We start from the raw sequence: 143,321 nt of genomic DNA on the forward strand, positions 1-143,321 counted from the left end.
GCCAAGATCTACAGGTAGGCACTTCGCAAAAAACACCTCTGTTTTCTTTCAAACAAATTGGATGTGTCCACGTTGCGCTTTGGGGCATTTCCTGTCGCAGGCGCTATGCCTACCCACACAAGTGATGTATCATTTTTATCGGGAGACTTGGGGGAACGCTGGGTGGAAGGAAATTTGTGGCTCCTCTCAGATTCCAGAACTTTCTGCCACAGAAATATGAGGAACATGTGTTTTTTTAGCCAAATTTTGAGGTTTGCAAAGGATTCTGGGTAACAGAACCTGGTCGGAGCCCCACAAGTCACCCCATCTTGGATTCCCCTAGGTCTCTAGTTTTGAAAAATGCACAGGTTTGGTAGGTTTCCCTAGGTGACGGCTGAGCTAGAGGCCAAAATCTACAGGTAGGCCTTTGCAAAAAAAACCTCTGTTTACTTTCAAAAAGTTGGATGTGTCCACGTTGTGCTTTGGGACATTTCCTGTCGCAGGCGCTAGGACTACCAACACAAGTGAGGTATCATTTTTATCGGGAGACTTGGGGGAACGCTGGGTGGAAGGAACTTTGTGGCTCCTCTCAGATTCCAGAACTTTCTGCCACAGAAATGTGAGAAACATGTGTGTTTTTTTAGCCAAATTTTGAGGTTTGCAAAGGATTGTGGGTAACAGAACCTGATCAGAGCTCCACAAGTCACCCCATCTTGGATTCCCCTAGGTCTCTAGTTTTCAAAAATGCACAGGTTTGGTAGGTTTCCCTAGGTGCCGGCTGAGCTAGAGGCCAAAATCTACAGGTAGGCACTTCGCAAAAAACACCTCTGTTTTCTTAAAAAAAATTGGATGTGTCAACGTTGCGCTTTGGGGCATTTCCTGTCGCGGGCGCTAGGCCTACCCACACAAGTGAGGTATTATTTTTATCGGGAGACTTGGGGGAACACTGGGTGGAAGAAAATTTGTGGCTCCTCTCAGATTCCAGAACTTTCTGCCACAGAAAAGTGAGGAACATGTGTGTTTTTTTGGCCAAATTTTGAGGTTTGCAAAGAATTCTGGGTAACAGAACCTGGTCAGAGCCCCACAAGTCACCCCATCTTGGATTCCCCTAGGTCTCTAGTTTTCAGAAATGCACAGGTTTGGTAGGTTTCCCTAGGTGCCGGCTGAGCTAGAGGCCAAGATCTACAGGTAGGCACTTCGCAAAAAACACCTCTGTTTTCTTTCAAACAAATTGGATGTGTCCACGTTGCGCTTTGGGGCATTTCCTGTCGCAGGCGCTATGCCTACCCACACAAGTGATGTATCATTTTTATCGGGAGACTTGGGGGAACGCTGGGTGGAAGGAAATTTGTGGCTCCTCTCAGATTCCAGAACTTTCTGCCACAGAAATATGAGGAACATGTGTTTTTTTAGCCAAATTTTGAGGTTTGCAATGGATTCTGGGTAACAGAACCTGGTCGGAGCCCCACAAGTCACCCCATCTTGGATTCCCCTAGGTCTCTAGTTTTGAAAAATGCACAGGTTTGGTAGGTTTCCCTAGGTGACGGCTGAGCTAGAGGCCAAAATCTACAGGTAGGCCTTTGCAAAAAATACCTCTGTTTTCTTTCAAAAAGTTGGATGTGTCCACGTTGTGCTTTGGGACATTTCCTGTCGCAGGCGCTAGGACTACCAACACAAGTGAGGTATCATTTTTATCGGGAGACTTGGGGGAACGCTGGGTGAAAGGAACTTTTTGGCTCCTCTCAGATTCCAGAACTTTCTGCCACAGAAATGTGAGAAACATGTGTGTTTTTTTAGCCAAATTTTGAGGTTTGCAAAGGATTGTGGGTAACAGAACCTGATCAGAGCTCCACAAGTCACCCCATCTTGGATTCCCCTAGGTCTCTAGTTTTCAAAAATGCACAGGTTTGGTAGGTTTCCCTAGGTGCCGGCTGAGCTAGAGGCCAAAATCTACAGGTAGGCACTTCGCAAAAAACACCTCTGTTTTCTTAAAAAAAATTGGATGTGTCAACGTTGCGCTTTGGGGCATTTCCTGTCACGGGCGCTAGGCCTACCCACACAAGTGAGGTATTATTTTTATCGGGAGACTTGGGGGAACACTGGGTGGAAGAAAATTTGTGGCTCCTCTCAGATTCCAGAACTTTCTGCCACAGAAATATGAGGAACATGTGTTTTTTTAGCCAGATTTTGAGGTTTGCAAGGGATTCTGGGTAACAGAACCTGGTCAGAGCCCCACAAGTCACCCCATCTTGGATTCCCCTAGGTCTCTAGTTTTGAAAAATGCACAGGTTTGGTAGGTTTCCCTAGGTGACGGCTGAGCTAGAGGCCAAAATCTACAGGTAGGCACTTCGCAAAAAACCCCTCTGTTTTCTTTCAAAAAATTGGATGTGTCCACGTTGCGCTTTGGGGCATTTCCTGTCGCGGGCGCTAGGCCTACCCACACAAGTGAGGTATCATTTTTATTGGGAGACTTGGAGGAACGCTGGGTGGAAGGAAATTTGTGGCTCATCTTAGATTCCAGAACTTTCTGCCACAGAAATGTGAGGAACATGTGTGTTTTTTTAGCCAAATTTTGAGGTTTGCAAAGGATTCTGGGTAACAGAACCTGGTCAGAGCCCCACAAGTCACCCCATCTTGGATTCCCCTAGGTCTCTAGTTTTAAAAAATGCACAGGTTTGGTAGGTTTCCCTAGGTGCCGGCTGAGCTAGAGGCCAAAATCTAGAGGTAGGCACCTCGCAAAAAACACCTCTGTTTTCTTTCAAAAAATTGGATGTGTCCACGTTGCGCTTTGGGGCATTTCCTGTCGCTCGCGCTAGGCCTACCCACACAAGTGAGGTATCATTTTTATTGGGAGACTTGGAGGAACGCTGGGTGGAAGGAAATTTGTGGCTCATCTTAGATTCCAGAACTTTCTGCCACAGAAATGTGAGGAACATGTGTGTTTTTTTAGCCAAATTTTGAGGTTTGCAAAGGATTCTGGGTAACAGAACCTGGTCAGAGCCCCACAAGTTACCCCATCTTGGATTCCCCTAGGTCTCTAGTTTTCAAAAATGCACAGGTTTGGTAGGTTTCCCTAGGTGCCGGCTGAGCTAGAGGCCAAAATCTACAGGTAGGCACTTCGCAAAAAACACCTCTGTTTTCTTTCAAAAAATTGGATGTGTCCATGTTGCGCTTTGGGGCATTTCCTGTCGCGGGCGCTAGGCCTACCCACACAAGTGGGGTATCATTTTTATCGGGAGACTTGGGGGAACGCTGGGTGGAAGGAAATTTGTGGCTCCTCTCAGATTCCAGAACTTTCTGCCACAGAAATGTGAGAAACATGTGTGTTTTTTTAGCCAAATTTTGAGGTTTGCAAAGGATTGTGGGTAACAGAACCTGGTCAGAGCCCCACAAGTCACCCCATCTTGGATTCCCCTAGGTCTCTAGTTTTCAAAAATGCACAGGTTTGGTAGGTTTCCCTAGGTGCCGGCTGAGCTAGAGGCCAAAATCTACAGGTAGGCACTTCGCAAAAAACACCTCTGTTCTCTTAAAAAAAATTGGATGTGTCAACGTTGCGCTTTAGGGCATTTCCTGGCGCGGGCGCTAGGCCTACCCACACAAGTGAGGTATCATTTTTATCGGGAGACTTGGGGGAACACTGGGTGGAAGAAAATTTGTGGCTCATCTCAGATTCCAGAACTTTCTGCCACAGAAATGTGAGAAACATGTGTGTTTTTTTAGCCAAATTTTGAGGTTTGCAAAGGATTGTGGGTAACAGAACCTGATCAGAGCTCCACAAGTCACCCCATCTTGGATTCCCCTAGGTCTCTAGTTTTCAAAAATGCACAGGTTTGGTAGGTTTCCCTAGGTGCCGGCTGAGCTAGAGGCCAAAATATACAGGTAGGCACTTCGCAAAAAACACCTCTGTTTTCTTAAAAAAAATTGGATGTGTCAACGTTGCGCTTTGGGGCATTTCCTGTCGCGGGCGCTAGGCCTACCCACACAAGTGAGGTATTATTTTTATCGGGAGACTTGGGGGAACACTGGGTGGAAGAAAATTTGTGGCTCCTCTCAGATTCCAGAACTTTCTGCCACAGAAATATGAGGAACATGTGTTTTTTTAGCCAGATTTTGAGGTTTGCAAGGGATTCTGGGTAACAGAACCTGGTCAGAGCCCCACAAGTCACCCCATCTTGGATTCCCCTAGGTCTCTAGTTTTGAAAAATGCACAGGTTTGGTAGGTTTCCCTAGGTGACGGCTGAGCTAGAGGCCAAAATCTACAGGTAGGCACTTCGCAAAAAACCCCTCTGTTTTCTTTCAAAAAATTGGATGTGTCCACGTTGCGCTTTGGGGCATTTCCTGTCGCGGGCGCTAGGCCTACCCACACAAGTGAGGTATCATTTTTATTGGGAGACTTGGAGGAACGCTGGGTGGAAGGAAATTTGTGGCTCATCTTAGATTCCAGAACTTTCTGCCACAGAAATGTGAGGAACATGTGTGTTTTTTTAGCCAAATTTTGAGGTTTGCAAAGGATTCTGGGTAACAGAACCTGGTCAGAGCCCCACAAGTCACCCCATCTTGGATTCCCCTAGGTCTCTAGTTTTAAAAAATGCACAGGTTTGGTAGTTTTCCCTAGGTGCCGGCTGAGCTAGAGGCCAAAATCTACAGGTAGGCACCTCGCAAAAAACACCTCTGTTTTCTTTCAAAAAATTGGATGTGTCCACGTTGCGCTTTGGGGCATTTCCTGTCGCTCGCGCTAGGCCTACCCACACAAGTGAGGTATCATTTTTATTGGGAGACTTGGAGGAACGCTGGGTGGAAGGAAATTTGTGGCTCATCTTAGATTCCAGAACTTTCTGCCACAGAAATGTGAGGAACATGTGTGTTTTTTTAGCCAAATTTTGAGGTTTGCAAAGGATTCTGGGTAACAGAACCTGGTCAGAGCCCCACAAGTTACCCCATCTTGGATTCCCCTAGGTCTCTAGTTTTCAAAAATGCACAGGTTTGGTAGGTTTCCCTAGGTGCCGGCTGAGCTAGAGGCCAAAATCTACAGGTAGGCACTTCGCAAAAAACACCTCTGTTTTCTTTCAAAAAATTGGATGTGTCCATGTTGCGCTTTGGGGCATTTCCTGTCGCGGGCGCTAGGCCTACCCACACAAGTGGGGTATCATTTTTATCGGGAGACTTGGGGGAACGCTGGGTGGAAGGAAATTTGTGGCTCCTCTCAGATTCCAGAACTTTCTGCCACAGAAATGTGAGAAACATGTGTGTTTTTTTAGCCAAATTTTGAGGTTTGCAAAGGATTGTGGGTAACAGAACCTGGTCAGAGCCCCACAAGTCACCCCATCTTGGATTCCCCTAGGTCTCTAGTTTTCAAAAATGCACAGGTTTGGTAGGTTTCCCTAGGTGCCGGCTGAGCTAGAGGCCAAAATCTACAGGTAGGCACTTCGCAAAAAACACCTCTGTTCTCTTAAAAAAAATTGGATGTGTCAACGTTGCGCTTTAGGGCATTTCCTGGCGCAGGCGATAGGCCTACCCACACAAGTGAGGTATCATTTTTATCGGGAGACTTGGGGGAACACTGGGTGGAAGAAAATTTGTGGCTCCTCTCAGATTCCAGAACTTTCTGCCACAGAAATGTGAGGAACATGTGTGTTTTTTTGGCCAAATTTTGAGGTTTGCAATGAATTCTGGGTAACAGAACCTGGTCAGAGCCCCACAAGTCACCCCATCTTGGATTCCCCTAGGTCTCTAGTTTTCAGAAATGCACAGGTTTGGTAGGTTTCCCTAGGTGCCGGCTGAGCTAGAGGCCAAGATCTACAGGTAGGCACTTCGCAAAAAACACCTCTGTTTTCTTTCAAACAAATTGGATGTGTCCACGTTGCGCTTTGGGGCATTTCCTGTCGCAGGCGCTATGCCTACCCACACAAGTGATGTATCATTTTTATCGGGAGACTTGGGGGAACGCTGGGTGGAAGGAAATTTGTGGCTCCTCTCAGATTCCAGAACTTTCTGCCACAGAAATATGAGGAACATGTGTTTTTTTAGCCAAATTTTGAGGTTTGCAAAGGATTCTGGGTAACAGAACCTGGTCAGAGCCCCACAAGTCACCCCATCTTGGATTCCCCTAGGTCTCTAGTTTTGAAAAATGCACAGGTTTGGTAGGTTTCCCTAGGTGACGGCTGAGCTAGAGGCCAAAATCTACAGGTAGGCACTCCGCAAAAAACCCCTCTGTTTTCTTTCAAAAAATTGGATGTGTCCACGTTGCGCTTTGGGGCATTTCCTGTCGCGGGCGCTAGGCCTACCCACACAAGTGAGGTATCATTTTTATCGGGAGACTTGGGGGAACGCTGGGTGGAAGGAAATTTGTGGCTCCTCTCAGATTCCAGAACTTTCTGCCACAGAAATGTGAGGAACATGTGTGTTTTTTTAGCCAAATTTTGAGGTTTGCAAACGATTCTGGGTAACAGAACCTGGTCAGAGCCCCACAAGTCACCCCATCTTGGATTCCCCTAGGTCTCTAGTTTTAAAAAATGCACAGGTTTGGTAGGTTTCCCTAGGTGCCGGCTGAGCTAGAGGCCAAAATCTACAGGTAGGCACTTCGCAAAAAACACCTCTGTTTTCTTTAAAAAAATTGGATGTGTCCACGTTGCGCTTTGGGGCATTTCCTGTCGCTCGCGCTAGGCCTACCCACACAAGTGAGGTATCATTTTTATTGGGAGACTTGGAGGAACGCTGGGTGGAAGGAAATTTGTGGCTCATCTTAGATTCCAGAACTTTCTGCCACAGAAATGTGAGGAACATGTGTGTTTTTTTAGCCAAATTTTGAGGTTTGCAAAGGATTCTGGGTAACAGAACCTGGTCGGAGCCCCACAAGTTACCCCATCTTGGATTCCCCTAGGTCTCTAGTTTTCAAAAATGCACAGGTTTGGTAGGTTTCCCTAGGTGCCGGCTGAGCTAGAGGCCAAAATCTACAGGTAGGCACTTCGCAAAAAACACCTCTGTTTTCTTTCAAAAAATTGGATGTGTCCACGTTGCGCTTTGGGGCATTTCCTGTCGCTCGCGCTAGGCCTACCCACACAAGTGAGGTATCATTTTTATTGGGAGACTTGGAGGAACGCTGGATGGAAGGAAATTTGTGGCTCATCTTAGATTCCAGAACTTTCTGCCACAGAAATGTGAGGAACATGTGTGTTTTTTTAGCCAAATTTTGAGGTTTGCAAAGGATTCTGGGTAACAGAACCTGGTCAGAGCCCCACAAGTTACCCCATCTTGGATTCCCCTAGGTCTCTAGCTTTCAAAAATGCACAGGTTTGGTAGGTTTCCCTAGGTGCCGGCTGAGCTAGAGGCCAAAATCTACAGGTAGGCACTTCGCAAAAAACACCTCTGTTTTCTTTCAAAAAATTGGATGTGTCCACGTTGCGCTTTGGGGCATTTCCTGTCGCGGGCGCTAGGCCTACCCACACAAGTGGGGTATCATTTTTATCGGGAGACTTGGGGGAACGCTGGGTGGAAGGAAATTTGTGGCTCCTCTCAGATTCCAGAACTTTCTGCCACAGAAATTTGAGGAACATGTGTGTTGTTTTAGCCAAATTTTGAGGTTTGCAAAGGATTCTGGGTAACAGACCCTGGTGAGAGCCCCACAAGTCACCCCATCTTGGATTCCCCTAGGTCTCTAGTTTTAAAAAATACACAGGTTTGGTAGGTTTCCCTAGGTGCCGGCTCAGCTAGAGGCCAAAATCTACAGGTAGGCCTTTGCAAAAAATACCTCTGTTTTCTTTCAAAAAGTTGGATGTGTCCACGTTGTGCTTTCGGACATTTCCTGTCGCAGGCGCTAGGACTACCAACACAAGTGAGGTATCATTTTTATCGGGAGACTTGGGGGAACGCTGGGTAGAAGGAAATTTGTGGCTCCTCTCAGATTCCAGAACTTTCTGCCACAGAAATGTGAGAAACATGTGTGTTTTTTTAGCCAAATTTTGAGGTTTGCAAAGGATTGTGGGTAACAGAACCTGATCAGAGCTCCACAAGTCACCCCATCTTGGATTCCCCTAGGTCTCTAGTTTTAAAAAATGCACAGGTTTGGTAGGTTTCCCTAGGTGCCGGCTGAGCTAGAGGCCAAAATCTACAGGTAGGCACTTCGCAAAAAACACCTCTGTTTTCTTAAAAAAAATTGGATGTGTCAACGTTGCGCTTTGGGGCATTTCCTGTCGCAGGCGCTATGCCTACCCACACAAGTGATGTATCATTTTTATCGGGAGACTTGGGGGAACGCTGGGTGGAAGGAAATTTGTGGCTCCTCTCAGATTCCAGAACTTTCTGCCACAGAAATATGAGGAACATGTGTTTTTTTAGCCAAATTTTGAGGTTTGCAAAGGATTCTGGGTAACAGAACCTGGTCAGAGCCCCACAAGTCACACCATCTTGGATTCCCCTAGGTCTCTAGTTTTGAAAAATGCACAGGTTTGGTAGGTTTCCCTAGGTGACGGCTGAGCTAGAGGCCAAAATCTACAGGTAGGCACTCCGCAAAAAAACCCTCTGTTTTCTTTCAAAAAATTGGATGTGTCCACGTTGCGCTTTGGGGCATTTCCTGTCGCGGGCGCTAGGCCTACCCACACAAGTGAGGTATCATTTTTATCGGGAGACTTGGGGGAACGCTGGGTGGAAGGAAATTTGTGGCTCCTCTCAGATTCCAGAACTTTCTGCCACAGAAATGTGAGGAACATGTGTGTTTTTTTAGCCAAATTTTGAGGTTTGCAAACGATTCTGGGTAACAGAACCTGGTCAGAGCCCCACAAGTCACCCCATCTTGGATTCCCCTAGGTCTCTAGTTTTAAAAAATGCACAGGTTTGGTAGGTTTCCCTAGGTGCCGGCTGAGCTAGAGGCCAAAATCTACAGGTAGGCACTTCGCAAAAAACACCTCTGTTTTCTTTAAAAAAATTGGATGTGTCCACGTTGCGCTTTGGGGCATTTCCTGTCGCTCGCGCTAGGATTACCCACACAAGTGAGGTATCATTTTCATTGGGAGACTTGGAGGAACGCTGGGTGGAAGGAAATTTGTGGCTCATCTTAGATTCCAGAACTTTCTGCCACAGAAATGTGAGGAACATGTGTGTTTTTTTAGCTAAATTTTGAGGTTTGCAAAGGATTCTGGGTAACAGAACCTGGTCGGAGCCCCACAAGTTACCCCATCTTGGATTCCCCTAGGTCTCTAGTTTTCAAAAATGCACAGGTTTGGTAGGTTTCCCTAGGTGCCGGCTGAGCTAGAGGCCAAAATCTACAGGTAGGCACTTCGCAAAAAACACCTCTGTTTTCTTTAAAAAAATTGGATGTGTCCACGTTGCGCTTTGGGGCATTTCCTGTCGCTCGCGCTAGGCCTACCCACACAAGTGAGGTATCATTTTTATTGGGAGACTTGGAGGAACGCTGGATGGAAGGAAATTTGTGGCTCATCTTAGATTCCAGAACTTTCTGCCACAGAAATGTGAGGAACATGTGTGTTTTTTTAGCCAAATTTTGAGGTTTGCAAAGGATTCTGGGTAACAGAACCTGGTCAGAGCCCCACAAGTTACCCCATCTTGGATTCCCCTAGGTCTCTAGTTTTCAAAAATGCACAGGTTTGGTAGGTTTCCCTAGGTGCCGGCTGAGCTAGAGGCCAAAATCTACAGGTAGGCACTTCGCAAAAAACACGTCTGTTTTCTTTCAAAAAATTGGATGTGTCCACGTTGCGCTTTGGGGCATTTCCTGTCGCGGGCGCTAGGCCTACCCACACAAGTGGGGTATCATTTTTATCGGGAGACTTGGGGGAACGCTGGGTGGAAGGAAATTTGTGGCTCCTCTCAGATTCCAGAACTTTCTGCCACAGAAATTTGAGGAACATGTGTGTTGTTTTAGCCAAATTTTGAGGTTTGCAAAGGATTCTGGGTAACAGACCCTGGTGAGAGCCCCACAAGTCACCCCATCTTCGATTCCCCTAGGTCTCTAGTTTTAAAAAATAAACAGGTTTGGTAGGTTTCCCTAGGTGCCGGCTCAGCTAGAGGCCAAAATCTACAGGTAGGCCTTTGCAAAAAATACCTCTGTTTTCTTTCAAAAAGTTGGATGTGTCCACGTTGTGCTTTCGGACATTTCCTGTCGCAGGCGCTAGGACTACCAACACAAGTGAGGTATCATTTTTATCGGGAGACTTGGGGGAACGCTGGGTAGAAGGAAATTTGTGGCTCCTCTCAGATTCCAGAACTTTCTGCCACAGAAATGTGAGAAACATGTGTGTTTTTTTAGCCAAATTTTGAGGTTTGCAAAGGATTGTGGGTAACAGAACCTGATCAGAGCTCCACAAGTCACCCCATCTTGGATTCCCCTAGGTCTCTAGTTTTAAAAAATGCACAGGTTTGGTAGGTTTCCCTAGGTGCCGGCTGAGCTAGAGGCCAAAATCTACAGGTAGGCACTTCGCAAAAAACACCTCTGTTTTCTTAAAAACAATTGGATGTGTCAACGTTGCGCTTTGGGGCATTTCCTGTCGCGGGCGCTAGGCCTACCCACACAAGTGAGGTATTATTTTTATCGGGAGACTTGGGGGAACACTGGGTGGAAGAAAGTTTGTGGTTCCTCTCAGATTCCAGAACTTTCTGCCACAGAAATGTGAGGAACATGTGTGTTTTTTTAGCCAAATTTTGAGGTTTGCAAAGAATTCTGGGTAACAGAACCTGGTCAGAGCCCCACAAGTCACCCCATCTTGGATTCCCCTAGGTCTCTAGTTTTCAGAAATGCACAGGTTTGGTAGGTTTCCCTAGGTGCCGGCTGAGCTAGAGGCCAAGATCTACAGGTAGGCACTTCGCAAAAAACACCTCTGTTTTCTTTCAAACAAATTGGATGTGTCCACGTTGCGCTTTGGGGCATTTCCTGTCGCGGGCGCTATGCCTACCCACACAAGTGAGGTATCATTTTTATCGGGAGACTTGGGGGAACGCTGGGTGGAAGGAAATTTGTGGCTCCTCTCAGATTCCAGAACTTTCTGCCACAGAAATATAAGGAACATGTGTTTTTTTAGCCAGATTTTGAGGTTTGCAAGGGATTCTGGGTAACAGAACCTGGTCAGAGCTCCACAAGTCACCCCATCTTGGATTCCCCTAGGTCTCTAGTTTTGAAAAATTCACAGGTTTGGTAGGTTTCCCTAGGATACGGCTGAGCTAGAGGCCAAAATCTACAGGTAGGCACTTCTCAAAAAACCCCTCTGTTTTCTTTCAAAAAATTGGATGTGTCCACGTTGCGTTTTGGGGCATTTCCTGTCGCGGGCGCTAGGCCTACCCACACAAGTGAGGTATCATTTTTATCGGGAGACTTGGGGGAACGCTGGGTGGAAGGAAATTTGTGGCTCCTCTCAGATTCCAGAACTTTCTGCCACAGAAATGTGAGGAACATGTGTGTTTTTTTAGCCAAATTTTGAGGTTTGCAAACGATTCTGGGTAACAGAACCTGGTCAGAGCCCCACAAGTCACCCCATCTTGGATTCCCCTAGGTCTCTAGTTTTAAAAAATGCACAGGTTTGGTAGGTTTCCCTAGGTGCCGGCTGAGCTAGAGGCCAAAATCTACAGGTAGGCACTTCGCAAAAAACACCTCTGTTTTCTTTCAAAAAATTGGATGTGTCCACGTTGCGCTTTGGGGCATTTCCTGTCGCTCGCGCTAGGCCTACCCACACAAGTGAGGTATCATTTTTATTGGGAGACTTGGAGGAACGCTGGGTGGAAGAAAATTTGTGGCTCATCTTAGATTCCAGAACTTTCTGCCACAGAAATGTGAGGAACATGTGTGTTTTTTTAGCCAAATTTTGAGGTTTGCAAAGGATTCTGGGTAACAGAACCTGGTCAGAGCCCCACAAGTTACCCCATCTTGGATTCCCCTAGGTCTCTAGTTTTCAAAAATGCACAGGTTTGGTAGGTTTCCCTAGGTGCCGGCTGAGCTAGAGGCCAAAATCTACAGGTAGGCACTTCGCAAAAAACACCTCTGTTTTCTTTCAAAAAATTGGATGTGTCCACGTTGCGCTTTGGGGCATTTCCTGTCGCGGGCGCTAGGCCTACCCACACAAGTGGGGTATCATTTTTATCGGGAGACTTGGGGGAACGCTGGGTGGAAGGAAATTTGTGGCTCCTCTCAGATTCCAGAACTTTCTGCCACAGAAATGTGAGAAACATGTGTGATTTTTTAGACAAATTTTGAGGTTTGCAAAGGATTGTGGGTAACAGAACCTGGTCAGAGCCCCACAAGTCACCCCATCATGGATTCCCCTAGGTCTCTAGTTTTCAAAAATGCACAGGTTTGGTAGGTTTCCCTAGGTGCCGGCTGAGCTAGAGGCCAAAATCTACAGGTAGGCACTTCGCAAAAAACACCTCTGTTTTCTTTAAAAAAATTGGATGTGTCAACGTTGCGCTTTGGGGCATTTCCTGTCGCGGGCGCTAGGCCTACCCACACAAGTGAGGTATCATTTTTATCGGGAGACTTGGGGGAACACTGGGTGGAAGAAAATTTGTGGCTCCTCTCAGATTCCAGAACTTTCTGCCACAGAAATGTGAGGAACATGTGTGTTTTTTTGGCCAAATTATGAGGTTTGCAAAGAATTCTGGGTAACAGAACCTGGTCAGAGCCCCACAAGTCACCCCATCTTGGATTCCCCTAGGTCTCTAGTTTTGAAAAATGCACAGGTTTGGTAGGTTTCCCTAGGTGACGGCTGAGCTAGAGGCCAAAATCTACAGGTAGGCACTCCGCAAAAAAAACCTCTGTTTTCTTTCAAAAAATTGGATGTGTCCACGTTGCGCTTTGGGGCATTTCCTGTCGCGGGCGCTAGGCCTACCCACACAAGTGAGGTATCATTTTTATCGGGAGACTTGGGGGAACGCTGGGTGGAAGAAAATTTGTGGCTCCTCTCAGATTCCAGAACTTTCTGCCACAGAAATGTGAGGAACATGTGTGTTTTTTTGGCCAAATTATGAGGTTTGCAAAGAATTCTGGGTAACAGAACCTGGTCAGAGCCCCACAAGTCACCCCATCTTGGATTCCCCTAGGTCTCTAGTTTTGAAAAATGCACAGGTTTGGTAGGTTTCCCTAGGTGACGGCTGAGCTAGAGGCCAAAATCTACAGGTAGGCACTCCGCAAAAAAAACCTCTGTTTTCTTTCAAAAAATTGGATGTGTCCACGTTGCGCTTTGGGGCATTTCCTGTCGCGGGCGCTAGGCCTACCCACACAAGTGAGGTATCATTTTTATCGGGAGACTTGGGGGAACGCTGGGTGGAAGAAAATTTGTGGCTCCTCTCAGATTCCAGAACTTTCTGCCACAGAAATGTGAGGAACATGTGTGTTTTTTCAGCCAAATTTTGAGGTTTGCAAACGATTCTGGGTAACAGAACCTGGTCAGAGCCCCACAAGTCACCCCATCTTGGATTCCCCTAGGTCTCTAGTTTTGAAAAATGCACAGGTTTGGTAGGTTTCCCTAGGTGACGGCTGAGCTAGAGGCCAAAATCTACAGGTAGGCACTCCGCAAAAAAAACCTCTGTTTTCTTTCAAAAAATTGGATGTGTCCACGTTGCGCTTTGGGGCATTTCCTGTCGCGGGCGCTAGGCCTACCCACACAAGTGAGGTATCATTTTTATCGGGAGACTTGGGGGAACGCTGGGTGGAAGAAAATTTGTGGCTCCTCTCAGATTCCAGAACTTTCTGCCACAGAAATGTGAGGAACATGTGTGTTTTTTCAGCCAAATTTTGAGGTTTGCAAACGATTCTGGGTAACAGAACCTGGTCAGAGCCCCACAAGTCACCCCATCTTGGATTCCCCTAGGTCTCTAGTTTTGAAAAATGCACAGGTTTGGTAGGTTTCCCTAGGTGACGGCTGAGCTAGAGGCCAAAATCTACAGGTAGGCACTCCGCAAAAAAAACCTCTGTTTTCTTTCAAAAAATTGGATGTGTCCACGTTGCGCTTTGGGGCATTTCCTGTCGCGGGCGCTAGGCCTACCCACACAAGTGAGGTATCATTTTTATCGGGAGACTTGGGGGAACGCTGGGTGGAAGAAAATTTGTGGCTCCTCTCAGATTCCAGAACTTTCTGCCACAGAAATGTGAGGATCATGTGTGTTTTTTCAGCCAAATTTTGAGGTTTGCAAACGATTCTGGGTAACAGAACCTGGTCAGAGCCCCACAAGTCACCCCATCTTGGATTCCCCTAGGTCTCTAGTTTTGAAAAATGCACAGGTTTGGTAGGTTTCCCTAGGTGACGGCTGAGCTAGAGGCCAAAATCTACAGGTAGGCACTCCGCAAAAAAAACCTCTGTTTTCTTTCAAAAAATTGGATGTGTCCACGTTGCGCTTTGGGGCATTTCCTGTCGCGGGCGCTAGGCCTACCCACACAAGTGAGGTATCATTTTTATCGGGAGACTTGGGGGAACGCTGGGTGGAAGAAAATTTGTGGCTCCTCTCAGATTCCAGAACTTTCTGCCACAGAAATGTGAGGAACATGTGTGTTTTTTTGGCCAAATTATGAGGTTTGCAAAGAATTCTGGGTAACAGAACCTGGTCAGAGCCCCACAAGTCACCCCATCTTGGATTCCCCTAGGTCTCTAGTTTTGAAAAATGCACAGGTTTGGTAGGTTTCCCTAGGTGACGGCTGAGCTAGAGGCCAAAATCTACAGGTAGGCACTCCGCAAAAAAAACCTCTGTTTTCTTTCAAAAAATTGGATGTGTCCACGTTGCGCTTTGGGGCATTTCCTGTCGCGGGCGCTAGGCCTACCCACACAAGTGAGGTATCATTTTTATCGGGAGACTTGGGGGAACGCTGGGTGGAAGAAAATTTGTGGCTCCTCTCAGATTCCAGAACTTTCTGCCACAGAAATGTGAGGAACATGTGTGTTTTTTCAGCCAAATTTTGAGGTTTGCAAACGATTCTGGGTAACAGAACCTGGTCAGAGCCCCACAAGTCACCCCATCTTGGATTCCCCTAGGTCTCTAGTTTTGAAAAATGCACAGGTTTGGTAGGTTTCCCTAGGTGACGGCTGAGCTAGAGGCCAAAATCTACAGGTAGGCACTCCGCAAAAAAAACCTCTGTTTTCTTTCAAAAAATTGGATGTGTCCACGTTGCGCTTTGGGGCATTTCCTGTCGCGGGCGCTAGGCCTACCCACACAAGTGAGGTATCATTTTTATCGGGAGACTTGGGGGAACGCTGGGTGGAAGAAAATTTGTGGCTCCTCTCAGATTCCAGAACTTTCTGCCACAGAAATGTGAGGAACATGTGTGTTTTTTCAGCCAAATTTTGAGGTTTGCAAACGATTCTGGGTAACAGAACCTGGTCAGAGCCCCACAAGTCACCCCATCTTGGATTCCCCTAGGTCTCTAGTTTTGAAAAATGCACAGGTTTGGTAGGTTTCCCTAGGTGACGGCTGAGCTAGAGGCCAAAATCTACAGGTAGGCACTCCGCAAAAAAAACCTCTGTTTTCTTTCAAAAAATTGGATGTGTCCACGTTGCGCTTTGGGGCATTTCCTGTCGCGGGCGCTAGGCCTACCCACACAAGTGAGGTATCATTTTTATCGGGAGACTTGGGGGAACGCTGGGTGGAAGAAAATTTGTGGCTCCTCTCAGATTCCAGAACTTTCTGCCACAGAAATGTGAGGATCATGTGTGTTTTTTCAGCCAAATTTTGAGGTTTGCAAACGATTCTGGGTAACAGAACCTGGTCAGAGCCCCACAAGTCACCCCATCTTGGATTCCCCTAGGTCTCTAGTTTTGAAAAATGCACAGGTTTGGTAGGTTTCCCTAGGTGACGGCTGAGCTAGAGGCCAAAATCTACAGGTAGGCACTCCGCAAAAAAAACCTCTGTTTTCTTTCAAAAAATTGGATGTGTCCACGTTGCGCTTTGGGGCATTTCCTGTCGCGGGCGCTAGGCCTACCCACACAAGTGAGGTATCATTTTTATCGGGAGACTTGGGGGAACGCTGGGTGGAAGAAAATTTGTGGCTCCTCTCAGATTCCAGAACTTTCTGCCACAGAAATGTGAGGAACATGTGTGTTTTTTTGGCCAAATTATGAGGTTTGCAAAGAATTCTGGGTAACAGAACCTGGTCAGAGCCCCACAAGTCACCCCATCTTGGATTCCCCTAGGTCTCTAGTTTTGAAAAATGCACAGGTTTGGTAGGTTTCCCTAGGTGACGGCTGAGCTAGAGGCCAAAATCTACAGGTAGGCACTCCGCAAAAAAAACCTCTGTTTTCTTTCAAAAAATTGGATGTGTCCACGTTGCGCTTTGGGGCATTTCCTGTCGCGGGCGCTAGGCCTACCCACACAAGTGAGGTATCATTTTTATCGGGAGACTTGGGGGAACGCTGGGTGGAAGAAAATTTGTGGCTCCTCTCAGATTCCAGAACTTTCTGCCACAGAAATGTGAGGAACATGTGTGTTTTTTCAGCCAAATTTTGAGGTTTGCAAACGATTCTGGGTAACAGAACCTGGTCAGAGCCCCACAAGTCACCCCATCTTGGATTCCCCTAGGTCTCTAGTTTTGAAAAATGCACAGGTTTGGTAGGTTTCCCTAGGTGACGGCTGAGCTAGAGGCCAAAATCTACAGGTAGGCACTCCGCAAAAAAAACCTCTGTTTTCTTTCAAAAAATTGGATGTGTCCACGTTGCGCTTTGGGGCATTTCCTGTCGCGGGCGCTAGGCCTACCCACACAAGTGAGGTATCATTTTTATCGGGAGACTTGGGGGAACGCTGGGTGGAAGAAAATTTGTGGCTCCTCTCAGATTCCAGAACTTTCTGCCACAGAAATGTGAGGAACATGTGTGTTTTTTCAGCCAAATTTTGAGGTTTGCAAACGATTCTGGGTAACAGAACCTGGTCAGAGCCCCACAAGTCACCCCATCTTGGATTCCCCTAGGTCTCTAGTTTTAAAAAATGCACATGTTTGGTAGGTTTCCCTAGGTGCCGGCTGAGCTAGAGGCCAAAATCTACAGGTAGGCACTTCGCAAAAAACACCTCTATTTTCTTTCAAAAAATTGGATGTGTCCACGTTGCGCTTTGGGGCATTTCCTATCGCGGGCGCTAGGCCTACCCACACAAGTGAGGTATCATTGTTATCGGGAGACTTGGGGGAACGCTGGGTGGAAGGAAATTTTTGGCTCCTCTCAGATTCCAGAACTTTCTACCACAGAAATGTGAGGAACATGTGTTTTTTTAGCCAAATTTCGAGGTTTGCAAAGGATTCTGGGTAACAGAACCTGGTCAGAGCCACACAAGTCACCCCATCTTGGATTCCCCTAGGTCTCTAGTTTTAAAAAATGCACAGGTTTGGTAGGTTTCCCTAGGTGCCGGCTGAGCTAGAGGCCAAAATCTACAGGTAGGCACTTCGCAAAAAACACCTCTGTTTTCTTTCAAAAAATTGGATGTGTCCACGTTGTGCTTTGGGGCATTTCCTGTCGCGGGCTCTAGGCCTATCCACACAAGTGAGGTACCATTTTTATCGGGAGAATTGGGGGAACGCTGGGTGAAAGGAAATTTTTGGCTCCTCTCAGATTCCAGAACTTTCTACCACAGAAATGTGAGGAACATGTGTTTTTTTAGCCAAATTTTGAGGTTTGCAATGAATTCTGGGTAACAGAACCTGGTCAGAGCCCCACAAGTCACCCCATCTTGGATTCCCCTAGGTCTCTAGTTTTCAGAAATGCACAGGTTTGGTAGGTTTCCCTAGGTGCCGGCTGAGCTAGAGGCCAAGATCTACAGGTAGGCACTTCGCAAAAAACACCTCTGTTTTCTTTCAAACAAATTGGATGTGTCCACGTTGCGCTTTGGGGCATTTCCTTTTGCGGGCGCTAGGCCTACCCACACAAGTGAGGTATCATTTTTATCTGGAGACTTGGGGGAAAGCTGGGTGGAAGGAAATTTGTGGCTCCTCTCAGATTCCAGAACTTTCTGCCACAGAAATGTGAGGAACATGTGTGTTTTTTCAGCCAAATTTTGAGGTTTGCAAACGATTCTGGGTAACAGAACCTGGTCAGAGCCCCACAAGTCACCCCATCTTGGATTCCCCTAGGTCTCTAGTTTTGAAAAATGCACAGGTTTGGTAGGTTTCCCTAGGTGACGGCTGAGCTAGAGGCCAAAATCTACAGGTAGGCACTCCGCAAAAAAAACCTCTGTTTTCTTTCAAAAAATTGGATGTGTCCACGTTGCGCTTTGGGGCATTTCCTGTCGCGGGCGCTAGGCCTACCCACACAAGTGAGGTATCATTTTTATCGGGAGACTTGGGGGAACGCTGGGTGGAAGAAAATTTGTGGCTCCTCTCAGATTCCAGAACTTTCTGCCACAGAAATGTGAGGAACATGTGTGTTTTTTCAGCCAAATTTTGAGGTTTGCAAACGATTCTGGGTAACAGAACCTGGTCAGAGCCCCACAAGTCACCCCATCTTGGATTCCCCTAGGTCTCTAGTTTTGAAAAATGCACAGGTTTGGTAGGTTTCCCTAGGTGACGGCTGAGCTAGAGGCCAAAATCTACAGGTAGGCACTCCGCAAAAAAAACCTCTGTTTTCTTTCAAAAAATTGGATGTGTCCACGTTGCGCTTTGGGGCATTTCCTGTCGCGGGCGCTAGGCCTACCCACACAAGTGAGGTATCATTTTTATCGGGAGACTTGGGGGAACGCTGGGTGGAAGAAAATTTGTGGCTCCTCTCAGATTCCAGAACTTTCTGCCACAGAAATGTGAGGAACATGTGTGTTTTTTTGGCCAAATTATGAGGTTTGCAAAGAATTCTGGGTAACAGAACCTGGTCAGAGCCCCACAAGTCACCCCATCTTGGATTCCCCTAGGTCTCTAGTTTTGAAAAATGCACAGGTTTGGTAGGTTTCCCTAGGTGACGGCTGAGCTAGAGGCCAAAATCTACAGGTAGGCACTCCGCAAAAAAAACCTCTGTTTTCTTTCAAAAAATTGGATGTGTCCACGTTGCGCTTTGGGGCATTTCCTGTCGCGGGCGCTAGGCCTACCCACACAAGTGAGGTATCATTTTTATCGGGAGACTTGGGGGAACGCTGGGTGGAAGAAAATGTGTGGCTCCTCTCAGATTCCAGAACTTTCTGCCACAGAAATGTGAGGAACATGTGTGTTTTTTCAGCCAAATTTTGAGGTTTGCAAACGATTCTGGGTAACAGAACCTGGTCAGAGCCCCACAAGTCACCCCATCTTGGATTCCCCTAGGTCTCTAGTTTTGAAAAATGCACAGGTTTGGTAGGTTTCCCTAGGTGACGGCTGAGCTAGAGGCCAAAATCTACAGGTAGGCACTCCGCAAAAAAAACCTCTGTTTTCTTTCAAAAAATTGGATGTGTCCACGTTGCGCTTTGGGGCATTTCCTGTCGCGGGCGCTAGGCCTACCCACACAAGTGAGGTATCATTTTTATCGGGAGACTTGGGGGAACGCTGGGTGGAAGAAAATTTGTGGCTCCTCTCAGATTCCAGAACTTTCTGCCACAGAAATGTGAGGAACATGTGTGTTTTTTCAGCCAAATTTTGAGGTTTGCAAACGATTCTGGGTAACAGAACCTGGTCAGAGCCCCACAAGTCACCCCATCTTGGATTCCCCTAGGTCTCTAGTTTTAAAAAATGCACATGTTTGGTAGGTTTCCCTAGGTGCCGGCTGAGCTAGAGGCCAAAATCTACAGGTAGGCACTTCGCAAAAAACACCTCTATTTTCTTTCAAAAAATTGGATGTGTCCACGTTGCGCTTTGGGGCATTTCCTATCGCGGGCGCTAGGCCTACCCACACAAGTGAGGTATCATTGTTATCGGGAGACTTGGGGGAACGCTGGGTGGAAGGAAATTTTTGGCTCCTCTCAGATTCCAGAACTTTCTACCACAGAAATGTGAGGAACATGTGTTTTTTTAGCCAAATTTCGAGGTTTGCAAAGGATTCTGGGTAACAGAACCTGGTCAGAGCCACACAAGTCACCCCATCTTGGATTCCCCTAGGTCTCTAGTTTTAAAAAATGCACAGGTTTGGTAGGTTTCCCTAGGTGCCGGCTGAGCTAGAGGCCAAAATCTACAGGTAGGCACTTCGCAAAAAACACCTCTGTTTTCTTTCAAAAAATTGGATGTGTCCACGTTGTGCTTTGGGGCATTTCCTGTCGCGGGCTCTAGGCCTATCCACACAAGTGAGGTACCATTTTTATCGGGAGAATTGGGGGAACGCTGGGTGAAAGGAAATTTGTGGCTCCTCTCAGATTCCAGAACTTTCTGCCACAGAAATGTGAGGAACATGTGTTTTTTTAGCCAAATTTCGAGGTTTGCAAAGGATTCTGGGTAACAGAACTTGGTCAGAGCCCCACAAGTCACCCCATCTTGGATTCCCCTAGGTCTCTAGTTTTCAAAAATGCACAGGTTTGGTAGGTTTCCCTAGGTGCCGGCTGAGCTAGAGGCCAAAATCTACAGGTAGGCACTTGGCAAAAAACACCTCTGTTTTCTTTCAAAAAATTGGATGTGTCCACGTTGCGCTTTGGGGCATTTCCTGTCGCGGACGCTTGGCCTACCCACACAAGTGAGGTATCATTTTTATCGGGAGACTTGGGGAAACGCTGGGTGGAAGGAAATTTGTGGCTCTTCTTAGATTCCAGAACTTTCTGCCACAGAAATGTGAGGAACATGTGTGTTTTTTTAGCCAAATTTTGAGGTTTGCAAAGGATTCTGGGTAACAGAACTTGGTCAGAGCCCCACAAGTTACCCCATCTTGGATTCCCCTAGGTCTCTAGTTTTCAAAAATGCACAGGTTTGGTAGGTTTCCCTAGGTACCGGCTGAGCTAGAGGCCAAAATCTACAGGAAGGCACTTCGCAAAAAACACCTCTGTTTTCTTTCAAACAAATTGGATGTGTCCACGTTGCGCTTTGGGGCATTTCCTGTCGCGGGCTCTAGGCCTATCCACACAAGTGAGGTATCATTTTTATCGGGAGACTTGGGGGAACGCTGGGTGGAAGGAAATTTGTGGCTCCTCTCAGATTCCAGAACTTTCTGCCACAGAAATATGAGGAACATGTGTTTTTTTAGCCAAATTTTGAGGTTTGCAAAGGATTCTGGGTAACAGAACCTGGTCAGAGCCCCACAAGTCACCCAATCTTGGATTCCCCTAGGTCTCTAGTTTTCAAAAATGCACAGGTTTGGTAGGTTTCCCTAGGTGCCGGCTGAGCTAAAGGCCAAAATCTACAGGTAGGCACTTCGCAAAAAACACCTCTGTTTTCTTTCAAAAAATTGGATGTGTCCACGTTGCGCTTTGGGGCATTTCCTGTCGCGGGCGCTAGGCCTACCCACACAAGTGAGGTATCATTTTTATCGGGAGACTTGGGGGAACGCTGGGTGGAAGAAAATTTGTGGCTCCTCTCAGATTCCAGAACTTTCTGCCACAGAAATGTGAGGAACATGTGTGTTTTTTCAGCCAAATTTTGAGGTTTGCAAACGATTCTGGGTAACAGAACCTGGTCAGAGCCCCACAAGTCACCCCATCTTGGATTCCCCTAGGTCTCTAGTTTTAAAAAATGCACATGTTTGGTAGGTTTCCCTAGGTGCCGGCTGAGCTAGAGGCCAAAATCTACAGGTAGGCACTTCGCAAAAAACACCTCTATTTTCTTTCAAAAAATTGGATGTGTCCACGTTGCGCTTTGGGGCATTTCCTATCGCGGGCGCTAGGCCTACCCACACAAGTGAGGTATCATTGTTATCGGGAGACTTGGGGGAACGCTGGGTGGAAGGAAATTTTTGGCTCCTCTCAGATTCCAGAACTTTCTACCACAGAAATGTGAGGAACATGTGTTTTTTTAGCCAAATTTCGAGGTTTGCAAAGGATTCTGGGTAACAGAACCTGGTCAGAGCCACACAAGTCACCCCATCTTGGATTCCCCTAGGTCTCTAGTTTTCAAAAATGCACAGGTTTGGTAGGTTTCCCTAGGTGACGGCTGAGCTAGAGGCCAAAATCTACAGGTAGGCACTTCCCAAAAAACACCTCTGTTTTCTTTAAAAAAATTGGATGTGTCCACGTTGCGCTTTGGGGCATTTCCTGTTGCGGGCGCTGGCCTACCCACACAAGTGAGGTACCATTTTTATCGGGAGACTTGGGGGAACGCTGGGTGAAAGGAAATTTGTGGCTCCTCTCAGATTCCAGAACTGTCTGCCACAGAAATGTGAGGAACATGTGTTTTTTTAGCCAAATTTCGAGGTTTGCAAAGGATTCTGGGTAACAGAACTTGGTCAGAGCCCCACAAGTCACCCCATCTTGTATTCCCCTAGGTCTCTAGTTTTCAAAAATGCACAGGTTTGGTAGGTTTCCCTAGGTGCCGGCTGAGCTAGAGGCCAAAATCTACAGGTAGGCACTTCGCAAAAAACACCTCTGTTTTCTTTAAAAAAATTGGATGTGTCCACGTTCCGCTTTGGGGCATTTCCTGTCGCTCGCGCTAGGCCTACCCACACAAGTGAGGTATCATTTTTATCGGGAGACTTGGGGAAACGCTGGGTGGAAGGAAATTTGTGGCTCCTCTCAGATTCCAGAACTTTCTGCCACAGAAATGTGAGGAACATGTGTGTTTTTTTAGCCAAATTTTGAGGTTTGCAAAGGATTCTGGGTAACAAACCAGGTCAGAGCCCCACAAGTCACCCCATCTTGGATTCCCCTAGGTCTCTAGTTTTAAAAAATGCACAGGTTTGGTAGGTTTCCCTAGGTGCCGGCTGAGCTAGAGGCCAAAATCTACAGGTAGGCACTTGGCAAAAAACACCTCTGTTTTCTTTCAAAAAATTGGATGTGTCCACGTTGCGCTTTGGGGCATTTCCTGTCGCGGACGCTTGGCCTACCCACACAAGTGAGGTATCATTTTTATCGGGAGACTTGGGGAAACGCAGGGTGGAAGGACATTTGTGGTTCTTCTTAGATTCCAGAACTTTCTGCCACAGAAATGTGAGGAACATGTGTGTTTTTTTAGCCAAATTTTGAGGTTTGCAAAGGATTCTGGGTAACAGAACTTGGTCAGAGCCCCACAAGTTACCCCATCTTGGATTCCCCTAGGTCTCTAGTTTTCAAAAATGCACAGGTTTGGTAGGTTTCCCTAGGTACCGGCTGAGCTAGAGGCCAAAATCTACAGGAAGGCACTTCGCAAAAAACACCTCTGTTTTCTTTCAAACAAATTGGATGTGTCCACGTTGCGCTTTGGGGCATTTCCTGTCGCGGGCTCTAGGCCTATCCACACAAGTGAGGTATCATTTTTATCGGGAGACTTGGGGGAACGCTGGGTGGAAGGAAATATGTGGCTCCTCTCAGATTCCAGAACTTTCTGCCACAGAAATATGAGGAACATGTGTTTTTTTAGCCAAATTTTGAGGTTTGCAAAGGATTCTGGGTAACAGAACCTGGTCAGAGCCCCACAAGTCACCCAATCTTGGATTCCCCTAGGTCTCTAGTTTTCAAAAATGCACAGGTTTGGTAGGTTTCCCTAGGTGCCGGCTGAGCTAGAGGCCAAAATCTACAGGTAGGCACTTCGCAAAAAACACCTCTGTTTTCTTTCAAAAAATTGGATGTGTCCACGTTGCGCTTTGGGGCATTTCCTTTTGCGGGCGCTAGGCCTACCCACACAAGTGAGGTATCATTTTTATCTGGAGACTTGGGGGAACGCTGGGTGGAAGGAAATTTGTGGCTCCTCTCAGATTCCAGAACTTTCTGCCACAGAAATGTGAGGAACATGTGTGTTTTTTTAGCCAAATTTTGAGGTTTGCAAAGGATTCTGGGTAACAGAACCTGGTCAGAGCCCCACAAGTCACCCCATCTTGGATTCCCCTAGGTCTCTAGTTTTTGAAAATGCACAGGTTTGGTAGGTTTCCCTAGGTGCCGGCTGAGCTAGAGGCCAAAATCTACAGGTAGGCACTTCGAAAAAAACACCTCTGTTTTCTTTCAAAAAATTGGATGTGTCCACGTTGCGCTTTGGGGCATTTCCTGTTGCGGGCGCTAGGCCTACCCACACAAGTGAGGTATCATTTTTATCGGGAGACTTGGGGAAACGCTGGGTGGAAGGAAATTTGTGGCTCCTCTCAGATTCCAGAACTTTCTGCCACAGAAATGTGAGGAACATGTGTGTTTTTTTAGCCAAATTTTGAGGTTTGCAAAGGATTCTGGGTAACAGAACCAGGTCAGAGCCCCACAAGTCACCCCATCTTGGATTCCCCTAGGTCTCTAGTTTTAAAAAATGCACAGGTTTGGTAGGTTTCCCTAGGTGCCGGCTGAGCTAGAGGCCAAAATCTACAGGTAGGCACTTGGCAAAAAACACCTCTGTTTTCTTTAAAAAAATTGGATGTGTCCACGTTGCGCTTTGGGGCATTTCCTGTCGCGGACGCTTGGCCTACCCACACAAGTGAGGTATCATTTTTATCGGGAGACTAGGGGAAACGCAGAGTGGAAGGAAATTTGTGGCTCTTCTTAGATTCCAGAACTTTCTGCCACAGAAATGTGAGGAACATGTGTGTTTTTTTAGCCAAATTTTGAGGTTTGCAAAGGATTCTGGGTAACAGAACTTGGTCAGAGCCCCACAAGTTACCCCATCTTGGATTCCCCTAGGTCTCTAGTTTTCAAAAATGCACAGGTTTGGTAGGTTTCCCTAGGTACCGGCTGAGCTAGAGGCCAAAATCTACAGGAAGGCACTTCGCAAAAAACACCTCTGTTTTCTTTCAAACAAATTGGATGTGTCCACGTTGCGCTTTGGGGCATTTCCTGTCGCGGGCTCTAGGCCTATCCACACAAGTGAGGTATCATTTTTATCGGGAGACTTGGGGGAACGCTGGGTGGAAGGAAATTTGTGGCTCCTCTCAGATTCCAGAACTTTCTGCCACAGAAATATGAGGAACATGTGTTTTTTTAGCCAAATTTTGAGGTTTGCAAAGGATTCTGGGTAACAGAACCTGGTCAGAGCCCCACAAGTCACCCAATCTTGGATTCCCCTAGGTCTCTAGTTTTCAAAAATGCACAGGTTTGGTAGGTTTCCCTAGGTGACGGCTGAGCTAGAGGCCAAAATCTACAGGTAGGCACTTCGCAAAAAACACCTCTGTTTTCTTTCAAAAAATTGGATGTGTCCACGTTGCGCTTTGGGGCATTTCCTTTTGCGGGCGCTAGGCCTACCCACACAAGTGAGGTATCATTTTTATCTGGAGACTTGGGGGAACGCTGGGTGGAAGGAAATTTGTGGCTCCTCTCAGATTCCAGAACTTTCTGCCACAGAAATGTGAGGAACATGTGTGTTTTTTTAGCCAAATTTTGAGGTTTGCAAAGGATTCTGGGTAACAGAACCTGGTCAGAGCCCCACAAGTCACCCCATCTTGGATTCCCCTAGGTCTCTAGTTTTTGAAAATGCACAGGTTTGGTAGGTTTCCCTAGGTGCCGGCTGAGCTAGAGGCCAAAATCTACAGGTAGGCACTTCGAAAAAAACACCTCTGTTTTCTTTCAAAAAATTGGATGTGTCCACGTTGCGCTTTGGGGCATTTCCTGTCGCGGGCGCTAGGCCTACCCACACAAGTGAGGTATCATTTTTATCGGGAGACTTGGGGGAACGCTGGGTGGAAGGAAATTTGTGGCTCATCTTAGATTCCAGAACTTTCTGCCACAGAAATGTGAGGAACATGTGTGTTTTTTTAGCCAAATTTTGAGCTTTGCAAAGGATTCTGGGTAACAGAACTTGGTCAGAGCCCCACAAGTTACCCCATCTTGGATTCCCCTAGGTCTCTAGTTTTCAAAAATGCACAGGTTTGGTAGGTTTCCCTAGGTGCCGGCTGAGCTAGAGGCCAAAATCTACAGGTAGGCACTTCGCAAAAAACACCTCTGTTTTCTTTCAAAAAATTGGATGTGTCCACGTTGCGCTTTGGGGCATTTCCTGTCGCGGGCGCTAGGCCTACCCACACAAGTGAGGTATCATTTTTATCGGGAGACTTGGGGGAACGCTGGGTGAAAGGAAATTTGTGGCTCCTCTAAGATACCAGAACTTTATGCCACAGAAATGTGAGGAACATGTGTTTTTTTAGCCAAATTTTGAGGTTTGCAAAGGATTCTGGGTAACAGAACCTGGTCAGAGCCCCACAAGTCACCCAATCTTGGATTCCCCTAGGTCTCTAGTTTTCAAAAATGCACAGGTTTGGTAGGTTTCCCTAGGTGCCGGCTGAGCTAGAGGCCAAAATCTACAGGTAGGCACTTCGCAAAAAACACCTCTGTTTTCTTTCAAAAAATTGGATGTGTCCACGTTGCGCTTTGGGGCATTTCCTTTTGCGGGCGCTAGGCCTACCCACACAAGTGAGGTATCATTTTTATCTGGAGACTTGGGGGAACGCTGGGTGGAAGGAAATTTGTGGCTCCTCTCAGATTCCAGAACTTTCTGCCACAGAAATGTGAGGAACATGTGTGTTTTTTTAGCCAAATTTTGAGGTTTGCAAAGGATTCTGGGTAACAGAACCTGGTCAGAGCCCCACAAGTCACCCCATCTTGGATTCCCCTAGGTCTCTAGTTTTTGAAAATGCACAGGTTTGGTAGGTTTCCCTAGGTGCCGGCTGAGCTAGAGGCCAAAATCTACAGGTAGGCACTTCGAAAAAAACACCTCTGTTTTCTTTCAAAAAATTGGATGTGTCCACGTTGCGCTTTGGGGCATTTCCTGTTGCGGGCGCTAGGCCTACCCACACAAGTGAGGTATCATTTTTATCGGGAGACTTGGGGAAACGCTGGGTGGAAGGAAATTTGTGGCTCCTCTCAGATTCCAGAACTTTCTGCCACAGAAATGTGAGGAACATGTGTGTTTTTTTAGCCAAATTTTGAGGTTTGCAAAGGATTCTGGGTAACAGAACCAGGTCAGAGCCCCACAAGTCACCCCATCTTGGATTCCCCTAGGTCTCTAGTTTTAAAAAATGCACAGGTTTGGTAGGTTTCCCTAGGTGCCGGCTGAGCTAGAGGCCAAAATCTACAGGTAGGCACTTGGCAAAAAACACCTCTGTTTTCTTTAAAAAAATTGGATGTGTCCACGTTGCGCTTTGGGGCATTTCCTGTCGCGGACGCTTGGCCTACCCACACAAGTGAGGTATCATTTTTATCGGGAGACTAGGGGAAACGCAGAGTGGAAGGAAATTTGTGGCTCTTCTTAGATTCCAGAACTTTCTGCCACAGAAATGTGAGGAACATGTGTGTTTTTTTAGCCAAATTTTGAGGTTTGCAAAGGATTCTGGGTAACAGAACTTGGTCAGAGCCCCACAAGTTACCCCATCTTGGATTCCCCTAGGTCTCTAGTTTTCAAAAATGCACAGGTTTGGTAGGTTTCCCTAGGTACCGGCTGAGCTAGAGGCCAAAATCTACAGGAAGGCACTTCGCAAAAAACACCTCTGTTTTCTTTCAAACAAATTGGATGTGTCCACGTTGCGCTTTGGGGCATTTCCTGTCGCGGGCTCTAGGCCTATCCACACAAGTGAGGTATCATTTTTATCGGGAGACTTGGGGGAACGCTGGGTGGAAGGAAATTTGTGGCTCCTCTCAGATTCCAGAACTTTCTGCCACAGAAATATGAGGAACATGTGTTTTTTTAGCCAAATTTTGAGGTTTGCAAAGGATTCTGGGTAACAGAACCTGGTCAGAGCCCCACAAGTCACCCAATCTTGGATTCCCCTAGGTCTCTAGTTTTCAAAAATGCACAGGTTTGGTAGGTTTCCCTAGGTGCCGGCTGAGCTAGAGGCCAAAATCTACAGGTAGGCACTTCGCAAAAAACACCTCTGTTTTCTTTCAAAAAATTGGATGTGTCCACGTTGCGCTTTGGGGCATTTCCTTTTGCGGGCGCTAGGCCTACCCACACAAGTGAGGTATCATTTTTATCTGGAGACTTGGGGGAACGCTGGGTGGAAGGAAATTTGTGGCTCCTCTCAGATTCCAGAACTTTCTGCCACAGAAATGTGAGGAACATGTGTGTTTTTTTAGCCAAATTTTGAGGTTTGCAAAGGATTCTGGGTAACAGAACCTGGTCAGAGCCCCACAAGTCACCCCATCTTGGATTCCCCTAGGTCTCTAGTTTTTGAAAATGCACAGGTTTGGTAGGTTTCCCTAGGTGCCGGCTGAGCTAGAGGCCAAAATCTACAGGTAGGCACTTCGAAAAAAACACCTCTGTTTTCTTTCAAAAAATTGGATGTGTCCACGTTGCGCTTTGGGGCATTTCCTGTCGCGGGCGCTAGGCCTACCCACACAAGTGAGGTATCATTTTTATCGGGAGACTTTGGGGAACGCTGGGTGGAAGGAAATTTGTGGCTCATCTTAGATTCCAGAACTTTCTGCCACAGAAATGTGAGGAACATGTGTGTTTTTTTAGCCAAATTTTGAGCTTTGCAAAGGATTCTGGGTAACAGAACTTGGTCAGAGCCCCACAAGTTACCCCATCTTGGATTCCCCTAGGTCTCTAGTTTTCAAAAATGCACAGGTTTGGTAGGTTTCCCTAGGTGCCGGCTGAGCTAGAGGCCAAAATCTACAGGTAGGCACTTCGCAAAAAACACCTCTGTTTTCTTTCAAAAAATTGGATGTGTCCACGTTGCGCTTTGGGGCATTTCCTGTCGCGGGCGCTAGGCCTACCCACACAAGTGAGGTATCATTTTTATCGGGAGACTTGGGGGAACGCTGGGTGAAAGGAAATTTGTGGCTCCTCTCAGATACCAGAACTTTATGCCACAGAAATGTGAGGAACATGTGTTTTTTTAGCCAAATTTTGAGGTTTGCAAAGGATTCTGGGTAACAGTACCTGGTCAGAGCCCCACAAGTAACCCCATCTTGGATTCCCCTAGGTCTCTAGTTTTCAAAAATGCACAGGTTTGGTAGGTTTCCCTAGGTGCCGGCTGAGCTAGAGGCCAAAATCTACAGGTAGGCACTTCGCAAAAAACACCTCTGTTTTCTTTCAAAAAATTCTGGGTAACAGAACCTGGTCAGAGCCCCACAAGTCACCCCATCTTGGATTCCCCTAGGTCTCTAGTTTTAAAAAATGCACAGGTTTTTGTAGGTTTCCCTAGGTGCCGGCTGAGCTAGAGGCCAAATCTACAGGTAGGCACTTCGCAAAAAACACCTCTGTTTTCTTTAAAAAAATTGGATGTGTCCACGTTGCGCTTTGGGGCATTTCCTGTCGCGGGCGCTAGGCCTATCCACACAAGTGAGGTATCATTTTTATCGGGAGACTTGGGGGAACGCTGGGTGGAAGGAAATTTGTGGCTCCTCTCAGATTCCAGAACTTTATGCCACAGAAATGTGAGGAACATGTGTTTTTTTAGCCAAATTTTGAGGTTTGCAAAGGATTCTGGGTAACAGAATCTGGTCAGAGCCCCACAAGTCACCCCATCTTGGATTCCCCTAGGTCTCTAGTTTTAAAAAATGCACAGGTTTTCCCTAAGTGCCGGCTGAGCTAGAGGCCAAAATCTACAGGTAGGCACTTCGCAAAAATCACCTCTGTTTTCTTTCAAACAAATTGGATGTGTCCACGTTGCGCTTTGGGGCATTTCCTGTCGCGGGCGCTAGGCCTACCCACACAAGTGAGGTATAATTTTTATCGGGAGACTTGGGGGAACGCTGGGTGGAAGGAAATTTGTGGCTCCTCTCAGATTCCAGAACTTTATGCCACAGAAATGTGAGAAACATGTGTTTTTTTAGCCAAATTTTGAGATTTGCAAAGGATTCTGGGTAACAGAACCTGGTCAGAGCCCCACAAGTCACCCCATCTTGGATTCCCCTAGGTCTCTAGTTTTCAAAAATGCACAGGTTTGGTAGGTTTCCCTAGGTTCCGGCTGAGCTAGAGGCCAAAATCTACAGGTAGGCACTTCGCAAAAAACACCTCTGTTTTCTTTCAAACAAATTGGATGTGTCCACGTTGCGCTTTGGGGCATTTCCTGTAGCGGGCGCTAGGCCTATCCACACAAGTGAGGTATAATTTTTATCAGGAGACTTGGGGGAACGCTGGGTGGAAGGAAATTGGTGGCTCCTCTCAGATTCCAGAACTTTCTGCCACAGAAATGTGAGGAACATGTGTTTTTTAGCCAAATTTTGAGGTTTGCGAAGGATTCTGGGTAACAGAACCTGGTCAGAGCCCCACAAGTCACCCCATCTTGGATTCCCCTAGGTCTCTAGTTTTCAAAAATGGACGGGTTTGGTAGGTTTCCCTGGGTGCCGGCTGAGCTAGAGGCCAAAATCTACAGGTAGGCACTTCGCAAAAAACACCTCTGTTTTCTTTCAAACAAATTGGATGTGTCCACGTTGCGCTTTGGGGCATTTCCTGTCGCGGGCTCTAGGCCTATCCACACAAGTGAGGTATCATTTTTATCGGGAGACTTGGGGGAACGCTGGGTGGAAGGAAATTTGTGGCTCCTCTCAGATTCCAGAACTTTCTGCCACAGAAATGTGAGGAACATGTGTGTTTTTTTAGCCAAATTTTGAGCTTTGCAAAGGATTCTGGGTAACAGAACTTGGTCAGAGCCCCACAAGTTACCCCATCTTGGATTCCCCTAGGTCTCTAGTTTTCACAAATGCACAGGTTTGGTAGGTTTCCCTAGGTGCCGGCTGAGCTAGAGGCCAAAATCTACAGGTAGGCACTTCGCAAAAAACACCTCTGTTTTCTTTCAAAAAATTGGATGTGTCCACGTTGCGCTTTGGGGCATTTCCTGTCGCGGGCGCTAGGCCTACCCACACAAGTGAGGTATCATTTTTATCGGGAGACTTGGGGGAACGCTGGGTGAAAGGAAATTTGTGGCTCCTCTCAGATTCCAGAACTTTATGCCACAGAAATGTGAGGAACATGTGTTTTTTTACCCAAATTTTGAGGTTTGCAAAGGATTCTGGGTAACAGAACCTGGTCAGAGCCCCACAAGTAACCCCATCTTGGATTCCCCTAGGTCTCTAGTTTTAAAAAATGCACAGGTTTGGTAGGTTTCCCTAGGTGCCGGCTGAGCTAGAGGCCAAAATCTACAGGTAGGCACTTCGCAAAAAACACCTCTGTTTTCTTTCAAAAAATTCTGGGTAACAGAACCTGGTCAGAGCCCCACAAGTCACCCCATCTTGGATTCCCCTAGGTCTCTAGTTTTAAAAAATGCACAGGTTTTTGTAGGTTTCCCTAGGTGCCGGCTGAGCTAGAGGCCAAATCTACAGGTAGGCACTTCGCAAAAAACACCTCTGTTTTCTTTAAAAAAATTGGATGTTTCCACGTTGCGCTTTGGGGCATTTCCTGTCGCGGGCGCTAGGCCTACCCACACAAGTGAGGTATCATTTTTATCGGGAGACTTGTGGGAACGCTGGGTGGAAGGAAATTTGTGGCTCCTCTCAGATTCCAGAACTTTATGCCACAGAAATGTGAGAAACATGTGTTTTTTTAGCCACATTTTGAGGTTTACAAAGGATTCTGGGTAACAGAATCTGGTCAGAGCCCCACAAGTCACCCCATCTTGGATTCCCCTAGGTCTCTAGTTTTCAAAAATGCACAGGTTTTCCCTAAGTGCCGGCTGAGCTAGAGGCCAAAATCTACAGGTAGGCACTTCGCAAAAATCACCTCTGTTTTCTTTCAAACAAATTGGATGTGTCCACGTTGCGCTTTGGGGCATTTCCTGTCGCGGGCGCTAGGCCTACCCACACAAGTGAGGTATCATTTTTATCGGGAGACTTGGGGGAACGCTGGGTGGAAGGAAATTTGTGGATCCTCTCAGATTCCAGAACTTTCTGCCACAGAAATGTGAGGAACATGTGTGTTTTTTTAGCGAAATTTTGAGGTTTGCAAAGGATTCTGGGTAACAGAACCTGGTCAGAGCCCCACAAGTCACCCCATGTTGGATTCCCCTAGGTCTCTAGTTTTAAAAAATGCACGGGTTTGGTAGGTTTCCCTAGGTTCCGGCTGAGCTAGAGGCCAAAATCTACAGGTAGGCACTTCGCAAAAAACACCTCTGTTTTCTTTCAAACAAATTGGATGTGTCCACGTTGCGCTTTGGGGCATTTCCTGTCGCGGGCGCTAGGCCTATCCACACAAGTGAGGTATCATTTTTATCAGGAGACTTGGGGGAGCGCTGGGTGGAAGGAAATTGGTGGCTCCTCTCAGATTCCAGAACTTTCTGCCACAGAAATGTGAGGAACATGTGTTTTTTTAGCCAAATTTTGAGGTTTGCAAAGGATTCTGGGTAACAGAACCTGGTCAGAGCCCCACAAGTCACCCCATCTTGTATTCCCCTAGGTCTCTAGTTTTCAAAAATGCACAGGTTTGGTAGGTTTCCCTAGGTGCCGGCTGAGCTAGAGGCCAAAATCTACAGGTAGGCACTTCGCAAAAAACACCTCTGTTTTCTTTCAAACAAATTGGATGTGTCCACGTTGCGCTTTGGGGCATTTCCTGTCGCGGGCTCTAGGCCTATCCACACAAGTGAGGTATCATTTTTATCGGGAGACTTGGGGGAACGCTGGGTGGAAGGAAATTTGTGGCTCCTCTCAGATTCCAGAACTTTCTGCCACAGAAATATGAGGAACATGTGTTTTTTTAGCCAAATTTTGAGGTTTGCAATGGATTCTGGGTAACAGAACCTGGTCAGAGCCCCACAAGTCACCCCATCTTGGATTCCCCTAGGTCTCTAGTTTTCAAAAATGCACAGGTTTGGTAGGTTTCCCTAGGTGCCGGCTGAGCTAGAGGCCAAAATCTAAAGGTAGGCACTTCGCAAAAAACACCTCTGTTTTCTTTCAAAAAATTGGATGTGTCCACGTTGCGCTTTGGGGCATTTCCTGTCGCGGGCGCTAGGCCTACCCACACAAGTGAGGTATCATTTTTATCGGGAGACTTGGGGGAACGCTGGGTGGAAGGAAATTTGTAGCTCCTCTCAGATTCCAGAACTTTCTGCCACAGAAATGTGAGGAACATGTGTTTTGTTAGCCAAATTTCGAGGTTTGCAAAGGATTCTGGGTAAGAGAACCTGGTCAGAGCCCCACAAGTCACCCCATCTTGTATTCCCCTAGGTCTCTAGTTTTAAAAAATGCACAGGTTTGGTAGGTTTCCCTAGGTGCCGGCTGAGCTAGAGGCCAAAATCTACAGGTAGGCACTTCGCAAAAAACACCTCTGTTTTCTTTAAAAAAATTGGATGTGTCCACGTTGCGCTTTGGGGCATTTCCTGTCGCTGGCTCTAGGCCTATCCACACAAGTGAGGTATCATTTTTATCGGGAGACTTGGGGGAACGCTGGGTGGAAGGAAATTTGTGGCTCCTCTCAGATTCCAGAACTTTCTGCCACAGAAATATGAGGAACATGTGTTTTTTTAGCCAAATTTTGAGGTTTGCAATGGATTCTGGGTAACAGAACCTGGTCAGAGCCCCACAAGTCACCCCATCTTGGATTCCCCTAGGTCTCTAGTTTTCAAAAATGCACAGGTTTGGTAGGTTTCCCTAGGTGCCGGCTGAGCTAGAGGCCAAAATCTACAGGTAGGCACTTGCAAAAAAACACCTCTGTTTTCTTTAAAAAAAATTGGATGTGTCCACGTTGCGCTTTGGGGCATTTCCTGTCGCAGGCGCTAGGCCTACCCACACAAGTGAGGTATCATTTTTATCGGGAGACTTGGGGGAACGCTGGGTGGAAGGAAATTTGTGGCTCCTCTCAGATTCCAGAACTTTCTGCCACAGAAATGTGAGTAACATGTGTGTTTTTTTAGCCAAATTTTGAGGTTTGCAAAGGATTCTGGGTAACAGAACCTGGTCAGAGCCCCACAAGTCACCCCATGTTGGATTCCCCTAGGTCTCTAGTTTTAAAAAATGCACGGGTTTGGTAGGTTTCCCTAGGTTCCGGCTGAGCTAGAGGCCAAAATCTACAGGTAGGCACTTCGCAAAAAACACCTCTGTTTTCTTTCAAACAAATTGGATGTGTCCACGTTGCGCTTTGGGGCATTTCCTGTAGCGGGCGCTAGGCCTATCCACACAAGTGAGGTAACATTTTTATCAGGAGACTTGGGGGAACGCTGGGTGGAAGGAAATTGGTGGCTCCTCTCAGATTCCAGAACTTTCTGCCACAGAAATGTGAGGAACATGTGTTTTTTTAGCCAAATTTTGAGGTTTGCAAAGGATTCTGGGTAACAGAACCTGGTCAGAGCCCCACAAGTCACCCCATCTTGGATTCCCCTAGGTCTCTAGTTTTCAAAAATGGACGGGTTTGGTAGGTTTCCCTGGGTGCCGGCTGAGCTAGAGGCCAAAATCTACAGGTAGGCACTTCGCAAAAAACACCTCTGTTTTCTTTCAAACCAATTGGATGTGTCCACGTTGCGCTTTGGGGCATTTCCTGTCGCGGGCTCTAGGCCTATCCACACAAGTGAGGTATAATTTTTATCGGGAGACTTGGGGGAACGCTGGGTGGAAGGAAATTTGTGGCTCCTCTCAGATTCCAGAACTTTCTGCCACAGAAATATGAGGAACATGTGTTTTTTTAGCCAAATTTTGAGGTTTGCAAAGGATTCTGGGTAACAGAACCTGGTCAGAGCCCCACAAGTCACCCAATCTTGGATTCCCCTAGGTCTCTAGTTTTCAAAAATGCACAGGTTTGGTAGGTTTCCCTAGGTGCCGGCTGAGCTAGAGGCCAAAATCTACAGGTAGGCACTTCGCAAAAAACACTTCTGTTTTCTTTTAAAAAATTGGATGTGTCCACGTTGCGCTTTGGGGCATTTCTTGTCGCGGGCGCTAGGCCTATCCACACAAGTGAGGTATCATTTTTATCGGGAGACTTGGGGAAACGCTGGGTGAAAGGAAATTTGTGGCTCCTCTCAGATTCCAGAACTTTATGCCACAGAAATGTGAGGAACATGTGTTTTTTTAGCCACATTTTGAGGTTTGCTAAGGATTCTGGGTAACAGAACCTGGTCAGAGCCCCACAAGTCACCCCATCTTGTATTCCCCTAGGTCTCTAGTTTTCAAAAATGCACAGGTTTGGTAGGTTTCCCTAGGTGCCGGCTGAGCTAGAGGCCAAAATCTACAGGTAGGCACTTCGCAAAAAACACCTCTGTTTTCTTTCAAAAAATTGGATGTGTCCACGTTGCGCTTTGGGGCATTTCCTGTCGCGGGCTCTAGGCCTATCCACACAAGTGAGGTATCATTTTTATCGGGAGACTTGGGGGAACGCTGGGTGGAAGGAAATTTGTGGCTCCTCTCAGATTCCAGAACTTTCTGCCACAGAAATATGAGGAACATGTGTTTTTTTAGCCAAATTTTGAGGTTTGCAATGGATTCTGGGTAACAGAACCTGGTCAGAGCCCCACAAGTCACCCCATCTTGGATTCCCCTAGGTCTCTAGTTTTCAAAAATGCACAGGTTTGGTAGGTTTCCCTAGGTGCCGGCTGAGCTAGAGGCCAAAATCTACAGGTAGGCACTTCGCAAAAAACACCTCTGTTTTCTTTCAAAAAATTGGATGTGTCCACGTTGCGCTTTGGGGCATTTCCTGTCGCGGGCGCTAGGCCTACCCACACAAGTGAGGTATCATTTTTATCGGGAGACTTGGGGGAACGCTGGGTGGAAGGAAATTTGTAGCTCCTCTCAGATTCCAGAACTTTCTGCCACAGAAATGTGAGGAACATGTGTTTTGTTAGCCAAATTTCGAGGTTTGCAAAGGATTCTGGGTAAGAGAACCTGGTCAGAGCCCCACAAGTCACCCCATCTTGTATTCCCCTAGGTCTCTAGTTTTAAAAAATGCACAGGTTTGGTAGGTTTCCCTAGGTGCCGGCTGAGCTAGAGGCCAAAATCTACAGGTAGGCACTTCGCAAAAAACACCTCTGTTTTCTTTCAAAAAATTGGATGTGTCCACGTTGCGCTTTGGGGCATTTCCTGTCGCGGGCTCTAGGCCTATCCACACAAGTGAGGTATCATTTTTATCGGGAGACTTGGGGGAACGCTGGGTGGAAGAAAATTTGTGGCTCCTCTCAGATTCCAGAACTTTCTGCCACAGAAATATGAGGAACATGTGTTTTTTTTAGCCAAATTTTGAGGTTTGCAATGGATTCTGGGTAACAGAACCTGGTCAGAGCCCCACAAGTCACCCCATCTTGGATTCCCCTAGGTCTCTAGTTTTCAAAAATGCACAGGTTTGGTAGGTTTCCCTAGGTGCCGGCTGAGCTAGAGGCCAAAATCTACAGGTAGGCACTTGAAAAAAAACACCTCTGTTTTCTTTAAAAAAAATTGGATGTGTCCACGTTGCGCTTTGGGGCATTTCCTGTCGCAGGCGCTAGGCCTACCCACACAAGTGAGGTATCATTTTTATCGGGAGACTTGGGGGAACGCTGGGTGGAAGGAAATTTGTGGCTCCTCTCAGATTCCAGAACTTTCTGCCACAGAAATGTGAGTAACATGTGTGTTTTTTTAGCCAAATTTTGAGGTTTGCAAAGGATTCTGGGTAACAGAACCTGGTCAGAGCCCCACAAGTCACCCCATGTTGGATTCCCCTAGGTCTCTAGTTTTAAAAAATGCACGGGTTTGGTAGGTTTCCCTAGGTTCCGGCTGAGCTAGAGGCCAAAATCTACAGGTAGGCACTTCGCAAAAAACACCTCTGTTTTCTTTCAAACAAATTGGATGTGTCCACGTTGCGCTTTGGGGCATTTCCTGTAGCGGGCGCTAGGCCTATCCACACAAGTGAGGTAACATTTTTATCAGGAGACTTGGGGGAACGCTGGGTGGAAGGAAATTGGTGGCTCCTCTCAGATTCCAGAACTTTCTGCCACAGAAATGTGAGGAACATGTGTTTTTTTAGCCAAATTTTGAGGTTTGCAAAGGATTCTGGGTAACAGAACCTGGTCAGAGCCCCACAAGTCACCCCATCTTGGATTCCCCTAGGTCTCTAGTTTTCAAAAATGGACGGGTTTGGTAGGTTTCCCTGGGTGCCGGCTGAGCTAGAGGCCAAAATCTACAGATAGGCACTTCGCAAAAAACACCTCTGTTTTCTTTCAAACAAATTGGATGTGTCCACGTTGCGCTTTGGGGCATTTCCTGTCGCGGGCTCTAGGCCTATCCACACAAGTGAGGTATAATTTTTATCGGGAGACTTGGGGGAACGCTGGGTGGAAGGAAATTTGTGGCTCCTCTCAGATTCTAGAACTTTCTGCCACAGAAATATGAGGAACATGTGTTTTTTTAGCCAAATTTTGAGGTTTGCAAAGGATTCTGGGTAACAGAACCTGGTCAGAGCCCCACAAGTCACCCAATCTTGGATTCCCCTAGGTCTCTAGTTTTCAAAAATGCACAGGTTTGGTAGGTTTCCCTAGGTGCCGGCTGAGCTAGAGGCCAAAATCTACAGGTAGGCACTTCGCAAAAAACACTTCTGTTTTCTTTTAAAAAATTGGATGTGTCCACGTTGCGCTTTGGGGCATTTCCTGTCGCGGGCGCTAGGCCTATCCACACAAGTGAGGTATCATTTTTATCGGGAGACTTGGGGAAACGCTGGGTGAAAGGAAATTTGTGGCTCCTCTCAGATTCCAGAACTTTATGCCACAGAAATGTGAGGAACATGTGTTTTTTTAGCCACATTTTGAGGTTTGCAAAGGATTCTGGGTAACAGAACCTGGTCAGAGCCCCACAAGTCACCCCATCTTGTATTCCCCTAGGTCTCTAGTTTTCAAAAATGCACAGGTTTGGTAGGTTTCCCTAGGTGCCGGCTGAGCTAGAGGCCAAAATCTACAGGTAGGCACTTCGCAAAAAACACCTCTGTTTTCTTTCAAAAAATTGGATGTGTCCACGTTGCGCTTTGGGGCATTTCCTGTCGCGGGCTCTAGGCCTATCCACACAAGTGAGGTATCATTTTTATCGGGAGACTTGGGGGAACGCTGGGTGGAAGGAAATTTGTGGCTCCTCTCAGATTCCAGAACTTTCTGCCACAGAAATATGAGGAACATGTGTTTTTTTAGCCAAATTTTGAGGTTTGCAATGGATTCTGGGTAACAGAACCTGGTCAGAGCCCCACAAGTCACCCCATCTTGGATTCCCCTAGGTCTCTAGTTTTCAAAAATGCACAGGTTTGGTAGGTTTCCCTAGGTGCCGGCTGAGCTAGAGGCCAAAATCTACAGGTAGGCACTTCGCAAAAAACACCTCTGTTTTCTTTCAAAAAATTGGATGTGTCCACGTTGCGCTTTGGGGCATTTCCTGTCGCGGGCGCTAGGCCTACCCACACAAGTGAGGTATCATTTTTATCGGGAGACTTGGGGGAACGCTGGGTGGAAGGAAATTTGTAGCTCCTCTCAGATTCCAGAACTTTCTGCCACAGAAATGTGAGGAACATGTGTTTTGTTAGCCAAATTTCGAGGTTTGCAAAGGATTCTGGGTAAGAGAACCTGGTCAGAGCCCCACAAGTCACCCCATCTTGTATTCCCCTAGGTCTCTAGTTTTAAAAAATGCACAGGTTTGGTAGGTTTCCCTAGGTGCCGGCTGAGCTAGAGGCCAAAATCTACAGGTAGGCACTTCGCAAAAAACACCTCTGTTTTCTTTAAAAAAATTGGATGTGTCCACGTTGCGCTTTGGGGCATTTCCTGTCGCGGGCTCTAGGCCTATCCACACAAGTGAGGTATCATTTTTATCGGGAGAAATTGGGGGAACGCTGGGTGGAAGGAAATTTGTGGCTCCTCTCAGATTCCAGAACTTTCTGCCACAGAAATATGAGGAACATGTGTTTTTTTAGCCAAATTTTGAGGTTTGCAATGGATTCTGGGTAACAGAACCTGGTCAGAGCCCCACAAGTCACCCCATCTTGGATTCCCCTAGGTCTCTAGTTTTCAAAAATGCACAGGTTTGGTAGGTTTCCCTAGGTGCCGGCTGAGCTAGAGGCCAAAATCTACAGGTAGGCACTTGAAAAAAAACACCTCTGTTTTCTTTAAAAAAAATTGGATGTGTCCACGTTGCGCTTTGGGGCATTTCCTGTCGCAGGCGCTAGGCCTACCCACACAAGTGAGGTATCATTTTTATCGGGAGACTTGGGGGAACGCTGGGTGGAAGGAAATTTGTGGCTCCTCTCAGATTCCAGAACTTTCTGCCACAGAAATGTGAGTAACATGTGTGTTTTTTTAGCCAAATTTTGAGGTTTGCAAAGGATTCTGGGTAACAGAACCTGGTCAGAGCCCCACAAGTCACCCCATGTTGGATTCCCCTAGGTCTCTAGTTTTAAAAAATGCACGGGTTTGGTAGGTTTCCCTAGGTTCCGGCTGAGCTAGAGGCCAAAATCTACAGGTAGGCACTTCGCAAAAAACACCTCTGTTTTCTTTCAAACAAATTGGATGTGTCCACGTTGCGCTTTGGGGCATTTCCTGTAGCGGGCGCTAGGCCTATCCACACAAGTGAGGTATCATTTTTATCAGGAGACTTGGGGGAACGCTGGGTGGAAGGAAATTGGTGGCTCCTCTCAGATTCCAGAACTTTCTGCCACAGAAATGTGAGGAACATGTGTTTTTTTAGCCAAATTTTGAGGTTTGCAAAGGATTCTGGGTAACAGAACCTGGTCAGAGCCCCACAAGTCACCCCATCTTGGATTCCCCTAGGTCTCTAGTTTTCAAAAATGGACGGGTTTGGTAGGTTTCCCTGGGTGCCGGCTGAGCTAGAGGCCAAAATCTACAGGTAGGCACTTCGCAAAAAACACCTCTGTTTTCTTTCAAACAAATTGGATGTGTCCACGTTGCGCTTTGGGGCATTTCCTGTCGCGGGCTCTAGGCCTATCCACACAAGTGAGGTATAATTTTTATCGGGAGACTTGGGGGAACGCTGGGTGGAAGGAAATTTGTGGCTCCTCTCAGATTCCAGAACTTTCTGCCACAGAAATATGAGGAACATGTGTTTTTTTAGCCAAATTTTGAGGTTTGCAAAGGATTCTGGGTAACAGAACCTGGTCAGAGCCCCACAAGTCACCCAATCTTGGATTCCCCTAGGTCTCTAGTTTTCAAAAATGCACAGGTTTGGTAGGTTTCCCTAGGTGCCGGCTGAGCTAGAGGCCAAAATCTACAGGTAGGCACTTCGCAAAAAACACTTCTGTTTTCTTTTAAAAAAATGGATGTGTCCACGTTGCGCTTTGGGGCATTTCCTGTCGCGGGCGCAAGGCCTATCCACACAAGTGAGGTATCATTTTTATCGGGAGACTTGGGGAAACGCTGGGTGAAAGGAAATTTGTGGCTCCTCTCAGATTCCAGAACTTTATGCCACAGAAATGTGAGGAACATGTGTTTTTTTAGCCAAATTTTGAGGTTTGCAAAGGATTCTGGGTAAGAGAACCTGGTCAGAGCCCCACAAGTAACCCCATCTTGGATTCCCCTAGGTCTCTAGTTTTCAAAAATGCACAGGTTTGGTAGGTTTCCCTAGGTGCCGGCTGAGCTAGAGGCCAAAATCTACAGGTAGGCACTTCGCAAAAATCACCTCCGTTTTCTTTCAAACAAATTGGATGTGTCCACGTTGTGCTTTGGGGTATTTCCTGTCACGGGCGCTAGGCCTACCCACACAAGTGAGGTATCATTTTTATCGGGAGACTTGGGGGAACGCTGGGTGGAAGGAAATTTGTGGCTCCTCTCAGATTCCAGAACTTTATGTCACAGAAATGTGAGAAACATGTGTTTTTTTAGCCAAATTTTGAGATTTGCAAAGGATTCTGGGAAACAGAACCTGGTCAGAGCCCCACAAGTCACCCCATCTTGGATTCCCCTAGGTCTCTAGTTTTAAAAAATGCAAAGGTTTGGTAGGTTTCCCTAGGTGCCGGCTGAGCTAGAGGCCAAAATCTGCAGGTAGGCACTTCGCAAAAAACACCTCTGTTTTCTTTAAAAAAATTGGATGTGTCCACGTTGCGCTTTGGGGCATTTCCTGTCGCGGGCGCTAGGCCTACCCACACAAGTGAGGTATCATTTTTATCGGGAGACTTGGGGGAACGCTGGGTGGAAGGAAATTTGTGGCTCCTCTCAGATTCCAGAACTTTCTGCCACAGAAATGTGAGTAACATGTGTGTTTTTTTAGCCACATTTTGAGGTTTGCAAAGGATTCTGGGTAACAGAACCTGGTCAGAGCCCCACAAGTTACCCCATGTTGGATTCCCCTAGGTCTCTAGTTTTCAAAAATGCACGGGTTTGGTAGGTTTCCCTAGGTTCCGGCTGAGCTAGAGGCCAAAATCTACAGGTAGGCACTTCTCAAAAAACACCTCTGTTTTCTTTCAAACAAATTGGATGTGTCCACGTTGCGCTTTGGGGCATTTCCTGTCGCGGGCGCTAGGCCTATCCACACAAGTGAGGTATCATTTTTATCAGGAGACTTGGGGGAACGTTGGGTAGAAGGAAATTGGTGGCTCCTCTCAGATTCCAGAACTTTCTGCCACAGAAATGTGAGGAACATGTGTTTTTTTAGCCAAATTTTGAGGTTTGCAAAGGATTCTGGGTAAGAGAACCTGGTCAGAGCCCCACAAGTAACCCCATCTTGGATTCCCCTAGGTCTCTAGTTTTCAAAAATGCACAGGTTTGGTAGGTTTCCCTAGGTGCCGGCTGAGCTAGAGGCCAAAATCTACAGGTAGGCACTTCGCAAAAAACACCTCTGTTTTCTTTCAAAAAATTGGATGTGTCCACGTTGCGCTTTGGGGCATTTCCTGTCGCGGGCGCTAGGCCTATCCACACAAGTGAGGTATCATTTTTATCGGGAGACTTGGGGGAACGCTGGCTGGAAGGAAATTTGTGGCTCCTCTCAGATTCCAGAACTTTATGCCACAGAAATGTGAGGAACATGTGTTTTTTTAGCCAAATTTTGAGGTTTGCAAAGGATTCTGGGTAAGAGAAGCTGGTCAGAGCCCCACAAGTAACCCCATCTTGGATTCCCCTAGGTCTCTAGTTTTCAAAAATGCACAGGTTTGGTAGGTTTCCCTAGGTGCCGGCTGAGCTAGAGGCCAAAATCTACAGGTAGGCACTTCGCAAAAATCACCTCTGTTTTCTTTCAAACAAATTGGATGTGTCCACGTTGCGCTTTGGGGTATTTCCTGTCGCGGGCGCTAGGCCTACCCACACAAGTGAGGTATCATTTTTATCGGGAGACTTGGGGGAACGCTGGGTGAAAGGAAATTTGTGGTTCCTCTCAGATTCCAGAACTTTATGCCACAGAAATGTGAGGAACATGTGTTTTTTTAGCCAAATTTTGAGGTTTGCAAAGGATTCTGGGTAAGAGAACCTGGTCAGAGCCCCACAAGTAACCCCATCTTGGATTCCCCTAGGTCTCTAGTTTTCAAAAATGCACAGGTTTGGTAGGTTTCCCTAGGTGCCGGCTGAGCTAGAGGCCAAAATCTACAGGTAGGCACTTCGCAAAAAACACCTCTGTTTTCTTTCAAAAAATTGGATGTGTCCACGTTGCGCTTTGGGGCATTTCCTGTCGCGGGCGCTAGGCCTATCCACACAAGTGAGGTATCATTTTTATCGGGAGACTTGGGGGAACGCTGGGTGGAAGGAAATTTGTGGCTCCTCTCAGATTCCAGAACTTTATGCCACAGAAATGTGAGGAACATGTGTTTTTTTAGCCAAATTTTGAGGTTTGCAAAGGATTCTGGGTAAGAGAAGCTGGTCAGAGCCCCACAAGTAACCCCATCTTGGATTCCCCTAGGTCTCTAGTTTTCAAAAATGCACAGGTTTGGTAGGTTTCCCTAGGTGCCGGCTGAGCTAGAGGCCAAAATCTACAGGTAGGCACTTCGCAAAAATCACCTCTGTTTTCTTTCAAACAAATTGGATGTGTCCACGTTGCGCTTTGGGGTATTTCCTGTCGCGGGCGCTAGGCCTACCCACACAAGTGAGGTATCATTTTTATCGGGAGACTTGGGGGAACGCTGGGTGAAAGGAAATTTGTGGCTCCTCTCAGATTCCAGAACTTTATGCCACAGAAATGTGAGGAACATGTGTTTTTTTAGCCAAATTTTGAGGTTTGCAAAGGATTCTGGGTAAGAAAACCTGGTCAGAGCCCCACAAGTAACCCCATCTTGGATTCCCCTAGGTCTCTAGTTTTCAAAAATGCACAGGTTTGGTAGGTTTCCCTAGGTGCCGGCTGAGCTAGAGGCCAAAATCTACAGGTAGGCACTTCACAAAAAACACTTCTGTTTTCTTTCAAAAAATTGGATGTGTCCACGTTGCGCTTTGGGGCATTTCCTGTGGCGGGCGCTAGGCCTATCCACACAAGTGAGGTATCATTTTTATCGGGAGACTTTGGGGAACGCTGGGTGGAAGGAAATTTGTGGCTCCTCTCAGATTCCAGAACTTTATGCCACAGAAATGTGAGGAACATGTGTTTTTTTAGCCAAATTTTGAGGTTTGCAAAGGATTCTGGGTAAGAGAAGCTGGTCAGAGCCCCACAAGTAACCCCATCTTGGATTCCCCTAGGTCTCTAGTTTTCAAAAATGCACAGGATTGGTAGGTTTCCCTAGGTGCCGGCTGAGCTAGAGGCCAAAATCTACAGGTAGGCACTTCGCAAAAATCACCTCCGTTTTCTTTCAAACAAATTGGATGTGTCCACGTTGCGCTTTGGGGTATTTCCTGTCACGGGCGCTAGGCCTACCCACACAAGTGAGGTATCATTTTTATCGGGAGACTTGGGGGAGCGCTGGGTGGAAGGAAATTTGTGGCTCCTCTCAGATTCCAGAACTTTATGTCACAGAAATGTGAGAAACATGTGTTTTTTTAGCCAAATTTTGAGATTTGCAAAGGATTCTGGGTAACAGAACCTGGTCAGAGCCCCACAAGTCACCCCATCTTGGATTCCCCTAGGCCTCTAGTTTTAAAAAATGCAAAGGTTTGGTAGGTTTCCCTAGGTGCCGGCTGAGCTAGAGGCCAAAATCTGCAGGTAGGCACTTCGCAAAAAACACCTCTGTTTTCTTTCAAAAAATTGGATGTGTCCACGTTGCGCTTTGGGGCATTTCCTGTCGCGGGCGCTAGGCCTACCCACACAAGTGAGGTATCATTTTTATCGGGAGACTTGGGGGAACGCTGGGTGGAAGGAAATTTGTGGCTCCTCTCAGATTCCAGAACTTTCTGCCACAGAAATGTGAGTAACTTGTGTGTTTTTTTAGCCAAATTTTGAGGTTTGCAAAGGATTCTGGGTAACAGAACCTGGTCAGAGCCCCACAAGTTACCCCATGTTGGATTCCCCTAGGTCTCTAGTTTTAAAAAATGCACGGGTTTGGTAGGTTTCCCTAGGTTCCGGCTGAGCTAGAGGCCAAAATCTACAGGTAGGCACTTCGCAAAAAACACCTCTGTTTTCTTTCAAACAAATTGGATGTGTCCACGTTGCGCTTTGGGGCATTTCCTGTCTCGGGCGCTAGGCCTATCCACACAAGTGAGGTATCATTTTTATCAGGAGACTTGGGGGAACGTTGGGTAGAAGGAAATTGGTGGCTCCTCTCAGATTCCAGAACTTTCTGCCACAGAAATGTGAGGAACATGTGTTTTTTTAGCCAAATTTTGAGGTTTGCAAAGGATTCTGGGTAAGAGAACCTGGTCAGAGCCCCACAAGTAACCCCATCTTGGATTCCCCTATGTCTCTAGTTTTCAAAAATGCACAGGTTTGGTAGGTTTCCCTAGGTGCCGGCTGTTCTAGAGGCCAAAATCTACAGGTAGGCACTTCGCAAAAAACACCTCTGTTTTCTTTCAAAAAATTGGATGTGTCCACGTTGCGCTTTGGGGCATTTCCTGTCGCGGGCGCTAGGCCTATCCACACAAGTGAGGTATCATTTTTATCGGGAGACTTGGGGGAACGCTGGGTGGAAGGAAATTTGTGGCTCCTCTCAGATTCCAGAACTTTATGCCACAGAAATGTGAGGAACATGTGTTTTTTTAGCCAAATTTTGAGGTTTGCAAAGGATTCTGGGTAAGAGAAGCTGGTCAGAGCCCCACAAGTAACCCCATCTTGGATTCCCCTAGGTCTCTAGTTTTCAAAAATGCACAGGTTTGGTAGGTTTCCCTAGGTGCCGGCTGAGCTAGAGGCCAAAATCTACAGGTAGGCACTTCGCAAAAATCACCTCTGTTTTCTTTCAAACAAATTGGATGTGTCCACGTTGCGCTTTGGGGTATTTCCTGTCGCGGGCGCTAGGCCTACCCACACAAGTGAGGTATCATTTTTATCGGGAGACTTGGGGGAACACTGGGTGAAAGGAAATTTGTGGCTCCTCTCAGATTCCAGAACTTTATGCCACAGAAATGTGAGGAACATGTGTTTTTTTAGCCAAATTTTGAGGTTTGCAAAGGATTCTGGGTAAGAGAACCTGGTCAGAGCCCCACAAGTAACCCCATCTTGGATTCCCCTAGGTCTCTAGTTTTCAAAAATGCACAGGTTTGGTAGGTTTCCCTAGGTGCCGGCTGAGCTAGAGGCCAAAATCTACAGGTAGGCACTTCGCAAAAAACACCTCTGTTTTCTTTCAAAAAATTGGATGTGTCCACGTTGCGCTTTGGGGCATTTCCTGTCGCGGGCGCTAGGCCTATCCACACAAGTGAGGTATCATTTTTATCGGGAGACTTGGGGGAACGCTGGGTGGAAGGAAATTTGTGGCTCCTCTCAGATTCCAGAACTTTATGCCACAGAAATGTGAGGAACATGTGTTTTTTTAGCCAAATTTTGAGGTTTGCAAAGGATTCTGGGTAAGAGAAGCTGGTCAGAGCCCCACAAGTAACCCCATCTTGGATTCCCCTAGGTCTCTAGTTTTCAAAAATGCACAGGTTTGGTAGGTTTCCCTAGGTGCCGGCTGAGCTAGAGGCCAAAATCTACAGGTAGGCACTTCGCAAAAATCACCTCTGTTTTCTTTCAAACAAATTGGATGTGTCCACGTTGCGCTTTGGGGCATTTTCTGTAGCGGGCGCTAGGCCTATCCACACAAGTGAGGTATCATTTTTATCAGGAGACTTGGGGGAACGCTGGGTGGAAGGAAATTGGTGGCTCCTCTCAGATTCCAGAACTTTCTGCCACAGAAATGTGAGGAACATGTGTTTTTTTAGCCAAATTTTGAGGTTTGCAAAGGATTCTGGGTAACAGAACCTGGTCAGAGCCCCACAAGTCACCCCATCTTGGATTCCCCTAGGTCTCTAGTTTTCAAAAATGGACGGGTTTGGTAGGTTTCCCTGGGTGCCGGCTGAGCTAGAGGCCAAAATCTACAGGTAGGCACTTCGCAAAAAACACCTCTGTTTTCTTTCAAACAAATTGGATGTGTCCACGTTGCGCTTTGGGGCATTTCCTGTCGCGGGCTCTAGGCCTATCCACACAAGTGAGGTATAATTTTTATCGGGAGACTTGGGGGAACGCTGGGTGGAAGGAAATTTGTGGCTCCTCTCAGATTCCAGAACTTTCTGCCACAGAAATATGAGGAACATGTGTTTTTTTAGCCAAATTTTGAGGTTTGCAAAGGATTCTGGGTAACAGAACCTGGTCAGAGCCCCACAAGTCACCCCATGTTGGATTCCCCTAGGTCTCTAGTTTTAAAAAATGCACGGGTTTGGTAGGTTTCCCTAGGTTCCGGCTGAGCTAGAGGCCAAAATCTACAGGTAGGCACTTCGCAAAAAACACCTCTGTTTTCTTTCAAACAAATTGGATGTGTCCACGTTGCGCTTTGGGGCATTTCCTGTAGCGGGCGCTAGGCCTATCCACACAAGTGAGGTAACATTTTTATCAGGAGACTTGGGGGAACGCTGGGTGGAAGGAAATTGGTGGCTCCTCTCAGATTCCAGAACTTTCTGCCACAGAAATGTGAGGAACATGTGTTTTTTTAGCCAAATTTTGAGGTTTGCAAAGGATTCTGGGTAACAGAACCTGGTCAGAGCCCCACAAGTCACCCCATCTTGGATTCCCCTAGGTCTCTAGTTTTCAAAAATGGACGGGTTTGGTAGGTTTCCCTGGGTGCCGGCTGAGCTAGAGGCCAAAATCTACAGGTAGGCACTTCGCAAAAAACACCTCTGTTTTCTTTCAAACCAATTGGATGTGTCCACGTTGCGCTTTGGGGCATTTCCTGTCGCGGGCTCTAGGCCTATCCACACAAGTGAGGTATAATTTTTATCGGGAGACTTGGGGGAACGCTGGGTGGAAGGAAATTTGTGGCTCCTCTCAGATTCCAGAACTTTCTGCCACAGAAATATGAGGAACATGTGTTTTTTTAGCCAAATTTTGAGGTTTGCAAAGGATTCTGGGTAACAGAACCTGGTCAGAGCCCCACAAGTCACCCAATCTTGGATTCCCCTAGGTCTCTAGTTTTCAAAAATGCACAGGTTTGGTAGGTTTCCCTAGGTGCCGGCTGAGCTAGAGGCCAAAATCTACAGGTAGGCACTTCGCAAAAAACACTTCTGTTTTCTTTTAAAAAATTGGATGTGTCCACGTTGCGCTTTGGGGCATTTCTTGTCGCGGGCGCTAGGCCTATCCACACAAGTGAGGTATCATTTTTATCGGGAGACTTGGGGAAACGCTGGGTGAAAGGAAATTTGTGGCTCCTCTCAGATTCCAGAACTTTATGCCACAGAAATGTGAGGAACATGTGTTTTTTTAGCCACATTTTGAGGTTTGCTAAGGATTCTGGGTAACAGAACCTGGTCAGAGCCCCACAAGTCACCCCATCTTGTATTCCCCTAGGTCTCTAGTTTTCAAAAATGCACAGGTTTGGTAGGTTTCCCTAGGTGCCGGCTGAGCTAGAGGCCAAAATCTACAGGTAGGCACTTCGCAAAAAACACCTCTGTTTTCTTTCAAAAAATTGGATGTGTCCACGTTGCGCTTTGGGGCATTTCCTGTCGCGGGCTCTAGGCCTATCCACACAAGTGAGGTATCATTTTTATCGGGAGACTTGGGGGAACGCTGGGTGGAAGGAAATTTGTGGCTCCTCTCAGATTCCAGAACTTTCTGCCACAGAAATATGAGGAACATGTGTTTTTTTAGCCAAATTTTGAGGTTTGCAATGGATTCTGGGTAACAGAACCTGGTCAGAGCCCCACAAGTCACCCCATCTTGGATTCCCCTAGGTCTCTAGTTTTCAAAAATGCACAGGTTTGGTAGGTTTCCCTAGGTGCCGGCTGAGCTAGAGGCCAAAATCTACAGGTAGGCACTTCGCAAAAAACACCTCTGTTTTCTTTCAAAAAATTGGATGTGTCCACGTTGCGCTTTGGGGCATTTCCTGTCGCGGGCGCTAGGCCTACCCACACAAGTGAGGTATCATTTTTATCGGGAGACTTGGGGGAACGCTGGGTGGAAGGAAATTTGTAGCTCCTCTCAGATTCCAGAACTTTCTGCCACAGAAATGTGAGGAACATGTGTTTTGTTAGCCAAATTTCGAGGTTTGCAAAGGATTCTGGGTAAGAGAACCTGGTCAGAGCCCCACAAGTCACCCCATCTTGTATTCCCCTAGGTCTCTAGTTTTAAAAAATGCACAGGTTTGGTAGGTTTCCCTAGGTGCCGGCTGAGCTAGAGGCCAAAATCTACAGGTAGGCACTTCGCAAAAAACACCTCTGTTTTCTTTCAAAAAATTGGATGTGTCCACGTTGCGCTTTGGGGCATTTCCTGTCGCGGGCTCTAGGCCTATCCACACAAGTGAGGTATCATTTTTATCGGGAGACTTGGGGGAACGCTGGGTGGAAGAAAATTTGTGGCTCCTCTCAGATTCCAGAACTTTCTGCCACAGAAATATGAGGAACATGTGTTTTTTTTAGCCAAATTTTGAGGTTTGCAATGGATTCTGGGTAACAGAACCTGGTCAGAGCCCCACAAGTCACCCCATCTTGGATTCCCCTAGGTCTCTAGTTTTCAAAAATGCACAGGTTTGGTAGGTTTCCCTAGGTGCCGGCTGAGCTAGAGGCCAAAATCTACAGGTAGGCACTTGAAAAAAAACACCTCTGTTTTCTTTAAAAAAAATTGGATGTGTCCACGTTGCGCTTTGGGGCATTTCCTGTCGCAGGCGCTAGGCCTACCCACACAAGTGAGGTATCATTTTTATCGGGAGACTTGGGGGAACGCTGGGTGGAAGGAAATTTGTGGCTCCTCTCAGATTCCAGAACTTTCTGCCACAGAAATGTGAGTAACATGTGTGTTTTTTTAGCCAAATTTTGAGGTTTGCAAAGGATTCTGGGTAACAGAACCTGGTCAGAGCCCCACAAGTCACCCCATGTTGGATTCCCCTAGGTCTCTAGTTTTAAAAAATGCACGGGTTTGGTAGGTTTCCCTAGGTTCCGGCTGAGCTAGAGGCCAAAATCTACAGGTAGGCACTTCGCAAAAAACACCTCTGTTTTCTTTCAAACAAATTGGATGTGTCCACGTTGCGCTTTGGGGCATTTCCTGTAGCGGGCGCTAGGCCTATCCACACAAGTGAGGTAACATTTTTATCAGGAGACTTGGGGGAACGCTGGGTGGAAGGAAATTGGTGGCTCCTCTCAGATTCCAGAACTTTCTGCCACAGAAATGTGAGGAACATGTGTTTTTTTAGCCAAATTTTGAGGTTTGCAAAGGATTCTGGGTAACAGAACCTGGTCAGAGCCCCACAAGTCACCCCATCTTGGATTCCCCTAGGTCTCTAGTTTTCAAAAATGGACGGGTTTGGTAGGTTTCCCTGGGTGCCGGCTGAGCTAGAGGCCAAAATCTACAGATAGGCACTTCGCAAAAAACACCTCTGTTTTCTTTCAAACAAATTGGATGTGTCCACGTTGCGCTTTGGGGCATTTCCTGTCGCGGGCTCTAGGCCTATCCACACAAGTGAGGTATAATTTTTATCGGGAGACTTGGGGGAACGCTGGGTGGAAGGAAATTTGTGGCTCCTCTCAGATTCTAGAACTTTCTGCCACAGAAATATGAGGAACATGTGTTTTTTTAGCCAAATTTTGAGGTTTGCAAAGGATTCTGGGTAACAGAACCTGGTCAGAGCCCCACAAGTCACCCAATCTTGGATTCCCCTAGGTCTCTAGTTTTCAAAAATGCACAGGTTTGGTAGGTTTCCCTAGGTGCCGGCTGAGCTAGAGGCCAAAATCTACAGGTAGGCACTTCGCAAAAAACACTTCTGTTTTCTTTTAAAAAATTGGATGTGTCCACGTTGCGCTTTGGGGCATTTCCTGTCGCGGGCGCTAGGCCTATCCACACAAGTGAGGTATCATTTTTATCGGGAGACTTGGGGAAACGCTGGGTGAAAGGAAATTTGTGGCTCCTCTCAGATTCCAGAACTTTATGCCACAGAAATGTGAGGAACATGTGTTTTTTTAGCCACATTTTGAGGTTTGCAAAGGATTCTGGGTAACAGAACCTGGTCAGAGCCCCACAAGTCACCCCATCTTGTATTCCCCTAGGTCTCTAGTTTTCAAAAATGCACAGGTTTGGTAGGTTTCCCTAGGTGCCGGCTGAGCTAGAGGCCAAAATCTACAGGTAGGCACTTCGCAAAAAACACCTCTGTTTTCTTTCAAAAAATTGGATGTGTCCACGTTGCGCTTTGGGGCATTTCCTGTCGCGGGCTCTAGGCCTATCCACACAAGTGAGGTATCATTTTTATCGGGAGACTTGGGGGAACGCTGGGTGGAAGGAAATTTGTGGCTCCTCTCAGATTCCAGAACTTTCTGCCACAGAAATATGAGGAACATGTGTTTTTTTAGCCAAATTTTGAGGTTTGCAATGGATTCTGGGTAACAGAACCTGGTCAGAGCCCCACAAGTCACCCCATCTTGGATTCCCCTAGGTCTCTAGTTTTCAAAAATGCACAGGTTTGGTAGGTTTCCCTAGGTGCCGGCTGAGCTAGAGGCCAAAATCTACAGGTAGGCACTTCGCAAAAAACACCTCTGTTTTCTTTCAAAAAATTGGATGTGTCCACGTTGCGCTTTGGGGCATTTCCTGTCGCGGGCGCTAGGCCTACCCACACAAGTGAGGTATCATTTTTATCGGGAGACTTGGGGGAACGCTGGGTGGAAGGAAATTTGTAGCTCCTCTCAGATTCCAGAACTTTCTGCCACAGAAATGTGAGGAACATGTGTTTTGTTAGCCAAATTTCGAGGTTTGCAAAGGATTCTGGGTAAGAGAACCTGGTCAGAGCCCCACAAGTCACCCCATCTTGTATTCCCCTAGGTCTCTAGTTTTAAAAAATGCACAGGTTTGGTAGGTTTCCCTAGGTGCCGGCTGAGCTAGAGGCCAAAATCTACAGGTAGGCACTTCGCAAAAAACACCTCTGTTTTCTTTAAAAAAATTGGATGTGTCCACGTTGCGCTTTGGGGCATTTCCTGTCGCGGGCTCTAGGCCTATCCACACAAGTGAGGTATCATTTTTATCGGGAGAAATTGGGGGAACGCTGGGTGGAAGGAAATTTGTGGCTCCTCTCAGATTCCAGAACTTTCTGCCACAGAAATATGAGGAACATGTGTTTTTTTAGCCAAATTTTGAGGTTTGCAATGGATTCTGGGTAACAGAACCTGGTCAGAGCCCCACAAGTCACCCCATCTTGGATTCCCCTAGGTCTCTAGTTTTCAAAAATGCACAGGTTTGGTAGGTTTCCCTAGGTGCCGGCTGAGCTAGAGGCCAAAATCTACAGGTAGGCACTTGAAAAAAAACACCTCTGTTTTCTTTAAAAAAAATTGGATGTGTCCACGTTGCGCTTTGGGGCATTTCCTGTCGCAGGCGCTAGGCCTACCCACACAAGTGAGGTATCATTTTTATCGGGAGACTTGGGGGAACGCTGGGTGGAAGGAAATTTGTGGCTCCTCTCAGATTCCAGAACTTTCTGCCACAGAAATGTGAGTAACATGTGTGTTTTTTTAGCCAAATTTTGAGGTTTGCAAAGGATTCTGGGTAACAGAACCTGGTCAGAGCCCCACAAGTCACCCCATGTTGGATTCCCCTAGGTCTCTAGTTTTAAAAAATGCACGGGTTTGGTAGGTTTCCCTAGGTTCCGGCTGAGCTAGAGGCCAAAATCTACAGGTAGGCACTTCGCAAAAAACACCTCTGTTTTCTTTCAAACAAATTGGATGTGTCCACGTTGCGCTTTGGGGCATTTCCTGTAGCGGGCGCTAGGCCTATCCACACAAGTGAGGTATCATTTTTATCAGGAGACTTGGGGGAACGCTGGGTGGAAGGAAATTGGTGGCTCCTCTCAGATTCCAGAACTTTCTGCCACAGAAATGTGAGGAACATGTGTTTTTTTAGCCAAATTTTGAGGTTTGCAAAGGATTCTGGGTAACAGAACCTGGTCAGAGCCCCACAAGTCACCCCATCTTGGATTCCCCTAGGTCTCTAGTTTTCAAAAATGGACGGGTTTGGTAGGTTTCCCTGGGTGCCGGCTGAGCTAGAGGCCAAAATCTACAGGTAGGCACTTCGCAAAAAACACCTCTGTTTTCTTTCAAACAAATTGGATGTGTCCACGTTGCGCTTTGGGGCATTTCCTGTCGCGGGCTCTAGGCCTATCCACACAAGTGAGGTATAATTTTTATCGGGAGACTTGGGGGAACGCTGGGTGGAAGGAAATTTGTGGCTCCTCTCAGATTCCAGAACTTTCTGCCACAGAAATATGAGGAACATGTGTTTTTTTAGCCAAATTTTGAGGTTTGCAAAGGATTCTGGGTAACAGAACCTGGTCAGAGCCCCACAAGTCACCCAATCTTGGATTCCCCTAGGTCTCTAGTTTTCAAAAATGCACAGGTTTGGTAGGTTTCCCTAGGTGCCGGCTGAGCTAGAGGCCAAAATCTACAGGTAGGCACTTCGCAAAAAACACTTCTGTTTTCTTTTAAAAAAATGGATGTGTCCACGTTGCGCTTTGGGGCATTTCCTGTCGCGGGCGCAAGGCCTATCCACACAAGTGAGGTATCATTTTTATCGGGAGACTTGGGGAAACGCTGGGTGAAAGGAAATTTGTGGCTCCTCTCAGATTCCAGAACTTTATGCCACAGAAATGTGAGGAACATGTGTTTTTTTAGCCAAATTTTGAGGTTTGCAAAGGATTCTGGGTAAGAGAACCTGGTCAGAGCCCCACAAGTAACCCCATCTTGGATTCCCCTAGGTCTCTAGTTTTCAAAAATGCACAGGTTTGGTAGGTTTCCCTAGGTGCCGGCTGAGCTAGAGGCCAAAATCTACAGGTAGGCACTTCGCAAAAATCACCTCCGTTTTCTTTCAAACAAATTGGATGTGTCCACGTTGTGCTTTGGGGTATTTCCTGTCACGGGCGCTAGGCCTACCCACACAAGTGAGGTATCATTTTTATCGGGAGACTTGGGGGAACGCTGGGTGGAAGGAAATTTGTGGCTCCTCTCAGATTCCAGAACTTTATGTCACAGAAATGTGAGAAACATGTGTTTTTTTAGCCAAATTTTGAGATTTGCAAAGGATTCTGGGAAACAGAACCTGGTCAGAGCCCCACAAGTCACCCCATCTTGGATTCCCCTAGGTCTCTAGTTTTAAAAAATGCAAAGGTTTGGTAGGTTTCCCTAGGTGCCGGCTGAGCTAGAGGCCAAAATCTGCAGGTAGGCACTTCGCAAAAAACACCTCTGTTTTCTTTAAAAAAATTGGATGTGTCCACGTTGCGCTTTGGGGCATTTCCTGTCGCGGGCGCTAGGCCTACCCACACAAGTGAGGTATCATTTTTATCGGGAGACTTGGGGGAACGCTGGGTGGAAGGAAATTTGTGGCTCCTCTCAGATTCCAGAACTTTCTGCCACAGAAATGTGAGTAACATGTGTGTTTTTTTAGCCACATTTTGAGGTTTGCAAAGGATTCTGGGTAACAGAACCTGGTCAGAGCCCCACAAGTTACCCCATGTTGGATTCCCCTAGGTCTCTAGTTTTCAAAAATGCACGGGTTTGGTAGGTTTCCCTAGGTTCCGGCTGAGCTAGAGGCCAAAATCTACAGGTAGGCACTTCTCAAAAAACACCTCTGTTTTCTTTCAAACAAATTGGATGTGTCCACGTTGCGCTTTGGGGCATTTCCTGTCGCGGGCGCTAGGCCTATCCACACAAGTGAGGTATCATTTTTATCAGGAGACTTGGGGGAACGTTGGGTAGAAGGAAATTGGTGGCTCCTCTCAGATTCCAGAACTTTCTGCCACAGAAATGTGAGGAACATGTGTTTTTTTAGCCAAATTTTGAGGTTTGCAAAGGATTCTGGGTAAGAGAACCTGGTCAGAGCCCCACAAGTAACCCCATCTTGGATTCCCCTAGGTCTCTAGTTTTCAAAAATGCACAGGTTTGGTAGGTTTCCCTAGGTGCCGGCTGAGCTAGAGGCCAAAATCTACAGGTAGGCACTTCGCAAAAAACACCTCTGTTTTCTTTCAAAAAATTGGATGTGTCCACGTTGCGCTTTGGGGCATTTCCTGTCGCGGGCGCTAGGCCTATCCACACAAGTGAGGTATCATTTTTATCGGGAGACTTGGGGGAACGCTGGCTGGAAGGAAATTTGTGGCTCCTCTCAGATTCCAGAACTTTATGCCACAGAAATGTGAGGAACATGTGTTTTTTTAGCCAAATTTTGAGGTTTGCAAAGGATTCTGGGTAAGAGAAGCTGGTCAGAGCCCCACAAGTAACCCCATCTTGGATTCCCCTAGGTCTCTAGTTTTCAAAAATGCACAGGTTTGGTAGGTTTCCCTAGGTGCCGGCTGAGCTAGAGGCCAAAATCTACAGGTAGGCACTTCGCAAAAATCACCTCTGTTTTCTTTCAAACAAATTGGATGTGTCCACGTTGCGCTTTGGGGTATTTCCTGTCGCGGGCGCTAGGCCTACCCACACAAGTGAGGTATCATTTTTATCGGGAGACTTGGGGGAACGCTGGGTGAAAGGAAATTTGTGGTTCCTCTCAGATTCCAGAACTTTATGCCACAGAAATGTGAGGAACATGTGTTTTTTTAGCCAAATTTTGAGGTTTGCAAAGGATTCTGGGTAAGAGAACCTGGTCAGAGCCCCACAAGTAACCCCATCTTGGATTCCCCTAGGTCTCTAGTTTTCAAAAATGCACAGGTTTGGTAGGTTTCCCTAGGTGCCGGCTGAGCTAGAGGCCAAAATCTACAGGTAGGCACTTCGCAAAAAACACCTCTGTTTTCTTTCAAAAAATTGGATGTGTCCACGTTGCGCTTTGGGGCATTTCCTGTCGCGGGCGCTAGGCCTATCCACACAAGTGAGGTATCATTTTTATCGGGAGACTTGGGGGAACGCTGGGTGGAAGGAAATTTGTGGCTCCTCTCAGATTCCAGAACTTTATGCCACAGAAATGTGAGGAACATGTGTTTTTTTAGCCAAATTTTGAGGTTTGCAAAGGATTCTGGGTAAGAGAAGCTGGTCAGAGCCCCACAAGTAACCCCATCTTGGATTCCCCTAGGTCTCTAGTTTTCAAAAATGCACAGGTTTGGTAGGTTTCCCTAGGTGCCGGCTGAGCTAGAGGCCAAAATCTACAGGTAGGCACTTCGCAAAAATCACCTCTGTTTTCTTTCAAACAAATTGGATGTGTCCACGTTGCGCTTTGGGGTATTTCCTGTCGCGGGCGCTAGGCCTACCCACACAAGTGAGGTATCATTTTTATCGGGAGACTTGGGGGAACGCTGGGTGAAAGGAAATTTGTGGCTCCTCTCAGATTCCAGAACTTTATGCCACAGAAATGTGAGGAACATGTGTTTTTTTAGCCAAATTTTGAGGTTTGCAAAGGATTCTGGGTAAGAAAACCTGGTCAGAGCCCCACAAGTAACCCCATCTTGGATTCCCCTAGGTCTCTAGTTTTCAAAAATGCACAGGTTTGGTAGGTTTCCCTAGGTGCCGGCTGAGCTAGAGGCCAAAATCTACAGGTAGGCACTTCACAAAAAACACTTCTGTTTTCTTTCAAAAAATTGGATGTGTCCACGTTGCGCTTTGGGGCATTTCCTGTGGCGGGCGCTAGGCCTATCCACACAAGTGAGGTATCATTTTTATCGGGAGACTTTGGGGAACGCTGGGTGGAAGGAAATTTGTGGCTCCTCTCAGATTCCAGAACTTTATGCCACAGAAATGTGAGGAACATGTGTTTTTTTAGCCAAATTTTGAGGTTTGCAAAGGATTCTGGGTAAGAGAAGCTGGTCAGAGCCCCACAAGTAACCCCATCTTGGATTCCCCTAGGTCTCTAGTTTTCAAAAATGCACAGGATTGGTAGGTTTCCCTAGGTGCCGGCTGAGCTAGAGGCCAAAATCTACAGGTAGGCACTTCGCAAAAATCACCTCCGTTTTCTTTCAAACAAATTGGATGTGTCCACGTTGCGCTTTGGGGTATTTCCTGTCACGGGCGCTAGGCCTACCCACACAAGTGAGGTATCATTTTTATCGGGAGACTTGGGGGAGCGCTGGGTGGAAGGAAATTTGTGGCTCCTCTCAGATTCCAGAACTTTATGTCACAGAAATGTGAGAAACATGTGTTTTTTTAGCCAAATTTTGAGATTTGCAAAGGATTCTGGGTAACAGAACCTGGTCAGAGCCCCACAAGTCACCCCATCTTGGATTCCCCTAGGCCTCTAGTTTTAAAAAATGCAAAGGTTTGGTAGGTTTCCCTAGGTGCCGGCTGAGCTAGAGGCCAAAATCTGCAGGTAGGCACTTCGCAAAAAACACCTCTGTTTTCTTTCAAAAAATTGGATGTGTCCACGTTGCGCTTTGGGGCATTTCCTGTCGCGGGCGCTAGGCCTACCCACACAAGTGAGGTATCATTTTTATCGGGAGACTTGGGGGAACGCTGGGTGGAAGGAAATTTGTGGCTCCTCTCAGATTCCAGAACTTTCTGCCACAGAAATGTGAGTAACATGTGTGTTTTTTTAGCCAAATTTTGAGGTTTGCAAAGGATTCTGGGTAACAGAACCTGGTCAGAGCCCCACAAGTTACCCCATGTTGGATTCCCCTAGGTCTCTAGTTTTAAAAAATGCACGGGTTTGGTAGGTTTCCCTAGGTTCCGGCTGAGCTAGAGGCCAAAATCTACAGGTAGGCACTTCGCAAAAAACACCTCTGTTTTCTTTCAAACAAATTGGATGTGTCCACGTTGCGCTTTGGGGCATTTCCTGTCTCGGGCGCTAGGCCTATCCACACAAGTGAGGTATCATTTTTATCAGGAGACTTGGGGGAACGTTGGGTAGAAGGAAATTGGTGGCTCCTCTCAGATTCCAGAACTTTCTGCCACAGAAATGTGAGGAACATGTGTTTTTTTAGCCAAATTTTGAGGTTTGCAAAGGATTCTGGGTAAGAGAACCTGGTCAGAGCCCCACAAGTAACCCCATCTTGGATTCCCCTATGTCTCTAGTTTTCAAAAATGCACAGGTTTGGTAGGTTTCCCTAGGTGCCGGCTGTTCTAGAGGCCAAAATCTACAGGTAGGCACTTCGCAAAAAACACCTCTGTTTTCTTTCAAAAAATTGGATGTGTCCACGTTGCGCTTTGGGGCATTTCCTGTCGCGGGCGCTAGGCCTATCCACACAAGTGAGGTATCATTTTTATCGGGAGACTTGGGGGAACGCTGGGTGGAAGGAAATTTGTGGCTCCTCTCAGATTCCAGAACTTTATGCCACAGAAATGTGAGGAACATGTGTTTTTTTAGCCAAATTTTGAGGTTTGCAAAGGATTCTGGGTAAGAGAAGCTGGTCAGAGCCCCACAAGTAACCCCATCTTGGATTCCCCTAGGTCTCTAGTTTTCAAAAATGCACAGGTTTGGTAGGTTTCCCTAGGTGCCGGCTGAGCTAGAGGCCAAAATCTACAGGTAGGCACTTCGCAAAAATCACCTCTGTTTTCTTTCAAACAAATTGGATGTGTCCACGTTGCGCTTTGGGGTATTTCCTGTCGCGGGCGCTAGGCCTACCCACACAAGTGAGGTATCATTTTTATCGGGAGACTTGGGGGAACACTGGGTGAAAGGAAATTTGTGGCTCCTCTCAGATTCCAGAACTTTATGCCACAGAAATGTGAGGAACATGTGTTTTTTTAGCCAAATTTTGAGGTTTGCAAAGGATTCTGGGTAAGAGAACCTGGTCAGAGCCCCACAAGTAACCCCATCTTGGATTCCCCTAGGTCTCTAGTTTTCAAAAATGCACAGGTTTGGTAGGTTTCCCTAGGTGCCGGCTGAGCTAGAGGCCAAAATCTACAGGTAGGCACTTCGCAAAAAACACCTCTGTTTTCTTTCAAAAAATTGGATGTGTCCACGTTGCGCTTTGGGGCATTTCCTGTCGCGGGCGCTAGGCCTATCCACACAAGTGAGGTATCATTTTTATCGGGAGACTTGGGGGAACGCTGGGTGGAAGGAAATTTGTGGCTCCTCTCAGATTCCAGAACTTTATGCCACAGAAATGTGAGGAACATGTGTTTTTTTAGCCAAATTTTGAGGTTTGCAAAGGATTCTGGGTAAGAGAAGCTGGTCAGAGCCCCACAAGTAACCCCATCTTGGATTCCCCTAGGTCTCTAGTTTTCAAAAATGCACAGGTTTGGTAGGTTTCCCTAGGTGCCGGCTGAGCTAGAGGCCAAAATCTACAGGTAGGCACTTCGCAAAAATCACCTCTGTTTTCTTTCAAACAAATTGGATGTGTCCACGTTGCGCTTTGGGGCATTTTCTGTAGCGGGCGCTAGGCCTATCCACACAAGTGAGGTATCATTTTTATCAGGAGACTTGGGGGAACGCTGGGTGGAAGGAAATTGGTGGCTCCTCTCAGATTCCAGAACTTTCTGCCACAGAAATGTGAGGAACATGTGTTTTTTTAGCCAAATTTTGAGGTTTGCAAAGGATTCTGGGTAACAGAACCTGGTCAGAGCCCCACAAGTCACCCCATCTTGGATTCCCCTAGGTCTCTAGTTTTCAAAAATGGACGGGTTTGGTAGGTTTCCCTGGGTGCCGGCTGAGCTAGAGGCCAAAATCTACAGGTAGGCACTTCGCAAAAAACACCTCTGTTTTCTTTCAAACAAATTGGATGTGTCCACGTTGCGCTTTGGGGCATTTCCTGTCGCGGGCTCTAGGCCTATCCACACAAGTGAGGTATAATTTTTATCGGGAGACTTGGGGGAACGCTGGGTGGAAGGAAATTTGTGGCTCCTCTCAGATTCCAGAACTTTCTGCCACAGAAATATGAGGAACATGTGTTTTTTTAGCCAAATTTTGAGGTTTGCAAAGGATTCTGGGTAACAGAACCTGGTCAGAGCCCCACAAGTCACCCAATCTTGGATTCCCCTAGGTCTCTAGTTTTCAAAAATGCACAGGTTTGGTAGGTTTCCCTAGGTGCCGGCAGAGCTAGAGGCCAAAATCTACAGGTAGGCACTTCGCAAAAAACACTTCTGTTTTCTTTCAAAAAATTGGATGTGTCCACGTTGCGCTTTGGGGCATTTCCTGTTGCGGGCGCTAGGCCTATCCACACAAGTGAGGTATCATTTTTATCGGGAGACTTGGGGGAACGCTGGGTGAAAGGAAATTTGTGGCTCCTCTCAGATTCCAGAACTTTATGCCACAGAAATGTGAGGAACATGTGTTTTTTTAGCCAAATTTTGAGGTTTGCAAAGGATTCTGGGTAAGAGAACCTGGTCAGAGCCCCACAAGTAACCCCATCTTGGATTCCCCTAGGTCTCTAGTTTTCAAAAATGCACAGGTTTGGTAGGTTTCCCTAGGTGCCGGCTGAGCTAGAGGCCAAAATCTACAGGTAGGCACTTCGCAAAAATCACCTCCGTTTTCTTTCAAACAAATTGGATGTGTCCACGTTGCGCTTTGGGGTATTTCCTGTCACGGGCGCTAGGCCTACCCACACAAGTGAGGTATCATTTTTATCGGGAGACTTGGGGGAACGCTGGGTGGAAGGAAATTTGTGGCTCCTCTCAGATTCCAGAACTTTATGTCACAGAAATGTGAGAAACATGTGTTTTTTTAGCCAAATTTTGAGATTTGCAAAGGATTCTGGGTAACAGAACCTGGTCAGAGCCCCACAAGTCACCCCATCTTGGATTCCCCTAGGTCTCTAGTTTTAAAAAATGCAAAGGTTTGGTAGGTTTCCCTAGGTGCCGGCTGAGCTAGAGGCCAAAATCTGCAGGTAGGCACTTCGCAAAAAACACCTCTGTTTTCTTTAAAAAAATTGGATGTGTCCACGTTGCGCTTTGGGGCATTTCCTGTCGCGGGCGCTAGGCCTACCCACACAAGTGAGGTATCATTTTTATCGGGAGACTTGGGGGAACGCTGGGTGGAAGGAAATTTGTGGCTCCTCTCAGATTCCAGAACTTTCTGCCACAGAAATGTGAGTAACATGTGTGTTTTTTTAGCCAAATTTTGAGGTTTGCAAAGGATTCTGGGTAACAGAACCTGGTCAGAGCCCCACAAGTTACCCCATGTTGGATTCCCCTAGGTCTCTAGTTTTCAAAAATGCACGGGTTTGGTAGGTTTCCCTAGGTTCCGGCTGAGCTAGAGGCCAAAATCTACAGGTAGGCACTTCGCAAAAAACACCTCTGTTTTCTTTCAAACAAATTGGATGTGTCCACGTTGCGCTTTGGGGCATTTCCTGTCGCGGGCGCTAGGCCTATCCACACAAGTGAGGTATCATTTTTATCAGGAGACTTGGGGGAACGTTGGGTAGAAGGAAATTGGTGGCTCCTCTCAGATTCCAGAACTTTCTGCCACAGAAATGTGAGGAACATGTGTTTTTTTAGCCAAATTTTGAGGTTTGCAAAGGATTCTGGGTAAGAGAACCTGGTCAGAGCCCCACAAGTAACCCCATCTTGGATTCCCCTAGGTCTCTAGTTTTCAAAAATGCACAGGTTTGGTAGGTTTCCCTAGGTGCCGGCTGAGCTAGAGGCCAAAATCTACAGGTAGGCACTTCGCAAAAAACACCTCTGTTTTCTTTCAAAAAATTGGATGTGTCCACGTTGTGCTTTGGGGCATTTCCTGTCGCGGGCGCTAGGCCTATCCACACAAGTGAGGTATCATTTTTATCGGGAGACTTGGGGGAACGCTGGGTGGAAGGAAATTTGTGGCTCCTCTCAGATTCCAGAACTTTCTGCCACAGAAATGTGAGGAACATGTGTTTTTTTAGCCAAATTTTGAGGTTTGCAAAGGATTCTGGGTAAGAGAAGCTGGTCAGAGCCCCACAAGTAACCCCATCTTGGATTCCCCTAGGTCTCTAGTTTTCAAAAATGCACAGGTTTGGTAGGTTTCCCTAGGTGCCGGCTGAGCTAGAGGCCAAAATCTACAGGTAGGCACTTCGCAAAAATCACCTCTGTTTTCTTTCAAACAAATTGGATGTGTCCACGTTGCGCTTTGGGGTATTTCCTGTCGCGGGCGCTAGGCCTACCCACACAAGTGAGGTATCATTTTTATCGGGAGACTTGGGGGAACGCTGGGTGAAAGGAAATTTGTGGCTCCTCTCAGATTCCAGAACTTTATGCCACAGAAATGTGAGGAACATGTGTTTTTTTAGCCAAATTTTGAGGTTTGCAAAGGATTCTGGGTAAGAGAACCTGGTCAGAGCCCCACAAGTAACCCCATCTTGGATTCCCCTAGGTCTCTAGTTTTCAAAAATGCACAGGTTTGGTAGGTTTCCCTAGGTGCCGGCTGAGCTAGAGGCCAAAATCTACAGGTAGGCACTTCGCAAAAAACACTTCTGTTTTCTTTCAAAAAATTGGATGTGTCCACGTTGCGCTTTGGGGCATTTCCTGTCGCGGGCGCTAGGCCTATCCACACAAGTGAGGTATAATTTTTATCGGGAGACTTTGGGGAACGCTGGGTGGAAGGAAATTTGTGGCTCCTCTCAGATTCCAGAACTTTATGCCACAGAAATGTGAGGAACATGTGTTTTTTTAGCCAAATTTTGAGGTTTGCAAAGGATTCTGGGTAAGAGAAGCTGGTCAGAGCCCCACAAGTAACCCCATCTTGGATTCCCCTAGGTCTCTAGTTTTCAAAAATGCACAAGATTGGTAGGATTCCCTAGGTGCCGGCTGAGCTAGAGGCCAAAATCTACAGGTAGGCACTTCGAAAAAATCACCTCTGTTTTCTTTCAACCAAATTGGATGTGTCCACGTTGCGCTTTGGGGTATTTCCTGTCGCGGGCGCTAGGCCTACCCACACAAGTGAGGTATCATTTTTATCGGGAGACTTGGGGGAACGCTGGGTGGAATGAAATTTGTGGCTCCTCTCAGATTCCAGAACTTTATGCCACAGAAATGTGAGAAACATGTGTTTTTTTAGCCAAATTTTGAGATTTGCAAAGGATTCTGGGTAACAGAACCTGGTCAGAGCCCCACAAGTCACCCCATCTTGGATTCCCCTAGGTCTCTAGTTTTCAAAAATGCACAGGTTTGGTAGGTTTCCCTAGGTGCCGGCTGAGCTAGAGGCCAAAATCTACAGGTAGGCACTTCGCAAAAATCACCTCTGTTTTCTTTCAAACAAATTGGATGTGTCCACGTTGTGCTTTGGGGTATTTCCTGTTGTGGGCGCTAGGCCTACCCACACAAGTGAGGTATCATTTTTATCGGGAGACTTGGGGGAACGCTGGGTGGAAGGAAACTGGTGGCTCCTCTCAGATTCCAGAACTTTCTGCCACAGAAATGTGAGGAACATGTGTTTTTTTAGCCAAATTTTGAGGTTTACAAAGGATTCTGGGTAACAGAACCTGGTCAGAGCCCCACAAGTCACCCCATCTTGGATTCCCCTAGGTCTCTAGTTTTCAAAAATGGACAGGTTTGGTAGGTTTCCCTAGGTGCCGGCTGAGCTAGAGGCCAAAATCTACAGGTAGGCACTTCGCAAAAAACACCTCTGTTTTCTTTCAAACAAATTGGATGTGTCCACGTTGCGCTTTGGGGCATTTCCTGTCGCGGGTTCTAGGCCTATCCACACAAGTGAGGTATCATTTTTATCAGGAGACTTGGGGGAACGCTGGGTGGAAGGAAATTTGTGGCTCCTCTCAGATTCCAGAACTTTCTGCCACAGAAATATGAGGAACATGTGTTTTTTAGCCAAATTTTGAGGTTTGCAATGGATTCTGGGTAACAGAACCTGGTCAGAGCCCCACATGTCACCCCATCTTGGATTCCCCTAGGTCTCTACTTTTCAAAAATGCACAGGTTTGGTAGGTTTCCCAAGGTGCCGGCTGAGCTAGAGGCCAAAATCTGCAGGTAGGCACTTCGCAAAAAACACCTCTGTTTTCTTTAAAAAAATTGGATGTGTCCACGTTGCGCTTTGGGGCATTTCCTGTTGCGGGCGCTAGGCCTACCCACACAAGTGAGGTATCATTTTTATCGGGAGACTTGGGGGAACGCTGGTTGGAAGGAAATTTGTGGCTCCTCTCAGATTCCAGAACTTTCTGCCACAGAAATGTGAGGAACATGTGTGTTTTTTTAGCCAAATTTTGAGGTTTGCAAAGGATTCTGGGTAACAGAACCAGGTCAGAGCCCCACAAGTCACCCCATCTTGGATTCCCCTAGGTCTCTAGTTTTCAAAAATGCACAGGTTTGGTAGGTTTCCCTAGGTGCCGGCTGAGCTAGAGGCCAAAATCTACAGGTAGGCACTTCGCAAAAAACACTTCTGTTTTCTTTCAAAAAATTGGATGTGTCCACGTTGCGCTTTGGGGCATTTCCTGTCGCGGGCGCTAGGCCTATCCACACAAGTGAGGTATCATTTTTATCGGGAGACTTTGGGGAACGCTGGGTGGAAGGAAATTTGTGGCTCCTCTCAGATTCCAGAACTTTATGCCACAGAAATGTGAGGAACATGTGTTTTTTTAGCCAAATTTTGAGGTTTGCAAAGGATTCTGGGTAAGAGAAGCTGGTCAGAGCCCCACAAGTAACCCCATCTTGGATTCCCCTAGGTCTCTAGTTTTCAAAAATGCAAAGGTTTGGTAGGTTTCCCTAGGTGCCGGCTGAGCTAGAGGCCAAAATCTACAGGTAGGCACTTCGAAAAAATCACCTCTGTTTTCTTTCAACCAAATTGGATGTGTCCACGTTGCGCTTTGGGGTATTTCCTGTCGCGGGCGCTAGGCCTACCCACACAAGTGAGGTATCATTTTTATCGGGAGACTTGGGGGAACGCTGGGTGGAATGAAATTTGTGGCTCCTCTCAGATTCCAGAACTTTATGCCACAGAAATGTGAGAAACATGTGTTTTTTTAGCCAAATTTTGAGATTTGCAAAGGATTCTGGGTAACAGAACCTGGTCAGAGCCCCACAAGTCACCCCATCTTGGATTCCCCTAGGTCTCTAGTTTTAAAAAATGCACAGGTTTGGTAGGTTTCCCTAGGTGCCGGCTGAGCTAGAGGCCAAAATCTGCAGGTAGGCACTTCGCAAAAAACACCTCTGTTTTCTTTAAAAAAATTGGATGTGTCCACGTTGCGCTTTGGGGTATTTCCTGTCGCGGGCGCTAGGCCTACCCACACAAGTGAGGTATCATTTTTATCGGGAGACTTGGGGGAACGCTGGGTGAAAGGAAATTTGTGGCTCCTCTCAGATTCCAGAACTTTATGCCACAGAAATGTGAGGAGCATGTGTTTTTTTAGCCAAATTTTGAGGTTTGCAAAGGATTCTGGGTAAGAGAAGCTGGTCAGAGCCCCACAAGTAACCCCATCTTGGATTCCCCTAGGTCTCTAGTTTTCAAAAATGCACAGGTTTGGTAGGTTTCCCTAGGTGCCGGCTGAGCTAGAGGCCAAAATCTACAGGTAGGCACTTCGCAAAAATCACCTCTGTTTTCTTTCAAACAAATTGGATGTGTCCACGTTGCGCTTTGGGGTATTTCCTGTTGCGGGCGCTAGGCCTACCCACACAAGTGAGGTATCATTTTTATCGGGAGACTTGGGGGAACGCTGGGTGGAAGGAAACTGGTGGCTCCTCTCAGATTCCAGAACTTTCTGCCACAGAAATGTGAGGAACATGTGTTTTTTTAGCCAAATTTTGAGGTTTACAAAGGATTCTGGGTAACAGAACCTGGTCAGAGCCCCACAAGTCACCCCATCTTGGATTCCCCTAGGTCTCTAGTTTTCAAAAATGGACAGGTTTGGTAGGTTTCCCTAGGTGCCGGCTGAGCTAGAGGCCTACAGGTAGGCACTTCGCAAAAAACACCTCTGTTTTCTTTCAAACAAATTGGATGTGTCCACGTTGCGCTTTGGGGCATTTCCTGTCGCGGGTTCTAGGCCTATCCACACAAGTGAGGTATCATTTTTATCAGGAGACTTGGGGGAACGCTGGGTGGAAGGAAATTTGTGGCTCCTCTCAGATTCCAGAACTTTCTGCCACAGAAATATGAGGAACATGTGTTTTTTAGCCAAATTTTGAGGTTTGCAATGGATTCTGGGTAACAGAACCTGGTCAGAGCCCCACATGTCACCCCATCTTGGATTCCCCTAGGTCTCTACTTTTCAAAAATGCATAGGTTTGGTAGGTTTCCCAAGGTGCCGGCTGAGCTAGAGGCCAAAATCTGCAGGTAGGCACTTCGCAAAAAACACCTCTGTTTTCTTTAAAAAAAATGGATGTGTCCACGTTGCGCTTTGGGGCATTTCCTGTTGCGGGCGCTAGGCCTACCCACACAAGTGAGGTATCATTTTTATCGGGAGACTTGGGGGAACGCTGGTTGGAAGGAAATTTGTGGCTCCTCTCAGATTCCAGAACTTTCTGCCACAGAAATGTGAGGAACATGTGTGTTTTTTTAGCCAAATTTTGAGGTTTGCAAAGGATTCTGGGTAACAGAACCAGGTCAGAGCCCCACAAGTCACCCCATCTTGGATTCCCCTAGGTCTCTAGTTTTCAAAAATGCACAGGTTTGGTAGGTTTCCCAAGGTGCCGGCTGAGCTAGAGGCCAAAATCTGCAGGTAGGCACTTCGCAAAAAACACCTCTGTTTTCTTTAAAAAAATTGGATGTGTCCACGTTGCGCTTTGGGGCATTTCCTGTTGCGGGCGCTAGGCCTACCCACACAAGTGAGGTATCATTTTTATCGGGAGACTTGGGGGAACGCTGGTTGGAAGGAAATTTGTGGCTCCTCTCAGATTCCAGAACTTTCTGCCACAGAAATGTGAGGAACATGTGTGTTTTTTTAGCCAAATTTTGAGGTTTACAAAGGATTCTGGGTAACAGAACCTGGTCAGAGCCCCACAAGTAACCCCATCTTGGATTCCCCTAGGTCTCTAGTTTTCAAAAATGCACAGGTTTGGTAGGTTTCCCTAGGTGCCGGCTGAGCTAGAGGCCAAAATCTACAGGTAGGCACTTCGCAAAAATCACCTCTGTTTTCTTTCAAACAAATTGGATGTGTCCACGTTGCGCTTTGGGGTATTTCCTGTCGCGGGCGCTAGGCCTACCCACACAAGTGAGGTATCATTTTTATCGGGAGACTTGGGGGAACGCTGGGTGGAAGGAAACTGGTGGCTCCTCTCAGATTCCAGAACTTTCTGCCACAGAAATGTGAGGAACATTTGTTTTTTTAGCCAAATTTTGAGGTTTACAAAGGATTCTGGGTAACAGAACCTGGTCAGAGCCCCACAAGTCACCCCATCTTGGATTCCCCTAGGTCTCTAGTTTTCAAAAATGGACAGGTTTGGTAGGTTTCCCTAGGTGCCGGCTGAGCTAGAGGCCAAAATCTACAGGTAGGCACTTCGCAAAAAACACCTCTGTTTTCTTTCAAACAAATTGGATGTGTCCACGTTGCGCTTTGGGGCATTTCCTGTCGCGGGTTCTAGGCCTATCCACACAAGTGAGGTATCATTTTTATCAGGAGACTTGGGGGAACGCTGGGTGGAAGGAAATTTGTGGCTCCTCTCAGATTCCAGAACTTTCTGCCACAGAAATATGAGGAACATGTGTTTTTTAGCCAAATTTTGAGGTTTGCAATGGATTCTGGGTAACAGAACCTGGTCAGAGCCCCACATGTCACCCCATCTTGGATTCCCCTAGGTCTCTACTTTTCAAAAATGCACAGGTTTGGTAGGTTTCCCTAGGTGCCGGCTGAGCTAGAGGCCAAAATCTGCAGGTAGGCACTTCGCAAAAAACACCTCTGTTTTCTTTAAAAAAATTGGATGTGTCCACGTTGCGCTTTGGGGCATTTCCTGTTGCGGGCGCTAGGCCTACCCACACAAGTGAGGTATCATTTTTATCGGGAGACTTGGGGGAACGCTGGTTGGAAGGAAATTTGTGGCTCCTCTCAGATTCCAGAACTTTCTGCCACAGAAATGTGAGGAACATGTGTGTTTTTTTAGCCAAATTTTGAGGTTTGCAAAGGATTCTGGGTAACAGAACCAGGTCAGAGCCCCACAAGTCACCCCATCTTGGATTCCCCTAGGTCTCTAGTTTTCAAAAATGCACAGGTTTGGTAGGTTTCCCTAGGTGCCGGCTGAGCTAGAGGCCAAAATCTACAGGTAGGCACTTCGCAAAAAACACCTCTGTTTTCTTTCAAAAAATTGGATGTGTCCACGTTGCGCTTTGGGGCATTTCCTGTCGCGGACGCTAGGCCTACCCACACAAGTGAGGTATCATTTTTATCGGGAGACTTGGGGAAACGCTGGGTGGAAGGAAATTTGTGGCTCTTCTTAGATTCCAGAACTTTCTGCCACAGAAATGTGAGGAACATATGTGTTTTTTTAGTCAAATTTTGAGGTTTGCAAAGGATTCTGGGTAACAGAACTTGGTCAGAGCCCCACAAGTAACCCCATCTTGGATTCCCCTAGGTCTCTAGTTTTCAAAAATGCACAGGTTTGGTAGGTTTCCCTAGGTGCCGGCTGAGCTAGAGGCCAAAATCTACAGGTAGGCACTTCGCAAAAAACACCTCTGTTTTCTTTCAAAAAATTGGATGTGTCCACGTTGCGCTTTGTGGCATTTCCTGTCGCGGGCGCTAGGCCTACCCACACAAGTGAGGTATCATTTTTATCGGGAGACTTGGGGGAACGCTGGGTGGAAGGAAATTTGTGGCTCCTCTCAGATTCCAGAACTTTATGTCACAGAAATATGAGAAACATGTGTTTTTTTAGCCAAATTTTGAGATTTGCAAAGGATTCTGGGTAACAGAACCTGGTCAGAGCCCCACAAGTCACCCCATCTTGGATTCCCCTAGGTCTCTAGTTTTAAAAAATGCAAAGGTTTGGTAGGTTTCCCTAGGTGCCGGCTGAGCTAGAGGCCAAAATCTGCAGGTAGGCACTTCGCAAAAAACACCTCTGTTTTCTTTAAAAAAATTGGATGTGTCCACGTTGCGCTTTGGGGCATTTCCTGTCGCGGGCGCTAGGCCTACCCACACAAGTGAGGTATCATTTTTATCGGGAGACTTGGGGGAACGCTGGGTGGAAGGAAATTTGTGGCTCCTCTCAGATTCCAGAACTTTCTGCCACAGAAATGTGAGTAACATGTGTGTTTTTTTAGCCAAATTTTGAGGTTTGCAAAGGATTCTGGGTAACAGAACCTGGTCAGAGCCCCACAAGTTACCCCATGTTGGATTCCCCTAGGTCTCTAGTTTTCAAAAATGCACGGGTTTGGTAGGTTTCCCTAGGTTCCGGCTGAGCTAGAGGCCAAAATCTACAGGTAGGCACTTCGCAAAAAACACCTCTGTTTTCTTTCAAACAAATTGGATGTGTCCACGTTGCGCTTTGGGGCATTTCCTGTCGCGGGCGCTAGGCCTATCCACACAAGTGAGGTATCATTTTTATCAGGAGACTTGGGGGAACGTTGGGTAGAAGGAAATTGGTGGCTCCTCTCAGATTCCAGAACTTTCTGCCACAGAAATGTGAGGAACATGTGTTTTTTTAGCCAAATTTTGAGGTTTGCAAAGGATTCTGGGTAAGAGAACCTGGTCAGAGCCCCACAAGTAACCCCATCTTGGATTCCCCTAGGTCTCTAGTTTTCAAAAATGCACAGGTTTGGTAGGTTTCCCTAGGTGCCGGCTGAGCTAGAGGCCAAAATCTACAGGTAGGCACTTCGCAAAAAACACCTCTGTTTTCTTTCAAAAAATTGGATGTGTCCACGTTGTGCTTTGGGGCATTTCCTGTCGCGGGCGCTAGGCCTATCCACACAAGTGAGGTATCATTTTTATCGGGAGACTTGGGGGAACGCTGGGTGGAAGGAAATTTGTGGCTCCTCTCAGATTCCAGAACTTTCTGCCACAGAAATGTGAGGAACATGTGTTTTTTTAGCCAAATTTTGAGGTTTGCAAAGGATTCTGGGTAAGAGAAGCTGGTCAGAGCCCCACAAGTAACCCCATCTTGGATTCCCCTAGGTCTCTAGTTTTCAAAAATGCACAGGTTTGGTAGGTTTCCCTAGGTGCCGGCTGAGCTAGAGGCCAAAATCTACAGGTAGGCACTTCGCAAAAATCACCTCTGTTTTCTTTCAAACAAATTGGATGTGTCCACGTTGCGCTTTGGGGTATTTCCTGTCGCGGGCGCTAGGCCTACCCACACAAGTGAGGTATCATTTTTATCGGGAGACTTGGGGGAACGCTGGGTGAAAGGAAATTTGTGGCTCCTCTCAGATTCCAGAACTTTATGCCACAGAAATGTGTGGAACATGTGTTTTTTTAGCCAAATTTTGAGGTTTGCAAAGGATTCTGGGTAAGAGAACCTGGTCAGAGCCCCACAAGTAACCCCATCTTGGATTCCCCTAGGTCTCTAGTTTTCAAAAATGCACAGGTTTGGTAGGTTTCCCTAGGTGCCGGCTGAGCTAGAGGCCAAAATCTACAGGTAGGCACTTCGCAAAAAACACTTCTGTTTTCTTTCAAAAAATTGGATGTGTCCACGTTGCGCTTTGGGGCATTTCCTGTCGCGGGCGCTAGGCCTATCCACACAAGTGAGGTATAATTTTTATCGGGAGACTTTGGGGAACGCTGGGTGGAAGGAAATTTGTGGCTCCTCTCAGATTCCAGAACTTTATGCCACAGAAATGTGAGGAACATGTGTTTTTTTAGCCAAATTTTGAGGTTTGCAAAGGATTCTGGGTAAGAGAAGCTGGTCAGAGCCCCACAAGTAACCCCATCTTGGATTCCCCTAGGTCTCTAGTTTTCAAAAATGCACAAGATTGGTAGGATTCCCTAGGTGCCGGCTGAGCTAGAGGCCAAAATCTACAGGTAGGCACTTCGAAAAAATCACCTCTGTTTTCTTTCAACCAAATTGGATGTGTCCACGTTGCGCTTTGGGGTATTTCCTGTCGCGGGCGCTAGGCCTACCCACACAAGTGAGGTATCATTTTTATCGGGAGACTTGGGGGAACGCTGGGTGGAATGAAATTTGTGGCTCCTCTCAGATTCCAGAACTTTATGCCACAGAAATGTGAGAAACATGTGTTTTTTTAGCCAAATTTTGAGATTTGCAAAGGATTCTGGGTAACAGAACCTGGTCAGAGCCCCACAAGTCACCCCATCTTGGATTCCCCTAGGTCTCTAGTTTTCAAAAATGCACAGGTTTGGTAGGTTTCCCTAGGTGCCGGCTGAGCTAGAGGCCAAAATCTACAGGTAGGCACTTCGCAAAAATCACCTCTGTTTTCTTTCAAACAAATTGGATGTGTCCACGTTGTGCTTTGGGGTATTTCCTGTTGTGGGCGCTAGGCCTACCCACACAAGTGAGGTATCATTTTTATCGGGAGACTTGGGGGAACGCTGGGTGGAAGGAAACTGGTGGCTCCTCTCAGATTCCAGAACTTTCTGCCACAGAAATGTGAGGAACATGTGTTTTTTTAGCCAAATTTTGAGGTTTACAAAGGATTCTGGGTAACAGAACCTGGTCAGAGCCCCACAAGTCACCCCATCTTGGATTCCCCTAGGTCTCTAGTTTTCAAAAATGGACAGGTTTGGTAGGTTTCCCTAGGTGCCGGCTGAGCTAGAGGCCAAAATCTACAGGTAGGCACTTCGCAAAAAACACCTCTGTTTTCTTTCAAACAAATTGGATGTGTCCACGTTGCGCTTTGGGGCATTTCCTGTCGCGGGTTCTAGGCCTATCCACACAAGTGAGGTATCATTTTTATCAGGAGACTTGGGGGAACGCTGGGTGGAAGGAAATTTGTGGCTCCTCTCAGATTCCAGAACTTTCTGCCACAGAAATATGAGGAACATGTGTTTTTTAGCCAAATTTTGAGGTTTGCAATGGATTCTGGGTAACAGAACCTGGTCAGAGCCCCACATGTCACCCCATCTTGGATTCCCCTAGGTCTCTACTTTTCAAAAATGCACAGGTTTGGTAGGTTTCCCAAGGTGCCGGCTGAGCTAGAGGCCAAAATCTGCAGGTAGGCACTTCGCAAAAAACACCTCTGTTTTCTTTAAAAAAATTGGATGTGTCCACGTTGCGCTTTGGGGCATTTCCTGTTGCGGGCGCTAGGCCTACCCACACAAGTGAGGTATCATTTTTATCGGGAGACTTGGGGGAACGCTGGTTGGAAGGAAATTTGTGGCTCCTCTCAGATTCCAGAACTTTCTGCCACAGAAATGTGAGGAACATGTGTGTTTTTTTAGCCAAATTTTGAGGTTTGCAAAGGATTCTGGGTAACAGAACCAGGTCAGAGCCCCACAAGTCACCCCATCTTGGATTCCCCTAGGTCTCTAGTTTTCAAAAATGCACAGGTTTGGTAGGTTTCCCTAGGTGCCGGCTGAGCTAGAGGCCAAAATCTACAGGTAGGCACTTCGCAAAAAACACTTCTGTTTTCTTTCAAAAAATTGGATGTGTCCACGTTGCGCTTTGGGGCATTTCCTGTCGCGGGCGCTAGGCCTATCCACACAAGTGAGGTATCATTTTTATCGGGAGACTTTGGGGAACGCTGGGTGGAAGGAAATTTGTGGCTCCTCTCAGATTCCAGAACTTTATGCCACAGAAATGTGAGGAACATGTGTTTTTTTAGCCAAATTTTGAGGTTTGCAAAGGATTCTGGGTAAGAGAAGCTGGTCAGAGCCCCACAAGTAACCCCATCTTGGATTCCCCTAGGTCTCTAGTTTTCAAAAATGCACAAGATTGGTAGGATTCCCTAGGTGCCGGCTGAGCTAGAGGCCAAAATCTACAGGTAGGCACTTCGAAAAAATCACCTCTGTTTTCTTTCAACCAAATTGGATGTGTCCACGTTGCGCTTTGGGGTATTTCCTGTCGCGGGCGCTAGGCCTACCCACACAAGTGAGGTATCATTTTTATCGGGAGACTTGGGGGAACGCTGGGTGGAATGAAATTTGTGGCTCCTCTCAGATTCCAGAACTTTATGCCACAGAAATGTGAGAAACATGTGTTTTTTTAGCCAAATTTTGAGATTTGCAAAGGATTCTGGGTAACAGAACCTGGTCAGAGCCCCACAAGTCACCCCATCTTGGATTCCCCTAGGTCTCTAGTTTTAAAAAATGCACAGGTTTGGTAGGTTTCCCTAGGTGCCGGCTGAGCTAGAGGCCAAAATCTGCAGGTAGGCACTTCGCAAAAAACACCTCTGTTTTCTTTAAAAAAATTGGATGTGTCCACGTTGCGCTTTGGGGTATTTCCTGTCGCGGGCGCTAGGCCTACCCACACAAGTGAGGTATCATTTTTATCGGGAGACTTGGGGGAACGCTGGGTGAAAGGAAATTTGTGGCTCCTCTCAGATTCCAGAACTTTATGCCACAGAAATGTGAGGAACATGTGTTTTTTTAGCCAAATTTTGAGGTTTGCAAAGGATTCTGGGTAAGAGAAGCTGGTCAGAGCCCCACAAGTAACCCCATCTTGGATTCCCCTAGGTCTCTAGTTTTCAAAAATGCACAGGTTTGGTAGGTTTCCCTAGGTGCCGGCTGAGCTAGAGGCCAAAATCTACAGGTAGGCACTTCGCAAAAAACACCTCTGTTTTCTTTCAAACAAATTGGATGTGTCCACGTTGCGCTTTGGGGTATTTCCTGTTGCGGGCGCTAGGCCTACCCACACAAGTGAGGTATCATTTTTATCGGGAGACTTGGGGGAACGCTGGGTGGAAGGAAACTGGTGGCTCCTCTCAGATTCCAGAACTTTCTGCCACAGAAATGTGAGGAACATGTGTTTTTTTAGCCAAATTTTGAGGTTTACAAAGGATTCTGGGTAACAGAACCTGGTCAGAGCCCCACAAGTCACCCCATCTTGGATTCCCCTAGGTCTCTAGTTTTCAAAAATGGACAGGTTTGGTAGGTTTCCCTAGGTGCCGGCTGAGCTAGAGGCCTACAGGTAGGCACTTCGCAAAAAACACCTCTGTTTTCTTTCAAACAAATTGGATGTGTCCACGTTGCGCTTTGGGGCATTTCCTGTCGCGGGTTCTAGGCCTATCCACACAAGTGAGGTATCATTTTTATCAGGAGACTTGGGGGAACGCTGGGTGGAAGGAAATTTGTGGCTCCTCTCAGATTCCAGAACTTTCTGCCACAGAAATATGAGGAACATGTGTTTTTTAGCCAAATTTTGAGGTTTGCAATGGATTCTGGGTAACAGAACCTGGTCAGAGCCCCACATGTCACCCCATCTTGGATTCCCCTAGGTCTCTACTTTTCAAAAATGCATAGGTTTGGTAGGTTTCCCAAGGTGCCGGCTGAGCTAGAGGCCAAAATCTGCAGGTAGGCACTTCGCAAAAAACACCTCTGTTTTCTTTAAAAAAAATGGATGTGTCCACGTTGCGCTTTGGGGCATTTCCTGTTGCGGGCGCTAGGCCTACCCACACAAGTGAGGTATCATTTTTATCGGGAGACTTGGGGGAACGCTGGTTGGAAGGAAATTTGTGGCTCCTCTCAGATTCCAGAACTTTCTGCCACAGAAATGTGAGGAACATGTGTGTTTTTTTAGCCAAATTTTGAGGTTTGCAAAGGATTCTGGGTAACAGAACCAGGTCAGAGCCCCACAAGTCACCCCATCTTGGATTCCCCTAGGTCTCTAGTTTTCAAAAATGCACAGGTTTGGTAGGTTTCCCTAGGTGCCGGCTGAGCTAGAGGCCAAAATCTACAGGTAGGCACTTCGCAAAAAACACTTCTGTTTTCTTTCAAAAAATTGGATGTGTCCACGTTGCGCTTTGGGGCATTTCCTGTCGCGGGCGCTAGGCCTATCCACACAAGTGAGGTATCATTTTTATCGGGAGACTTTGGGGAACGCTGGGTGGAAGGAAATTTGTGGCTCCTCTCAGATTCCAGAACTTTATGCCACAGAAATGTGAGGAACATGTGTTTTTTTAGCCAAATTTTGAGGTTTGCAAAGGATTCTGGGTAAGAGAAGCTGGTCAGAGCCCCACAAGTAACCCCATCTTGGATTCCCCTAGGTCTCTAGTTTTCAAAAATGCACAGGTTTGGTAGGTTTCCCTAGGTGCCGGCTGAGCTAGAGGCCAAAATCTACAGGTAGGCACTTCGCAAAAATCACCTCTGTTTTCTTTCAAACAAATTGGATGTGTCCACGTTGCGCTTTGGGGTATTTCCTGTCGCGGGCGCTAGGCCTACCCACACAAGTGAGGTATCATTTTTATCGGGAGACTTGGGGGAACGCTGGGTGGAAGGAAACTGGTGGCTCCTCTCAGATTCCAGAACTTTCTGCCACAGAAATGTGAGGAACATTTGTTTTTTTAGCCAAATTTTGAGGTTTACAAAGGATTCTGGGTAACAGAACCTGGTCAGAGCCCCACAAGTCACCCCATCTTGGATTCCCCTAGGTCTCTAGTTTTCAAAAATGGACAGGTTTGGTAGGTTTCCCTAGGTGCCGGCTGAGCTAGAGGCCAAAATCTACAGGTAGGCACTTCGCAAAAAACACCTCTGTTTTCTTTCAAACAAATTGGATGTGTCCACGTTGCGCTTTGGGGCATTTCCTGTCGCGGGTTCTAGGCCTATCCACACAAGTGAGGTATCATTTTTATCAGGAGACTTGGGGGAACGCTGGGTGGAAGGAAATTTGTGGCTCCTCTCAGATTCCAGAACTTTCTGCCACAGAAATATGAGGAACATGTGTTTTTTAGCCAAATTTTGAGGTTTGCAATGGATTCTGGGTAACAGAACCTGGTCAGAGCCCCACATGTCACCCCATCTTGGATTCCCCTAGGTCTCTACTTTTCAAAAATGCACAGGTTTGGTAGGTTTCCCTAGGTGCCGGCTGAGCTAGAGGCCAAAATCTGCAGGTAGGCACTTCGCAAAAAACACCTCTGTTTTCTTTAAAAAAATTGGATGTGTCCACGTTGCGCTTTGGGGCATTTCCTGTTGCGGGCGCTAGGCCTACCCACACAAGTGAGGTATCATTTTTATCGGGAGACTTGGGGGAACGCTGGTTGGAAGGAAATTTGTGGCTCCTCTCAGATTCCAGAACTTTCTGCCACAGAAATGTGAGGAACATGTGTGTTTTTTTAGCCAAATTTTGAGGTTTGCAAAGGATTCTGGGTAACAGAACCAGGTCAGAGCCCCACAAGTCACCCCATCTTGGATTCCCCTAGGTCTCTAGTTTTCAAAAATGCACAGGTTTGGTAGGTTTCCCTAGGTGCCGGCTGAGCTAGAGGCCAAAATCTACAGGTAGGCACTTCGCAAAAAACACCTCTGTTTTCTTTCAAAAAATTGGATGTGTCCACGTTGCGCTTTGGGGCATTTCCTGTCGCGGACGCTAGGCCTACCCACACAAGTGAGGTATCATTTTTATCGGGAGACTTGGGGAAACGCTGGGTGGAAGGAAATTTGTGGCTCTTCTTAGATTCCAGAACTTTCTGCCACAGAAATGTGAGGAACATGTGTGTTTTTTTAGTCAAATTTTGAGGTTTGCAAAGGATTCTGGGTAACAGAACTTGGTCAGAGCCCCACAAGTAACCCCATCTTGGATTCCCCTAGGTCTCTAGTTTTCAAAAATGCACAGGTTTGGTAGGTTTCCCTAGGTGCCGGCTGAGCTAGAGGCCAAAATCTACAGGTAGGCACTTCGCAAAAAACACCTCTGTTTTCTTTCAAAAAATTGGATGTGTCCACGTTGCGCTTTGTGGCATTTCCTGTCGCGGGCGCTAGGCCTACCCACACAAGTGAGGTATCATTTTTATCGGGAGACTTGGGGGAACGCTGGGTGGAAGGAAATTTGTGGCTCCTCTCAGATTCCAGAACTTTATGTCACAGAAATATGAGAAACATGTGTTTTTTTAGCCAAATTTTGAGATTTGCAAAGGATTCTGGGTAACAGAACCTGGTCAGAGCCCCACAAGTCACCCCATCTTGGATTCCCCTAGGTCTCTAGTTTTAAAAAATGCAAAGGTTTGGTAGGTTTCCCTAGGTGCCGGCTGAGCTAGAGGCCAAAATCTGCAGGTAGGCACTTCGCAAAAAACACCTCTGTTTTCTTTAAAAAAATTGGATGTGTCCACGTTGCGCTTTGGGGCATTTCCTGTCGCGGGCGCTAGGCCTACCCACACAAGTGAGGTATCATTTTTATCGGGAGACTTGGGGGAACGCTGGGTGGAAGGAAATTTGTGGCTCCTCTCAGATTCCAGAACTTTCTGCCACAGAAATGTGAGTAACATGTGTGTTTTTTTAGCCAAATTTTGAGGTTTGCAAAGGATTCTGGGTAACAGAACCTGGTCAGAGCCCCACAAGTTACCCCATGTTGGATTCCCCTAGGTCTCTAGTTTTCAAAAATGCACGGGTTTGGTAGGTTTCCCTAGGTTCCGGCTGAGCTAGAGGCCAAAATCTACAGGTAGGCACTTCGCAAAAAACACCTCTGTTTTCTTTCAAACAAATTGGATGTGTCCACGTTGCGCTTTGGGGCATTTCCTGTCGCGGGCGCTAGGCCTATCCACACAAGTGAGGTATCATTTTTATCAGGAGACTTGGGGGAACGTTGGGTAGAAGGAAATTGGTGGCTCCTCTCAGATTCCAGAACTTTCTGCCACAGAAATGTGAGGAACATGTGTTTTTTTAGCCAAATTTTGAGGTTTGCAAAGGATTCTGGGTAAGAGAACCTGGTCAGAGCCCCACAAGTAACCCCATCTTGGATTCCCCTAGGTCTCTAGTTTTCAAAAATGCACAGGTTTGGTAGGTTTCCCTAGGTGCCGGCTGAGCTAGAGGCCAAAATCTACAGGTAGGCACTTCGCAAAAAACACCTCTGTTTTCTTTCAAAAAATTGGATGTGTCCACGTTGTGCTTTGGGGCATTTCCTGTCGCGGGCGCTAGGCCTATCCACACAAGTGAGGTATCATTTTTATCGGGAGACTTGGGGGAACGCTGGGTGGAAGGAAATTTGTGGCTCCTCTCAGATTCCAGAACTTTCTGCCACAGAAATGTGAGGAACATGTGTTTTTTTAGCCAAATTTTGAGGTTTGCAAAGGATTCTGGGTAAGAGAAGCTGGTCAGAGCCCCACAAGTAACCCCATCTTGGATTCCCCTAGGTCTCTAGTTTTCAAAAATGCACAGGTTTGGTAGGTTTCCCTAGGTGCCGGCTGAGCTAGAGGCCAAAATCTACAGGTAGGCACTTCGCAAAAATCACCTCTGTTTTCTTTCAAACAAATTGGATGTGTCCACGTTGCGCTTTGGGGTATTTCCTGTCGCGGGCGCTAGGCCTACCCACACAAGTGAGGTATCATTTTTATCGGGAGACTTGGGGGAACGCTGGGTGAAAGGAAATTTGTGGCTCCTCTCAGATTCCAGAACTTTATGCCACAGAAATGTGAGGAACATGTGTTTTTTTAGCCAAATTTTGAGGTTTGCAAAGGATTCTGGGTAAGAGAACCTGGTCAGAGCCCCACAAGTAACCCCATCTTGGATTCCCCTAGGTCTCTAGTTTTCAAAAATGCACAGGTTTGGTAGGTTTCCCTAGGTGCCGGCTGAGCTAGAGGCCAAAATCTACAGGTAGGCACTTCGCAAAAAACACTTCTGTTTTCTTTCAAAAAATTGGATGTGTCCACGTTGCGCTTTGGGGCATTTCCTGTCGCGGGCGCTAGGCCTATCCACACAAGTGAGGTATAATTTTTATCGGGAGACTTTGGGGAACGCTGGGTGGAAGGAAATTTGTGGCTCCTCTCAGATTCCAGAACTTTATGCCACAGAAATGTGAGGAACATGTGTTTTTTTAGCCAAATTTTGAGGTTTGCAAAGGATTCTGGGTAAGAGAAGCTGGTCAGAGCCCCACAAGTAACCCCATCTTGGATTCCCCTAGGTCTCTAGTTTTCAAAAATGCACAAGATTGGTAGGATTCCCTAGGTGCCGGCTGAGCTAGAGGCCAAAATCTACAGGTAGGCACTTCGAAAAAATCACCTCTGTTTTCTTTCAACCAAATTGGATGTGTCCACGTTGCGCTTTGGGGTATTTCCTGTCGCGGGCGCTAGGCCTACCCACACAAGTGAGGTATCATTTTTATCGGGAGACTTGGGGGAACGCTGGGTGGAATGAAATTTGTGGCTCCTCTCAGATTCCAGAACTTTATGCCACAGAAATGTGAGAAACATGTGTTTTTTTAGCCAAATTTTGAGATTTGCAAAGGATTCTGGGTAACAGAACCTGGTCAGAGCCCCACAAGTCACCCCATCTTGGATTCCCCTAGGTCTCTAGTTTTCAAAAATGCACAGGTTTGGTAGGTTTCCCTAGGTGCCGGCTGAGCTAGAGGCCAAAATCTACAGGTAGGCACTTCGCAAAAATCACCTCTGTTTTCTTTCAAACAAATTGGATGTGTCCACGTTGTGCTTTGGGGTATTTCCTGTTGTGGGCGCTAGGCCTACCCACACAAGTGAGGTATCATTTTTATCGGGAGACTTGGGGGAACGCTGGGTGGAAGGAAACTGGTGGCTCCTCTCAGATTCCAGAACTTTCTGCCACAGAAATGTGAGGAACATGTGTTTTTTTAGCCAAATTTTGAGGTTTACAAAGGATTCTGGGTAACAGAACCTGGTCAGAGCCCCACAAGTCACCCCATCTTGGATTCCCCTAGGTCTCTAGTTTTCAAAAATGGACAGGTTTGGTAGGTTTCCCTAGGTGCCGGCTGAGCTAGAGGCCAAAATCTACAGGTAGGCACTTCGCAAAAAACACCTCTGTTTTCTTTCAAACAAATTGGATGTGTCCACGTTGCGCTTTGGGGCATTTCCTGTCGCGGGTTCTAGGCCTATCCACACAAGTGAGGTATCATTTTTATCAGGAGACTTGGGGGAACGCTGGGTGGAAGGAAATTTGTGGCTCCTCTCAGATTCCAGAACTTTCTGCCACAGAAATATGAGGAACATGTGTTTTTTAGCCAAATTTTGAGGTTTGCAATGGATTCTGGGTAACAGAACCTGGTCAGAGCCCCACATGTCACCCCATCTTGGATTCCCCTAGGTCTCTACTTTTCAAAAATGCACAGGTTTGGTAGGTTTCCCAAGGTGCCGGCTGAGCTAGAGGCCAAAATCTGCAGGTAGGCACTTCGCAAAAAACACCTCTGTTTTCTTTAAAAAAATTGGATGTGTCCACGTTGCGCTTTGGGGCATTTCCTGTTGCGGGCGCTAGGCCTACCCACACAAGTGAGGTATCATTTTTATCGGGAGACTTGGGGGAACGCTGGTTGGAAGGAAATTTGTGGCTCCTCTCAGATTCCAGAACTTTCTGCCACAGAAATGTGAGGAACATGTGTGTTTTTTTAGCCAAATTTTGAGGTTTGCAAATGATTCTGGGTAACAGAACCAGGTCAGAGCCCCACAAGTCACCCCATCTTGGATTCCCCTAGGTCTCTAGTTTTCAAAAATGCACAGGTTTGGTAGGTTTCCCTAGGTGCCGGCTGAGCTAGAGGCCAAAATCTACAGGTAGGCACTTCGCAAAAAACACTTCTGTTTTCTTTCAAAAAATTGGATGTGTCCACGTTGCGCTTTGGGGCATTTCCTGTCGCGGGCGCTAGGCCTATCCACACAAGTGAGGTATCATTTTTATCGGGAGACTTTGGGGAACGCTGGGTGGAAGGAAATTTGTGGCTCCTCTCAGATTCCAGAACTTTATGCCACAGAAATGTGAGGAACATGTGTTTTTTTAGCCAAATTTTGAGGTTTGCAAAGGATTCTGGGTAAGAGAAGCTGGTCAGAGCCCCACAAGTAACCCCATCTTGGATTCCCCTAGGTCTCTAGTTTTCAAAAATGCACAAGATTGGTAGGATTCCCTAGGTGCCGGCTGAGCTAGAGGCCAAAATCTACAGGTAGGCACTTCGAAAAAATCACCTCTGTTTTCTTTCAACCAAATTGGATGTGTCCACGTTGCGCTTTGGGGTATTTCCTGTCGCGGGCGCTAGGCCTACCCACACAAGTGAGGTATCATTTTTATCGGGAGACTTGGGGGAACGCTGGGTGGAATGAAATTTGTGGCTCCTCTCAGATTCCAGAACTTTATGCCACAGAAATGTGAGAAACATGTGTTTTTTTAGCCAAATTTTGAGATTTGCAAAGGATTCTGGGTAACAGAACCTGGTCAGAGCCCCACAAGTCACCCCATCTTGGATTCCCCTAGGTCTCTAGTTTTAAAAAATGCACAGGTTTGGTAGGTTTCCCTAGGTGCCGGCTGAGCTAGAGGCCAAAATCTGCAGGTAGGCACTTCGCAAAAAACACCTCTGTTTTCTTTAAAAAAATTGGATGTGTCCACGTTGCGCTTTGGGGTATTTCCTGTCGCGGGCGCTAGGCCTACCCACACAAGTGAGGTATCATTTTTATCGGGAGACTTGGGGGAACGCTGGGTGAAAGGAAATTTGTGGCTCCTCTCAGATTCCAGAACTTTATGCCACAGAAATGTGAGGAACATGTGTTTTTTTAGCCAAATTTTGAGGTTTGCAAAGGATTCTGGGTAAGAGAAGCTGGTCAGAGCCCCACAAGTAACCCCATCTTGGATTCCCCTAGGTCTCTAGTTTTCAAAAATGCACAGGTTTGGTAGGTTTCCCTAGGTGCCGGCTGAGCTAGAGGCCAAAATCTACAGGTAGGCACTTCGCAAAAATCACCTCTGTTTTCTTTCAAACAAATTGGATGTGTCCACGTTGCGCTTTGGGGTATTTCCTGTTGCGGGCGCTAGGCCTACCCACACAAGTGAGGTATCATTTTTATCGGGAGACTTGGGGGAACGCTGGGTGGAAGGAAACTGGTGGCTCCTCTCAGATTCCAGAACTTTCTGCCACAGAAATGTGAGGAACATGTGTTTTTTTAGCCAAATTTTGAGGTTTACAAAGGATTCTGGGTAACAGAACCTGGTCAGAGCCCCACAAGTCACCCCATCTTGGATTCCCCTAGGTCTCTAGTTTTCAAAAATGGACAGGTTTGGTAGGTTTCCCTAGGTGCCGGCTGAGCTAGAGGCCAAAATCTACAGGTAGGCACTTCGCAAAAAACACCTCTGTTTTCTTTCAAACAAATTGGATGTGTCCACGTTGCGCTTTGGGGCATTTCCTGTCGCGGGTTCTAGGCCTATCCACACAAGTGAGGTATCATTTTTATCAGGAGACTTGGGGGAACGCTGGGTGGAAGGAAATTTGTGGCTCCTCTCAGATTCCAGAACTTTCTGCCACAGAAATATGAGGAACATGTGTTTTTTAGCCAAATTTTGAGGTTTGCAATGGATTCTGGGTAACAGAACCTGGTCAGAGCCCCACATGTCACCCCATCTTGGATTCCCCTAGGTCTCTACTTTTCAAAAATGCATAGGTTTGGTAGGTTTCCCAAGGTGCCGGCTGAGCTAGAGGCCAAAATCTGCAGGTAGGCACTTCGCAAAAAACACCTCTGTTTTCTTTAAAAAAAATGGATGTGTCCACGTTGCGCTTTGGGGCATTTCCTGTTGCGGGCGCTAGGCCTACCCACACAAGTGAGGTATCATTTTTATCGGGAGACTTGGGGGAACGCTGGTTGGAAGGAAATTTGTGGCTCCTCTCAGATTCCAGAACTTTCTGCCACAGAAATGTGAGGAACATGTGTGTTTTTTTAGCCAAATTTTGAGGTTTGCAAAGGATTCTGGGTAACAGAACCAGGTCAGAGCCCCACAAGTCACCCCATCTTGGATTCCCCTAGGTCTCTAGTTTTCAAAAATGCACAGGTTTGGTAGGTTTCCCTAGGTGCCGGCTGAGCTAGAGGCCAAAATCTACAGGTAGGCACTTCGCAAAAAACACTTCTGTTTTCTTTCAAAAAATTGGATGTGTCCACGTTGCGCTTTGGGGCATTTCCTGTCGCGGGCGCTAGGCCTATCCACACAAGTGAGGTATAATTTTTATCGGGAGACTTTGGGGAACGCTGGGTGGAAGGAAATTTGTGGCTCCTCTCAGATTCCAGAACTTTATGCCACAGAAATGTGAGGAACATGTGTTTTTTTAGCCAAATTTTGAGGTTTGCAAAGGATTCTGGGTAAGAGAAGCTGGTCAGAGCCCCACAAGTAACCCCATCTTGGATTCCCCTAGGTCTCTAGTTTTCAAAAATGCACAGGTTTGGTAGGTTTCCCTAGGTGCCGGCTGAGCTAGAGGCCAAAATCTACAGGTAGGCACTTCGCAAAAATCACCTCTGTTTTCTTTCAAACAAATTGGATGTGTCCACGTTGCGCTTTGGGGTATTTCCTGTCGCGGGCGCTAGGCCTACCCACACAAGTGAGGTATCATTTTTATCGGGAGACTTGGGGGAACGCTGGGTGGAAGGAAACTGGTGGCTCCTCTCAGATTCCAGAACTTTCTGCCACAGAAATGTGAGGAACATTTGTTTTTTTAGCCAAATTTTGAGGTTTACAAAGGATTCTGGGTAACAGAACCTGGTCAGAGCCCCACAAGTCACCCCATCTTGGATTCCCCTAGGTCTCTAGTTTTCAAAAATGGACAGGTTTGGTAGGTTTCCCTAGGTGCCGGCTGAGCTAGAGGCCAAAATCTACAGGTAGGCACTTCGCAAAAAACACCTCTGTTTTCTTTCAAACAAATTGGATGTGTCCACGTTGCGCTTTGGGGCATTTCCTGTCGCGGGTTCTAGGCCTATCCACACAAGTGAGGTATCATTTTTATCAGGAGACTTGGGGGAACGCTGGGTGGAAGGAAATTTGTGGCTCCTCTCAGATTCCAGAACTTTCTGCCACAGAAATATGAGGAACATGTGTTTTTTAGCCAAATTTTGAGGTTTGCAATGGATTCTGGGTAACAGAACCTGGTCAGAGCCCCACATGTCACCCCATCTTGGATTCCCCTACGTCTCTACTTTTCAAAAATGCACAGGTTTGGTAGGTTTCCCTAGGTGCCGGCTGAGCTAGAGGCCAAAATCTGCAGGTAGGCACTTCGCAAAAAACACCTCTGTTTTCTTGAAAAAAATTGGATGTGTCCACGTTGCGCTTTGGGGCATTTCCTGTTGCGGGCGCTAGGCCTACCCACACAAGTGAGGTATCATTTTTATCGGGAGACTTGGGGGAACGCTGGTTGGAAGGAAATTTGTGGCTCCTCTCAGATTCCAGAACTTTCTGCCACAGAAATGTGAGGAACATGTGTGTTTTTTTAGCCAAATTTTGAGGTTTGCAAAGGATTCTGGGTAACAGAACCAGGTCAGAGCCCCACAAGTCACCCCATCTTGGATTCCCCTAGGTCTCTAGTTTTCAAAAATGCACAGGTTTGGTAGGTTTCCCTAGGTGCCGGCTGAGCTAGAGGCCAAAATCTACAGGTAGGCACTTCGCAAAAAACACCTCTGTTTTCTTTCAAAAAATTGGATGTGTCCACGTTGCGCTTTGGGGCATTTCCTGTCGCGGACGCTAGGCCTACCCACACAAGTGAGGTATCATTTTTATCGGGAGACTTGGGGAAACGCTGGGTGGAAGGAAATTTGTGGCTCTTCTTAGATTCCAGAACTTTCTGCCACAGAAATGTGAGGAACATGTGTGTTTTTTTAGTCAAATTTTGAGGTTTGCAAAGGATTCTGGGTAACAGAACTTGGTCAGAGCCCCACAAGTAACCCCATCTTGGATTCCCCTAGGTCTCTAGTTTTCAAAAATGCACAGGTTTGGTAGGTTTCCCTAGGTGCCGGCTGAGCTAGAGGCCAAAATCTACAGGTAGGCACTTCGCAAAAAACACCTCTGTTTTCTTTAAAAAAATTGGATGTGTCCACGTTGCGCTTTGTGGCATTTCCTGTCGCGGGCGCTAGGCCTACCCACACAAGTGACGTGTCATTTTTATCGGGAGACTTGGGGGAACGCTGGGTGGAAGGAAATTTGTGGCTCCTCTCAGATTCCAGAACTTTATGCCACAGAAATGTGAGAAACATGTGTTTTTTTAGCCAAATTTTGAGATTTGCAAAGGATTCTGGGTAACAGAACCTGGTCAGAGCCCCACAAGTCACCCCATCTTGGATTCCCCTAGGTCTCTAGTTTTCAAAAATGCACAGGTTTGGTAGGTTTCCCTAGGTGCCGGCTGAGCTAGAGGCCAAAATCTGCAGGTAGGCACTTCGCAAAAAACACCTCTGTTTTCTTTAAAAAAATTGGATGTGTCCACGTTGCGCTTTGGGGCATTTCCTGTCGCGGGCGCTAGGCCTATCCACACAAGTGAGGTATCATTTTTATCAGGAGACTTGGGGGAACGCTGGGTGGAAGGAAATTGGTGGCTCCTCTCAGATTCCAGAACTTTCTGCCACAGAAATGTGAGGAACATATGTTTTTTTAGCCAAATTTTGAGGTTTGCAAAGGATTCTGGGTAACAGAACCTGGTCAGAGCCCCACAAGTCACCCCATCTTGGATTCCCCTAGGTCTCTAGTTTTCATAAATGGACAGGTTTGGTAGGTTTCCCTAGGTGCCGGCTGAGCTAGAGGCCAAAATCTACAGGTAGGCACTTTGCAAAAAACACCTCTGTTTTCTTTCAAAAAATTGGATGTGTCCACGTTGCGCTTTGGGGCATTTCCTGTCGCGGACGCTAGGCCTACCCACACAAGTGAGGTATCATTTTTATCGGGAGACTTGGGGAAACGCTGGGAGGAAGGAAATTTGTGGCTCTTCTTAGATTCCAGAACTTTCTGCCACAGAAATGTGAGGAACATGTGTGTTTTTTTAGTCAAATTTTGAGGTTTGCAAAGGATTCTGGGTAACAGAACTTGGTCAGAGCCCCACAAGTTACCCCATCTTGGATTCCCCTAGGTCTCTAGTTTTCAAAAATGCACAGGTTTGGTAGGTTTCCCTAGGTGCCGGCTGAGCTAGAGGCCAAAATCTACAGGTAGGCACTTCGCAAAAAACACCTCTGTTTTCTTTCAAACAAATTGGATGTGTTCACGTTGCGCTTTGGGGCATTTCCTGTCGCGGGCTCTAGGCCTATCCACACAAGTGAGGTATCATTTTTATCGGGAGACTTGGGGGAACGCTGGGTGGAAGGACATTTGTGGCTCCTCTCAGATTCCAGAACTTTCTGCCACAGAAATATGAGGAACATGTGTTTTTTTAGCCAAATTTTGAGGTTTGCAATGGATTCTGGGTAACAGAACCTGGTCAGAACCCCACAAGTCACCCCATCTTGGATTCCCCTAGGTCTCTAGTTAAAAAAAAATGCACAGGTTTGGTAGGTTTCCCTAGGTGCCGGCTGAGCTAGAGGCCAAAATCTACAGGTAGGCACTTCGCAAAAAACACCTCTGTTTTCTTTGAAAAAATTGGATGTGTCCACGTTGCGCTTTGTGGCATTTCCTGTCGCGGGCGCTAGGCCTACCCACACAAGTGAGGTGTCATTTTTATCGGGAGACTTGGGGGAACGCTGGGTGGAAGGAAATTTGTGGCTCCTCTCAGATTCCAGAACTTTCTGCCACAGAAATGTGAGGAACATGTGTTTTTTTAGCCAAATTTTGAGGTTTGCAAAGGATTCTGGGTAACAGAACCTGGTCAGAGCCCCACAAGTCACCCCATCTTGGATTCCCCTATGTCTCTAGTTTTCAGAAATGCACAGGTTTGGTAGGTTTCCCTATGGGCCGGCTGAGCTAGAGGCCAAAATCTACAGGTAGGCACTTCGCAAAAAACACCTCTGTTTTCTTTCAAAGAAATTGGATGTGTGCACGTTGCGCTTTGGGGCAATTCCTGTTGCGGGCGCTAGGCCTACCCACACAAGTGAGGTATCATTTTTATCGGGAGACTTGGGGGAACGCTGGCTGTAAGGAAATTTGTGGCTCCTCTCAGATTCCAGAACTTTATGCCACAGAAATGTGAGAAACATGTGTTTTTTTAGCCAAATTTTGAGATTTGCAAAGGATTCTGGGTAATAGGACCTGGTCAGAGCCCCACAAGTCACCCCATCTTGGATTCCCCTAGGTCTCTAGTTTTCAGAAATGCACAGGTTTGGTAGGTTTCCCTAGGTGCTGGCTGAGCTAGAGGCCAAAATCTACAGGTAGGCACTTCGCAAAAAACACCTCTGTTTTCTTTCAAAAAATTGGATGTGTCCACGTTGCGCTTTGGGGCATTTCCTGTCGCGGGCGCTAGGCCTACCCACACAAGTGAGGTATCATTTTTATCGGGAGACTTGGGGGAACGCTGGGTGGAAGGAAATTTGTGGCTCCTCTCAGATTCCAGAACTTTCTGCCACAGAAATGTGAGGAACATGTGTGTTTTTTTAGCCAAATTTTGAGGTTTGCAAAGGATTCTGGGTAACAGAACCTGGTCAGAGCCCCACAAGTCACCCCATGTTGTATTCCCCTAGGTCTCTAGTTTTCAAAAATGCACGGGTTTGGTAGGTTTCCCTAGGTTCCGGCTGAGCTAGAGGCCAAAATCTACAGGTAGGCACTTCGCAAAAAACACCTCTGTTTTCTTTCAAACAAATTGGATGTGTCCACGTTGCGCTTTGGGGCATATCCTGTCGCGGGCGCTAGGCCTATCCACACAAGTGAGGTATCATTTTTATCAGGAGAATTGGGGGAACGCTGGGTGGAAGGAAATTTGTGGCTCCTCTCAGATTCCAGAACTTTCTGCCACAGAAATGTGAGGAACATGTGTTTTTTTAGCCACATTTTGAGGTTTCCAGAGGATTCTGGGTAACAGAACCTGGTCAGAGCCCCACAAGTCACCCCATCTTGGATTCCCCTAGGTCTCTAGTTTTCAAAAATGCACAGGATTGGTAGGTTTCCCTAGGTGCCGGCTGAGCTAGAGGCCAAAATCTACAGGTAGGCACTTCGCAAAAATCACCTCCGTTTTCTTTCAAACAAATTGGATGTGTCCACGTTGCGCTTTGGGGTATTTCCTGTCACGGGCGCTAGGCCTACCCACACAAGTGAGGTATCATTTTTATCGGGAGACTTGGGGGAGCGCTGGGTGGAAGGAAATTTGTGGCTCCTCTCAGATTCCAGAACTTTATGTCACAGAAATGTGAGAAACATGTGTTTTTTTAGCCAAATTTTGAGATTTGCAAAGGATTCTGGGTAACAGAACCTGGTCAGAGCCCCACAAGTCACCCCACCTTGGATTCCCCTAGGTCTCTAGTTTTAAAAAATGCAAAGGTTTGGTAGGTTTCCCTAGGTGCCGGCTGAGCTAGAGGCCAAAATCTGCAGGTAGGCACTTCGCAAAAAACACCTCTGTTTTCTTTCAAAAAATTGGATGTGTCCACGTTGCGCTTTGGGGCATTTCCTGTCGCGGGCGCTAGGCCTACCCACACAAGTGAGGTATCATTTTTATCGGGAGACTTGGGGGAACGCTGGGTGGAAGGAAATTTGTGGCTTCTCTCAGATTCCAGAACTTTCTGCCACAGAAATGTGAGTAACATGTGTGTTTTTTTAGCCAAATTTTGAGGTTTGCAAAGGATTCTGGGTAACAGAACCTGGTCAGAGCCCCACAAGTTACCCCATGTTGGATTCCCCTAGGTCTCTAGTTTTAAAAAATGCACGGGTTTGGTAGGTTTCCCTAGGTTCCGGCTGAGCTAGAGGCCAAAATCTACAGGTAGGCACTTCGCAAAAAACACCTCTGTTTTCTTTCAAACAAATTGGATGTGTCCACGTTGCGCTTTGGGGCATTTCCTGTCTCGGGCGCTAGGCCTATCCACACAAGTGAGGTATCATTTTTATCAGGAGACTTGGGGGAACGTTGGGTAGAAGGAAATTGGTGGCTCCTCTCAGATTCCAGAACTTTCTGCCACAGAAATGTGAGGAACATGTGTTTTTTTAGCCAAATTTTGAGGTTTGCAAAGGATTCTGGGTAAGAGAACCTGGTCAGAGCCCCACAAGTAACCCCATCTTGGATTCCCCTAGGTCTCTAGTTTTCAAAAATGCACAGGTTTGGTAGGTTTCCCTAGGTGCCGGCTGAGCTAGAGGCCAAAATCTACAGGTAGGCACTTCGCAAAAAACACCTCTGTTTTCTTTCAAAAAATTGGATGTGTCCACGTTGCGCTTTGGGGCATTTCCTGTCGCGGGCGCTAGGCCTATCCACACAAGTGAGGTATCATTTTTATCGGGAGACTTGGGGGAACGCTGGGTGGAAGGAAATTTGTGGCTCCTCTCAGATTCCAGAACTTTATGCCACAGAAATGTGAGGAACATGTGTTTTTTTAGCCAAATTTTGAGGTTTGCAAAGGATTCTGGGTAAGAGAAGCTGGTCAGAGCCCCACAAGTAACCCCATCTTGGATTCCCCTAGGTCTCTAGTTTTCAAAAATGCACAGGTTTGGTAGGTTTCCCTAGGTGCCGGCTGAGCTAGAGGCCAAAATCTACAGGTAGGCACTTCGCAAAAATCACCTCTGTTTTCTTTCAAACAAATTGGATGTGTCCACGTTGCGCTTTGGGGTATTTCCTGTCGCGGGCGCTAGGCCTACCCACACAAGTGAGGTATCATTTTTATCGGGAGACTTGGGGGAACACTGGGTGAAAGGAAATTTGTGGCTCCTCTCAGATTCCAGAACTTTATGCCACAGAAATGTGAGGAACATGTGTTTTTTTAGCCAAATTTTGAGGTTTGCAAAGGATTCTGGGTAAGAGAACCTGGTCAGAGCCCCACAAGTAACCCCATCTTGGATTCCCCTAGGTCTCTAGTTTTCAAAAATGCACAGGTTTGGTAGGTTTCCCTAGGTGCCGGCTGAGCTAGAGGCCAAAATCTACAGGTAGGCACTTCGCAAAAAACACCTCTGTTTTCTTTCAAAAAATTGGATGTGTCCACGTTGCGCTTTGGGGCATTTCCTGTCGCGGGCGCTAGGCCTATCCACACAAGTGAGGTATCATTTTTATCGGGAGACTTGGGGGAACGCTGGGTGGAAGGAAATTTGTGGCTCCTCTCAGATTCCAGAACTTTATGCCACAGAAATGTGAGGAACATGTGTTTTTTTAGCCAAATTTTGAGGTTTGCAAAGGATTCTGGGTAAGAGAAGCTGGTCAGAGCCCGACAAGTAACCCCATCTTGGATTCCCCTAGGTCTCTAGTTTTCAAAAATGCACAGGTTTGGTAGGTTTCCCTAGGTGCCGGCTGAGCTAGAGGCCAAAATCTACAGGTAGGCACTTCGCAAAAATCACCTCTGTTTTCTTTCAAACAAATTGGATGTGTCCACGTTGCGCTTTGGGGCATTTTCTGTAGCGGGCGCTAGGCCTATCCACACAAGTGAGGTATCATTTTTATCAGGAGACTTGGGGGAACGCTGGGTGGAAGGAAATTGGTGGCTCCTCTCAGATTCCAGAACTTTCTGCCACAGAAATGTGAGGAACATGTGTTTTTTTAGCCAAATTTTGAGGTTTGCAAAGGATTCTGGGTAACAGAACCTGGTCAGAGCCCCACAAGTCACCCCATCTTGGATTCCCCTAGGTCTCTAGTTTTCAAAAATGGACGGGTTTGGTAGGTTTCCCTGGGTGCCGGCTGAGCTAGAGGCCAAAATCTACAGGTAGGCACTTCGCAAAAAACACCTCTGTTTTCTTTCAAACAAATTGGATGTGTCCACGTTGCGCTTTGGGGCATTTCCTGTCGCGGGCTCTAGGCCTATCCACACAAGTGAGGTATAATTTTTATCGGGAGACTTGGGGGAACGCTGGGTGGAAGGAAATTTGTGGCTCCTCTCAGATTCCAGAACTTTCTGCCACAGAAATATGAGGAACATGTGTTTTTTTAGCCAAATTTTGAGGTTTGCAAAGGATTCTGGGTAACAGAACCTGGTCAGAGCCCCACAAGTCACCCAATCTTGGATTCCCCTAGGTCTCTAGTTTTAAAAAATGCACAGGTTTGGTAGGTTTCCCTAGGTGCCGGCTGAGCTAGAGGCCAAAATCTACAGGTAGGCACTTCGCAAAAAACACTTCTGTTTTCTTTCAAAAAATTGGATGTGTCCACGTTGCGCTTTGGGGCATTTCCTGTTGCGGGCGCTAGGCCTATCCACACAAGTGAGGTATCATTTTTATCGGGAGACTTGGGGGAACGCTGGGTGAAAGGAAATTTGTGGCTCCTCTCAGATTCCAGAACTTTATGCCACAGAAATGTGAGGAACATGTGTTTTTTTAGCCAAATTTTGAGGTTTGCAAAGGATTCTGGGTAAGAGAACCTGGTCAGAGCCCCACAAGTAACCCCATCTTGGATTCCCCTAGGTCTCTAGTTTTCAAAAATGCACAGGTTTGGTAGGTTTCCCTAGGTGCCGGCTGAGCTAGAGGCCAAAATCTACAGGTAGGCACTTCGCAAAAATCACCTCCGTTTTCTTTCAAACAAATTGGATGTGTCCACGTTGCGCTTTGGGGTATTTCCTGTCACGGGCGCTAGGCCTACCCACACAAGTGAGGTATCATTTTTATCGGGAGACTTGGGGGAACGCTGGGTGGAAGGAAATTTGTGGCTCCTCTCAGATTCCAGAACTTTATGTCACAGAAATGTGAGAAACATGTGTTTTTTTAGCCAAATTTTGAGATTTGCAAAGGATTCTGGGTAACAGAACCTGGTCAGAGCCCCACAAGTCACCCCATCTTGGATTCCCCTAGGTCTCTAGTTTTAAAAAATGCAAAGGTTTGGTAGGTTTCCCTAGGTGCCGGCTGAGCTAGAGGCCAAAATCTGCAGGTAGGCACTTCGCAAAAAACACCTCTGTTTTCTTTAAAAAAATTGGATGTGTCCACGTTGCGCTTTGGGGCATTTCCTGTCGCGGGCGCTAGGCCTACCCACACAAGTGAGGTATCATTTTTATCGGGAGACTTGGGGGAACGCTGGGTGGAAGGAAATTTGTGGCTCCTCTCAGATTCCAGAACTTTCTGCCACAGAAATGTGAGTAACATGTGTGTTTTTTTAGCCAAATTTTGAGGTTTGCAAAGGATTCTGGGTAACAGAAACTGGTCAGAGCCCCACAAGTTACCCCATGTTGGATTCCCCTAGGTCTCTAGTTTTCAAAAATGCACGGGTTTGGTAGGTTTCCCTAGGTTCCGGCTGAGCTAGAGGCCAAAATCTACAGGTAGGCACTTCGCAAAAAACACCTCTGTTTTCTTTCAAACAAATTGGATGTGTCCACGTTGCGCTTTGGGGCATTTCCTGTCGCGGGCGCTAGGCCTATCCACACAAGTGAGGTATCATTTTTATCAGGAGACTTGGGGGAACGTTGGGTAGAAGGAAATTGGTGGCTCCTCTCAGATTCCAGAACTTTCTGCCACAGAAATGTGAGGAACATGTGTTTTTTTAGCCAAATTTTGAGGTTTGCAAAGGATTCTGGGTAAGAGAAGCTGGTCAGAGCCCCACAAGTAACCCCATCTTGGATTCCCCTAGGTCTCTAGTTTTCAAAAATGCACAGGTTTGGTAGGTTTCCCTAGGTGCCGGCTGAGCTAGAGGCCAAAATCTACAGGTAGGCACTTCGCAAAAATCACCTCTGTTTTCTTTCAAACAAATTGGATGTGTCCACGTTGCGCTTTGGGGTATTTCCTGTCGCGGGCGCTAGGCCTACCCACACAAGTGAGGTATCATTTTTATCGGGAGACTTGGGGGAACGCTGGGTGAAAGGAAATTTGTGGCTCCTCTCAGATTCCAGAACTTTATGCCACAGAAATGTGAGGAACATGTGTTTTTTTAGCCAAATTTTGAGGTTTGCAAAGGATTCTGGGTAAGAGAACCTGGTCAGAGCCCCACAAGTAACCCCATCTTGGATTCCCCTAGGTCTCTAGTTTTCAAAAATGCACAGGTTTGGTAGGTTTCCCTAGGTGCCGGCTGAGCTAGAGGCCAAAATCTACAGGTAGGCACTTCGCAAAAAACACTTCTGTTTTCTTTCAAAAAATTGGATGTGTCCACGTTGCGCTTTGGGGCATTTCCTGTCGCGGGCGCTAGGCCTATCCACACAAGTGAGGTATAATTTTTATCGGGAGACTTTGGGGAACGCTGGGTGGAAGGAAATTTGTGGCTCCTCTCAGATTCCAGAACTTTATGCCACAGAAATGTGAGGAACATGTGTTTTTTTAGCCAAATTTTGAGGTTTGCAAAGGATTCTGGGTAAGAGAAGCTGGTCAGAGCCCCACAAGTAACCCCATCTTGGATTCCCCTAGGTCTCTAGTTTTCAAAAATGCACAAGATTGGTAGGATTCCCTAGGTGCCGGCTGAGCTAGAGGCCAAAATCTACAGGTAGGCACTTCGAAAAAATCACCTCTGTTTTCTTTCAACCAAATTGGATGTGTCCACGTTGCGCTTTGGGGTATTTCCTGTCGCGGGCGCTAGGCCTACCCACACAAGTGAGGTATCATTTTTATCGGGAGACTTGGGGGAACGCTGGGTGGAATGAAATTTGTGGCTCCTCTCAGATTCCAGAACTTTATGCCACAGAAATGTGAGAAACATGTGTTTTTTTAGCCAAATTTTGAGATTTGCAAAGGATTCTGGGTAACAGAACCTGGTCAGAGCCCCACAAGTCACCCCATCTTGGATTCCCCTAGGTCTCTAGTTTTCAAAAATGCACAGGTTTGGTAGGTTTCCCTAGGTGCCGGCTGAGCTAGAGGCCAAAATCTACAGGTAGGCACTTCGCAAAAATCACCTCTGTTTTCTTTCAAACAAATTGGATGTGTCCACGTTGTGCTTTGGGGTATTTCCTGTTGTGGGCGCTAGGCCTACCCACACAAGTGAGGTATCATTTTTATCGGGAGACTTGGGGGAACGCTGGGTGGAAGGAAACTGGTGGCTCCTCTCAGATTCCAGAACTTTCTGCCACAGAAATGTGAGGAACATGTGTTTTTTTAGCCAAATTTTGAGGTTTACAAAGGATTCTGGGTAACAGAACCTGGTCAGAGCCCCACAAGTCACCCCATCTTGGATTCCCCTAGGTCTCTAGTTTTCAAAAATGGACAGGTTTGGTAGGTTTCCCTAGGTGCCGGCTGAGCTAGAGGCCAAAATCTACAGGTAGGCACTTCGCAAAAAACACCTCTGTTTTCTTTCAAACAAATTGGATGTGTCCACGTTGCGCTTTGGGGCATTTCCTGTCGCGGGTTCTAGGCCTATCCACACAAGTGAGGTATCATTTTTATCAGGAGACTTGGGGGAACGCTGGGTGGAAGGAAATTTGTGGCTCCTCTCAGATTCCAGAACTTTCTGCCACAGAAATATGAGGAACATGTGTTTTTTAGCCAAATTTTGAGGTTTGCAATGGATTCTGGGTAACAGAACCTGGTCAGAGCCCCACATGTCACCCCATCTTGGATTCCCCTAGGTCTCTACTTTTCAAAAATGCACAGGTTTGGTAGGTTTCCCAAGGTGCCGGCTGAGCTAGAGGCCAAAATCTGCAGGTAGGCACTTCGCAAAAAACACCTCTGTTTTCTTTAAAAAAATTGGATGTGTCCACGTTGCGCTTTGGGGCATTTCCTGTTGCGGGCGCTAGGCCTACCCACACAAGTGAGGTATCATTTTTATCGGGAGACTTGGGGGAACGCTGGTTGGAAGGAAATTTGTGGCTCCTCTCAGATTCCAGAACTTTCTGCCACAGAAATGTGAGGAACATGTGTGTTTTTTTAGCCAAATTTTGAGGTTTGCAAAGGATTCTGGGTAACAGAACCAGGTCAGAGCCCCACAAGTCACCCCATCTTGGATTCCCCTAGGTCTCTAGTTTTCAAAAATGCACAGGTTTGGTAGGTTTCCCTAGGTGCCGGCTGAGCTAGAGGCCAAAATCTACAGGTAGGCACTTCGCAAAAAACACTTCTGTTTTCTTTAAAAAAATTGGATGTGTCCACGTTGCGCTTTGGGGCATTTCCTGTCGCGGGCGCTAGGCCTATCCACACAAGTGAGGTATCATTTTTATCGGGAGACTTTGGGGAACGCTGGGTGGAAGGAAATTTGTGGCTCCTCTCAGATTCCAGAACTTTATGCCACAGAAATGTGAGGAACATGTGTTTTTTTAGCCAAATTTTGAGGTTTGCAAAGGATTCTGGGTAAGAGAAGCTGGTCAGAGCCCCACAAGTAACCCCATCTTGGATTCCCCTAGGTCTCTAGTTTTCAAAAATGCACAAGATTGGTAGGATTCCCTAGGTGCCGGCTGAGCTAGAGGCCAAAATCTACAGGTAGGCACTTCGAAAAAATCACCTCTGTTTTCTTTCAACCAAATTGGATGTGTCCACGTTGCGCTTTGGGGTATTTCCTGTCGCGGGCGCTAGGCCTACCCACACAAGTGAGGTATCATTTTTATCGGGAGACTTGGGGGAACGCTGGGTGGAATGAAATTTGTGGCTCCTCTCAGATTCCAGAACTTTATGCCACAGAAATGTGAGAAACATGTGTTTTTTTAGCCAAATTTTGAGATTTGCAAAGGATTCTGGGTAACAGAACCTGGTCAGAGCCCCACAAGTCACCCCATCTTGGATTCCCCTAGGTCTCTAGTTTTAAAAAATGCACAGGTTTGGTAGGTTTCCCTAGGTGCCGGCTGAGCTAGAGGCCAAAATCTGCAGGTAGGCACTTCGCAAAAAACACCTCTGTTTTCTTTAAAAAAATTGGATGTGTCCACGTTGCGCTTTGGGGTATTTCCTGTCGCGGGCGCTAGGCCTACCCACACAAGTGAGGTATCATTTTTATCGGGAGACTTGGGGGAACGCTGGGTGAAAGGAAATTTGTGGCTCCTCTCAGATTCCAGAACTTTATGCCACAGAAATGTGAGGAACATGTGTTTTTTTAGCCAAATTTTGAGGTTTGCAAAGGATTCTGGGTAAGAGAAGCTGGTTAGAGCCCCACAAGTAACCCCATCTTGGATTCCCCTAGGTCTCTAGTTTTCAAAAATGCACAGGTTTGGTAGGTTTCCCTAGGTGCCGGCTGAGCTAGAGGCCAAAATCTACAGGTAGGCACTTCGCAAAAATCACCTCTGTTTTCTTTCAAACAAATTGGATGTGTCCACGTTGCGCTTTGGGGTATTTCCTGTTGCGGGCGCTAGGCCTACCCACACAAGTGAGGTATCATTTTTATCGGGAGACTTGGGGGAACGCTGGGTGGAAGGAAACTGGTGGCTCCTCTCAGATTCCAGAACTTTCTGCCACAGAAATGTGAGGAACATGTGTTTTTTTAGCCAAATTTTGAGGTTTACAAAGGATTCTGGGTAACAGAACCTGGTCAGAGCCCCACAAGTCACCCCATCTTGGATTCCCCTAGGTCTCTAGTTTTCAAAAATGGACAGGTTTGGTAGGTTTCCCTAGGTGCCGGCTGAGCTAGAGGCCAAAATCTACAGGTAGGCACTTCGCAAAAAACACCTCTGTTTTCTTTCAAACAAATTGGATGTGTCCACGTTGCGCTTTGGGGCATTTCCTGTCGCGGGTTCTAGGCCTATCCACACAAGTGAGGTATCATTTTTATCAGGAGACTTGGGGGAACGCTGGGTGGAAGGAAATTTGTGGCTCCTCTCAGATTCCAGAACTTTCTGCCACAGAAATATGAGGAACATGTGTTTTTTAGCCAAATTTTGAGGTTTGCAATGGATTCTGGGTAACAGAACCTGGTCAGAGCCCCACATGTCACCCCATCTTGGATTCCCCTAGGTCTCTACTTTTCAAAAATGCACAGGTTTGGTAGGTTTCCCAAGGTGCCGGCTGAGCTAGAGGCCAAAATCTGCAGGTAGGCACTTCGCAAAAAACACCTCTGTTTTCTTTAAAAAAAATTGATGTGTCCACGTTGCGCTTTGGGGCATTTCCTGTTGCGGGCGCTAGGCCTACCCACACAAGTGAGGTATCATTTTTATCGGGAGACTTGGGGGAACGCTGGTTGGAAGGAAATTTGTGGCTCCTCTCAGATTCCAGAACTTTCTGCCACAGAAATGTGAGGAACATGTGTGTTTTTTTAGCCAAATTTTGAGGTTTGCAAAGGATTCTGGGTAACAGAACCAGGTCAGAGCCCCACAAATCACCCCATCTTGGATTCCCCTAGGTCTCTAGTTTTCAAAAATGCACAGGTTTGGTAGGTTTCCCTAGGTGCCGGCTGAGCTAGAGGCCAAAATCTACAGGTAGGCACTTCGCAAAAAACACTTCTGTTTTCTTTCAAAAAATTGGATGTGTCCACGTTGCGCTTTGGGGCATTTCCTGTCGCGGGCGCTAGGCCTATCCACACAAGTGAGGTATAATTTTTATCGGGAGACTTTGGGGAACGCTGGGTGGAAGGAAATTTGTGGCTCCTCTCAGATTCCAGAACTTTATGCCACAGAAATGTGAGGAACATGTGTTTTTTTAGCCAAATTTTGAGGTTTGCAAAGGATTCTGGGTAAGAGAAGCTGGTCAGAGCCCCACAAGTAACCCCATCTTGGATTCCCCTAGGTCTCTAGTTTTCAAAAATGCACAGGTTTGGTAGGTTTCCCTAGGTGCCGGCTGAGCTAGAGGCCAAAATCTACAGGTAGGCACTTCGCAAAAATCACCTCTGTTTTCTTTCAAACAAATTGGATGTGTCCACGTTGCGCTTTGGTGTATTTCCTGTCGCGGGCGCTAGGCCTACCCACACAAGTGAGGTATCATTTTTATCGGGAGACTTGGGGGAACGCTGGGTGGAAGGAAACTGGTGGCTCCTCTCAGATTCCAGAACTTTCTGCCACAGAAATGTGAGGAACATTTGTTTTTTTAGCCAAATTTTGAGGTTTACAAAGGATTCTGGGTAACAGAACCTGGTCAGAGCCCCACAAGTCACCCCATCTTGGATTCCCCTAGGTCTCTAGTTTTCAAAAATGGACAGGTTTGGTAGGTTTCCCTAGGTGCCGGCTGAGCTAGAGGCCAAAATCTACAGGTAGGCACTTCGCAAAAAACACCTCTGTTTTCTTTCAAACAAATTGGATGTGTCCACGTTGCGCTTTGGGGCATTTCCTGTCGCGGGTTCTAGGCCTATCCACACAAGTGAGGTATCATTTTTATCAGGAGACTTGGGGGAACGCTGGGTGGAAGGAAATTTGTGGCTCCTCTCAGATTCCAGAACTTTCTGCCACAGAAATATGAGGAACATGTGTTTTTTAGCCAAATTTTGAGGTTTGCAATGGATTCTGGGTAACAGAACCTGGTCAGAGCCCCACAAGTCACCCCATCTTGGATTCCCCTAGGTCTCTAGTTTTAAAAAATGCACAGGTTTGGTAGGTTTCCCTAGGTGCCGGCTGAGCTAGAGGCCAAAATCTGCAGGTAGGCACTTCGCAAAAAACACCTCTGTTTTCTTTAAAAAAATTGGATGTGTCCACGTTGCGCTTTGGGGTATTTCCTGTCGCGGGCGCTAGGCCTACCCACACAAGTGAGGTATCATTTTTATCGGGAGACTTGGGGGAACGCTGGGTGAAAGGAAATTTGTGGCTCCTCTCAGATTCCAGAACTTTATGCCACAGAAATGTGAGGAACATGTGTTTTTTTAGCCAAATTTTGAGGTTTGCAAAGGATTCTGGGTAAGAGAAGCTGGTTAGAGCCCCACAAGTAACCCCATCTTGGATTCCCCTAGGTCTCTAGTTTTCAAAAATGCACAGGTTTGGTAGGTTTCCCTAGGTGCCGGCTGAGCTAGAGGCCAAAATCTACAGGTAGGCACTTCGCAAAAATCACCTCTGTTTTCTTTCAAACAAATTGGATGTGTCCACGTTGCGCTTTGGGGTATTTCCTGTTGCGGGCGCTAGGCCTACCCACACAAGTGAGGTATCATTTTTATCGGGAGACTTGGGGGAACGCTGGGTGGAAGGAAACTGGTGGCTCCTCTCAGATTCCAGAACTTTCTGCCACAGAAATGTGAGGAACATGTGTTTTTTTAGCCAAATTTTGAGATTTGCAAAGGATTCTGGGTAACAGAACCTGGTCAGAGCCCCACAAGTCACCCCATCTTGGATTCCCCTAGGTCTCTAGTTTTAAAAAATGCACAAGATTGGTAGGATTCCCTAGGTGCCGGCTGAGCTAGAGGCCAAAATCTACAGGTAGGCACTTCGAAAAAATCACCTCTGTTTTCTTTCAACCAAATTGGATGTGTCCACGTTGCGCTTTGGGGTATTTCCTGTCGCGGGCGCTAGGCCTACCCACACAAGTGAGGTATCATTTTTATCGGGAGACTTGGGGGAACGCTGGGTGGAATGAAATTTGTGGCTCCTCTCAGATTCCAGAACTTTATGCCACAGAAATGTGAGAAACATGTGTTTTTTTAGCCAAATTTTGAGATTTGCAAAGGATTCTGGGTAACAGAACCTGGTCAGAGCCCCACAAGTCACCCCATCTTGGATTCCCCTAGGTCTCTAGTTTTCAAAAATGCACAGGTTTGGTAGGTTTCCCTAGGTGCCGGCTGAGCTAGAGGCCAAAATCTACAGGTAGGCACTTCGCAAAAATCACCTCTGTTTTCTTTCAAACAAATTGGATGTGTCCACGTTGTGCTTTGGGGTATTTCCTGTTGTGGGCGCTAGGCCTACCCACACAAGTGAGGTATCATTTTTATCGGGAGACTTGGGGGAACGCTGGGTGGAAGGAAACTGGTGGCTCCTCTCAGATTCCAGAACTTTCTGCCACAGAAATGTGAGGAACATGTGTTTTTTTAGCCAAATTTTGAGGTTTACAAAGGATTCTGGGTAACAGAACCTGGTCAGAGCCCCACAAGTCACCCCATCTTGGATTCCCCTAGGTCTCTAGTTTTCAAAAATGGACAGGTTTGGTAGGTTTCCCTAGGTGCCGGCTGAGCTAGAGGCCAAAATCTACAGGTAGGCACTTCGCAAAAAACACCTCTGTTTTCTTTCAAACAAATTGGATGTGTCCACGTTGCGCTTTGGGGCATTTCCTGTCGCGGGTTCTAGGCCTATCCACACAAGTGAGGTATCATTTTTATCAGGAGACTTGGGGGAACGCTGGGTGGAAGGAAATTTGTGGCTCCTCTCAGATTCCAGAACTTTCTGCCACAGAAATATGAGGAACATGTGTTTTTTAGCCAAATTTTGAGGTTTGCAATGGATTCTGGGTAACAGAACCTGGTCAGAGCCCCACATGTCACCCCATCTTGGATTCCCCTAGGTCTCTACTTTTCAAAAATGCACAGGTTTGGTAGGTTTCCCAAGGTGCCGGCTGAGCTAGAGGCCAAAATCTGCAGGTAGGCACTTCGCAAAAAACACCTCTGTTTTCTTTAAAAAAATTGGATGTGTCCACGTTGCGCTTTGGGGCATTTCCTGTTGCGGGCGCTAGGCCTACCCACACAAGTGAGGTATCATTTTTATCGGGAGACTTGGGGGAACGCTGGTTGGAAGGAAATTTGTGGCTCCTCTCAGATTCCAGAACTTTCTGCCACAGAAATGTGAGGAACATGTGTGTTTTTTTAGCCAAATTTTGAGGTTTGCAAAGGATTCTGGGTAACAGAACCAGGTCAGAGCCCCACAAGTCACCCCATCTTGGATTCCCCTAGGTCTCTAGTTTTCAAAAATGCACAGGTTTGGTAGGTTTCCCTAGGTGCCGGCTGAGCTAGAGGCCAAAATCTACAGGTAGGCACTTCGCAAAAAACACTTCTGTTTTCTTTAAAAAAATTGGATGTGTCCACGTTGCGCTTTGGGGCATTTCCTGTCGCGGGCGCTAGGCCTATCCACACAAGTGAGGTATCATTTTTATCGGGAGACTTTGGGGAACGCTGGGTGGAAGGAAATTTGTGGCTCCTCTCAGATTCCAGAACTTTATGCCACAGAAATGTGAGGAACATGTGTTTTTTTAGCCAAATTTTGAGGTTTGCAAAGGATTCTGGGTAAGAGAAGCTGGTCAGAGCCCCACAAGTAACCCCATCTTGGATTCCCCTAGGTCTCTAGTTTTCAAAAATGCACAAGATTGGTAGGATTCCCTAGGTGCCGGCTGAGCTAGAGGCCAAAATCTACAGGTAGGCACTTCGAAAAAATCACCTCTGTTTTCTTTCAACCAAATTGGATGTGTCCACGTTGCGCTTTGGGGTATTTCCTGTCGCGGGCGCTAGGCCTACCCACACAAGTGAGGTATCATTTTTATCGGGAGACTTGGGGGAACGCTGGGTGGAATGAAATTTGTGGCTCCTCTCAGATTCCAGAACTTTATGCCACAGAAATGTGAGAAACATGTGTTTTTTTAGCCAAATTTTGAGATTTGCAAAGGATTCTGGGTAACAGAACCTGGTCAGAGCCCCACAAGTCACCCCATCTTGGATTCCCCTAGGTCTCTAGTTTTAAAAAATGCACAGGTTTGGTAGGTTTCCCTAGGTGCCGGCTGAGCTAGAGGCCAAAATCTGCAGGTAGGCACTTCGCAAAAAACACCTCTGTTTTCTTTAAAAAAATTGGATGTGTCCACGTTGCGCTTTGGGGTATTTCCTGTCGCGGGCGCTAGGCCTACCCACACAAGTGAGGTATCATTTTTATCGGGAGACTTGGGGGAACGCTGGGTGAAAGGAAATTTGTGGCTCCTCTCAGATTCCAGAACTTTATGCCACAGAAATGTGAGGAACATGTGTTTTTTTAGCCAAATTTTGAGGTTTGCAAAGGATTCTGGGTAAGAGAAGCTGGTTAGAGCCCCACAAGTAACCCCATCTTGGATTCCCCTAGGTCTCTAGTTTTCAAAAATGCACAGGTTTGGTAGGTTTCCCTAGGTGCCGGCTGAGCTAGAGGCCAAAATCTACAGGTAGGCACTTCGCAAAAATCACCTCTGTTTTCTTTCAAACAAATTGGATGTGTCCACGTTGCGCTTTGGGGTATTTCCTGTTGCGGGCGCTAGGCCTACCCACACAAGTGAGGTATCATTTTTATCGGGAGACTTGGGGGAACGCTGGGTGGAAGGAAACTGGTGGCTCCTCTCAGATTCCAGAACTTTCTGCCACAGAAATGTGAGGAACATGTGTTTTTTTAGCCAAATTTTGAGGTTTACAAAGGATTCTGGGTAACAGAACCTGGTCAGAGCCCCACAAGTCACCCCATCTTGGATTCCCCTAGGTCTCTAGTTTTCAAAAATGGACAGGTTTGGTAGGTTTCCCTAGGTGCCGGCTGAGCTAGAGGCCAAAATCTACAGGTAGGCACTTCGCAAAAAACACCTCTGTTTTCTTTCAAACAAATTGGATGTGTCCACGTTGCGCTTTGGGGCATTTCCTGTCGCGGGTTCTAGGCCTATCCACACAAGTGAGGTATCATTTTTATCAGGAGACTTGGGGGAACGCTGGGTGGAAGGAAATTTGTGGCTCCTCTCAGATTCCAGAACTTTCTGCCACAGAAATATGAGGAACATGTGTTTTTTAGCCAAATTTTGAGGTTTGCAATGGATTCTGGGTAACAGAACCTGGTCAGAGCCCCACATGTCACCCCATCTTGGATTCCCCTAGGTCTCTACTTTTCAAAAATGCACAGGTTTGGTAGGTTTCCCAAGGTGCCGGCTGAGCTAGAGGCCAAAATCTGCAGGTAGGCACTTCGCAAAAAACACCTCTGTTTTCTTTAAAAAAAATGGATGTGTCCACGTTGCGCTTTGGGGCATTTCCTGTTGCGGGCGCTAGGCCTACCCACACAAGTGAGGTATCATTTTTATCGGGAGACTTGGGGGAACGCTGGTTGGAAGGAAATTTGTGGCTCCTCTCAGATTCCAGAACTTTCTGCCACAGAAATGTGAGGAACATGTGTGTTTTTTTAGCCAAATTTTGAGGTTTGCAAAGGATTCTGGGTAACAGAACCAGGTCAGAGCCCCACAAGTCACCCCATCTTGGATTCCCCTAGGTCTCTAGTTTTCAAAAATGCACAGGTTTGGTAGGTTTCCCTAGGTGCCGGCTGAGCTAGAGGCCAAAATCTACAGGTAGGCACTTCGCAAAAAACACTTCTGTTTTCTTTCAAAAAATTGGATGTGTCCACGTTGCGCTTTGGGGCATTTCCTGTCGCGGGCGCTAGGCCTATCCACACAAGTGAGGTATAATTTTTATCGGGAGACTTTGGGGAACGCTGGGTGGAAGGAAATTTGTGGCTCCTCTCAGATTCCAGAACTTTATGCCACAGAAATGTGAGGAACATGTGTTTTTTTAGCCAAATTTTGAGGTTTGCAAAGGATTCTGGGTAAGAGAAGCTGGTCAGAGCCCCACAAGTAACCCCATCTTGGATTCCCCTAGGTCTCTAGTTTTCAAAAATGCACAGGTTTGGTAGGTTTCCCTAGGTGCCGGCTGAGCTAGAGGCCAAAATCTACAGGTAGGCACTTCGCAAAAATCACCTCTGTTTTCTTTCAAACAAATTGGATGTGTCCACGTTGCGCTTTGGTGTATTTCCTGTCGCGGGCGCTAGGCCTACCCACACAAGTGAGGTATCATTTTTATCGGGAGACTTGGGGGAACGCTGGGTGGAAGGAAACTGGTGGCTCCTCTCAGATTCCAGAACTTTCTGCCACAGAAATGTGAGGAACATTTGTTTTTTTAGCCAAATTTTGAGGTTTACAAAGGATTCTGGGTAACAGAACCTGGTCAGAGCCCCACAAGTCACCCCATCTTGGATTCCCCTAGGTCTCTAGTTTTCAAAAATGGACAGGTTTGGTAGGTTTCCCTAGGTGCCGGCTGAGCTAGAGGCCAAAATCTACAGGTAGGCACTTCGCAAAAAACACCTCTGTTTTCTTTCAAACAAATTGGATGTGTCCACGTTGCGCTTTGGGGCATTTCCTGTCGCGGGTTCTAGGCCTATCCACACAAGTGAGGTATCATTTTTATCAGGAGACTTGGGGGAACGCTGGGTGGAAGGAAATTTGTGGCTCCTCTCAGATTCCAGAACTTTCTGCCACAGAAATATGAGGAACATGTGTTTTTTAGCCAAATTTTGAGGTTTGCAATGGATTCTGGGTAACAGAACCTGGTCAGAGCCCCACAAGTCACCCCATCTTGGATTCCCCTAGGTCTCTAGTTTTAAAAAATGCACAGGTTTGGTAGGTTTCCCTAGGTGCCGGCTGAGCTAGAGGCCAAAATCTGCAGGTAGGCACTTCGCAAAAAACACCTCTGTTTTCTTTAAAAAAATTGGATGTGTCCACGTTGCGCTTTGGGGTATTTCCTGTCGCGGGCGCTAGGCCTACCCACACAAGTGAGGTATCATTTTTATCGGGAGACTTGGGGGAACGCTGGGTGAAAGGAAATTTGTGGCTCCTCTCAGATTCCAGAACTTTATGCCACAGAAATGTGAGGAACATGTGTTTTTTTAGCCAAATTTTGAGGTTTGCAAAGGATTCTGGGTAAGAGAAGCTGGTTAGAGCCCCACAAGTAACCCCATCTTGGATTCCCCTAGGTCTCTAGTTTTCAAAAATGCACAGGTTTGGTAGGTTTCCCTAGGTGCCGGCTGAGCTAGAGGCCAAAATCTACAGGTAGGCACTTCGCAAAAATCACCTCTGTTTTCTTTCAAACAAATTGGATGTGTCCACGTTGCGCTTTGGGGTATTTCCTGTTGCGGGCGCTAGGCCTACCCACACAAGTGAGGTATCATTTTTATCGGGAGACTTGGGGGAACGCTGGGTGGAAGGAAACTGGTGGCTCCTCTCAGATTCCAGAACTTTCTGCCACAGAAATGTGAGGAACATGTGTTTTTTTAGCCAAATTTTGAGATTTGCAAAGGATTCTGGGTAACAGAACCTGGTCAGAGCCCCACAAGTCACCCCATCTTGGATTCCCCTAGGTCTCTAGTTTTAAAAAATGCACAGGTTTGGTAGGTTTCCCTAGGTGCCGGCTGAGCTAGAGGCCAAAATCTGCAGGTAGGCACTTCGCAAAAAACACCTCTGTTTTCTTTAAAAAAATTGGATGTGTCCACGTTGCGCTTTGGGGTATTTCCTGTCGCGGGCGCTAGGCCTACCCACACAAGTGAGGTATCATTTTTATCGGGAGACTTGGGGGAACGCTGGGTGAAAGGAAATTTGTGGCTCCTCTCAGATTCCAGAACTTTATGCCACAGAAATGTGAGGAACATGTGTTTTTTTAGCCAAATTTTGAGGTTTGCAAAGGATTCTGGGTAAGAGAAGCTGGTTAGAGCCCCACAAGTAACCCCATCTTGGATTCCCCTAGGTCTCTAGTTTTCAAAAATGCACAGGTTTGGTAGGTTTCCCTAGGTGCCGGCTGAGCTAGAGGCCAAAATCTACAGGTAGGCACTTCGCAAAAATCACCTCTGTTTTCTTTCAAACAAATTGGATGTGTCCACGTTGCGCTTTGGGGTATTTCCTGTTGCGGGCGCTAGGCCTACCCACACAAGTGAGGTATCATTTTTATCGGGAGACTTGGGGGAACGCTGGGTGGAAGGAAACTGGTGGCTCCTCTCAGATTCCAGAACTTTCTGCCACAGAAATGTGAGGAACATGTGTTTTTTTAGCCAAATTTTGAGGTTTACAAAGGATTCTGGGTAACAGAACCTGGTCAGAGCCCCACAAGTCACCCCATCTTGGATTCCCCTAGGTCTCTAGTTTTCAAAAATGGACAGGTTTGGTAGGTTTCCCTAGGTGCCGGCTGAGCTAGAGGCCAAAATCTACAGGTAGGCACTTCGCAAAAAACACCTCTGTTTTCTTTCAAACAAATTGGATGTGTCCACGTTGCGCTTTGGGGCATTTCCTGTCGCGGGTTCTAGGCCTATCCACACAAGTGAGGTATCATTTTTATCAGGAGACTTGGGGGAACGCTGGGTGGAAGGAAATTTGTGGCTCCTCTCAGATTCCAGAACTTTCTGCCACAGAAATATGAGGAACATGTGTTTTTTAGCCAAATTTTGAGGTTTGCAATGGATTCTGGGTAACAGAACCTGGTCAGAGCCCCACATGTCACCCCATCTTGGATTCCCCTAGGTCTCTACTTTTCAAAAATGCACAGGTTTGGTAGGTTTCCCAAGGTGCCGGCTGAGCTAGAGGCCAAAATCTGCAGGTAGGCACTTCGCAAAAAACACCTCTGTTTTCTTTAAAAAAAATGGATGTGTCCACGTTGCGCTTTGGGGCATTTCCTGTTGCGGGCGCTAGGCCTACCCACACAAGTGAGGTATCATTTTTATCGGGAGACTTGGGGGAACGCTGGTTGGAAGGAAATTTGTGGCTCCTCTCAGATTCCAGAACTTTCTGCCACAGAAATGTGAGGAACATGTGTGTTTTTTTAGCCAAATTTTGAGGTTTGCAAAGGATTCTGGGTAACAGAACCAGGTCAGAGCCCCACAAGTCACCCCATCTTGGATTCCCCTAGGTCTCTAGTTTTCAAAAATGCACAGGTTTGGTAGGTTTCCCTAGGTGCCGGCTGAGCTAGAGGCCAAAATCTACAGGTAGGCACTTCGCAAAAAACACTTCTGTTTTCTTTCAAAAAATTGGATGTGTCCACGTTGCGCTTTGGGGCATTTCCTGTCGCGGGCGCTAGGCCTATCCACACAAGTGAGGTATAATTTTTATCGGGAGACTTTGGGGAACGCTGGGTGGAAGGAAATTTGTGGCTCCTCTCAGATTCCAGAACTTTATGCCACAGAAATGTGAGGAACATGTGTTTTTTTAGCCAAATTTTGAGGTTTGCAAAGGATTCTGGGTAAGAGAAGCTGGTCAGAGCCCCACAAGTAACCCCATCTTGGATTCCCCTAGGTCTCTAGTTTTCAAAAATGCACAGGTTTGGTAGGTTTCCCTAGGTGCCGGCTGAGCTAGAGGCCAAAATCTACAGGTAGGCACTTCGCAAAAATCACCTCTGTTTTCTTTCAAACAAATTGGATGTGTCCACGTTGCGCTTTGGTGTATTTCCTGTCGCGGGCGCTAGGCCTACCCACACAAGTGAGGTATCATTTTTATCGGGAGACTTGGGGGAACGCTGGGTGGAAGGAAACTGGTGGCTCCTCTCAGATTCCAGAACTTTCTGCCACAGAAATGTGATGAACATTTGTTTTTTTAGCCAAATTTTGAGGTTTACAAAGGATTCTGGGTAACAGAACCTGGTCAGAGCCCCACAAGTCACCCCATCTTGGATTCCCCTAGGTCTCTAGTTTTCAAAAATGGACAGGTTTGGTAGGTTTCCCTAGGTGCCGGCTGAGCTAGAGGCCAAAATCTACAGGTAGGCACTTCGCAAAAAACACCTCTGTTTTCTTTCAAACAAATTGGATGTGTCCACGTTGCGCTTTGGGGCATTTCCTGTCGCGGGTTCTAGGCCTATCCACACAAGTGAGGTATCATTTTTATCAGGAGACTTGGGGGAACGCTGGGTGGAAGGAAATTTGTGGCTCCTCTCAGATTCCAGAACTTTCTGCCACAGAAATATGAGGAACATGTGTTTTTTAGCCAAATTTTGAGGTTTGCAATGGATTCTGGGTAACAGAACCTGGTCAGAGCCCCACATGTCACCCCATCTTGGATTCCCCTAGGTCTCTACTTTTCAAAAATGCACAGGTTTGGTAGGTTTCCCTAGGTGCCGGCTGAGCTAGAGGCCAAAATCTGCAGGTAGGCACTTCGCAAAAAACACCTCTGTTTTCTTTAAAAAAATTGGATGTGTCCACGTTGCGCTTTGGGGCATTTCCTGTTGCGGGCGCTAGGCCTACCCACACAAGTGAGGTATCATTTTTATCGGGAGACTTGGGGGAACGCTGGTTGGAAGGAAATTTGTGGCTCCTCTCAGATTCCAGAACTTTCTGCCACAGAAATGTGAGGAACATGTGTGTTTTTTTAGCCAAATTTTGAGGTTTGCAAAGGATTCTGGGTAACAGAACCAGGTCAGAGCCCCACAAGTCACCCCATCTTGGATTCCCCTAGGTCTCTAGTTTTAAAAAATGCACAGGTTTGGTAGGTTTCCCTAGGTGCCGGCTGAGCTAGAGGCCAAAATCTACAGGTAGGCACTTCGCAAAAAACACCTCTGTTTTCTTTCAAAAAATTGGATGTGTCCACGTTGCGCTTTGGGGCATTTCCTGTCGCGGACGCTAGGCCTACCCACACAAGTGAGGTATCATTTTTATCGGGAGACTTGGGGAAACGCTGGGTGGAAGGAAATTTGTGGCTCTTCTTAGATTCCAGAACTTTCTGCCACAGAAATGTGAGGAACATGTGTGTTTTTTTAGTCAAATTTTGAGGTTTGCAAAGGATTCTGGGTAACAGAACTTGGTCAGAGCCCCACAAGTAACCCCATCTTGGATTCCCCTAGGTCTCTAGTTTTCAAAAATGCACAGGTTTGGTAGGTTTCCCTAGGTGCCGGCTGAGCTAGAGGCCAAAATCTACAGGTAGGCACTTCGCAAAAAACACCTCTGTTTTCTTTCAAAAAATTGGATGTGTCCACGTTGCGCTTTGTGGCATTTCCTGTTGCGGGCGCTAGGCCTACCCACACAAGTGACGTGTCATTTTTATCGGGAGACTTGGGGGAACGCTGGGTGGAAGGAAATTTGTGGCTCCTCTCAGATTCCAGAACTTTATGCCACAGAAATGTGAGAAACATGTGTTTTTTTAGCCAAATTTTGAGATTTGCAAAGGATTCTGGGTAACAGAACCTGGTCAGAGCCCCACAAGTCACCCCATCTTGGATTCCCCTAGGTCTCTAGTTTTCAAAAATGCACAGGTTTGGTAGGTTTCCCTAGGTGCCGGCTGAGCTAGAGGCCAAAATCTGCAGGTAGGCACTTCGCAAAAAACACCTCTGTTTTCTTGAAAAAAATTGGATGTGTCCACGTTGCGCTTTGGGGCATTTCCTGTCGCGGGCGCTAGGCCTATCCACACAAGTGAGGTATCATTTTTATCAGGAGACTTGGGGGAACGCTGGGTGGAAGGAAATTGGTGGCTCCTCTCAGATTCCAGAACTTTCTGCCACAGAAATGTGAGGAACATATGTTTTTTTAGCCAAATTTTGAGGTTTGCAAAGGATTCTGGGTAACATAACCTGGTCAGAGCCCCACAAGTCACCCCATCTTGGATTCCCCTAGGTCTCTAGTTTTCATAAATGGACAGGTTTGGTAGGTTTCCCTAGGTGCCGGCTGAGCTAGAGGCCAAAATCTACAGGTAGGCACTCCGCAAAAAACACCTCTGTTTTCTTTCAAACAAATTGGATGTGTTCACGTTGCGCTTTGGGGCATTTCCTGTCGCGGGCTCTAGGCCTATCCACACAAGTGAGGTATCATTTTTATCGGGAGACTTGGGGGAACGCTGGGTGGAAGGACATTTGTGGCTCCTCTCAGATTCCAGAACTTTCTGCCACAGAAATATGAGGAACATGTGTTTTTTTAGCCAAATTTTGAGGTTTGCAATGGATTCTGGGTAACAGAACCTGGTCAGAACCCCACAAGTCACCCCATCTTGGATTCCCCTAGGTCTCTAGTTAAAAAAAAATGCACAGGTTTGGTAGGTTTCCCTAGGTGCCGGCTGAGCTAGAGGCCAAAATCTACAGGTAGGCACTTCGCAAAAAACACCTCTGTTTTCTTTGAAAAAATTGGATGTGTCCACGTTGCGCTTTGTGGCATTTCCTGTCGCGGGCGCTAGGCCTACCCACACAAGTGAGGTGTCATTTTTATCGGGAGACTTGGGGGAACGCTGGGTGGAAGGAAATTTGTGGCTCCTCTCAGATTCCAGAACTTTCTGCCACAGAAATGTGAGGAACATGTGTTTTTTTAGCCAAATTTTGAGGTTTGCAAAGGATTCTGGGTAACAGAACCTGGTCAGAGCCCCACAAGTCACCCCATCTTGGATTCCCCTATGTCTCTAGTTTTCAGAAATGCACAGGTTTGGTAGGTTTCCCTATGGGCCGGCTGAGCTAGAGGCCAAAATCTACAGGTAGGCACTTCGCAAAAAACACCTCTGTTTTCTTTCAAAGAAATTGGATGTGTGCACGTTGCGCTTTGGGGCAATTCCTGTTGCGGGCGCTAGGCCTACCCACACAAGTGAGGTATCATTTTTATCGGGAGACTTGGGGGAACGCTGGCTGTAAGGAAATTTGTGGCTCCTCTCAGATTCCAGAACTTTATGCCACAGAAATGTGAGAAACATGTGTTTTTTTAGCCAAATTTTGAGATTTGCAAAGGATTCTGGGTAATAGGACCTGGTCAGAGCCCCACAAGTCACCCCATCTTGGATTCCCCTAGGTCTCTAGTTTTCAGAAATGCACAGGTTTGGTAGGTTTCCCTAGGTGCTGGCTGAGCTAGAGGCCAAAATCTACAGGTAGGCACTTCGCAAAAAACACCTCTGTTTTCTTTCAAAAAATTGGATGTGTCCACGTTGCGCTTTGGGGCATTTCCTGTCGCGGGCGCTAGGCCTACCCACACAAGTGAGGTATCATTTTTATCGGGAGACTTGGGGGAACGCTGGGTGGAAGGAAATTTGTGGCTCCTCTCAGATTCCAGAACTTTCTGCCACAGAAATGTGAGGAACATGTGTGTTTTTTTAGCCAAATTTTGAGGTTTGCAAAGGATTCTGGGTAACAGAACCTGGTCAGAGCCCCACAAGTCACCCCATGTTGTATTCCCCTAGGTCTCTAGTTTTCAAAAATGCACGGGTTTGGTAGGTTTCCCTAGGTTCCGGCTGAGCTAGAGGCCAAAATCTACAGGTAGGCACTTCGCAAAAAACACCTCTGTTTTCTTTCAAACAAATTGGATGTGTCCACGTTGCGCTTTGGGGCATATCCTGTCGCGGGCGCTAGGCCTATCCACACAAGTGAGGTATCATTTTTATCAGGAGAATTGGGGGAACGCTGGGTGGAAGGAAATTTGTGGCTCCTCTCAGATTCCAGAACTTTCTGCCACAGAAATGTGAGGAACATGTGTTTTTTTAGCCACATTTTGAGGTTTCCAGAGGATTCTGGGTAACAGAACCTGGTCAGAGCCCCACAAGTCACCCCATCTTGGATTCCCTTAGGTCTCTAGTTTTCAAAAATGCATGGGTTTGGTAGGTTTCCCTAGGTGCCGGCTGAGCTAGAGGCCAAAATCTACAGGTAGGCACTTCGCAAAAAACACCTCTGTTTTCTTTCAAACAAATTGGATGTGTCCACGTTGCGCTTTGGGGCATTTCCTGTCGCGGGCTCAAGGTCTATCCACACAAGTGAGGTATCATTTTTATCGGGAGACTTGGGGGAACGCTGGGTGGAAGGAAATTTGTGGCTCCTCTCAGATTCCAGAACTTTCTGCCACAGAAATATGAGGAACATGTGTTTTTTTAGCCAAATTTTGAGGTTTGCAATGGATTCTGGGTAACAGAACCTGGTCAGAGCCCCACAAGTCACCCCATCTTGGATTCCCCTAGGTCTCTAGTTTTAAAAAATGCACAGGTTTGGTAGGTTTCCCTAGGTGCCGGCTGAGCTAGAGGCCAAAATCTACAGGTAGGCACTTCGCAAAAAACACCTCTGTTTTCTTTCAAAAAATTGGATGTGTCCACGTTGCGCTTTGGGGCACTTCCTGTCGCGGGCGCTAGGCCTACCCACACAAGTGAGGTATCATTTTTATCGGGAGACTTGGGGGAACGCTGGGTGGAAGGAAATTTGTGGCTCCTCTCAGATTCCAGAACTTTCTGCCACAGAAATGTGAGGAACATGTGTTTTTTTTAGCCAAATTTTGAGGTTTGCAAAGGATTCCGGGTAACAGAACCTGGTCAGAGCCCCACAAGTCACCCCATCTTGGATTCCCCTAGGTCTCTAGTTTTCAAAAATGCACAGGTTTGGTAGGTTTCCCTAGGTGCCGGCTGAGCTAGAGGCCAAAATCTACAGGTAGGCACTTCGCAAAAAACACCTGTTTTCTTTCAAAAAATTGGATGTGTCCACGTTGCGCTTTGGGGCATTTCCTGTCGCGGGCTCAAGGCCTATCGACACAAGTGAGGTATCATTTTTATCGGGAGACTTGGGGGAACGCTGAGTGGAAGGAAATTTGTGGCTCCTCTCAGATTCCAGAACTTTCTGCCACAGAAATATGAGGAACATGTGTTTTTTTAGCCAAATTTTGAGGTTTGCAATGGATTCTGGGTAACAGAACCTGGTCAGAGCCCCACAAGTCACCCCATCTTGGATTCCCCTAGGTCTCTAGTTTTCAAAAATGCACAGGTTTGGTAGGTTTCCCTAGGTGCCGGCTGAGCTAGAGGCCAAAATCTACAGGTAGGCACTTCGCAAAAAACACCTGTTTTCTTTCAAAAAATTGGATGTGTCCACGTTGAGCTTTGGGGCATTTCCTGTCGCGGGCGCTAGGCCTACCCACACAAGTGAGGTATCATTTTTATCGGGAGACTTAGGGGAACGCTGGGTGGAAGGAAATTTGTGCCTCCTCTCAGATTCCAGAACTTTCTGCCACAGAAATGTGAGGAACATGTGTTTTTTTAGCCAAATTTTGAGGTTTGCAAAGGATTCCGGGTAACAGAACCTGGTCAGAACCCCACAAGTCACCCCATCTTGGATTCCCCTAGGTCTCTAGTTAAAAAAAATGCACAGGTTTGGTAGGTTTCCCTAGCTGCCGGCTGAGCTAGAGGCCAAAATCTACAGGTAGGCACTTCGCAAAAAACACCTCTGTTTTCTTTAAAAAAATTGGATGTGTCCACGTTGCGCTTTGGGGCATTTCCAGTCGCGGGCGCTAGGCCTACCCACACAAGTGAGGTATCATTTTTATCAGGAGACTTGGGGGAATGCTGGGTGGATGGAAATTTGTGGCTCTTCTTAGATTCCAGAACTTTCTGCCACAGAAATGTGAGGAACATGTGTGTTTTTTTAGCCAAATTTTGAGGTTTGCAAAGGATTCTGGATAGCAGAACCTGGTCAGAGCCCCACAAGTCACCCCATGTTGGATTCCCCTAGGTCTCTAGTTTTAAAAAATGCACGGGTTTGGTAGGTTTCCCTAGGTTCCGGCTGAGCTAGAGGCCAAAATCTACAGGTAGGCACTTCGCAAAAAACACCTCTGTTTTCTTTCAAACAAATTGGATGTGTCCACGTTGCGCTTTGGGGCATTTCCTGTCGCGGGCGCTAGGCCTATCCACACAAGTGAGGTATCATTTTTATCAGGAGACTTGGGGGAACGCTGGGTGGAAGGAAATTTGTGGCTCCTCTCAGATTCCAGAACTTTATGCCACAGAAATGTGAGGAACATGTGTTTTTTTAGCCAAATTTTGAGGGTTCCAAAGGATTCTGGGTAACAGAACCTGGTCAGAGCCCCACAAGACACCCCATCTTGGATTCCCCTAGGTCTCTAGTTTTCAAAAATGCACGGATTTGGTAGGTTTCCCTAGGTGCCGGCTGAGCTAGAGGCCAAAATCTACAGGTAGGCACTTCGCAAAAAACACCTCTGTTTTCTTTCAAACAAATTGGATGTGTCCACGTTGCGCTTTGGGGCATTTCCTGTCGCGGGCTCAAGGCCTATCCACTCAAGTGAGGTATCATTTTTATCGGGAGACTTGGGGGAACGCTGGGTGGAAGGAAATTTGTGGCTCCTCTCAGATTCCAGAACTTTCTGCCACAGAAATATGAGGAACATGTGTTTTTTTAGCCAAATTTTGAGGTTTGCAATGGATTCTGGGTAACAGAACCTGGTCAGAGCCCCACAAGTCACCCCATCTTGGATTCCCCTAGGTCTCTAGTTTTAAAAAATGCACAGGTTTGGTAGGTTTCTCTAGGTGCCGGCTGAGCTAGAGGCCAAAATCTACAGGTAGGCACTTCGCAAAAAACACCTCTGTTTTCTTTCAAAAAATTGGATGTGTCCACGTTGCGCTTTGGGGCATTTCCTGTCACGGGCGCTAGGCCTACCCACACAAATGAGGTATCATTTTTATCGGGAGACTTGGGGGAACGCTGGGTGGAAGGAAATTTGTGGCTCCTCTCAGTTTCCAGAACTTTCTGCCACAGAAATGTGAGGAACATGTGTTTTTTTAGCCAAATTTTGAGGTTTGCAAAGGATTCCGGGTAACAGAACCTGGTCAGAGCCCCACAAGTCACCCCATCTTGGATTCCCCTACGTCTCTAGTTTTAAAAAATGCACAGGTTTGGTAGGTTTCCCTAGGTGCCGGCTGAGCTAGAGGCCAAAATCTACAGGTAGGCACTTCGCAAAAAACACCTCTGTTTTCTTTAAAAAAATTGGATGTGTCCACGTTGCGCTTTGGGGCATTTCCTGTTGCGGGCGCTAGGCCTACCCACACAAGTGAGGTATCATTTTTATCGGGAGACTTGGGGGAACGCTGGGTGGAAGGAAATTTGTGGCTCCTCTCAGATTCCAGAACTTTCTGCCACAGAAATGTGAGGAACATGTGTGTTTTTTTAGCCAAATTTTGAGGTTTGCAAAGGATTCTGGGTAACAGAACCTGGTCAGAGCCCCACAAGTCACCCCATCTTGGATTCCCCTAGGTCTCTAGTTTTAAAAAATGCACAGGTTTGGTAGGTTTCCCTAGGTGCCGGCTGAGCTAGAGGCCAAAATCTACAGGTAGGCACTTCGCAAAAAACACCTCTGTTTTCTTTCAAAAAATTGGATGTGTCCACGTTGCGCTTTGGGGCATTTCCTGTCGCGGGCGCTAGGCCTACCCACACAAGTGAGGTATCATTGTTATCGGGAGACTTGGGGGAACGCTGGGTGGATGGAAATTTGTGGCTCTTCTTAGATTCCAGAACTTTCTGCCACAGAAATGTGAGGAACATGTGTGTTTTTTTAGCCAAATTTTGAGGTTTGCAAAGGATTCTGGGTAACAGAACTTGGTCAGAGCCCCACAAGTTACCCCATCTTGGATTCCCCTAGGTCCCTAGTTTTAAAAAATGCACAGGTTTGGTAGGTTTCCCTAGGTGCCGGCTGAGCTAGAGGCTTAAATCTACAGGTAGGCACTTCGCAAAAAACACCTCTGTTTTCTTTCAAAAAATTGGATGTGTCCACGTTGCGCTTTGGGGCATCTCCTGTCGCGGGCGCTAGGCCTACCCACACAAGTGAGGTATCATTTTTATCGGGAGACTTGGGGGAACGCTGGGTGAAAGGAAATTTGTGGCTCCTCTCAGATTCCAGAACTTTATGCCACAGAAATGTGAGGAACATGTGTTTTTTTAGCCAAATTTTGAGGTTTGCAAAGGATTCTGGGTAACAGAACCTGGTCAGAGCCCCACAAGTCACTCCATCTTGGATTCCCCTAGGTCTCTAGTTTTCAAAAATGCACAGGTTTGGTATGTTTCTCTAGGTGCCGGCTGAGCTAGAGGCCAAAATCTACAGGTAGGCACTTCGCAAAAAACACCTCTGTTTTCTTTCAAACAAATTGGATGTGTCCACGTTGCGCTTTGGGGCATTTCCTGTCGCGGGCGCTAGGCCTACCCACACAAGTGAGGTATCATTTTTATCGGGAGACTTGGGGGAACGCTGGGTGGAAGGAAATTTGTGGCTCCTCTCAGATTCCAGAACTTTCTGCCACAGAAATATGAGGAACATGTGTTTTTTTAGCCAAATTTTGAGGTTTGCAAAGGATTCTGGGTAACAGAACCTGGTCAGAGCCCCACAAGTCACCCCATCTTGGATTCCCCTAGGTCCCTAGTTTTCAAAAATGCACAGTTTGGTAGGTTTCCCTAGGTGCCGGCTGAGCTAGAGGCCAAAATCTACAGGTAGGCACTTTGCAAAAAACACCTCTGTTTTCTTTAAAAAAAATGGGATGTGCCCACGTTTCGTTTTGGGGTGTTTCCTGTCGTGGGCGCTAGGCCTACCCACACAAGTGAGGTATCATTTTTATCGGGAGTCTTGGGGGAACATAGATTAGCAAAACAAGTGTTATTGCCCTCTTCTTTCTCTACATTTTTTCCTTCCAAATATAGAAGAGTGTGTAAAAAAGACATCTATTTGAGAAATGCCCTATAATTCACATGCTAGTATGGTCACCCCGGAATTCAGAAATGTGCAAATAACCACTGCTGCTCAACACCTTATGTTGTGCCCTTTTTGGAAATACAAAGGTTTTCTTGATAGCTATTTTTTACTCTTTATATTTCAGCAAATTAATTGCTGTATACCCGGTATAGAATGAAAACGCACTGCATGGTGCAGCTCATTTATTGGCTCTGGGTACCTAGGGTTCTTGATGAACCTACAAGCCCTATATATCCCCGCAACCAGAGGAGTCCAGCAGACGTAACGGTATATTGTTTTCGATAATCTGACATTGCAGGGAAAAGTTACTGAGTAAAACGTAGAGAAAAATTGATGTTTTATTACCTCAATTTCAATATTTTTCTTTTCAGTTGTTATTTTCTGTAGGAAACCCTTGTATGATCTACAGAAATGACCCCTTGCTGAATTCAGAATTTTGTCTACTTTTCAGAAATGTTTAGGTGTCTGGGATCCAGCATTGGTTTCATGCCCATTTCTGTCACTGACTGGAAGGAGGCTGAAAGCACAAAAAATTGCAAAAATGGGGTATGTCCCAGTAAAATGCCAAAATTGTGTTGAAAAATTGGGTTTTCTGATTCAAGTCTGCCTGTTCCTGAAAGCTGGGAAGCTGCTGAGTTTAGCACCGCAAACCCTTTGTTGATGCCATTTTCAGGGGGAAAACCACAAGCCTTCTTCTGCAGCCAATTTTTCCCATTTTTTTGAAAAAAACGAAATTTTCACTGTATTTTGGCTAATTTCTTGGCCTCCTTCAGGGGAACCCACAAAGTCTGGGTACCTCTAGAATCCCTAGGATATTGGAAAAAAAGGACGCAAATTTGGCTTGGTTAGCTTATGTGGACAAAAAGTTATGAGGGCCTAAGCGCGAACTGCCCCAAATAGGCAAAAAAAGGCCTGGCACAGGAGGGGGAAAAGGCCTGGCAGCGAAGGGGTTAAAAGGGATCACAAATCCTATGCAAAACACAAAGTTTTCTCAAAAAAAGAAAAGTGTACACATTCACCAGATACAATTGAATCCATTGGTCGCTAACAAATAAAGAGTTTTTGTTGCCTGATAGCAAAAAAATGTAGTATTATTAACATCATCCCTTATAACTTCAATGCCAATACTTATTAATGTTTGCACAATGCAGAGCTGGTTTGATATCTGCAGCACTGCATTATGTGAATGATAAAAATGTGTGCAGGTTCAAATGTACTTACTTTACCTATTGATGATTACTTTAGCTGTACAGATAGCACAAGGCATCACGCAAATAACACAAGCAAGCAGGAAACTGAGCATAGCTGAAAATATCCTAGGACACCATCTCAGAAACGAAGAAATGTATAATTCAGGACATCAAGAGAAGGAGGAAATCCTGGAGGCAATAGCCCTAGGAGACCACATAGGAGAGTAAAAGAAAACTAATAACAACAGAGAAAGCGGTTGAAATCCCATTAATGAAAATGTGCATTTACCAGCAGGAAACTGCAACACGTAATCTTGTCTATGCAAAAATGAAGCATAGCCCTACAGAATGGGGTTCTGAACTAAATATAAACAGTTGCCTCCACTAGGTGCACTATGGATGGAGGAAAAATGCTGACATAATATTAAGGGGCTCGAAAAGGAGAAAGTTGCGTAGACGATGAAGAAGAGATGCACTTGCTTCAAGTAACTGTCCTGACAAACAAGACCTACTTACTGCAAGAGTGAATATGCTGGAAATTGCCATTGCAGAAGAGTTAGTCAGAGGCAGAAAAGTTTGTCAGTCACTGAAGGCCAGGACACTGTTGATGTTAAGGATGTTGGAACTCAAGCAAGGCAAAATGTAACAATGTGTAGTTAAAAGCCCATATAGTCACATATCCAAATATTCTCTACTTCTTGTCATAAATGCACATCCTTCCACATGCCGTCAAAACGAAACTGTTGGACCGGTCCCTCTCTGCAGGATCACCCCCAAAGTTTTGCCTTTACCCTCTACTTTTTCTGAATTTGTTTTTGTTGGCCTTAGGACTCTGAACCTTATCACTGCTAACCAGTGCTAATGGGCGTGTGCTCTCTCCTGTAAAATGGTTGGACAGGTTTATACCTGATAGGCATATTTACTTTTCTTATAGGTACCTTGTAGAGTGGTACACCAAATACCCAGGGCCTGTAAAATAAATACTACTAGTGGGCCTGCACTCATTGTGCCTTCCACCCACTTGATCATTTTTAGTTTATTAGTTAATCAAATCCATAAACGTCATGAGCGGAATACCTTTTAAAACATACGGACATGAAAAATAAAACATATATCATTAGTATGGTTAGATAGAAAATGCAAGAACTGTGAAGTGCTTGATAATTAAAAATTGACAATGACCTATACGATCTGCAGGTTGATACAAAACATGCCAAGCTGCCAAATGCCTATACAATGTTCAGTTTTGAGGAACAGAGCTATTTCTTCCTGAAAACGTTTAAACCCGGCTGGCAAGATAAAAAAAGCAAAAGAAGATCAAAAGGCCTAGCTGCCCAATGAATGGGAGTATGTTCCAGCCTATTCCTATCATTGGCCTTCTTCATTATTCTTCTTGATCTCCGCCTGGGGCTGTAGTTCTGCCTTAATAAGTGATTTAAATGCTTCCAGGAACTGTACCAGCCTAATGGTCAACATTGTGTCTCTTGGCTCTAATGACTCGATTAGAGCTGGTCTACAGAATTGAATCCCTAATGCATTAAATTCTTATTTCAGCAGGCCTCTTCGCTGTGACGCCAGGGCTGGACAGATGCAAATTACCTGATCCAATGACTCCTCTACCGGGAAGCATAAGCGGCATTTCTGGTCTCTTCTATGGCCATCTTCCCTCCACTTTGGAAGAGAGCTGAACCCCAGGTCTTTTCCCCCTCAGGTGCCAGGCCTTTTTTTGGCTATTTGGGGCAGTTTGCGATTAGGCCCTCATACCATTTTGTCCACATAAGCTACTCATGCCAGATTTGCGTCCTTTTTTCCCAACATCCTAGGGCTTCTAGAGGTACCCTGAGTTTGTGGTTCCCCTGGAGGAGACCAATAAATTAGCCAAAATACAGTGAAAATGTTTTTTGTTTTTAAATGGGAAAAAAGTGCTGCAGGATAAAGCTTGTGGTTGTTTCCCAAATCATCATCTTCCCAGCTTTCAGGAACAGGCAAACTTGAATCAGGAAACCACATTTTTCAACACAATTTTGGCATTTTACTGGGACATACCCCATTCTTACTATTTTTGGTGCTTTCAGCCTCCTTCCAGTTAGTGCCAGAAATGGGAAACCAAAGCTGGATCACAGACAGCTAAACATTTCTGAAAAGTAGACAAAATTCTTAATTTAACAAGGGGTCATTTGTGTAGATCTTTCAAGGTTTTCCTACAGAAAGTAACAGCTAAAATAAAAAAATATTGAAATTGAGAATAAAAAACAGACATTTCTGTCCACGTTTTCTTCTATAACTTTTTCCAGCTATGGCAGATTTTTGAAAGCAATATACTGTTACGTCTGCTGGACTCTGCTGGTTGCAGGGATATATAGAGCTTGTAGGTTCATCAAGAACAGAACCCTAGGTACCCAGAGCCAATAAAGGAACTGCACCATGCAATGGGTTTTCATTGTACACCGGGTGTACAGCAATTCACTTGGTGAAATATAAAGAGTAAAAAATAGGTATCAAGGAAACCTATATATTTCCAAAATGGGCACAAGATAAGGTGTTGAGAAGCAGTGGTTATTTGCATATCTCTGAATTCCTGGGTCCCCATACTAGTATGTGAATAACAGGGCATTTCTGAAATAGATGTCTTTTTTACACACTGTCTTACATTTGGAAGGAAAAATGTAGAGAAAGACAAGGGGCAATAACACTTGTTCTGCTTTTCTGTGTTTTCCCCCTTGTGTCCCGATACAAATGGCACCTCACTTCTGTGGGTACGTCTAGTGCCCACGGCAGGAAACTCAACATGGATACATCACATTTTTACATTGAAATCTGATGTGTTTTTTTGGAAAGTGCCTAGCTGTGGATTTTGGCCTCTAGCTCAGCCGGCACCTAACAAACCTGTGCATTTTTCAAAACGAGACACCTAGGGAAATCCGGGATTGGGTGACTTGTGGGGCTCTCACCAGGTTCTGCTAACTAAACCTCAAAATATGGCAACAAAAAAAAATACTTTTTTCCTCACATTTCAGTGATAAAAAGTCACATTTCCTTCCACCCATCATTCCTCCAAGTCTCCTGATAAAAATGGTATCTCACTTGTTTGGGTAGCCTAATGCCCCCAACAGGAAATGCCCCAAAACACAACGTGGACACATCACAATTTCCCACACAAAACCAGCGTGTTTTTTGCAAAGTGCCTAGCTGTGGATTTTGGCATCTAGCTCAGCCAGCATCTAGGGAAACCTAGCGAACCTAGACATTTCTGAAAACTAGACACCTAGGGGAACCCAGGATGGGGTAACTTGTGGTGTTCTTATCAGGTTCGGTGCTGCAAAGTTCTGGAATCTGTGAGGAGCCACAAACTTCCTTCTACCCAGCATTCCCCTACATCTCACAATAAAGATGGTACCTCACGTGTGTGGTTAGGCCTAGTGCCCGCGACAGGAAATGCCCCATAACACTACGTGAACACATCAAAATTATCAAATACAAAAATGCCTGTTTTTGCGGGGGTGGGGGCCCCTGCATTTTTCGTCCTGGGCTCAGCAGCCAGATAGGGGAACCTACCAAACCCAGACATTTCTGAAAACTAGACACCCAAGGTGACTTACCTGGATCCCCCAGTGTTTTCTTACCCAGAATCCTCAGCAAACCTCAAATTCAGCTAAAAAAACAAATCTGTCCCACATTTTAGTGTGGGATCACCACACCGGCACAAATTTCCTACCACCCAAGATTCCCCTCATTTTCCCAATATAAATGATACCTCACTTTTGTAGGTGGGCCAAGTGCTTGTGACAGGGAAGAGCCAAAAACATGTCGAAATCGAGGGGGAACCAAAGTGTGTCCAAAAGGGCAGTTTGAAAAAAAAGGTTTTTAGGCTGACAAATGGGGTGGAGTTTTTATCGGTATGAATGCGACAATGCTGGATGGTAGGAATTTTGTAGATTCCTACAGATTCCGGAAGGTTCCATCACAAAAATGTGGGGAAAATGTGTGAATTTAAGCAAAGTTGGAGGTTTGTAGGGCATTGTGGGTAGGAAAAGGGTGTGGGGTGTATAGGAAGCACACCACCCTAGACTCACCCATATGTTTAGTTTTCAGAAGTGCAGGTCTCGTAGATTTTTCTACATGGCACCATCCCAAAGTCCACAAAGTGCAGCCCTCACCACTACAAGGTGGACAATTTTGAGAGGTAGACAAGCTCTCATGGCCCAAATGTAAAACCAAAACCGAAAATAATCAAATGTCCTCTTGCTTGCAATTTAGATAAGATAAGTTAGTGTGCCGGGGGAGAGCTGAAAGACTGCTACCCCCTTTAGTGGGGGTGAAGGCATAACCATGCCCATATTGGTTGGTAGCCACCACCCCACTGTTTTTTTGTTTTTTTTAGTTCCTTGCATCTAGTGGGCTTTCTGTCCCCCCCCCCCCCGGTAGTGGACTCTGGTATAATTGCCTCATCTGCCCACCGTTGGGCAGAACAACTTTGTCCCCATTTATTTTGGATGGGGGTGTGGCCATACCTCACCCTCTTTTTTTGAAAAAAATTCTTCCCTGGTCTCTGCTGGGCTTTCTGACCCCCTTGGGGGCAGATGGGTCTTCAAAAAATAGGCCGATCTGCCCCAAAGGGGGACAGAAATGGCCAACAGTACTGTGCCCCCACAGGGAGTGACCCTTGCACAAGGGGCTGCCCCCCAAACAAAACACACACATACACACCAATCCCTGGTGCCTAAGTGGTTTCTGCCCCCCAGAGCAGAAATGGCCTAAAATAAATGTGCCCCCCAGGGGAGCAACCCTCGCCTAAGGGGTTGCTCCCCTTGTGTGAAATTGGTACAAAAAAAATTCCCTAGTGTCTAGTGGTTTCTGCTCCCTTCGGGGGCAGATTGGCCTAAGAAAAATAGGCTGATCTGCACCCAAGGTGGGCAGAAATGGCCTAAAATAAGATTGCCCCCCAGGGGAGTGACCCTTGCCTAAGGGGTCATTCCCCATCTGTAAAAAACTAAAAATAAAAATCCCTGGTGCCTAGTGGTTTCTGCCCCCCTTGGGGCAGATCTGCCTAATTAAAATAGGCCCATCTGCCCCAAAGGGGGGCAGAAATGGCCTAAAATAGATTTGCCTCCCAGGGGAGCGACCCTTGCCTAAGGGTCAGTCCTAGTGCATTAAGGTTTGTTAGGGTGCCTTGGCTCATTATAAAACTGATTTGGTTACATGGCAGTCTGCCAGTATCTGACACCAATGCCTCCAGATCATGGATTAGGCATCTAGAGAAAAACTTCAAGTCAGCATCTAAGAGCACAATTAAGTGGTAGTTGCTTGGTGAAGATGCAGCTCCCCTTCCTCAAAAATGTGACGGATTAACAAGCCTCTTCAACTTTTGGGAATTGCTCCATTTGCCAGGTTGTAATTAAACATATCTGCCATGAAAGTTGCTCATCTTGATGTCATGTGTTTAAAGAGTGCTGCATTATCCTATTTTGGCCTACGGTGCAATCAGACCATGAGTTTGAAATGATCTTGGTTATTTGTGCAGAAATAAATACCAAGTTTACCTGATCCTCTGTTTGCCCAGTATCTCCTCAGGGACTGATCTGTAGAAGTTGCATTATAAGAACTTCCCTTAAGTGAGACTTCAGGTATTCAATTCAGTCACCTTCATCTACATTTGTGTTGTAGGCAGCTTTTGGGTCTTTTTCAATGTTTGTAATGAATTTCCAGAAGTTTTGTAAGTCAGTGTGCTTTGAGGTGTGCAGCAATTGTGCCCACAGCACTTCCTGTTTAGTTTTTTCCTAAAAAAAGACCATATCCACTTTTTAGTAATTTTCTCTCTTTACTCAGATTTGTTTGTAACTCTTCCTCCTTGGGGGTTTCGCGTAGTTGCCTGAGACGTCTGTCAACAGCGGTTCTTCTCAGGTGAATAGATCATGACATTGCTATACTATCATGGCACCCAAGATGGGTGTTTTGCTTTACTTCAGACTGAGATAAGACCAAATGAAAGGAGTGCCAACAATTATTTATTGAAGCACTTTTCAAGGTTTGTATACAGAAAGTGTGCAGGTCAAATGCAGCAACACAAATACACTTCTGAAAATAATCACAGCAGTAGAATAATAGTGAAACAAACAACTACTTCAATCATGGATAATATAGCTACATATACAGTGATTATATATTCGTTCACAACGCAAAGCTAAAAATAAGAATTAATGCATCACCATGGGGCGAGGTAGGGACATTATCTCTTTGCCAACTTCAAGTCAAGAACCCAGATGACTGCTGAAAGAGTAAAAATGACCCATAATGTGAATTGGGCAAAGGCGTCCCTTTCCCAGAATGAGTTCTGACTAATCACAGTCGTCAAGTTTCCCTCTTAAATACCTTAAACAAGATAGAAAGGAGAATTCTAGAAACTCCCCCTTCCCATATTGTGAGTTGTTGTTCAAACACTGGCAGTATCAGTCCCTGTTGAAAGAGCACGTTAGAGATTGTCCACATCCCAAGCTGCGCTCCGAAGACCTAACTGTTCTCTGCCGTACCATAAACATTCTTCTGATACAGCCTTATCTTTCCCTCACTCCTCCGTGTTATGTCCCTGCCTTGGTGAGAAAGAGAGCAAAACCATGTTGCACAAGCTGTGCGCAGAAAAATACCTGACGATGATGTTGTATGAAGCTAAATTAAATGCAAAATGGAGTCAGTGGTCAAGATGGAGCTGGTGGGTAAATACGAATAGCATTGCAATGGGCTACCTTATTAATTCTAGTAGCAGGATGAATATTCATTAGTTTCTTTGCAAAGACTTCCCAAACGGAAGTCAAATTAGTGCTTCCTGCAGCCATAGTCTCCATGCTAGCCATCGCTTGCTCTACAAGGTCGTTGACTGAACTTGAGCGTCACTTCAGGTGCTTCAGGTTTTCGGTGTGAATCGCTCCCTGTAGCACTGTTACGGTCTCCTGTTTGCGCACAAAGTTCATAATGTGATTATCTGCGGGTGGTGATCATTCTCCTCATGGAGTGCAACTCTATTGTCATGCGCTTGGTTATATAGTGGAAAGTTTACCAATGTATAATCCAGAATAAGACTGATTTGCCCAAAGCTCTTGTCCAAACTGGTCGAATGTCTCCTGGCTTCTGAGCATTCAGGGCAAACAAGCCAACTAACTCACTCGTATGGGGGAGGAAATGTGATTTTTAGATGCAGAAATAATGAGGCAAGCTTGCCTGGTGTTGCCACCGTTGTCTTGGGGTTAATGCACACATTTTGTAAAAAACAGAAATACCTATGAATGCTTGGCCCAGCCCTCCAAATGTAGGGGCAAAACACATGATTTGTGTGTGTCATGTTCTGTGATCTTAGCCGATAGGTTTGTATTAATATAAATCCTGCCTTTTGCCCTTACAAAGGTGCTACTTTTCTCGTTAGGCTTACTAAATTCTTCATATCCAATGAGTGGAATACTAACTTTTGCCCAGGTCTCCTGAATCATTATTACGTCTAATGCACCCAAGTACTGAACAACAGCAGGATCTTCAGTTATTGACTGTAGACCACCTATGTTCCAGGAGCAGATAGTTAGCCCATCCTGATCAGATATAGTGGACTGGGCTGCTAATCCGTCTTTGCAGGTTTTTTGCCTGAGAAAGCACTGTAGACAGCCAGCCCCATTTGTTTTGAGGCTCTCACTTTGTTATAATTTGTTCTGCTCAGAGCACCCCTCTTCTCTGGTTATTTGAATTGTAACATTGGCCTGTCCAGGTGCACCTTTTTGGTGGCCCCTGCTGGCCTCTCTTCAGACGGTCAGATCTGTGTTCCATTCAGAGTACTGCTTTTCTAAGAACAGGTGAGGATATCTGTCAGCTTGATAGTTTATTACATCTATGCCCCAGGCCTTCAGCAGCATTTTCCTGTCTAAAACCTGGGTGGGGAGATCTGTTTGCTGAGAAAGGTACAAGGGTTGGATCAGAATTCCGTCTCCCTCTTGCTGGTAGGAACTGTATAGACAGAATGTCCTCCAACACTACATAGTCTAGACCCAGCACTGTCTTTACTACTTAAGTAGTGCCATAAAACATGTCCCTGACCTGCCATTGCAGCCTGAATGCAGTTTTATACTGCCAACTGGACTTGGTAATATAACCCCCTTGCTAAGCCTTAAACCCCTTTTATTGTATATGTAACCCCTAAGGAAAGCCCTAGATAGCTTATATGGCAGAGTGCATTGTAAGTAATAGGTTGTACATTTGTTGTTGTTTCCTATGTCTTCCCTCAGGAGGAGTTAGGTTTGTGTTGTGTTTGCCAGTGGCCTGTGGCAGCTGTGGTGGTCAAGGTCAGTTTCAAGCTGGTGGGCGTGGTGCTGGGCCTTGCTACTGCTGGCTTTTCTTCCTCTTCATCTACCAGCTGGCATTGGACAATGGTACAATTGTTTTGTCAAAGCCAATCTTCTTGCACCCTTTTGCTCCAGTGCCTGTGAGGATTTTAATAAGCATCGAAGTTCTCCAAATAATAAAAAATGTGTGTAAAATTGGAAAAATCCAGCACACACCGGTTTACTCCTCACTTACTATCCTATCAATTGCATTTTTGCAACTTTGTGATGCCTAACTTTTTGTAATGTGTTATATAACTCCTTGTCAGGGACAGTCTAGCTAGGTTTACTTTGTATTTGTATTGTAGTATATGATGTTGTAAGGGAAGTTGTTATATGTTTAGGGCTGGACTAATGACTGACATTGGGAAGAGTTAAAGTCTACATTTCAGTTCATAATGTTGTTTTGAAATTCAACGTTTATGTAGTCAAAATAAGGTCATTTATACCATATCTACCCTTCATTAAAGAGATAAGAAGCCTTATTTTTTAAACGGGATCTTATACACAATATGACATTATGAATACAAATTGCGACTGCACCGAAAGACCATAATCCTTTCATAACCTCTACCCCAAATGTTCTTTAGGAAGTCAGGCTCCATTACTACAACTCAAGTCAGGTAGTTGTAGGACCAATACTTTAAGTTCAGACCAACCATGATTATTATTTTATTCTTCGTCGAGGGACTCTACAATTTGATGCTTGCATCATTTGTGCCTGCCAAAGCATCTGAACTAAGAATACATTAATACATTTTAGGCAATTTTACAGTGTTACATTTCACTCAAAACATGGTACACTTAACCTACTTTCAAAAAAGTAAAAGATAATTTATTTTATAAAAAATTCAGACACATCACTTTAGTTCCATTCATAATAGAAACACAATGGAATGTGACTACATTCATGACATTTTGTGATACAAGTGTCATAGTATGATGGGTTTTAATAGTAATTAAGTGGATTCATATAGTTAGGAAACATTACAAGGGCAAGTTAAATAACACATCTCCCACTTCATTATAGTAAAACACTGTCCATATTCTCTATCTAGTTTCAATTCGATGCACAATTGTATGTTTTCTTTAAAATTGTCCTAATCGCAAGTTTACACTATTGATTATCCAGTAAACTGGCTAATTCAACAAAAGAATTAGCGTTATTTATTATTTTCATATTTGGCATATGCCAGAAGGATCAGATAAGGTGCTCCGTGCAGTATTGTGTTGTTAGTTGATACCACGAGTAGTTAGAACCAGCCTTTTCCAAATGGGTAATAAATACATTGTCTAATGGTATTTAGACCGAAGAAAAATACAAACACATGGTTAATGTGTTTATTTAATCATAATTTTTTTTTATAGCTGTAGCAAATTAATTGTCATTTTCCACATAAAACGCATTCAGAATTCCAGTGACTGGAGTGCCTGATGTGCTAAAATTAGTACTTATATTTCCAGTACTTCAAAACAATGACTACGAATGGAAAGAGCGCATTCTGAAATGTGCTTTGTAGAATATTCCACAAGTAGAGCTGGTTCCATCGTTATTCAGACCCCCTCTTTCTCGTGCTGATAGGAATAAGAAAACCGTTCAAAAAATGAGTTTAGTTGTGATCATGGATGCTTAATTGGAACAGAAAGGACACATATGCAGTGCCTATTTTGAGGCAGTGAGTGATGGTAGGGGTCACTGCCACTCATTTTTGGGGACCAGCATTTACGTTTTTTCACATCAGACATTTACAAAAGCAAGAGATGGAAAACACACAAACTGGAATCATGGACAAAATGCAAAACCGAAGTGACACCGAGAGAAATCAGGAATGTGCAAGAGTGAGATAAAGGGGCAAGGTGTTTCTGGCTGTCAGAGGGCCACAGGACAACCAGGGTCTAGCGAGCCCAATTGTGGTGGTTGAGGTCTTTTAGTCCTGATGTCCCAAGGTCCAGCCTACTACCGTCAAGCCTCTCTCAGGGCATGGTGGGGTGTACACAACGCATAGCTCAAAATGCAAACAGTACACACAGAAAATCAATGTATTTCGAATACTCACTTTTATTGAAAAAATAAGTATTTTATTTCTATCTCTTCACTTACATGACATTCAGAATCAATAACACAAAACCCCCCTTGAGATTCAGGCCCTAGTAGTTTTCAGGCAAATCTTTGTCCCACGCTCCTTCATGTGAAGTGTTTGGAGTTATACCCCATTCATTGGTGGTAGCATTCAGGAAATGCAAACTATTAGGCCGTATTCAAGAGTTTTCTATTGGACTCTTTAGGAATTAGTCAAAAGTGTCTGCGGTGCTACAGCACTGTTAGCAGCAAATCCCCCAGGCCCCAAAGGCCCAGTTCCAGTCTTACCTGATCCGGCGGTCCGACAGTGTTCAGCAGTGCAGCAAGGACCCTCTTCTTGGGCACTCACAGAGCAGGATCCTGTATGATGAATTTGGGCAGCTTGTGGGTCACGGATTTCAGCAGTCACAAGTACTGCACTCCTGGCCCAAAATCAGTTCACCAGTTCACCCTTTGGTATATGGGTTCACCGCAGGGTGGCTGTGCAGCCTGGTGTTCCCCTGCCTGGTGCTTCTGATATGGCTCAGAACAATGCAGCCCTCTCTTGGCATACAAGAGCCACTGAACTGACAGTGCACACGGGCAATGGCCTACTCAGTGCACAGCCTCGCACTTCACTTATGGAATCCTCGTGCAGGGCTCCTCACTCCACCTCGCTCTCTCAAACACTCTCCTCTCCTACACTGGTCTTGACAAGCAGGCAGGCGATGTTGCTCCAGGGCATGTGATCCTGGTGTCCTGCTGGGTGATGTACCCTCACCTAGCAGGGAGACTAGCAGGCCTTGGCTCCCAGTCCTGGTCACAGACAGAAGTCTTGCAGAGTTTCCCCTTCCCGAACAGCCCATCTGGCTGCTTGGCTGATGACAAATGTGTGGGGACTCAGCCATCCCTTCTTATTGTCCTTTTTCCAGACACCAACTGTTATTTAGGGTCTGAATCTTTGAAGTTTTATGTTGGGGTTCTGCTGCTTTTGAAGAGGACACTTCTCTTTTTTCTTTTTCCTTCAAGAAAGATGTCTGTCACAGCAGGCACAACTCCAAATTGCCCCACAACACAATTCATGGGAGTGCCCGGTGTTCAACCCCTGAGTATCAGCCACTGAGATATGTCAATCAAAAGGTTAATCCCAGAACCCCATCCCTACTCTTTATGATACCCTTATCAGCCTCAATTCCCTTCCTGAGATGTGTCCAGGCTCATTCCTTGCAATCTATAACTGAATAATAGAGCAGTCTTTTGAAGTGCAAAGGGAGCCTCTTCCTTTTCCCTCGAGTGTGCATTCCCACCTCACTCACAGAAATGTAGCAATAAACAAATCTATTTAGGGTATTCCTATACTCCTCTTGTCTTCACCAGGCAGGTCTGGGCTTTGCGAAATGGAACTTTAATAGGGTCCTCCATATATAATGTGCCACTATAGGTACACTTAGTGCACATTCAGAGCACACTTTTGGTCTAGCAGCTTACTTTTAGGCATTGTATCCTTACATGTACATCTGCACACACACTCACTCTTGCCGTGATATTCAGCACTGAAGCTTTTCTATCTTTACCAGGTGTGTTATTTATAAAGACACATGCTGCCAGTACACACTCACCATGTGCATGATAGACTGCACTTCACCCTTCATGCAAGTAAACATACACCCAGCACTTGCTTTCATTGCTCTCACTGCGCAGCATTACATCTTTCATGTCATGTATTTCTCACAGGCATACATACACTCAGCACATGCACTAATCCCATATGTGCTACACAGTACTGTTCTATGTCTGTACTATCCCTTTCCCAGGTACAGTAGACTTACCTTATGACCCCTTTGGGGAGGTCAAAGGTGATTATGCAATGTCATGTATGGTATTTTCCATCTGCTTATGTACATATTTGGAAATAAATGTGCATTATTCAGTAGTGTGTGTATAATAATTGTGTTGTTCATTTTTCTAAAAAAAAAAGCATGACTGAACAATCATTTGTTAGTGTTAATATTGTGTGCCAGTGAACAGTGATTACTACCTCCCGATCCTCTTCTGAGGAGGACTTGAACTGCTCTGCTTCATTACCCTGAGAGAGTCAACCGTTACAATGGTGTGCTTGGTTCCCAGTAAGAGGAAATTGTGAGCCTATTTCTTGTGCAGGCCGCACAACTAATAAATACATTTCCTACATTTATTTACAATGCTAAACTCACAGTATGCACTATAGGATTACTGCAAAAAATGTTCTTTATACCATTGTATGCATATGTCAGGGTTTAATTTGAGCCAGTGGATACTGGTGTGTTTTGCCCTCTCTAGCTCCAAAGAGCAAGAGAGGAACAATACACAAATGTGAAAGAAGGAGGAGGAGAAAGCAGTAGGCGGCAAGGGTGATGGGCAAGGAGCGTCTGACATTGAACTAAAGAGGCCTGAGGTGGTATCAGGCCTACACAGCCCTGACATTCAATGTGCTGATGTTTAGTAGCACTATTCACAGACTTCTAGGCACAATTTTGGGCACCGGTTCTCAATATTTTTCAAATTAAGCACATGTATATGCCCAAAATTACTAAACTTTAGCAGGAGCTCTTGCACTACATAAAGGGATGCTAAGAGACACAAATTAGAGCAACAGCAGAGTCAATCAAGTGTCACATACAAAAAGCTTCTTGTACTGAAAAGTTACACAAGTGCAGTGCTAAAGTAACATTGTGTTCTGCAGTGTGAAATCCCTGATATCAATGCATAGTTGGCTGGAAGAGGAGGCAATAACTCAAGCACACCTAGGATTCCACATAATGGCAATTTAACTAATGTCACTCAAAATAGTAGTACCTGGCTTTTCAAAAAAGTCCTAATGCCTCTCGACACCATATTGACAACTGTACATCTTAATTTCTGAGACTCTCAAATAACCTTTTCTTCTTATGCACACCTATCTCTTTTTTCACCCCATAATGGCATGATGAACTGGCACCTGAATAGGTGTATCATACAATCACTCTGATAAAGATACATATTATTACTAACAAGGCAGAAGTGATAAAAACACCATGAATGCCAGGGTTTCAATACAAGGTCATCAGTAATCTTGGGTACTATATATAATATTTATGAAGTTAGTTTGATTGTCCCCAAAATTACTATTCTTTGATCAGGCTGGATTCAAAAACTTGGAAAAGGAATTGCCATAAGTACTAAAAAAATCCCATCAGCAGAAGACAAGAAGATAATGTTTCTTATCGATCAACCCCTTCCAAAGTCTACACCTTCAGCTTTCACCATAGTGCTTGATAGGATTATTCTCTTGAGGGGATCGATGGCATGCTGGGGTTGTTGGTGGGAACCCTCTTTGCTCATGTGCACAGTCAAGAGAAGCCACACACTTGCTCATAGTCCTTTTCTCTGGCCTTTGTAAAAGTGCAGAATCAGAGAATAATGGGTGGGGTCCATCCAGAGGTATACTGTAGCCATGGCAAAGGCGAGGAGGCAAAATCACCAGATGCTGGCAAATGATAATGTAAGGGTTAAAGGCTCTAGAAGAATTTGTGATGCAAATGAATCAGCAGGCCTTGAATTTTGACAAGGTGAAATAGTCTGGAAAGGACCTCCAGTGAGCACTTGGATCATGCACAGAGTTTCTAGCCTGAGCGACCTGCAGGAATGGATGATGAGTACGCTCCATTATCATGTTACTGGAAGGTGGAGACAGGCTTTCTCTGCACAAACGCCACTTCAGTCAATGTCCACAGCCAAGAAGAGGGAGTGGAGTGTGTGGATGAACCAGTGGGGAGGGCATTGTTCACTGGAGGGCAGATGATGAGGTAGCAGTTGTGTGCTTAGCAGACTGACCCCATAGAGGTGAGGCAGAGAAACCATAGGCACAGGGCGTTGCAAAGGATTGATCACCAGTGAAGCTTTGGGGATAAGGACTCATAGGTAAATGATCCATGTGCATTACTTTCTGTACTATTACGATCATGCCAAGCCAGAAGCAACACTTTTCATTTATTTATAGATTGCATTGTGTCAAGTGCTTAAACAAAAATATATACTTCTGAGGGACTGCCGGAGGATTGAGCTGGAGGAACAACAACACATTATGAATGTGTATATACTGCACTCTCCCACAGGTCTACCACAAAGAAAGCAAGCATAGGCAAAGACATTAGGTCTTGCCTATACAAGAGCTATTGCCTTTGGCAATCTGTTTTGCCATGTTGTACACCAGTGTGGCTGCTGTTCAGCATGGCGAAAGTTTGTGGCATGGATTGAAGTGGGAGAGTAGAGTGCCATAGAGTGGATCTGTTGTAATGTCGTAGAGTGGAGTAGGAGGAATAGAGTGTCATAGAGTTGAATAGATGGGAGTGCAGCTCATGGATTTAGTGGCAGAGTGTCATAGAGTGGAGTGGAGTGGAGTGGGGTGGAATAGGGTGCAGTGGGTTGGAGTGGATTGAGGTAGTAGGGTGGATTGGATTGGAGTAGAGTGGGCTGGATTGGATTGGGGTTGAGTGGGGTGGATTGAGTGGAGTGGGGTGGATTGATGTAGGGTGGACTGAATTGGAGTGGGGTGGACTGAAATGGGATGAGGTGGATGAGATTGCAGTGGATTTGAGTAGGGTGGAATACATTGGATTGGGGTGGGTGGTTTAGATTGGAGTCATTTGGCTGGATGGGGTGATTAGATTGGGCTGGGCTGGATTTAATTGGAAGGGGGTGGGGTAGATTAAATTGGACCAGAGTGGGGTGGATTTGACTGGAGTATGGTAGATTGGAATGGGTGGGGTGGATTGGAATAGGGTGGAGTGGAATGGATTGGGGTGGGGTGAATTGAAATGGGGTGGGTTAGATTGGATTGGATGTGTTGGATTGGATTGTGGTGGATTGGAGTGGATTGGGGTGAGGTGGATTGCATTTAGGTGCAGTGAATTGGAGTGTGGTGGGGTGGATGGATTGGATTAGAATGAGGTGGACTGAACTGGGATGTGGTGAATTGAACAGGGTGGATTGGAGTGGATTGGATTGGGTTGGATTGGAGTGGGGTAGGCTGGCCAAACTGGACTTTAGTGCAGTGAACTGAACTGGGATGGGGTAGGGTAGGTTAGGGTACAGTGGGATGATTGGAGTGGAGTGGGTTGAGGTGGATGGGAGTGGAGTGGATCAGATTGAAATGGGGTGGGTTGGACTGGATGGGGTTTAATTTGATTGGGGTGGGGTGGGGTAGATTGGACTGGGGTGGTTTGCACTGAGGTGGATTAGAGTGGGGTAGACTGGAGTAGGGTGGTCTGCACTGGGGTGGACTGGATTGGGGTGTATCAGATTGGGGTGGTATGGAGTGGAGTGGATTTGAGTGAGGTGAATTGTATTGAGTGGGGTTCATTAGGATGGATGGAATAGGGTGTGATGGAGTTGATTGGATTGAGTGTGGTGGATTGGATTGGGGTGATTGGATTGGGGTGGGGAGAAATGGATTGGCGCGGGGTGAATTAGAGTGGGATGGATTGGACTGAAGTGGGTTGGATTGGATTGGAGTGGGTTAGATTGGATTGGTGTGGATTGTGGTGGATTGGATTAGCGTAGGGTGGATTGATTGGACAGTGTTGAACTGGATTGAAGTGGAGTAGATTAAGGAGGTTTGGAGTGGGGTGGTTTGGACTTAAGTATTGTGGATTAATGTGGATTGCATTGAAGTGGGATGATTAGGGTAGTGTAGGTGGATTGCATTGGGTGAGGGGGATTGTATTGCAGTAGGGTGGGTTTGATTGCAGTGGGGTGGGTTGGATGAGTGGGGTGGGTTGGATTGGAGCGGGTTGGATTGTCGTAGGGTTGGTTGTATTAGAGGATGGTTAGTTGGATTGGAGTGGTTTTGGATTGGGGTGGGATGGATTGGAGTGTGATAGGTTGGACTGGAGTGGGATAGATTCAACAGAAGTGGGGGGGATTGGACTCTAGTGGGGTGGATTGAAATGGAGTGGATTTGGATCTATTGGATTGTAGTGGCATGGACTGGACTGATATGAGGTGTATTGGATTGGAGTGTGGAACATTGGATTGGGCTGGATTAGATTGGAGGGAGGTAAACTTGATTATAGTGGGTGGATTTTGGTGGATTGGAGTGGGGTGAATTGGGATTGACCGGGGTGGATTGAATCGGGGTGAGGAAAAGTGAGATGAGTTGGATTAGATTGGAATGGGCAGATTGTTTTAGATTCGAGTGGGATGTTTGGGTTTGGAGGTGGTGCAGGGTGGAGTGGTACAGGTTGGAGCGGGACAAGTTGTTTTGAATGGGAGTGGGGCAGATTAGAGTGGGGTAGATTGAAATGGATTGGAATGGGGCAGGTTGTTTTGGGATTGAAGTGGGCCAGATTGTTTTGGATTGGAGAGGGGTAGATTATTTTGGATTGGAGAGGACAGATTATTTTGGATTGGAGTAGGGCAGATTGTTTTGGATTGGAATTGGGCAGATTGAAGTGGTGTGGATTGGTGAGGAGAGATTGCTTTGGGTTGGAGTGGGCAGAGTGGAATGTGGCAGATTGTTTTGGATTGGAGTGGAGCATATTGGAGTGTGGTAGATTGTAGTAGGGTGGATTGGAGTGGGGTGTATTGGGTTTCTGTGGGGTGGATTGGCATGGGTATTGGGTGGGTTGGATGGAAGTGGGGTCAACTGGGATGGAGTGGGGTGGATTGGATGGGGTGAGGTGGATTGGATTGGAGTAGGATGCATTGTTTTGGTTTGGAGTGGTCAGATTGGAGTGGTTCAGATGGGAGTGGAATAGATTGTTTTGGATCGGAGTGGGACAGACTGGAGTGGGGTAGATTAGAGTGGTGCGGGTTGTTTTTGATTGGAATGGGGCAGATGGGAGTGGGGTGGATTGGAATGGGGCAGATTGATTTGATTTGTTTTAGAGCAGGGCAGATTGGATTGAGGTGGACTGGAGTGGGGCAGATTGTTTTGGATTACAGTGGGGCAGATTGGAGTGGGGCAGATTATTTTGCATTGGATTGAAGCTGTTTGATGTGGGGCAGACTGTTTTGGATTGGGGCTGATTAGAATGGGGCAGATTGTTTTGGATTAGAGTGGGTCAGATTGGAGTGTGGCAGATTGCTTTTGAATAAAGTGGGGCAGACTGTTTTGGATTGGAGTGGGCAGATTGGAGTGGGTGGATTTGAGTGTGACATATTGTTTTCGGTTGGAGTGAGGCAGATAGGAGTGGGGTGAACTGGAGTGGAGCAGATTGTTTTGGATTGGAGTGGGGTAGATTCGAGTGGGTGGACTCGAGTGTGACAAATTGTTTTGGATTGGAGTGTGGCAGATCGGAGGGGGTGAACTGGAGTTGGGCAGATTGTTTAGGATTTAAGTAAAGCAGATTGGAGTGAAGAGAACTGGAGGGGGGCACATTGTTTTGGATTGGAGTGGGGCAGATTATTTTGGATTGCAGTGGGCAGATTCAAGTGGGGCAGTTTGTTTTGGATTGGAGTGGGGCTGATTGGAGTGGGGTCGATAAGAGTGAGTCATATTGTTTTGGATTGCAGTGTGGCATATTATTTTGGATTGGAGTGGAGCATGTTGTTTTGAATTGGAGTAGGGCAGATTGTTTTGCAGTGGTGCAGATGGTTGTTTTGGATTAGAGTGGGGCAGATTGGAGTGGGGCGGATTTGAGTAGGACAGATTGTTTTGGATTGGAGTGGGGAAGATCGGAGTGGGGCGGATTGGAATGGGGCAGATTGATTTGGATTAAAGTGGGGCAGATTGGATGGAGGTGGACTGGAGTGGGGCACATTGTTTTGGATCGGAGTGGGGCAGATTGTTTTAGACTGCAGTGGGGCAGATTGGAGTGGGGATGATTATTTTGAATTGGATTGAAGCTGTTTGCAGTGGGGCAGACTGTTTTGGATTGGGGCAGATCAGAATGGGGCAGATTGTTTTGGATTGGAGTGAGTCAGATTGGAGTGTGGTAGATGGGAATGGGGCATATTGTTTTAGACTGGAGTGGGGCATATTGTTTTGAGTTAGAGTGGGGCAGATTGCTTTTATAGTGGTGCAGATTGTTTTGGATTAGAGTGGAGTGAATTGGAGCAGGGCAGATTAGATTGGAATGGGATTTAAGGGTTGGACTGGGGTAGGCGGGACTGGATTGGGGTGAGTGGTTTGAAATAGGGTAGATTGTTTTGGATTGGAGTGGGGCAGAATGCTGTAGGGTGGTTTGGAGAGGGGCAGATTGCTTTGGATTGGAGTGGGCAGACTGGAGTGTGGCAGATTGCTTTTGAATGAAGTGGGACAGACTGGAGTGGTACAGAATGTTTGGGATTGGAGTGGGGCAGATTGGAGTGGGTGGATTTGAGTGTGACAGATTGTTTTGGGTTGGAGTGGGGCAGATAGGAGTGGGGTGAACTGAAGTGGGGCAGATTGTTTTGGATTGGAGTGGGGCAGATTTGAGTGGGTGGATTTGAGTGTGACAGATTGTTTTGGATTGGAGTGGGGCAGATGGGAGTGGGGTGAACTGGAGCTGGGCAGATTGTTTTGGATTTAAGTAAGGCAGATTGGAGTGAAGAGAACTACAGGGGGGCACATTGTTTTGGGTTGGAGTGGGGCAGATTGTTTTGGATTGCAGTGGGCAGATTAGAGTGGGGCAGTTTGTTTTGGATTGGAGTGGGCCAGATTGGAGTGGGGTAGATGGGAGTGGGGCATATTGTTTTGGATTGCAGTGTGGCATATTATTTTGGATTGGAGAGAGGCATATTGATTTGAATTAGAGTAGGGCAGATTGTTTTGCAGTGGTGCAGATGGTTATGGATTAGAGTGGGGTGAATTGAATTGGGGCAGATTAGATTGGAGGGGGTTGGGAAGATTAGAGTGGGGAAGATTGGACTGGATTGGGGAGTGGGTTGGATTGTAGTGAGGTGGAATGTAGTAGGGTGGATTGGGGTGGGATGGTTTAGGGTGTACTGCTTGATTATGTGTTAAAGCATCAATTCATAAATTCCGGATAATAAAGACACAAAATTGCATTGCAATATTTTGAACAAGATGAGATGAGTGCCCACAAGCAAAAGCAAAATGAAAGTTAACTGATGAAGAACAAAATAGTTCCTTGATCACGTTGGGAGCAGCAGACGGGCACTGATTAAGTTGAATCAATCAGTGCATGTTCCCTGCACCACAGAGAGAAATGGAAATGATGCCAGGTCAAAACTGATTAATTAGGAGGCTGTAAAGAAGAGTGCCATGCAAGCCCTTGCTGTCAAATGGTGAGTGGCAGGTTGGCTCCAAGCCCTTTATTGTACACAACAGAGTCTAATACGCGAGAGGCAGGTGCTAGCGCACACAATCACATGCTCGACCCTAAAATGCAAGACATAAAGAAAGGAAAAAATGTGAAATGATCCCCAAGAATAGGTTTAATCAATCCCCAGTGACAAAAAAAAACCAGAAGGCGACCATCACCTGATGATTAGTTCTAACACCAGAGATTTACATGAAATAATACGTGGAGGGCATGTGTTCTAATAAAAGAAATACTTATAACTGTGTGCAACAGGAAAACTGCAGGTGACATTAGAGTTCCATAAATTGTAAGAGTCAGCAACCCGACATGGCTTTGGAAGATGTAAGATGCTTGTAATGTCATTGCAAAATATAGATGGTCGTATAATAATAATATCCATTACATGTAAAAATATGATTACAAATGCTATTATTACCAATCATTGCACAACAGCCTCCTACAGCTACATTATTTCTGGATGAAGGATTACAGAGCCAATCGCTACTTTAGCAGAGTTGTACGTGCACACTTGGATAATCACCACGAAGCAAATTCATATATATCCGCACTATTAGGATCATATTATTATTCAGTAAGTTAAATCAGAATGCTAACATATTTCAGACAAGCAAAGGTGCCATGGTAGTAAACGGGCAGAAAATATCCTCTGACAACAAAGCCACAAACTTTTAAATGCAGTCTCCTGCCAACTTTGAAAAGTAGGTTTCAGTGTTAACGGAACTCTACATGGTCAGAGCAGATGCTAATGTCAGATACCATATAAATCCTCAATTACTCAAATGGAGGCCCTGGAGAAATAAACCCACTGAGAAAACTGTTTTGCAGGGCTAGGGAAGGAGAGCCAAGGTGGATCGTGGTATGAATCAGGTTGTGCAGCAAAGACTGAACATGTTAAAAGCTTATCTTAAATTGTTTTGGGATGTGTGTCGGAGACAGCTCAATGAACTGAAATGTGCTCCGGGGCATTTTACAGAGGCTCTTATGCAAGTTGGATTTTAGTAGGAGGAATGCTATTCCATACTCCATGTACTTAAAGGAAATGCCCTGGGCATTTCATGAGATGTGCTCTGAGATATAGTACGAGCATTTTGTCAAGTATTTTTTTTTTACATGCGCATCTGCAAATGTTCATGCGAATGACATTTTGCTAATTTGCATACCATTGACCTGAGAGTTGTGTGCGGGAATTGACTTTCGGTTCGATGGCTTCTTCTGTCTAAGTGCTTGATCAGCTATGTTTTTCTCTTATTTGTAATTCGACTTTTTTTAAACAATACTATAGCTGTGTTTTCTATTTATATGACTACATAACTGAGTGCAATAATTGTATATTGAATGCTCCTACTCAAATCTATCTATCTATCTATCTATCTATCTATCTATCTATCTATCTATCTATCTATCTATCTAACTATATAGCACTGCTTTTTGCACCATCATGATTAAGCCAAGACAAAGGCAACACTTTATATACAGATTACAGGCCAGATTTATCGAGGTTCTGAGACACCCTTGCGGCACACAAGGGGGTGCAAGGGTGACACAAAACCTAAGTGAGACTTATCAAGCCATGCAAGGCCATCTTGTGTGGCATAGAATGACTTGATAAACCTGGAGTAACACAAGGCAGCGCAAACCATTGCCTTGCATTACTCTGTCCCCAGGAGGTGTTCCATGGGTGGAGCATGGGTAGTCCCACACATTCACCCATGGGTTTTGGAGCATTTCCAGATTTACAATTAGTGGTACACCTGGGAATGCAATTAAACGCTATGCCTCCCCAGGTGAGGTGTAGCAAGAAGTGAAATATTCATTTCTCCTCACATTTTTCTCCCTCTTTCTATGTGTGCTGCAGAATGCTGCAGAAAAGAGGATCACCTCTGAGAATTGTTTTTGAGCGAGATGGTTCACAAAAACAATCCTGTCTACAACACAGGCACTCTTACACCATGACGCAAGGGTGCCTGCTTTGGTGCTAGGCAGAAAAAAGTGCACCAGCACTAAGAAAGGACAGGAATGTGCCACATAATGTTAAATATGGTGCATACCTGCCCTTTCCCTTTCATGCAGCACAGTGCAGCAAGGTGGCTTGCTGCATTGTGCTGTGTGTGAAAAAATGATAAATATGGGCCTGCATTGTGTCATGTGCTAAAACAATAATGCATTGTGCTGGAAGAACCAGACCACACTAAGAACATGTGTACAATGAACACCTGCACAGGTCTGCCACACAGTACAAACCACACAAGGTAACCCATAAAAGACCTGAAGGATCTGGGTGAATCATTTTACAAAACAACATCGCTCCATCAGGAAACAAGTGAAAAACTAAACTCTTATTACTATCATACAGCATAGCTATAAACAATCATTGGGAATCAATCCTTTATTTTATATACAAAATATAATCTCTAATCATCATCAAAATTCATAAGAATCCCCTACAATAAACACACATAATAAGAAGGACAAAAGAAGTGCAAAGAAATTAAGTGCTCGTGATCAGAAAGAAAAACAGAGATAATGAATCTCATATCTATCCAATAAAAATAGACTTAAAAAACAGCCTGTTGGTTAACCCTTTTTCCACATTGAATCAACACTTATTTATCTCAGAATTCAATTCCTTCTTTCAGTCCTTCACTGCATTTAAAAAAAGAAACCAAATCCAGGCTGGAAAAAGGGTTAACCAACAGGCTGTTTTTTAAGTCTATTTTTATTGTATAGATGTGAGATTCATTATCTCTGTTTTTCTTTCTAATCATGGACCTTCTGCAACTTCTGAAATTACACCAATTTTTACATTAGTGGCAGGGATGGGATCCAAGACGTGTGTGTGTACAGTGTCAGTTATTGATTTTGTGCAAAACTAAAATCCCATATAAATAATCTGAAGTAAGAATTAACCTTTTGAATTCTGTTAAGTTTCACTTTGGTCATTGTTTTCTTTTTTCCAAAATTAAGTCTTGCCTCTCATCCTTTTTGCTACAATGGAGTTGGAGCTGAGCAGTGTTGACAACCACAAAAAAGTAGAACTACAGAAGCTCTGCAAGGAGTGAGGGCTCAACGTGGGAAAGAGGGCCACCAACACAAACCTCCACATAGCCCTCAGAGCCTTTGAGGAGGTCTGGAGAATACAGGTCACACCAGAGAAGCAAGAGGAGAATGACAATGAAGCTGAGGTGGTGGACTTGGAGAATGAGAATGATGAGGAAAAAAGCCAGGTGAATGGAGCTGAGTTGAGGCACCAAGAAGAGGAGTGCCTCTTACCCACAGGTGTGACACCCGTTGCTAGGGCAGGGAGCAATGTGTCCTCCCACAACCTGTCCTCCAAAGACCTGGAGGATATGAGAGCTGAGAGTGAGTATCAGCTGCGGCTGACCGAATTCAAATTGAACTTTGACCTAGAGTGGAAAACACTTTTTTTGGCTCATGAAATTATTCTAAAGGAGCTGAACCACAAAGCCAAGCAATTCACTAGGTCAACCAACACTAGTGGCAGCGAAAATCCAGTGTCTAGTGGAGACAGGAGTGTCCACACCGCCAAAGCTCTGGTGCCTAACTTTGTTGTGAGGATGAAATTGACAAGTTATTTGAGGCTTATAGGTTTCCAGAGAGAAGCATGAGATCCCTGTGGAAGGTTGAGGATTCAATCTCTGGAGGCACAATCACAACAAAGGGAGGAATTTACTATCAGCCCTAGAAAGGGGACAGGATGGGGTATGCCCCTCTTGAAGAAAGCACTTGTCAGGAAGTATGGCCTCACCCGTGAGAAATATAGGCAGATGTTGAGGGTTGAGGGATCCCATATTTCTACTGAGAAAGAAGGAGGAGATTCTGGTGGGCAGTAGCCCAGTGTGCCACATTTCCAACCTGTTTGCTTTAGTGTTCTCTAATACGACGCAAGCAGGGGGACTCTTTCTGTCCCAAAAAACCCACCCACTGGTGGGAACTCCACTGGGAAAGTGGTCCCCAAGAGCAGAGGGTAGGTAACGTCCTAGTCTCCTTCAGTTAGAAGGTATACTCAGAGGTTAAGATTGTGATCCCTAATGGTAGGAGTCACCATTTTCATCAGATCACAGTGAATGGGATCCATGTCACTGGTCTGAGAAATTTTGGTGCCAGCCAGACCATGGTAATGGAAATGCAGGTATCTCCACATCAGTTCCTGCAAAACAAGGTCTGTAAGTTGAACGGGGCACTTGGGCTGGACTTCGTCCATTGTATAGCTCTGGTACCCCTGGAATGGAATGGGAAAGTTCCCCCTGGGGAGAGTCATAAGTAGTGCTTTGATGTCCATTCTAGGAAATGAGTTACCACTGGTGTTAGAAGAGCTGGAAGAAGCAGCCTCCCATGTTGCCATGAAAGCTCCAGTTTTGGGGTTACTGCTACCTAAAGGAGAGTATGGATGTTCAGATAGAGGGTCAGGAAGTCGAAACAGTCCACAATTGACAGACTAGTGGATCAGGGAGAACCAGCTCTGAGTACAGAGCACATCAAGAATGACCCTGCTGAGGCCACTTCTGAGATGGAGATGCTCCCTGCACAAAGTTAGACAGACAAAGACCTGCAACAGGCATACCCCTGCAGGACAAAGACAGAGTGTGACCCCTTGAGAGGTGGTGGTGGTTCCAAATGAGTCTTGGTTTACCAGTCACCTATTCAATCTGCGGGTTCAGGCCTGGGGCTGAGTAGCCAATCTCAGAATAGCACCCCTGGACAGGTGGGAAGAAGAGTGGAAGCAAGGTGCCTAACAACCAGGGCTAGTGTCCTCCAATCTGATTAGTCACAGAGGGCAGTGAAACATCAGGAGCAAGTAGGGAATGCCTTGCCAGGCCCAAGGCTGGAAGTGAGGCCTCACCAAAGCCCCCAATTTGGAGCCTCCACCTGGCAGGAGAAGGCCGAAGTCCTGTCTCATAGCATGGACACCTGTCAGTGGCCTCTGCTGGTTGCTGTTCTCATACGCAGAGCTTTTCTTTGGTTGAGGACAGAATTCTAATGCAAGGGGAACAATGGCCCACATCACTTTGTTGGCCATGGAAGACCTGTCTGCCTACTAGTGTGCATCTTTGAGAAAATGTAGGTTAGAAGTCTTGCAGATGGGGTCAGCAGGTGGGAAAAGAGTTCCCAATGGGTCAGCCCAGTGCCTCAGGAAAGCCTTGATAGAGGGATCCAAATAGATTCAGAGGGACAAAGAATTGACAGTTGCCATTGCAGTACAGGCCCATTGCTCATGGTCTATCACCTAAGTAAAGAAGCCCATCAAACTATTGATTAGTCTACTCTGGAGTTTGTCTGGAGAGGGGTCATAGTGCACCTGGCTCACTCCCTTCTCTGCAGGGTCATCCCCAAACCTTTTGCTTTTTCCCCTCCTGTTTTCGCAATTAGTTTTTGTTGTCACTATGACTTTGTGCACTTTACCACTGTGAACCAGTGCTAATGTGCTAGAGCCCTCTCCCTACAACATGGTAAAATTGACTCTTACACCTGATTAGCACATTTGATTTACTTGTAGATCCCTAGTATATGGTACTACATGTATCATGGGCCTGCAAATTAAATGTTACTAGTTGCTGTGCAGCACGTATTGTTCCACCCATGAAAGTAGCCCATTAGAACATGTCTCAGGCCTGCCATTGTAGCCTTTCACCAGGCCTAAATTTCCTTTGTAATGCACATTGGTCACCAATAAGGTAGGCTAGGCCCGAAAACCACATCGGACAGGGTGCATTGTATTTAAAACATAGGATGTGTGGTTTGAGGTTTTACATGTCCTTGTAGTGAAAAACCTTGAAACCTGTTTTCCCTACTATAAGGCCTACCTCCCAGATTGACTAACACTGGGTTAGCTTATTACATTTAATAAGTTCTAACTCTGGATTGGGACCAGGTAGAGATGTCAAATGAATTGTAATGAAATGAACTTAATGTCAAATGGATTGTAATTCAAAATCCTCTTTAATGGTAAAGTTGGATTTTAAGTTAAAATTCTGAAAATGCCACTTTTTGAAAGTTAGCATTTTTTTGTCCTAACCATTTGTGCCTTTTGCAAGTGTTTTGGGTCCCTGATATGATGGCTGGGTGCGGATATCTTCCCTGACACACTTATACTTTAAAGGACTTGTACACTTCTGGACCAGTGGATATTATAAAATAAGGACTGCCGGGCCATCATTGGACTGCCCATCTGTTACCAGAGGACTGTCCTGCTGCTTGAGGACTGCCTTGGTCTCTGGGAAGGAAGACTTGACCTGCTCCCTTCACCCCAGGCTATCCTAAGTGACTCCCAAGGTCCTTTGGCTAACCTGTTTGAGCTACAGGGACACATCAAGCTCCAGAGGCCTCCGTTCAACTGCCAAGCTGACCTGCTGCACTTTATCTGCCCGGATGTGCAAGTGCACCTGACTTTGAACTGATGGCCTCTGCTGGAATGAGTTATTGATCCCAAGGAGATGCCTCCTCTTGGCTGACAACAGTTGAGCTCCTAAGAAGAAAAGGGAAATCCTTAAGTTTTGGTCTCCTCACTACCTGCAAATGAGCCCCGTTGCACTGTTACTCTGCCGCACAAAACAAACATCAGCATGAAGTTCCAGTGTTCCTGACTCTTCATGCTACAGTTTATGCTAGCAATTATGGCAACTGAAGATTTTCACTTCACGCTACAGTAACTATATATGATGCCTCATCAGCTCTTCACGCTATAATGTTGATAGCTCAATTCACCCACCCCCCTGCTTTTCACGTTACAGTAATGGCCATCCCTGATGCTCTCCCTGCTCATCATGGCCTCCTTCACTGCAAACTGAACTCTGCACTGGACTTTGAGAATTTATGGTCAGATTAAGAACAGTGGTGCTGCACATAGTGCAACACCACTTTTCTAGCACCCCCCAAATGCCACCATGTGTGTGCCCTAATTAATATATGGCAGACTATAGTGGTAGTTAGGGAATTAGCATCCAAATTAGTTACACCAGTTCGGCGCTTTGCAGGATTAGAGTAAAAACGCCTGATGCTAATCCTGCAAGGCAACCAGAGGCCCATTGTAAACAATGGTGTGCCTCCTTTTAAAGTCTGCTCTGAGCAGGCATTAAAAGTGCCGAAAAAAATGATGCAAAGAAATCTCTTAGATTTCTTTGCCTCATTTTTTCAGCTCCCCTAATGGGTGAATGCCCCCTTTGCATACATTATGCCTAGCGCAGGCATAATGTAGTGCAAAGGGTTACAAAGTGGTGTAATGTATGCATTGGTGCAACGATTCTGGCCTCGTTGGACGACATTAACATAAGCAAGGAGGCACTAGGCCCTCTTAAAGCCCCTTAACTTTTTCAGCTGTGCTAACCTGGTTCCTGTATCCAGACCTATCTCCAACGTTGCCAGCCTGAACTTCTGACTTTCCCCCAGTCTAGCACAATCAGATTACCACGAGTGGCACTTTGTGCTATTAGGTGCTATAGCTACATAACACATTGAAATTGCATATCTCGGTTCTGGATTTTGTTGTTGTACAATTTTATTTACTAAAGTGTACTAAATTGGCTCAAGGTTTTTCTTGTGTTGTGTTTCCAGTTAATTACTGTTTGTGTGCTACATGAATACTTTACACACTGCCTCTAAGCTAAGCCTGACTGTACCAAGCTGCCAGAGGGTTAAGCACTGGTTAATTTAGCGTGGCAACTTTCATGGACCATCCTGACAAGGGTTGTGGTGGTTGCCTGAGTGGAGTTTTCGGCCACCATTAACAAATAATACAATATGTATTGTAGCGTATTGTAGAGAGATA

This window comes from Pleurodeles waltl, chromosome 2_1, assembly GCF_031143425.1.
Source record: "Pleurodeles waltl isolate 20211129_DDA chromosome 2_1, aPleWal1.hap1.20221129, whole genome shotgun sequence".
NCBI lineage: Eukaryota > Metazoa > Chordata > Amphibia > Caudata > Salamandridae > Pleurodeles > Pleurodeles waltl.